At 39.1% G+C, this 144179-nt stretch overlaps 2 protein-coding genes across 2 annotated transcripts in view; one reads left to right on the top strand and one right to left on the bottom strand.

Moving 5' to 3' along the window:
* LOC107186503 (phytanoyl-CoA dioxygenase domain-containing protein 1 homolog) overlaps positions 1 to 12302 on the bottom strand; it is a 14152-nt gene extending 1850 nt beyond the window's left edge. The window contains exon 1 of the mRNA XM_015574376.1: positions 12064 to 12302. Coding sequence (XP_015429862.1) covers positions 12064 to 12084 — 21 coding nt within the window. The 5' untranslated portion in view covers positions 12085 to 12302. The remainder of the gene's footprint in view (positions 1 to 12063) is intronic.
* Positions 12303 to 60910: 48608 nt separating this feature from the next.
* LOC107186543 lies at positions 60911 to 111029 on the top strand. Its single transcript, XM_015574436.1, has 9 exons — positions 60911 to 61102; positions 85124 to 85185; positions 100926 to 101128; positions 102894 to 103174; positions 105110 to 105556; positions 106718 to 106930; positions 107899 to 108086; positions 109218 to 109342; positions 110035 to 111029. Exons 1-9 carry the CDS (start codon positions 61013 to 61015, stop codon positions 111027 to 111029), a joined length of 2604 nt encoding a protein of 867 aa, XP_015429922.1. The 5' UTR covers positions 60911 to 61012.
* The last annotated feature ends 33150 nt before the right edge of the window (positions 111030 to 144179 follow it).

The raw sequence follows: 144179 nt of genomic DNA, 5'->3' as shown, positions 1-144179 counted from the left end.
CGAACGAAAAGTTACATTCCATTGTCATGGAAACTCGACGCGCTTGTCATCTCCAAATCTCCAGTTCGATATAGGATTTCTCTATTTCCATCTATCTCTCTTTCTCTCTAGCGTTTCGACGACGAACAGCACTTTGTCCTGGAATCGTAAAAATACCACGTGAGGGGGCTGGCAACCGTACGACCCCCACGCTTAATATTTTCGCCGGTTCACCGGTTACGTCGACGTTTTTCGCCCCGTTCGTATTTACCGCCCGATGAAATCCCAATTCTTCGTCGCGTCGTTCCGGACGGATCGTTAAACGCGACAGATAAGAACAGCGAGTAAAACGGTTGTTTCCGATGTAATAAATTTTGTTCGCCCGATTTGTTGCAATAGTGTGATGGGCAAATTTTTGACAATATTTGAAGAGCAAAGAGATGTTAATGTATGGTTCATTGTTCGTACGGTAGATATTTCACTGAAGAAAACACGGGAAGAAATAGATGCTGTTCAGATATATATCTCGTTGAAATTTTCTTATTTCTAATTAGTTTACGACATACTCGCGACTTTGGTTTTTCTGGACCCGATGCCAAGAAAAAACCACTTATTACAACGAGTTTGATATTCCAGTTTCGATAATTTATGTTCCACTCTGTTACTGTTTTTTCTGCCCTTTTACTAACACAATCGCTCTAATATTCACTTCGTAAATAATTATAGAGTTTTAACTTTTACGACTTAACCAGTACAATGAATTATTTAAATTTAACCAATTGTTCATGTATAAGTGTTATAAATTATTACCTTAATGATCACGGAAATACGACCGTCGACTGGTTCGAGTTTGTTTTCGTAGCAGTCCTAAACTACGGCCGCGATGTGTTTGGCATTAAACGCGATCGATATAATTTGCGCTGCTATAAATGTACAGAATAAATTAAGCCCTCCTGTACATCAGTCCTCGACTTGGCTCAGACTCCTCTGTCGCCGGTCTAAACGATCACGCGTCCGAAGTGTTACCGTTTTGATCATCATCCTGATTTCTGAACAACTCCATTTCATTGTTGTTTGTCTTCTTTACGACCATAATCTACAATGTGATATTATTCTCTGGTATACTCTAATTTTAACCATTTTATAAAAACAATAAGATCTTCATATCATTTAGAGCCTGATAGGATTTTCAACGAAGTGAAAGAATTCGTCTAAAGGCCGGCAGCAACTCGGGACCGGAAATGGATGGCCAAAGCCGCGAACTCCCGTTGCACATCGATGCGTTGGAGAGGGAGCGTGGTCCGGTTAGCTTCATCCACGAAAATAGGCGCGTAATCATCCGACAGGTGGGTGGAGCGAGTAAGTTTGTATACAGATCATTAGGAAATCGTCATACGCTGAAATGGTCGTTACATACAGGTATCATTAATTTCTTCCTACTTTCGTGTGTCTTATACCCAAACTAGCATTCTGACAGATGTAACCTTTTAATTATTATAGGATCTGTCGATTTTCTAGGCTGAAAAAGCAACCAATTTCTTTATCGCACTTTCGAAAAATTAAACAGGGCACATAATTACAAAGATATCCAAATCGTTGGCGGAGAGAAGACCAGTCTACGAGCAATGGTTCGTAGATGGCGCTATCAGAAATTTCCATGGCAAGTAACCTCTAACGTATCCCGAAAATCGCGGCATGTGTAAGATCGAATTTTTCCGCAAACGACCATGTACCACAAATATCGTGAAAAAAATTGCCCCGATACTCGTGGATGAGTCAGGTGAGGCGAGTCGTGAATCGCACAGGCCGAGAATAGAAAGGCGCGCGTGGGCGTTTCATTCTTCTTCGTGAATGGACACGGTGCAGTCTTTCGCGTTTTCACGGGTCCGCGAGCCCGGATTTCACGTGCTCGTTAGAGAAGAGTAACGACCACACCCATTGGAACCGATTGTTCCTTCGCGAGAGAGCGTATACCTGAGCGCTTCCACGGATTCCACCCTCCCCACCCCCTGTCCCGATGATAGAAACTTTTAATCGCGACAAATAACGTGACTCCACCGTTTCTAACGTTTCTGAATGAACCCGGGATGCGATTGAGCCGTATAAATTTATAGGAAAAATTACAGGAAATATTATCGAACGATCTTCGAGGTTACGTTGAGATATTAATTGGGGTTGACTTGCAGCATCAACCCTTACCTTTCTGCCAAGTTTTTTTTTTTTATTTACGATTCTTGTTTAAGGTTTTCGTTTTCAGAATCTTAGATAAGAATTGTAAATAAATATCATTTCTGGGACCTACAGTGTAATTGCATATAGTGGAATGTAATATGAGACATTAATCATCTTATATTTTAGACACTAATCGTTTAATATCACGGACTTTTGTGGCGTTCTGTCTACCCGATTAACACTGTGATATCTTGCCTCCTAATCACCGAACATTTCAGACCCTAGGTAATACTGCTAACCATGGAAAGATTGTGTTCACATTTTCGACTTTAATCACCTGATAATCTAGGCCCTAACGCCTTGAGATTTTAACACCTCAGGCTCTGAGATTCCAAATCCTAGGATCCTAATACCTTAAGATCCATGGATCGTACTGTCGTAGAGTTTAAACATTTGGAAGATATTAAGAAGACAGAAATTTTATATACAGAGTGATTCAAATAATGTAACAGAGTATGAAAGAATATTCTTTACCTCGAAGATCGGTAAGAAGTTTGTCCTCGTGACTGACAGGATATTCTACCAGAAATTTCATCTGCGATATTTCGAGTGCATCTATTAATAAGATGATGTACAGGGTATTTCGCGACATACTTCAGCAATGAACAGGGGACGAAAAGAAACAATAAAAAAGAAAGTTCATACAAACAGCTGCAATTCCAGAGTCATGGAAATTCTAAATCTTTAGTTAGCATAATTGCTCGAAAGTACAACTTTTTCTCTCTCATTTTCAAAAGCAAGGTCAATTCAAGTAAATTCAATGCAATCGTGATGGCTTCTTTTTCAAACCACGCGTCAGCTTTCAGAATATGTATATTTTATTAGTTAAGAGCAGTGTTTAATACTGAAAACCAAAAAAAAGCATCATCTACTGCAGAAATACGAGATTACTTTTTGTTCAACTCAATACATAGGGTGTACCGGTGAATAAACACGTACCAGTGAGTGAACATTATATATAAAACGAGTAAATTAAGTTCTAAAATAAGTAAATCATTAAATACTATTTTTTTTTATATTTAAACAATTTTTGCATTGTTCATTCACTGGTACAATCCGTATTTTTTCTCTTTAAATTTAATAAATTACACTATTCCAATTTTTCAAATTGAAATCTATACATTCTAAAAAGGTACAAATATTAAAAAATCGAATATTCATGTGGCAAATATTTATTAATAGTATTACCATTTAAAATTCGACTTTAATATTTAAAAAATCCCTTAAGTGTTCATTAATTGGTGCGTTTACCCTGTATGTATTGTCACTAATGAACTCCGTATTGGATACCTATGGTACATTTTTAAAAGAGCACAATAAATTCGACTGTTCCACGAAGGTTAAAAGAAGTGTCATAGATTATGAAACGAGATCTAACTCGCTGATCCAGTCGAAACGTATCTGCGAACAGCATTTCGCTACGCTGAATAAGCGAGTAACCGCAGAAGGAAGGAGACGAAGGAATGGGTAGATTATCGCGGGGCCATAGGTCACTGTGCGCAGCGTTTCGTGGCGATAAATTATCATCGGGGGCTCCGTTCTTAGTAAACAGTGTTTGCCTAAAAATACAGCGCGTCCTAGTCTCGGCGACGCCATCTTTGCTCATTGCTCCCCCAGGGTGTCGAGCCTCTTCGGTTCTCCTTCGGGGCTGGAATTCGTGTTCCAGTTTTCCGGGGTTACCCGGCCACGTTCGCCATAAATAACCGATCTAAATTGAATTTTCGAACGAACCATTGGCCTCGTGCACTTGGAACTGTCGTTTGGAATGAAAACGCTCGAACGATGACGAGAATGTTCACCTGTTAATTTCACCAGTTGTACCGAAATAAATTACCGTTGTCTCCTACACGTGTTTCTCAACGCCTAAATATGCTTTTACGAAACAAATTCTTATAATGTAGTACCTCGTTATAGGTACGTTATAAATATGAATTTTCGTAGCTGCAGAAAGTCTGTTACGCAATTTTCTGGTGAGTACAGGAAAGGTTCCATGAGAGTTTGTAACTCGGAACAGTTTCAAAACTTTCACGCTGTACCGCGAATCGTTTCAACACCTCACGAATCTATTTTTTGCCCGAAGCCCGATCCTCGACAACAAAAGCGAGGGGGCAATAAATGATGTGTTTTACAGGTCCCACGCCCCATCCCCCTAAAAAAAATAATGGGATAAAGTAGAAACTCTCACGAGGAACTTTCTATGCAACTCTCATGGAGCCTTTACTGTATCATTGACGGAACAGAATTGTTGGTACACCTGTTTGCCCAGAGTTTTTTTTTCAATTCGTTCGTAATTTAGAGAGGTCGTATAAAAGAATGACACACTTTTATTAATATTGACAGCGTTTGTCTTCAGTATTTTTGAATTTTTTATACACACCCGCGATCGACACTCTTATGTACACGGATCTAATGCAATGGTAGTCGGTATACCGATAAACAACCTTTACTGTCTTTGTCCAAATTTAGAGCTAGTCTTCGAGTAACTGAAATGTTTATGTTAGCCTAATATTACAGGAAATCACCGATGAGTGTTCGAAGGCTCCTCGACACTGAGTGTTCAGACATTATTTCCACCACTGAGGGGAGGGGAGGGGGAGGCGTCCCCGGTTGGACCAATCAATTCGAACACTCATCGATGATTTACTGTAAATTAAGTAGAATTATTCATAATATATATTGTCAAACAACCGTAATAGTCGTGTTCCAGGGACGACAAACCGAGCCTCTTTCTCTCCCCTACATAATTTCGTTTATCACGAGTCTCGCATAGCGAATAGAAATTTGTGTTTGATAAACAAATAGAAAAAAAGAACAAGCAGCTCGAATCCCGTGTGGGTCCCGACTTCGCACTCGTTAGATGAAAATTCGCATGTGGCTGCGAAGAGAGAGAAAAAAAAGAAGGAAAAACTGCATCGTTGGATCGGGTTGCAACGCATTGTTCCGCTTTCAAGTGGATTTTTATATGTTCGCGTGAATAAAAGAGAAGAGAAGAGGGAAAAATGGAGGGAGACCGGTAAGTGTTTGAGCGAGCGGGCTGCAACGAGGGGAGGGAACTTTTAATGAAGAGCCGTATGTAGAGCAGAGAATACGCGTATTAATCTTTCCACGGTGGAAAGTGCGCGTCATTTTAATTGCTCCTCGATGCTGCATCGTAATTACAAATGTTCCAAGGGACCGGGAACGCGGTATTAATTTTTTTTTTTCCAGGGCGGGTATTTCAGAGTGCGTCGGCGTGGGACCGACGTGTTTCGTGGGACGAATTCACTTCACTGACCCGTTACCCCGTCGAGTTGTCGTTAATGACAAACAAATATTTTATATTGAGATGGTACACGATAATTACGATAAATAAATCGTGATCGATAACTTCTCTCGGTTGGTGGAAAAAGTTTCGGAAGTTATTGAGCTTCTTTCGGTTTATTAAAAGTTACTTCTTTTCTATGGAATCGGGCTGGTTGGCTTCCTTTGGTTGTTGGAGAAGTCAACTTTCTTCACTGAGAGATAAAAGAATTGAAATCCAATTAGCCCTCGTCTTCGGCCGTTCCTCCGTTTCGATCGGAATGAAGTTTACAGAGATGAAACAGGAGACGGATACAAATTTAGGTTTACATAATAATGACAATAGTATTATATCTTTGTTACGCTTAGTATGATTGTGTTAAATACAAAAAAAAAAAAAAAGGAAAAAAGGAGCATTATTCAATGTACGGAGTATACTATGACCGATGTTATTTGTACCTAACCCCGTTGTGTGCATTAAATTAAGTATAATATTATCTATAACAAATTTTAGGTGTAGTAATGAATAATCCATTACTTTCGCCAATCTTATATTTATTTCAGAGAGTTAAAAACACACGTTTAATTGATAATATTCATCTTTGTTCGTCGAACATTCGACGACATTTTTGTAGAGTACTAGGGCGGCAAAACGTACTGAATTCAAACAATATTACATACATACCATTTTATCGACAGACTATCTTTCTAAATTCTTCTAAATATTGGAACAATGTAACACCGTCGAATGATTTAAATTAAAAACTGAATTACTTTATTGTTTCCTTCGTTTATGCTGTAAAGTATTACATAATTCATGACAATATTTAAATCGACCAATAATGCGAACCGTGTTTCAATAGATCGATATTATTCGTAAAACGTTTCAAGTCGATATAAACTTAAAAAGGAAACGTGTAAAAAAGTTACTTATAAGTAATTCTTGGATCCTGTTCACCGTAGAGAGAAATCAAATTCCTTTCCTTATACACCGGACACGTCGTGGGATTTCTTATTTTAAGATCGCGTGGGAGGATCGGGAACGGCTGTTCGTCGCCCAAATGCAAAGCGATAATGCGCGTTGGCCTCCCTTGGCCGTCTAATCGTCACCTTAACCGGAATCTAAAAATGGAACCTCGTGTGGCGGGCAGGCAGGGTCGAAAAAGATGGCCATCTAGCGAATCACGTGCTGCACCGATTGCTTACAAACGTTTCGGAACGGTATAACCGCGAGAGGTCGAGGACGTATCTTATTTTGACGGTGTTTCCCGATATTCCGCCGTTTCGTTTCATTCCTTTCTGTTCGCGATGAAATTATTTACCATCCCGTTACGCGACGTTGGGGTCGGCTCGACGATATCGTTATCGTTATATCCGGGAATCCGTAATTCGTGATACATTATTAACCGTATGGAAGCACTCACGATTATCGATCCACGAGCAGAACTTTGAATTACTTCAGATTCAATTTGAAATCGGTGAATTTTTGAATGTTTTGAAAATACCGCGCAATGGAAGTCTTGATTGCACGAAGTACATTAGGAAAAAAATCTGAATACTGTTACATATATATTTTTCATTTTTCAGAACTGGTAATATTTCGAAATTGTAAAGGCTTTCGAAACTTTTAATACTACACGAAATTTTTCACAATACTTACAAGAATTTCCAAAATTTCGGACTTCGAATAATTATCGAAGTGATGCGAAATTCTACAGTGATTGGATTGCTTCGAAACTTGCGAGAGAGAGAGAGAGAGAAAGCATTGAGTACACGTTACTATATACGATGAATAAAATATTATAGAATATTTGTTGAAGCATTTCGCCGGAATTCGGAATTAAAAAGTATTGCAATTTTGGAAATTCGTGGGGTAATGCGATAATAAGGGGAACATTATTGGAATACGCGCGAAAATGTCGGCGTAATTAACCGGATATTAATCGGACTGGCAATAATTTCAGTTAATAAAATGACCGGATAACGTGACACGGAGTCGCAATATTGCAAATATTGAAAGTACGGTAATACGATCGAGCGCGGATGATATGCGAATTAGTAACACTTTACTTAATAGAGGAGTAGATAAAACAACGATTATGTCGTCGTCGTCGAAATGCGTAAGGAAATGTCGAATGACTTTGCCCGGCGGAATCGCCGTTAAGTCGATGATAATTTCGTGCAAAACGATGAAATTGTTAACACGACGTGAAACAAATAGATGACGTACCAATGACTGCAATTTGCTGCACAGCAATAACAGTAAAACTTCGATTAACGCTCGAAATTCGGGACCTCTTTGGATCAGTTATCTGCAGTATGGAACCCCTCAGTAGTGGGGATGAAGCGCAAGTTTTTAACGTAGAGATCTTTCTGAAGAGCTATCGAGAATTTACTGTATTACGATTGTTAGTCACGATTCTACACACTCGCCGGCAGTAACCATTACTTATAATAAATTTCCATTGCGAATTTATTAACAATCTTCTATCCAAACTATTCAATTTGAACTAACAAAAATATTGATGTATTTACCAGCACATAGGTATGCTCCTTACGTCGCGTTAACTTTTATGACACATTTAATATTAATTGTAGAGGCACCATTAGTGTTCTTGCTAATTAGGTTTTCAGTGTTCGTTATCTGTCGACACAAAAATCGTGCAATTGCACTATTTCGTAATACGGCACCATATAAATCCATCATTCAACGTCAAAGATCGCGGTCACTTGAATTCCAGAGTTTGAATTAAGATTTAACAATTAAAAGATTGACCTGAATCGACACACTTACTCTAATCAATCACAAACTTTGAGAGGGATGTATTTAACGTATACCTAACCTCCAAATTCTGGTAGTCACGATAAAAACCATGGACGTTGTCCCGACACTATACAATATCTGCGAATAATTCAGCAAACATAAATTGGTACGTATATTTAAGTAACAACAAAGAATATCGAAAGCAAATTACTCAAAAACTTTTACGTATCTCTACTTCTATATGGGTGATGATTGGTTAAGATGTAGAAGCCTACTACCTACATATCATAATAGTTCCATTGAAATCGGTGACTCGAAGTTGGGGCCTTCTACTTGTCAGTGAAATATCAGAAAAATTCTTTTACATTCGATAGGTATCTTTTCGTAATTGAAGTAAAGAAGTAGTGGATTATTAATTGGTACGCTTATTTAATACGTAGACTCGTTTGGGACGCGGCCCACGGCAGGAGGATGCTGACCCCGAGAGGTCGTAGTCTCGATTATGTCAGTCTTCGATGACGACATCGAACGGCGAACGAAAGGTCCATTGGTCTCTCTCGTCTCTGATTTCGTAGTCTGCCCAGAGAGACACCGACCGTCTCTCCGTTCGTCGCGATTCGTTTTTAGCGAGACCGTATATAGCGTCGCGATCGGTCGTCGGATCATTTAATCGACTCCGCGATCCGGGGTCGCTTTATCATCGCGCAATCATGCGTCCTCTTTTCTTGGGCTTCGACGTTAGCTTGTAAAGTAATAATCATGGAAATATTTCGCTAATCGTCTACGTAAAATTGGATTTTCTAGAGGCCTTTGAAAGTTTTGGACTAGTTTGATCTGTTAAACGATTTTTTTTATTATATTGTAGTTATATCTGTGGACACGTCATTGACTCGTGCACCGTTTAGATCAATTTGATTAGAACTGAAATAATAATTTTCAATCGTTTGTTGTACTGTAAAGATTTATGGATAAATAATTTTGTGTAGATAATTTGTGCGTGTTATTATGCAGACATAAATTAGGATCGTAATGGAAATTTTTTGAGTTCCCGGAGAGTGATGAGAAAGTTCAAATTTTTGGGGAATGATAAAGCTGGAAAATATTTTATATTTGAAAGTTTTCCGTTTTCACTCGGAAATTAGTTGCTCGTATTGTACGTAGGTTTTTTTAAAACGAGACAACAAATGAACACTAAAATATGTATATAAAAACAAGATATATTATTGCAGTATTTGTAATTGGAGAGATAAATAAATATTAAAATGTACTGCAAGAGAGACAACAAATGTAATTATTGTTTTTTTTGTTCACGGATAACTTCAAAGCACGTACGAATGTTTATTATCCGTTAAAGGAATCGTTAACGAATGTTTCAGAATGTTGTATTTATTTCTCGATTTGTAAATACGATCAAATATTGAACAAACACCGGTTTAATTACTGATTAATACCACAGTACCATAATGCATCGAAGTAAACATCAATAAAACGTGTGAACAATGGAATTGCATGGAAAAGGAAAATTATTATACAGAATCACGTACTAAACCTAAACGAGGAACTTTTCCTGCCGTATCATCGCACACAAAGTTCAAAAAGAGGGAAACATTTTATAAATGTGCTAAAATACTGCTCAGAATCACGTACAGATAATAAACAAATATATAAAAAAAAAGTAATGAAACAAACTACTTAAAAAGTTGTCAGATACTACAATTTTTATTCAGTGGATGCAAACATGATGCAAAAGTGGACGCAAGTTAATAAATAACTGAATTAAGAATCGGGATTATTAGCTCTATTTCTTTCGAGATCATAGAATATTTTTTTAAGTTTTCTACAGATAAGACAAGACAAAAAAACTGTTCATAAGCCTTAAATTTTCATTAAAAGAATAAAATTGCTGCAAAAAATATTTTTTATCGGGAGAAAGATGGTTAAAGAAGGTTACTAACGAATTTTGCCGAAAGAGAAAATTCCCAGTTCCGTTGAAACTCGGAAAATCCACTTTCGATGTACCGGGAAGGTCAAACAGACTGTAACAGAATTAATTGCTTTACTTGGAATTATAAAGTCAATGTGTTCCTCTATCTAGGAAAAAATCAAACGAACAGAAAAAACAGGAGCTACTAACGACAAAATTGTCGCTCTCGCAAATTTCGTTGCGAAAAAAGGGATTAAGCAAATAGTCTGATTAAAATTACAAAAAATCGTTTTAGATCTAAAATTCGGGTTTGTGGAAATATTTACATAAAAATGTTAACGAAGACTACGTAAATGTTTACTTCCTGAAATTAGCTGTACCATGAAAATGGTATCACTTATAATCCATTTCAGACTGTGAATTTTATGCAAATTCGTTTGTCGTATAGACTAATTTGCAAAACCAAAGAATCGAGTAATATTCTGTTTCCGTTATTAAGGATTTCAGGTAGAAATTATGTTCTGCGCATCCGTGAATGTCACGAACGCATAAAATCCGTAGTATAGTTATCACTACAAAAATAAACAGGGAAACAGCATACACTTCTTTCTTAATGAGCTTATATAATTATACATATTGATCTTGTGTTCTTAACCTTCCAATCCATAGGAGTATGTAACACTAAATTAGTCTACAAAGCAATGAATATTCATAAACATCCACCCCTAATAATACCAAATACACAGGAACAAAATTACCCTACTAATAATACTACACTTTGTTTCACGAAAAATACAAATTAACTTTAGTCTCCCGTTGTACACGTAAAGAGTTCTTATTTACCTACAGACCCTAGGAAAAGTTTCGAAAAGCTGTCTAGAACTGTGCCCGAAACAATCAGGTGAAAAATGTCAATGCCACGACCGGCACTGGTAGCGGTCCAAGAGGAGCGGGTGCCTCGTATAAAAAGTATCAAAAGAAACACCATCTGTGTCACACAAGAAAATATTTCGTGATTTCGTACAGAATCACAAAACTCGGAAGATGTGTTGTCGTCAACAATACACTTACGAATAATTCTCTGTGGTCACCTAATTCACGCCTAATTCATTTTTCCCTAGAGTGTCAATCATTGTTTCCCCTACATCTCACATTGACAACAGCTAGATATCTCAGAACAGGAAACGTCTCGTGTTTCTTACAGTGTACAAAATATTTGTTTTTATATATATTACTAGACTGCGGATATTATGAATTTATACCCTACAGAATTCTGAGAAGTACAGAAAACATAAATCCCTACATTACCTCCGATGTTCTCGAAACACTTTAAAAAACGTCATTTCGCGTAAATGTCCACAGACGACCTAAATATGTATTAAATTATTAGAATATCACTGGAAGAGGTATGGACTCACGAAATCATGGTAAAATCACGGTCCCGTGACAAACTTCCTCCCGATTCGAATTCAACGTCCTCAAAAACAAATCCAGATTCACTTTTTTCTTACACTCTCAGCATTCACGTATAATCATTTTATTTACACTCGTCCATCGGGCGAACCGCTACTTACTTCCTAACCTTCAAAAACCGATTCGATCAAGACCCCCTCTAGTACCCACCGCTCTCCCTTCCCAGGTCCTGCATTGACGGTAGTCGGACAACAGTTCGAAAACGTTCTAGGAAAAAGAGACTGTATCCGTGGTTTTTTGCACTCGCGAGCAATAACTGTCAAAATTCCGCGCGGGCTCGAGTGTGTTTTCACGTGGTCGGTCGACAAACGGCGGGGGGGGGGGGTGGGGGGAGGGGACCTTGGACTTTACCGCGGGGACAAGGGCGACGGGGACCCGGCACGGTCGGTTGTGGTGGATACGGCTCTCTCACCTGCGACCGGATGTCCTTCATCCTGTTACGACGACGTCCGTCACAGCCGGTCTCGGTGCTGCTGGGTCGGTTGGGTCTACTGCACACGAAGGAGCGAGCCCGTGAACGCGTCCGCGACTGAGTGCTCCTACGAAATGACTAAATAGGTGAGGCCGGGGCTGGCGGGAGCGTAGCCGCGACCGGGCCGAGTCGAGCGGAGTCGAGTCGAGTCGAACCGGTGGCGTCGGATATGCGTTCCTGAATCGTGTTGCGTTGTGCCTTGCTACCGGGTCGTTTCGGAGACGGAATCATCGTGAGTCATCGGAATCATCGGAACGGGAACATGACGAGGGTTTGTTTGGTAACCAGGAATCTTTGGAACGGGAACAGAACGAGGGTTTGTTTGATAACCATTCGACTCGGTTGTGGTGGCGATGGGGATGTTATTTAGGTGATGGATGAAGGTTTTGTTAGTACGTGGGTTGTTGCTTTTCGTCACTTATGGTTGAAGTGGGGGTAGGTTATGTGGATGGTACGGGGCGGATTGTTCGTAACCGGGTATTCGGGTGCCCATTTGGGATTTTGAGCTCGAAGTTTTTTATGATCTCGATGAAGTATCTTTAAATCCCTTCAGATCTTTGTTATTTAACTCATTTCTGACCGATTTGTGTATTTACAGTTGAAAAATATTTTTGGGAATATAAAAAAGATCGACTTCAAAGTTTATAACAGCCTTGTTTTATAACTGGGGTATTCGGGTATTCACATAGGAATAAATTATAAGTGACGTATAATTTAAGAATGAAACTATAACAAGGAGTTGTAAAATGCAAATAAATCAATAAAAAATACATAATTATTAATAAATAGAAAAAATTTTTTAATTCTTCGGTGAACCATATCTGAACCGTAATTGCAGATGCACGCAGTGGATTTCCAAACTCGATTTTCTCAAAAACTAAACTTCGGATCAAAAAAGTTTATGCTATATTTTTTTCTTATTACTTCGTGCCCCCTTGTGCATGTTACTCGACCGCACTCTGCATATGGTATATTTTATAATTACATACCTCGAAAATTTTGCCACTCATAATTCGTCCCTTTAATTGCATTACACTAATACACAATAATAAACTTTTCTTAATATTTGTCAATGTTAAATACTCGAAAATATAGTAAATAAAACAGCAGACAAAAGAAATATAATATTCAACTTAGAAATACCCAAGCACGTCCGCCCTGCTCGAAGTTTCGTACAAAACTGAACGTTTGTAGCAACTAGGTTGCTAAATTCCTTTCTTCAAATGGAAAGAGAAAGTTAAAATCGTTTAGGGTTAGAGGGTTTTAAATAACGGTCGTTGGTGGGCGCTCGGGTATATACCTGAGTATTTACCCTGCCCATGAAACAGTCTGCAACTTTTCGGTTACGAAGCTAGGGTTAAATGAAGATTTTCGGCGAAATTTGTAATTTCAGAGAACTGGAATGAGATGAAACGGTGTCACCTTGATTGTTATGGATGGACCGCGAATTTTATGCGTTCATCGCAAGGGCGAATGTGCTTCAAAATGCAGTTAAATTGTGTAGAGTAGTCTAAGTTTCACTTTATTTCAGACCTAGGAGAATCTTTGATAGCGGAAACAAACTGACATAATTTTAGTTCAGTAAATTAACATATAGATATCTGAATTTGCATAAAGATACGCAGTCTATGGTTATGAGTCTTTTATGCAGGATTATATCATTCACAGCAGGGTTTCAATATGGCCTGCATTGGCAACCGTAGATTAGAAGTGAAGGTCCAGTACGGCCGCCATTGATAATTGTATATCTATTCAAACACGATCAAAACTTATGAATCGTAAAATTTGTATTTATCGAAACTCTTTACTAAAAAATTGTCATACAATATTGTCAAATACAGTATGTCCCTGAATGTCCTATATTTATTATATGCAGATTATGATCTCAAAAAAGAATGGATAATTGTTATACATTGTTCGATTTGTTTTCTTGAGTAAGGTTGCTCGTATGGACCGAAATGGAGTAAATCGCTGTTAATACCCAAATTTTATCTGTTCATATATTTTAGAGCGGTCTGTACAATATAATTTAAATAAATACTGCCTGGTAATTATCATTAATTTCGTTTCTCATCATTTATGGAATAATTGTCGCATTTAAACTCGATTAGGACAGGTGCCTACGCGTTTCGCTTTTTTATTATTCGTGAAATATTTAAATTTCATTCAAATGTACACCGGTTAATTCCCGGGGATGTAATAATTTCTCTTCCCGTGTTTTTCTCTTCCACCGCAATACTGTTACCCCGTCATTATCATTAAAATATCACCCTATCACTCGTAACTCTTTGGTATACAAAATGAGGAACTGGACTTTAAATCAGTTTTCGTTAGTTTAATACGTTATTCAGCGTTTAAAATTCATTTTAATCCGCTCACAGATTCCACTTGAATTATCCCCTCGCTAAAGCACTTAAACGCTGCACAATCGGACCTGACTCTTAAACTTCACTGGACTCTTTCATCGGTTTAATTCAAACAGGCGTCGACGGACTCTCGAACTTCAATTTCACTTTTCCATGGTTAAACAGATACTCCTTTAGAAGTCTTGTTAATTAAAAAAAGTTTCCTCTCCATTGACAGACTTCTATGAAACATCACTAGGTTTTGTATGATCATTATAATTCACCTGTATACATATAGATGGTTACAATATAATACAGTTGACAATCAATTCACAAAATTTGAAATAAAATTTCGAAATCAAATAATATGAAATACGGCTTATTCACAAAGACGTCCAATAGAGATTTGAATTCGTTGAGTCCATGAGCTTTGGGGATAGACATAATGTTCTAATTCTCTTTGTAACAAAAACAATTAGAAACAGATATGTGTTTAATGTAGGATCTGTAAAATATACAATCTCGATATACGTACTAAAATTAAGATTCCAAAACTGAAGAAACCAATGAAACAGAATCTTTTCGAAAGATTTAAGACTCTGTAAAAGAATCTACTTCCGTATATCATACTTTTACTTACCCCTAGAAGACATTACAGGGGTACTTGAATACCCCACTTAACTTTAAAAGCTGTAACTATTCTAATGTCTTTAGGTTGGTAGATCTGTGCGTTATAATAATAATAAAAAAAAACAAATAATATTATAATGCAACTATTATAATAATAAAGTAATTTTTTCAAAAATAAATTTTCGCGTTGAAACGAAGTATGCTAGGCTTAAGTTATCGTCACTAATAACTACCATTTAGGTCCTGCGACGTTAAATACACAGAAAAACAAAATGTATAACGGTAATTTTCAAACGTGTACACGGAAATAAGAATATAACAACACTGAATCAGGATTTACAAACGGAAGCTCGAAGGACGCACGATAAACGAGAATAACGTCGTTTAAAGCTGGGCTGCATATAAAAAGCTTCTGTGGCAATCTGACGAATAATCAACCGAGTCGTCATCGATCAACCGAGAAAATCCACGACGGCGGAGGCGTCTTCCCTGCTCGCGTAGTGATTCATGGCGTCTAATTAATCGCGGGGCGACACGACTGCGAGAATATTCGCGTCGTCGGAGAAACGGAGATGATATAAGGGGCGGGGGGACGCAGTGACGCGTCACCTGTACTGATATACTACACGATGGCAATATAGAAATACCGCGATAAGTGACGTAATATTTTTCCTAGCGCGGAAAGTCCCACCGACGCGTCACGGGGACATATAGATCGGCCTTCTGCGCGATTTGACTCGGATAAATTATTTCTTTTCGACGAAATCGTCGCCACGCGCCATTGGGACCGGTCTAATACACCGACAATATGGAATCCATGGCCTGTTTCCCGAAAATCATCGAGCGTTACGGTCGAAAGGAGCCAGGTTAATTAATCAGAGAGAACACGGGAATGAAAATGGCCCCGGGGATGTTTAACTACATAATACCGATGATGCTTCATTCGTGTGTAGTACGCGAAATAAAATCGAACGAAACGTTAGTCCATTTGGTTCACGCGCGGAGATATAAAATTAATCAATGTTGCGTTTCGATAGAGTGAAATATCGGAATTGCATAAATACGAAACAGGATTTGTAATTAATGTATGCAGGTTGCTGGAATCGGGAAATGGAATAAATTAAGAATGCAGTTTATAATTTATTCTTCGCGCGCAATCGGAATATAAGAAGATTATATGAAATGTAAAATAGAATGCGATTATATTAATGGATAAATCCTTCTTCGTTTATAAGTATGTAATGTTATTTGTACATATTTGCTGTGTTTTTTTCTTCTTCTAATTATTATGCGACTGATTTGCATTCGTTGTTGGTAAATAGTGAGGTATACATGTAACAAGAAGAATATATGGGAAACTAGTTTGTTTGGAATATACGAGAATGTTTTGTTGATTAATAAGTGATTAATGGAGTGCAATTTGAGGTTACTCGTTTTTTGTTTGATGGAAACGAGAGGAATGCGGGCGAGAGTGCTTCGACTCCGTGATTTCCTTCGATGGCTGCTCCACGGGGAAGTGTAGATAAAGAGAGGAAAAGCGAGCCAGAAAGTTCGTTTCGCGTGACCCGTTAATATGGTAATCTTACGAGCAAAAATCTTATTTTATTGGCGGACCCGAGTGGAACGTTTTGTCGCTGGGGAAAAAAAACGTAAACGATTATTGCGAGAAGATAAAAACAAGGGAGGAATAAGGCTCATGGGTTTCCAACCCTTCCGCTCTGCTTCGTTCTTTCCCAGTTGTACAATAAAAAATACGAATTTTTAAAGCGACAAATTTCTAATAAAATATTTTTGTCATTGAAAACTCATCCCTTCTTAATACTTTGATAAATTAATTACTACATAGACCGGCGGATGTTTATGCATATTATTCTTTGATTTGCAACACAGTAAAATATAGATTCTAATAAAATCTAATAGTACTGACCTGTTATTATTAACATACCACAACCCTTAGTACAGGAAACAAACTGCTGTCCAATTTTGTTTTTTATATATCAGTAACGTAAATTAAAAATTTCTGTAAATATCCGCTGTCTATTAATTATTATTCAGTATATTCATATACTTATTACTATTTTATGTACATTTTTGAAATATTGTCTTGAGTAGATCACTTTTACCATATAAACATAATATTAAGAAAATGATATATTGCATCTGTTTGTGGAACAAGAAATCAATGGATTGAAAAGTAATATATAAATAAAGTAATAAGTTTCTCGGTTCGAAAAAATATGACCTCGGGAAACTGGAGGATGAGTTTATTTTTTTCTCCTCAATTTTTTCGAAGCGTTTCTTGCGAATACGGTTCACGGAACAGCGCGTACATTTTAACGTGAATGGAAGAGCGAATCATTCTTCGTAGCTCTCTCGCGTGGGTTTGTAGTCGTCATCGGCTCGCAATTCGGCGATCGTGATCATCAACATCGAATTCGCTTGAATCTCAAAGGAGAGTCTCGATCATTGGAAAAGCATCCTCGAATGTCTGCTTCCAGTGATCGGTTCCGAAAATACTTCGAACCTATTGCAACTCCCATATTTTGTCTCCCATAGATACCTACTTACCGCGGCTATATCTTGCATAAACAACGCAAAATCCCGTCAAACACCATTTCTCGCTAAATTTACATTGTAAATGAAAACACCTGCTCAGTTTAGAAGTATGTGTAAACAAAAATTGATAAACAATGGCTCAAGGAAACATATTAGATCAACTCAGGTCCAAGAAAATCAGATCGTACCAATTTAGGAATCAGAACGTCCTAGGACAAAGAAATTCAAGTTTTCTCAATCTCACGGATCTAAATTGGACTAATCTAGAACTAGGAGATTCAAATTAGGTTAACTGAAGACCATGAGATTTGAATTGGAGTAACCTGGGACCACGGACCAACCTGGAGGCAACCTAGGATAGAAGGATTTGAATTGGACATTCCTCGGTCTAGAGAGATTGAATTAGATCGTCCCAGGACATATTTTTCTAGAAAGACTTCAATTAGACATTCTGAGGACTGTGTTATTCCAATTGGACCTTCTCAGGACTGAGAGAGTCGAATTGGATGTTCCCAAGACTAAAATACACCAATCAGATCTTTTCAGAATTGGGGGACTCCAATTAGATCTTTCCAGAGCTAAGATACTGGAATAGAACCTCTAGAACCCATTGATTCAGGTCTGAGACCTCCTGAACCTAGGAGCCCAAGCCAGCCCAGATAGCACATGACGCCTAATGACGCCTTGAAAACGGCTTAAAGGCTCCTTGGACGTAAAATAGCCGTCTTCAAGTTCATGTGCTATCTTTCAGAATTCCGTGGGCCCAGTGTTTCTCAGGTCTGTATCCATGGGTCCAAGAGATTTTCATCTGGATTTCATCATCTGGGCTCGGATTTCAGTACTCTGGCTTTAGAAAGGTCTGACAGGAGGCCATTTGAGCCCTGTAAAGGACCAATTTGGGACTGTCAGCTTTCGGAGGACCAATTCAAGTTTTAGCGGCAATCTGTAGACTGGAAAATGTGAAAAGGAAAGAAGAGGGAGCGTTTCGTCCTGGGCCTGCTAGTGGACTCGTCAGTAAGGCTCTCTAGCAGACCCTGCCTTAGACGCGGGGATATACGATGGTCGGTTAAGAACGTATATATACGAACGAGGAAGGCTTCAGGTAGTTGCGGGAAAGGTGTCAACTCGGTAGACCTCTGATGGCGAATGTAGGAGTTAGTGCCGCCACAAAGTCTTCCCGTTCTATGATGGTCTGATGTTGTTCTCTCGGTACTAGGAAGGTCTGATTCAAGTTCCTGGCTTGGGAAGGTGCAACTCGAGTCTCGGTCCTGGAAAAACCCAATGTTGTTGCTGACAGTCTATATGTCTCTCGGTCTACCATGCGTCTGAATCGACTCACCTCTTTTGATTCCCTGCAGTCTGGAGAACTTTAAGTCCTCTCCACTTCCCAGGTTCTTCGAAATCTTATACCGTTAACAGACCATTCACAAACGTTGTTCACTCCTATCTCTCTTTATTACTAAACACCCACTAATTTCATTCTTACAAAACCCAAAACGACTACTTAATAAATAACGTTGTACAAAGAAACTCAACCATATACTTCCTTTATCACATATCTAATCCTAAATACGAAGATTTATAAAAAAAAAATATCCTACTAACATTAACGATCAATCGTCGAACCATAAATGCGTCCCTCCGATCGTTTGTTGATGCGAAAATTGTGGTTCAGTTGCAATTTTTCACGGTGGTTCGATTGCAATTTTTAACCGTGATTTGGGTGCAATTTTTAACCGTGGAGAGTTTCCTGGTTGCGACACAAAGAAGGCCGCTTAGGCGGATAGCTCGACGCGGTAGAATCGACGGGAATAAAGCCCGCGGAGGGAGGACGCGGGTGCCATTTGACTGCCGGCCAAACCAGGACCGGCGACTTAGTTTCTTTTTAGACCGTAAGGCTTAGCCGGTTGCATCGTTATTGCGCCTATTAATCCCGGGCGTCGGTCTACGCGCCACGCGATACGAGAACGCGACCGAAACCTGGCGGAAGGGTTGCTCGCGTTTCCGGCGAATCTGGATGAACCTGACGGCGCGAATACGTGCACGCGGAAGAAGTTCCTGGTGCGATGCCAGGCTCACCCCTCCGAGAATCTTAACTGGACCGGTTAAAATAATTATTCCGTAGATCAGGAACACGTTCGTGTTAGGGTTGCTTACGTTTTCGGGAACGGGACTGTCTCTTTGTTTAATCGTTGATAACACTGCGAGATTTTAAGGTTATGTACACCGACGAGCAAACTCGGCTTCCACTAGGGGAAAAAATAACGTAGAGAAAGGGCCTCCTACCACTTGGTATTGGGAATTATTGAAATTTATACCAAATTAAGATTTATTTCAGTAGTTGAAATAAATTTATCAAGTGGTGGGAGGCCTTTCCCCTTCGCCACTTTTTCCCCTAGTGGAAGCCGAGTTTGCTCGCGAGGGTTCCCTCATGATGTTCCCTAATAAATAGTTTACAATCGTTACAAAATGACAACCGAATAGCTTTCTCTAAACAAGAGATTAATGATCGACCGAACATTCGTATAACAATGAAGTCTATAATATAAATTATCTAGGATCAAAGGGAGAAGGGGTTGGGCGGCCGCGACCGAGGTGGCAACATTGAAATAATTATGTGGATTAGCGCAGACGGCTAACAACACGATATCCGAATCATATTTACTACCCGTTAAATTATGTTATACCTATCATATATATCACATTGAATGCTGTTACTGCGTCTGTATCGCCAAAACTGGATTTAACAGCGGCGGTCTTTAAAATCGTCCCCGGGAAATGTAATTTGCGCAGCGCGTCTGTCCGGGTTAACTGGGCTTCGGTTTAAGCGAATTATTTGTAACGCACGAGTTTTTATTCGAAGCGGTTTCATTGGCCGTTACGTTTAAATAGATATGTGATATTTGGTGGACGCGTTCGGATCATTGGTGTTTAAGGGGTGGGGGAGGGGGGATGAGATTGTCGTGCGATTTAATGGCCGACAATCGGAAGTGATCCTTGTTTGCGTAGTAAGCGAAATTGGCGAGCGATATGCAGGGGGAAATAAAGTGAACATTGGGAACGTTGCGTTCGAAAAAAATTCGCGATGACGTTAAAAATACGCCTGCGTGTAGGCCATCGTACCGCGTGGCTGACGCGAGTTATATGGGTCGTCGTTCCGCAGGCGTTGGGAAAATGGTGAAACAGTTCCGAAAGAATTTCTTAATTACTTTCAGACTTAAAAAGTATATTTTCTGTAAAAAATGTCAGCTTAAAAGCTGCGAAGGTAGGCTATGGGTCACGTTATGCTTGTTACATTATGTATATTAGTGTCATTATTTTTTTTTACCTCGATCATGTAATTACGAATAAAAGTGAAATTAATAAAGTAAATAGTTTTTTTTTTATTATTGTTTTATGATCCTGGAAGAATGCTTTTGATGGGTTTGAAACGAGAATTGAACAATAATTGAATGACAAATGATCTATGAAAGTACTAAATGTGGTGCATAATTTTATGAAAAATCATTGATCCGAAGAGAAATATTCAAAGGAAACAATTTTTCAATAATTTCCGATTCTACGTTGAAGCAGAAATAAAGAATTTAACCACAACAAAAAATTACAAATAAAGTCAACTTTTCGTATCCCTCGTTTCCATTTTTTGAGAATTCAGTTTATTTCCCCCTAAAAAAAGTAATTCCTCGTTCAATTTCACCGGAAACATTTCTCTAAAACGGTGTTTACATTTACACGGGGTAAAAAGTCAGGCAAACAATGCAATAAATATCATTTAATCCGGAAAAATTAAAACGTGCCGGTGTAATGTTTCACATGGTGAAAATTTCCAGGATGTGTAAAACGGATGACATAGAGGCAAAGGTAAATACCGTAATAATTATCAACAAAAGCATCCCGACGGTATCGATAAGACGTCAAAAATGTTTCTCAGTTAACAAATCGTAACGAAGAAGAAATCCGATCGTCGAGAATCTCGAGACTTTAAATTTTAAATCGAACCGGAGCACGTGAAGACGGAGTGATCGTGAAATGCAATGAGTAAGGGGTTTATAGGTTAATCAGTCTATTAGCTTCGGTTGTTTGATTTTCCGTCTCGTTCGTTCCTCATCGATTCGTCTAACTTTCCTCTCCGAGGATCGACGAAGAAACGTATTTCGTCTTGTTTCTGTGTCATCGTTCATCCTAACAATTGTAATAATAATTACAATGTCGATTCGGTAAACCAGAATTTGATTAAATGTTACTCGAGCACTGAACCAACCAAAGAATACTATTGTATTTATAATAAAACGCCGCAATACATCACAGCGTCTGGCAGTTTTGTTACCAGTGTGTCCGAGTCGAAAATTTATCTTCTATTTTTCACCGTAAAATAAACAACGGGTCAGTTGGCAGCATGAGTCGACTAGCGATCTTCAGCCGAGAGAATAGTACGTGGCATTCCTAACATTATTTGCATCTCCTATCTTCACCACTTTATAATCTCGCTATTCCGGGCCACCGAGATGTCCCCTGTAAAATCCGACAATTTCCGTATCTTCCTCAAACAATCGACTCACAGCCCGGAACAAACATAACCGTTGCTACTGAAAGCCACCTACCCTACCAGTTTCTACGGGGTAACGAAAGAACAATTTACAAAACTATAATTTCTTTAAAATATCTCAAGAGGAGTTATTGATCAAAAGTTATAAATAAGCCAACATTATACATAATATGAATTATTACATATAACTGTGATGAAAGTAAAAAGGGTGCCAAATGGCAACGAATGAAACACGGCATTAGACAAAAAAACAAGAAAATATTTCTTTGGTAATTTTGAAATAATTTGGGAATGAAAGGGTTAAAATAGAAACGGAAAATCGTTTGAGTGAAATATTAAGTTAAAAGGATTAAAGTTCCAAGATATTCATAACGACGTTCGCCTAAAGCCACGATCAGAGCCGTTCCTGGCGGGGGTGCAGAAGGTGCCAAATTCAGGGACGGTTGCAGATCGTTTATTATATGTAAAACTTGGACTAGTAAGAATAATAATCAAAAGTTTTCCGATGCTTATGATTATTTTAGACCGACAGAATTTAATCAAATTAATTGCATATGTAAGCTTTGTAACAGTACTCGTATACTAGAAGGAACTGTCTTTATGAAAAGCCTAAAATAGCATATGACATTTACCCACATTTAGCGGATTAAATTCCTGTAAGTAATTAATAGTCGCTATTTATCAACAATAACAGCAGTATTACAAACATTATATATTCGTGTCGTACTTATATGTGGAATAAAATATTCATTGTAAATAAAACCATTCATTTTTTAAGGATCTATTTAAAATGAATATTTTATTATTATATTACTAATTGGATAATATTAAATTAATAAGGGCGACGATACTGTTTTTGCACCTGGGTGGCCAACAACCCAGAAAGGGCCCTGGTCGCGGCGACATGGGTTGGACAAGAAGTGCTCGCGTCTCCAGTGGTACCTATTTCAATTTCCCTCCTGGATCACAGGAGGTTAATGGTCCAAGTAATAATTCCCGATCCGGCCGGGCGTTGATTAATCACGATTACGCGACGTTAATTTGCCGCTGTGCAGCGATTTTCCGGGCTCGCTCGGCGTGTACGACGCACGTGAACCAAGCCTTTGCATTCGTGACCACGTTCTCGATCCACGTGCACTGGTTGTTGATCACGTGTGAATGTGAAAACAGCCCCGATTGTTCGTTAGCCCGGCTGATTCAGCTCGATAACATCGAGAAACTGTGTCAGGCTGCGTATCACGACGTTTCTGAGATTGTGAAATTTATTTTTGGAAGATTATATGTAGGTATATTTAATTTGAGCGATTGTATATATTATTTTGGAGGTTATATATGTATACCACACCTTCGACATGGCGTTCTATACACAGTGATTCCCATTTGCATTTGAAGGGAATTATACGATAGGTTAAACAGATTTGTATTGGACGTGGAATGAAAAATTAAACATTCAGTTACATTGAAATGAACACCTACAACTCTTCGATCGTTACCAGTCACTAGTCTCCAATTGGTATTTTTCGTTTCGATAAATTGTACATACAGGTCGTGTAATATCTTACGATTGTAATTTTAAACGGAGAAATCATTACCTTCGCGTGGTAGATTCATTCTCCAGTTGGTGCGCCAAATTCATTCGACGAAATTTTGCTTGCAGATTATAAAACACCCTGTATAGATTATGTCGATGCACACGCGTATTTCTCGTATTTGTCCCCGAAATTTATATCAAAGTCCTCTGTATTCCATTACATATCTGTACTCATTTTGCTTCGACAATTACATTCGTATGTTATGAATCACACGGTACGAATATTTCCGTCGAAGTTCCATTGTTTATATTCCAGAAAGTTCATTTTTATATATCGACGTGTAAACTTGCCACTGGGAACTTCACGAATCCAACAATAGGATCCCACTCGTGGTTGAGAATCGAATTCGAGCGTATCCTATAAAGCGTCGCGATACCGCTAAAAATACACCCGGGCTTCTACCTGTCTATCGAGCCTGTTCTGTGATTGATTTCTGTTGAATTTATCGCGAAAAACAACGATATTAGATCAACATTCTACATACACAGCGGTGCGGTGTCTCTTGACCTCAGATTAAATCAACGGTAGTTGAGTCCGCTGGAACTGACCTTCGGGTCATTGGTACGATACGAGTGGAACACGTGTAACGCATTTTTACAGTGTCATACTTATCGTTTTTTTTTTTGCAGTTTTCTTTTTGTTGAGCTCCATTATCGGAGAATATCGCGGGAATCCGTTGGTGACGTAGCACCGTGAGGGACTCAGTTCGTCATTTTAATCGCGTCATTTCAACTACACCCCACGGTAATATAAACGCAACGTGAAATTGTTAATTATGAAATTATTCTCGTAAAAACTTGTGTTTCTCTTTTATTATATAGTTATGCATTATATTTATGTGACTTTTTATAGTAAAAAGTCCCTAGATCGCTACGAAGACTGAGACCTTCCAGTTCTTTCGACTTTGGTCATTACAAAATGGCGGCCGATTCTATTCCCAACATGGCGGATATACTAGAAAGTGTATGGATAAACTGTCTACGTCCTCTGTACAATCAGATGCAACTTTATCTGTGGAGATTTTCCATACATCTAATATAAGTAATGACACAATTTTTCTCGTATGTCACGGTATTGACATTTCACTTTGATAAACACTGCAGATATGCCGCCGCCATAGTATTTTGCAACATAAACGGTTTGAAATACTGTGAGAATATCCGTCATTTTCTGCCTGGTTCAGTTTTCAATACGGGATACTGAAAATTCCCGTCGGTTTTTCAACATTTCTACCAACAACAAGAATCATTGATAAATCATGATAATTGCATGTCACAGATTCCATGTCCATCGTCTAGCGAGGTATCCAAACAACCGTTATCTCAACCAGACTGTCTACTATTATAAATAAATAAATAAAATGTTGCAGATGTCAGACGTGTGATAAAATTTCTCGTAAACCCAGACATGAAAAATATTTTCCTCTCGTAGAATAACCGTACCTATACTGCAAAACATCGAAGTAAATCGGCCAGAAGAGAACTGCAATTTAGCAGAACGCTGAATAAATAAAAACATGTTTGTCCAATATTTTCCCGGAGGCTGGATTCCTATTCCAAAGCCAATCAACTGTATCAAGGGTCTTCGCAGAATTTCATCGCTATTCCCTTCTGACGGCGACTGTTGTTCGCTAGCCTCAACGGAAACCTAGTGTAACGACTCGAGACTCGCGGAAAATCGAGTTTGCGAGCAAACTAAATAGAAGACTCCTCCTCCCCGAGGATGATTTCCATCGTTGCGGACCATGTCCTAGTCCAACTGATAGAACGATCCGAAAAACCGATTGTGGGATCGATTGGGAGACATCGATTCGTTATTTTCGATGGTATTGCGGTGACGTGGTGCCAGAGGCGAGGAACCTCGTGGTAGGGAACTGGAACCAGTTGTTCTAATCTCTTTCGATTGGCATATCGCGAGTTCAACCGCGGTAGTAGTACGCTCGATGTCAGCGTGAACGTTCGACGTTTCCTCCCAGGCCATCACCTTTTCCTTCGCTCCATTCCGTCCCTTTGTTTCCATCTTTTGGTTGTACACTTTTCTCCAAATTCCAACGATCCTTCCTTAATCCACGATTTCCCTCCGTTGATTGGAGCTCACGTTTCACGAACGAACGAGAAGCTCGAGAAGCAAGGACAGTTTCGTAGACAGAATTGATTGTCTCGCGAAGAAAGGTCCTTTTGTTGCTTGCAATATTTCTCGGCGGTTTAAGCACGGTATCCAGGACATGGGCATCGTTCGGAAGATGCGGAGGAACATTTGTGTGCAGTGATTTAACGTGACGCGATCCGTGAAAGATTTCGACGACGATTGGAAGCTTGCGGAGGAATCAGTGAGGTAAGAAGCTTTGCAATTATTTATTGTCGACTGTTAAATAGATAGAGGAATTTTATTACGGTCATTTGGTGTCGATTGGAAGCTTGCGGAGGAATCAGTGAGGTAAGAAGCTTTGCAATTATTTATTGTCGACTGTGAATTTTATTACGATCATTTGGTTTTAGTTCTCTCCAATTGGATCAGTCGATGTTTAAGCGTTTTTAACGCGATGTTTAAGGCGATGTTAAGCGATTTTTAACGCGATACCCCGCAGCAATAAGCACACATCCAATATGGCCGCCAATAGTAACCATACACACTTGTCCTGAATTCCAAGTTAAAACTGAAATTCCGTTCTAATTTTAAAATATTTGTATTTTGCATTTATTTCGTTTCCTCCATCGGCATTAAAGCATTATGCTACTTAGTGTCTATTTACCACAGATCACAAGTGGACCGTGGATATTCATCCAAATTCACGTTGTTATAAACTAATCTTCAAAGAAAAACAATTAAAAGCTCATCATTTTTACCTATTTAACTCTTCATCGATTAAAAATATAAAATAAAATCTCCATTTATTTCTGTGAAAATATTACTCCATCGTGTTTAGCGCATTACGTGCCAATCTAACGTCAAATTTTTCCGATAAAATCTACTTCGCTGGACGAACGTTGACGATAAATATCTACCAATTCCAGCGTTTATTACACAAAAACGTTCTCTGCTTTACACAACTTTACTAGTCTACTTTCTTCTCTCTTTTTTTGGAGGGAAAACGAGCACACCGTGCCAGGCCGCGGAAAGCTTCGGGCATGGCGACGGAACGAAACAGAATAAATTGCGGTTTGATTGAACGCGAAAGCGGACGTCGCTGAAAGAAATTTTCAAATTGCCCTTGGTTTCCACGTTGAATGAAAACTAAATTAGTTCAGCGGAGCGCCACGCCGGCGAGTCGACTTTCTTAATAGAAATGCATGCGGGGAGGTTAAGGAACACGAACTTTTCCACGAGTCTTATCGAGTGCTTTTTTTTAATCGGGGACCTCGTGTACGGCATTCCGTGCCGAGCTTGTCACTTCGGGGTCAGAAAAATATCCCGGCGTCGTCGGAAGGTTACCGACGCCGGACGACGCCGATTTTTATTTCGTCGCGAGCTCGTTCCTCGCCCGTTTCTGCTCCACCACCTTCCGCGGAGGGTAGTCCTGAACTAATCGATCTTCAAACACCATCGATCTGTGTATTTTACATTCCGAAATTAAAAGAAAATAGCTTTTGCCGACGTTTTATCAGTTGGAGTTCATTTAATCTTACGTTATGGTTTGTACAATTTGATTCTTTGAGGCTAACCTATCCGCGCCATATTGGTTTTGTGGCCACTGTTGGCACCAGGCGCCATTTTGAATTCCGTAATGTTTAGTCGCGATTCAGTGGAAGTTAATTTATTAAATTCTCAGAAATTGCAGAGAACATAAGGTCACAGCGGAAAGTAATTTGTATAGGAGGTATAAATTCGCGTGTAATAAATTTGTTGGTTGTGTAAATGTTGGAATTGTATATCAATTTATTCAATTCGGTATGTAGTTGTGCATTTAAGTTATAGTCCACGAGGTCTTATTCTATAACTTCGAGTCACCTGAAGATCTGGATCAATGTAAAATATGTTCTAAAATTGTTTATAACAGAGTACAGAAACCCTTTATCACGTACAAGAAATTAGCCAAGAGTATTTGACTGAAGAATGTTTATAATTATGTATTGTATGACATTCAGAATCGTAATCTTTTAATACTTTTAATCGTTAATAATTCTGATATAGAACAGTAGACAAACAATCTTGGAGGCCATATTGAGTTCTTGCTATGAAGTTACGCATCTTGTTAGAAAGAAATGACTCCAACGATCAGGCTTATCAGATCTTCCATGGTAATTTTGAGCTACAGAATATGCTTGGTTAAATTTTTCAGCATTTTCAACAAGATTCATACCAACACATTCAGTAATGTTCTTACTTTCTTAACCCTCCGTGACCCCCTTTATTAGTGCTTCAGTCACCCCACATTTATGTCTAGACCTATTTCTTTCATCTTATATGCTACCAAAGAATCTGAAAAAATTCGAGTATTTTTCTCCAATCACGGAGACCTTCCCAGGGTCTCTAGTACATGATCCAATAGTTTTTAAAGTAGAACGTTAAAAGGTTTATTTTAAATAACAATCCCTTCGTTTCGGAGACATTTAAGAGCGAACTTTCGCCTAGCGCCATAAGAGACCTAACGGGCTCACGAAGGGTTAAAATTTGAGGTTAAGAACACCAAGAAATTACGCCAAAATCTCCTAACCACAGTGTTCTGTCATTAAAAAAAAACTATACCATTTATTGAGAAATGCATCAAGCGATTCTAGAAATTCTTCATTATTCGACGTTTCAAATAATCTGCAAGACTGCGAAACCCTCTGAGCCGGGGAAAGCAACGATCGAGAAAGATCCTATCGTTTTTTAATTATACGCTCCGCTTCTGATTGCCGGTCGCTAATTGTTTATAACCGAATGGCCGCGTCCGATATAACTGCATCGCGTCGCGACGTATTTTTAGTGGTCCGTGGGCGTGCTTATAAATAGTACCTACTCGCCGTGCCGATAACCCGTCCTCTCTTTCTCTTTTCTCGTACCGCAGCCGTCTTGTCCGCGTTCTGATCGCACTCCCGTGACCCTACTACACTACTCCTATCGGCATTGTTACTACCGCCACTCACTACTGATCTTGTTGCCATTACTGGGGTTGCTTATTAAACGACGCCGCCACGACGACGCGACGTCCTGATTCCCCATCTCCTTACCATTGATGGGCGAATTCTTGCTCCATACGTTCTCAATCGCCATTTCTATACTTTGCCACGATCGAATTAAATTCTCTTCCGTGATTCGAGATTAACGAATGTTGATGGGTACTTTGAAACACGTGAGTTTTAACACCAATGGTAACGAGGATCTAGAGAACTGAATTTTTCATGTTTATACGAGAGTTTAATACATTTTTTACATTAAAACAATGGTTATTAATGGGTTTGGGTCATTGGTTATTATAGTGCACGTCAACGGTTAATAGAGTAATTCATTATTTCCTTGAATAAATTGGAAGTATAATTTGAATTCGAAACGTTTTCCCGCCGTTTTGGTTTCCAACACGGCGTGACATTGGAGAACGGAGGAAAGTATCATCGAGACAGAATTCGGAGGAATAAGTCTTAAAATCAGTTTTATCTGATCTATTCTCAACTGATAGAGACATAAAAATGAAGTGTTTTTGGGATATGTCATAGAGTCTCTGAGACACAATTACAACCAATTACATAACTCAAAAGAATATCAAGATACCTAGCAACGAACCCAGTGACGAACCTTAAATTAACAGACTCGAATTACACACTGCAATTATTACCATCAAGACACAGAATATTCCGCGATCCCAAAACGTAGACAAGTTTCTACAGTACAACATTCCTGTGGCCGCCATCTTTTTATCCCCCATCTCTTCAAATGCCCCACCCGAAAGAAAAAGAACCGCTGAATAATATCAATCAGTCGGGGGGGGGGGGGGGTTACGATGATTAATAGCGAACGGTTAATAATTAAAGGTGATTAATAACCGGTGGCGCACGTGGACGGCCGGGAATCACGTCGCGGCGATTGAGCGGAACTCGCAGCGGCGGAGCTGCCAATAAGTGGTCGCCGTATTATTAACGCAATTACAATAATCGATCTCGGCCGGCGTATACGGTTGCCCGGGCGTCGATGTAGTCGTCGTTGTCGTTAATAATGCCATTATTACGGCAACACGGTGGCAACGATGTAAGGTGACGCGCGGCGATCCGTCAAAGAGATTGCAGGAACACGTCTTTAGGACCGTTTCGGTGTAGAGGAAAGGCCCCACATACCGGGGACGATTAAACGGTGACGATTCCACAAGGTAATACGGGGCTGTGGTCGACGAAATCCACGGGGCCACTGATTTAAGGAGGGATACGTCGACGACGTCTTGAATACCGTAATATTGTCCCCGTCGAGATTCCGCGAGATAATGCGAACGGGAATGTTGACACGCTTTGATGAATCGCTCGGATGGCGGGGGTGCCTTCGCTCGGATGGGGAATCTGTGTTGCGCCCCATCCTCCCTCTTTCGATGTTTTCAGGGTGATAGACAGTGTGTATCGGATAAATCACATTTCTTCGGGGATAATCGATTTTTTTTTCTCTTCCGTGTCTCGGGGATATACACGTGCCCTGAAGAATTTTGTATTATCCTCTTGAGTACCGTAAAGCCAGGTCCAGACGCAACGCGCATTGCAGAACAGTCTTGAAAGAGTCGATTTTAATGCGTCGACATGAACTGCTACTTGTGAATCACGTTCGTTCTTAATCACGGTGATTTTTCACAGTGATTCGTGATTTTTCGTGATCGTTTCTGATTGGTGGAGAAACCTAACAGTTCTTTACACGCGACACATAACCTGTATATTCTGTATTAACGGCATCAAAACAAAAATTCGAGTATAAAGTGAAGGAATAATTAGAAACAATGAAGTATAATGAATAAATTAATGATTATAAATTATAATCTACATGTTACCTAGCAAATCATTCTTTTAGAGTTTCTTGTTTTTTCTACTGATTTTTAAAAACACAAATAGTAATGTAATTCATCGTAAAATCATATTGAATACGTTTTTCTGTTTAACGATCAAGGACTTACGATCGCAGTGAGCAAATTCACTCAAGATAAAAAAATCGCAATCACGTTCGTGAATGAAGTTAAATCACGATCGTGATCATGATTCGGTGATCACTGTGATAAATCACCGTTAGTGATTTTGCACGCCATCTCTAGTCGACGCGCAGCTAACGACTTCGTGTAACGTCAAGCCGAACACGAGCATTCTGACGCGCATCGTAGAAAATATCAGAAGGAATGTCTATTTGTTATCACATTAATTACTGTGTTAAAAAAAGGAAAATTATATATTTATGCCGGGCGTATAAAAAATTAATTTTTAAAGAGTTACAAACCTACTTTTTCTGTCTCAATGTTACTTTTTTATGAAAAAAATGTAACATTAATTTTGCAGTGTCGTAAACAACTTCGCGGGAAGGTTTTTTAAATAAATTTCCACCGATCCAGATGTGTATTCACTCTATTGCCATGAGAAATTAATTTTTTACACTCACAGTTGCTTTTTATCATGTACAAAATTAAGGCTATAGGATATATAGAGCATCCGTAAAAGTGTTGACTTCTTTATAGTTCAATTCCTTATCTATCCCTAATTCCAACTAAATACAGAGTAAAAGAAAGTAACAGTACAGTCTGATATCGCGTAAATAAGATAATACGATACTTGTTCGTAGTACAAGCGGAGCGCGTAGCCAACGCTACAGCGGGAGCTCTGCCGGCAAATTCGCGCTCTCATTGGTCGGGGTATTTCGTTAATATCTCGTTAACGAAGCCTCGGAGAACTTTTTCGCTAAGGAAAAACTTCTTTCAAATCACCCCTGGAATCACCTATTTCAAGGACTTTCAACTATTTTGGGACACCCTGTACATTCTATATTAATTCGACGATTATTAATCTGAACTCGACTGCCTCTGAACTTTACGATCACGGGAACGTGGCGATTAAGGCGAACCGCGAATTCGCGTCTCCGCAGGCCGTTGATATAGGGGATCGGTTTGTATCTAAGCAATGCAGACCTATTAATACGTGTCTCCGTTTACGACGCTTGTTATTCGAGGAATATCCCCGTCAGATACGTCGGCCGGGTCGTTTTTCCGAGTCGGTGCCGATTTTTGCCACTGGCCGCGGCGCCACGCAGTTAAATTGCTCCTCCATGCTGGAATTCTTGCGGTCCGCAAGACACACATTGTGGGCCCGATTGCTCGAAAGACATGATCACCTCTGTAGTTCACCTTCTTTCGTGATATTACGAATGACAAATACGTTCGTCATCTTGTTACTGGCTAGAATACTAATGTCGTGAATGAATAAGTGAAATCGATCAACTATTTAAACCATAGGTTCCCAAAGTGGGCGCTGAAGAGATGTTGGAAGAGTCTTCTAGTTATTTTATTTTCTTTATTTTCAATTTAACTGTTTAAGATTCAGAGATTACACCTACAACTACACTTGGGAATTTTATTAACAAAGATAGTTTACCCGAAAGAAACACTTTAAAAAGGGGGTGGTAAGTCACAAAAGTGTGGGAAACTATGAAGTAGACGATCCTATAAACTACGAAGGGTTGAGGTTAGGTTTTTGGGGTGACGAAAATTTTCTTATTTTCGACAATATAGACACGATAGTTGCACTAACAGTGACATTTTCACGATGATGCTAAACCGAAAAATTTGAAAATTTCACGTTTCTTATACCGGGTGACCGATCTGAGATTAGAGTTGACGGGACATCTCACAATCGTAGTTTCGAGAATCTTTTGTCGTAGAACGACTTATGGACTACGTGTTTATTAGAGAATTAAATATCAACACAGATTTAGCGTGATAGTAGGTATTGTTTAACTAGATTATCTTAAGATTATTTCCGTCAGAGAGGAAATCTGATTTCTTGTCGCGAGCCAGGAGCAGGCAATCGGTGGTCGGAGTCGGAATCAAGGATTGTTCTGCTCGGTAGGCCGTTAAACAGAATCATTATGTCATCTGCAAACCAGCTAACTTGATAACGACACTGTCGTCGCCCGAGTCACGTGTTCGGCTTTCCATTGATTCACGTGCAAATTATTTCTGTACAGGCCAGACGGTGGTTACATTAGGGGATGTCTTTGATCTTGGTCAACAGGTTCCGAGCCCGTGTACCTGGCGTTCGCTCGTAAATAAACCGGGTATCGTTTCGCCATAAATAAATCTCGGTGGATTTCTGAACGGGAAAGAAATACGGGATTGACACGGGAAATATAGAGGTGATTCGGAGAAATCTGAACCGGGATTTATCGCGTTGTTACACAGGACGGATCGAAAATACTGGTGCAGGTCAGAAGGGCTTAAAGAATCGATTTATGTGGAAAAATGTGTATATTTTTCTGGTGACCGCGTACAAGGTATCAAAACGTGAAAGTTTATCGGGGACGATAACAAGAATTTAAAACCGTTTACAATTGAAAAAAGCGTCCAATACTTTGGATAGGAATTAACTCATACACATCCGATTACGATCTATTAATTGCAGATTATAGATTGTTACTGAATTTAGATTATTCCATTAGCAACGGTGCTGTGGTTTTATGGCTAACTATACCGCCATTAATGATTATCGATAGCCGTGACTGGTAATTACGTTACTCAGGGACAATTAGCGTCGCCCATAAGATGGCGTCTCGAATTTCTTGCCAAATAGTCACTACAGTAATTCCTAATTTCTGTACAGTTTAATACATTACTTGTTTTAGTTCCAACTTAATCAAATTTGTGATACAAAGATTTATGTAAGTATATTCCATTCTTATCTACCGATCTACCAATTACAATACTAAAATATGAATCTGCATCAGATTCGGAATGATTACATGTCCCTCCACATATTCTAACATCTTATTTTTATTAATCCCTAATAGAACAACAGTGAATTCGCAAAAAGATTGCATGTTCATCCACATTATTCTAGTGTATCAGTAATCACACCTTTATTGTATCAGTTACGAATATACAAAAAACATAATAAAAAGAATCACTCACTTATTCTGTTTCTAACTAAGATAAAAATACAACCTTTCATTTCTATTTATTTCTTCTTCTCACCAGTTAACCCGTAGACAAGTGAAAATGTCCAAAGATCCACGATCCAGCGATGAAAAGCGGTATACAAGGTGTCCAAAACTAACTTCTACTCCCGGAAATGAGGAGTTCCTGGGATGATTTGAAACAACTTTTTCCGTAGCGAAAATATTATCCGAGGTATTGTTAACGAGATATTAACGAAAAATCCCGACCAATCAGAGCGCGAGTCTGCCGGTCGAGTTCCCGCGGTAACGTTGGCTACCAATTGCAGCACGCAGCCAACGCTAGCTCGGCCGGTAAACTCGCGCTCTGATTGGTCGGGATTTTTCGTTAATATCTCGTTAACTAAGCCTCGTAGAACATTTTCGCTACGGAAAAAGTTGTTTAAAATCATCCCAGGAACCCCTTATTACCAGGAGTCGAAATTATTTTGCAAAATCCTGTATAGAAAAGAAATCGGACGTTCCTATATCGATGGATTCCGCGCTCGTTTCGCGACACCGAGCACGAAATCAATCGTATTTATCCCCCATTTAACGTTTAAAAGGGGTCAGCGCCGCGTGTCGCCGGAACGGTTTGTTTTCCACCCATTTTCCTACGATCTATCTGCGCTGTACCACTTTGGCCGCGATAACGGGCGAATTATCATTGTTAACCCGCTATTAGCGGTGTCGTTACATTACCGTATCGCCTAGCCCGCGTTTATTTAAACACTCTGTGTCACCCGTCTCCCCGTTCCACGCGTGTTTTATTGCCGAAATTAATAAACCATCGGCACGGAACGACCCTCGCGAGCCGACTTTAATTATTTATTATATAAGTGCAACGGCGACGCGTGTTGGCCGAACTGTCGATTAAAAATCGCTCAACACAGCTTCGTCGCAACTACGATCGCGCGACGTGCCGGAATTTATTTTACGCTTATATTACCCGCGCCGATTTCTGTTTATTACGAACGGCGGGAACGTTAAATGGACAGTCTCGCGTGGTAAACTCGCCTCCCCCCCCCCATCCCCGTTTAATCGATGGTTATGCCGATTCTCCATGGAATATTAATTTCGTCGTCGAGCTCGTGAATCGTCGCTGTGCTAACACCGAAAACTTTGCTCGGTGTTTTCAGGTTGAAAATTTCGTTACATGAAATCTGGTACAGCAACTGCGCGAAAGTTCTGAATTGCTTTTACGTTATTTTATTTTGTACCTATGGTATATATAAGGAAACTTATTAAAATAAGAATTTTCAGAAAATTTTTTAGCAAAGCTGAATAGATTGAGGATGTTCACGCGGTTCGAAATCTATTTTAAATCGTTTATTGTTTATTTAATTCTTCTCTACACTGCAAAATTCGGAGCGTAGGAATGACTACTTTTGTAAAGAAATTAATCAAGCACGATATACAAATGAGTTCGACAGGATTAGACGGAAGTTCATTTTCATCTGGAAGTTCATCCAAATTCAAAATTTCAGACGCTAATATCAAAAACTTAAAATGGACCGGAATTTTGCATTCTCTGTTAGAAGCTTTAATACCTTAATAGTAACACACAATATGTAGTATTAAATTTCATTGAAACCTATATTTTATTGTATTTTTCAAGTTAAAAGATGCTATAAATGCACGAACATCCACAGTCTACTCACGATTTTATTTATTTTAATTTCTACTAGAATGCATACCATAATACATGAATATTTCGTTTACCTTAGATATAGAACTACTAATTTTTCTAAACATATCTATATCTGCGTCTGTTTTAGACGTTCAAGCACACTGTGCACGTATTTAATAAATTGTGTACGGGAATTTTGAACGTTTCCGCTTCGAGAACCTCTAAGAAACTGATGTCTTCGTCATTGAATGATCCAGGGTTTTTTCAAGGAATTAAAAAATATTTTTCGACAGCTCGCGAAGAGCCTGTGGATTTCTTGGGGGATTCGTTGGCCTGTATTTGACCCTGACCAAAAGCCACCGTCTCGATTTTCCAGCGAATTTTCGCAAGCCTGTCTGTCCCTTCCGTAACGAGGTTCTTTCGGGTCCTCGAGACTCTTTGATCTCGAAAAGGATTGCCAGCTCGTCGTCGTTGCCGGAAGAAACATCCGGCGAGAAGCGCGCGCCTTTTAATTTCAAGATAAAATTAAAATCAATGCGCCTCCTGGAATTTTCTTTGGACGTTTCGCGGACCCTTGCGCTTTTCTTGTTCGCGGGTTTTCGCGCGCGGAGACCTGACCTCCCTTAACTAACGACCTCCTTGGATGTTTCAATGAACTTTAAATTACAGACGAACGAAACTGTCGAAGAGATTTTTGTTGTCGCTGTTTCGTTTCTCTCAGGGTTTGTGAAGATTAAAATTTAACAATTATACGACTGAAACTGGGTTACTGGAGGCACGCTGGACGAAACGTTATTTAAGACTTCTTTGTTTATAAATAATATTTTCTTACAATTTTTTTTTTGACAAGAGTAGGTTTTATAAATAGAGATATTTGGAAATGGGTTGATTCCATGTTGCGAATGTCTGTCCTCCAGAGATAAATAAATATAATAAATTTATTTATAATCTTCTTCGTCAGATTTATTAGTCTCTGGTAGTGCTTATTTATTTATATCTGTGCCGGTGATTACGAAAGTGGTGTATGTCTGAAAATCAAAAATTGAGATTTTCTCTATTTTATGTTACATTGATTTATACTTCGATATTGCGAAAGAATTTGCGGAAAGAAAAATATATGACTCACACCACTTTTACAATCACCGGCACATTATTAAATAGCAAATACCGCGGTCAAACTTACTTTCTGTAAAAAATAATTCCATGATGTTATAGTGAACGGTTACGTCATCTGTGCAATATTCAAATGGCACTTAGTTTATTTAAAAATGTGTGTACTAACGTGTAAGCAATTTTATTGTATTCGTGGGAATCCAACTCGAAGTGTTCTGTAAACAATTCTATAGTTATGTTTTCGAGTGTCTGGAAGAAACTTAATCTTTTTACTTCTACATTTGTTTCCCTTCTTTTCTTCGTCTTAGAAGTTTAATTTATTTCTCCTGGAGGAGGCCAATAATTTTAGTATTATTATTGAAGCGTATTCTATGCTCGAAAAGAAACAAAAAAGGAGGAAATAAAGAAATCCCGTGAACGAACTGCGTCGGAAACTTTAATTCGTATTTATGGCTCCGTAGTTCCGTGTAACTTCCAAGGATTTAAATTTACTTCCTTAACAACGGAATCTATTTTAAGGTTGAATTATTAAAACGCTCCTGCTTACCGTTCCCGTTATTAGTGTACCGTGATTTCGCGGCAATTAAGAAAACCGTGCAGCTAAGGCAGCAAGACGGAGAGTCACGCTAGAATAACTGATTTTGAATTCGTAATCAGCGCTAAGTGCGCCCATTTTTCGTAAATCTTGGTCGAGTTTTTTCCAAACTTTTACAATGACTCAACGAAATTCACGGTCTTTCGTGTTCTTTTCTCCTCGTTAGTTACTTTGAAATTAGCGACTTCGGATTAAGAGTCCAAATCCTGATTGTATATTATTGCTATTATTCGAAACGTTTGATGGACTATTTTGAGGGACTGTGAGAATTCTGTTTTTTTGAGAATTAAGTGTTATTTTTAATTCTGTATCGCGTGTGATTTAGTTACATAATGAATATAGATCGTATCAATTATATGTATTTAGATCATTATACAATGAACGTGTTAATATTTATTTATTTATTGTTGATTTTCAATGTCATCTTTCCAAACGAAGCCTTTCCTACATATCCTGAATTTAAACCATATTATCGTTTTAATAAGAAGTTATTGTTATGTATCGAGCACAAAAATAATTAATAGAGCGCTAATAGTATTTGTTTTATCTATTAGGCTATGTATTTTAAAAACAAAATAGAAGTTCTATCAATATTGGCGGGAATATTATGTCTTAAACATCTAATTACGAATGATTATTAACATTACAGAACTTTCCGCTGACGCAAAGGAACATCTTCACTGGACAATGGAAGTAATCAAGAACAATTTAATAGGAGTCTTTGTGCTTCTTATTCTAATGCTTCCGACCAGTCAATCTCTTCCACACGGCAAAGAAACTTCATCGAAAAGGAACAGTTTGACCGAAGCTTTAGACTTCAAGATCCAAAAATGTCTCTTCGTGGATAGGAAACTACCGATTTGTGACCCGAGATGGTGAGTTTCTCCGTTTTCTTCAACACGTGTTTAAGGCTGATTTTTACTATTCCTGCACCAATAGATTAACTAAACATTTAATTATTACCCACTTTTGCGATAGTTATTATAAGAATCGTGTGATCGTCATTAATTTACACGGAAACACCATCAATTTCCAAACGGTAATATTTACATGTTCATGTAATGTTAATATATAACATATAAATATTAATACGTTAATATTTACATTCTTAATCGAAATTTGAGAAGTCAACCTATTAAAATTTAGATTCAATTTAGGTTTCCTTTAAGTGTGCAGATCTCATTATTATCACCGATATTCCAATTACAGGTGGTCGAATTCGAGCGAGAAATCGATAAACAATCCAGGAAAAGGGGATCCAGAGAAGTATATAGGCAAAGAAAATAAGCCACCCAGGAGAAGCAACATCGAATTGAGCTCCGACACGCGTATCGTCGTTCACGCTTTCAACAATTGTCTGCCCACAGAGCCTGACAAGTGAGCTCTCAATCCTCTTAACCCCTTGCCCTGTAACATCGAGTCAGACACGTGTTGACGATTTGAAAATCGATTCAACAAAGAAGAATATTATTCGATTTTCTTTGAGTCGAAATGAAGTACCACGTTGCTGATATTAATATTTAACTTTTACAACAAAAATTACAGTTACAATAAGTACAGAATTCTTTTTGTTTCTGGGAAACTATCGATAACAATGTAATCTGAGAAACTGCAGATGTCATGAAAATCATAGGGCAGGGGGTTAATTTTGAGAAATACCATTCAATTAGACAACATGAAATCTAAAAACAGATATATCTTTGTGTTTTCTGGCAGATTACGAGGCTTGATGCCGTTCTGCGAGGATGTCCTTCGGTCCCATCCTTTGGACAAGATCGTTCGCATAGAGATATTCGATCCGTTCGTAGTGGACGGGTTAACGAAGCCGCCGTATTTCTTTCCGGGACGACCCAAGCATGACGCGACGAATGTAAGTTATATTTATTTCACACCGTCATAGAAACTATTCTTACTTTTTTTAGTGTATCGTTTTCAATTCTCTCGAATCATTCTTATTTTCCTAGAGTGTGAACCGTTCACAGGCCAAAGTGACCAACTCTATTTTTTGAATTTTCTCTAATTTTTGTGTCGAAGCACTTGATGGGTGCTTCATTTTTTACATTGAAAATAAATTTATAATGAACGGCTCATATATTTGAAACCAGAGCCAATAACAAGAAAGATATCACGTTGGACACAACAATTTTTAATTCGACAATTCATAAGATAAATTTATCAACGTTACTATAATAATATTAACACTAGAACTTCCAAAGCAGTCGAAATGACTGGTTCCTAAACTCTTACAAAAATTACTAATATGTCATGACTAAATAAATTACGGATGTTTATGCATCTATAGCATCTAGTCACTTGGAAAATGCAATAAGAATGGTCTTAATAAATTTTAATACTACTTAAATATTATTATAAACGTAGTACAACTTCTAGTATAAAATTGAAAATTCTGCTGTATTTGAATTTTTAGATATTCATATCGGAAGTTGTATATTTGCAAAAATTTCCACAGTCTATTTAGTCATGCCCAGACTACGGATGATTATGCATTTATAGGATTCCTCGACTTGCAAAATGTAGCAGAATAATGATTATAGTAAAATTTATTAGTACCTGCGTATTCTTACGAATATATTAAAACCCCTGGTACAAGCAAATATATTCTGTTCAATTTTGTTTTTCATGTATCGGTGTCCAAACTTATAAATTTGCATAAATATCCGCAGTCTAGTCATGACAGTATATTTTCTGAAACCTTTTTTCAATTTTAATTTTAATTTAATTTCAATTTTAATTGCAATATTAAGTTAATCAAGAGTTTCGTTAGTTTATCGATTCAAATATATTAAACAATCTGCCACTTCAGTTCCAGTGTTAAACAATAAAATGTTATACAAAATCTCGATGCTTTCGTGCGATCGTACAATAGAACTCACGTTTCCCTTTCAGAGAAAGCATCGCGTGTCCGTTCCGGAGGAAACGGCGATCACCGAACCGCCTCACGGCCGCACAGACGAGCTTATGAAAGCGGCGACGACGAAGGAGACGATCCCGAACGTGATCGCCGCCAATATGAACATCTCGAACGGGTCGTCCTCGAACAGGCTCATACCTTCCAATCGGCCGAAACCTGCGAAATCAACGGATAAAGAGGGTAAAACAATCGTGGATACATTTTCATCAGACGCTGAGCAAAAGGAGCTGAACAAATCGCGAAAATCTATCGAGAAAATGGACGACGTCGATTCACCGACGACTTCCCGAGTACCGATCGTCGCGACTTCTCGGAGAACGATCGTCCACGAACGACGAAATAAAATGGAATTGCGCAGGAAAAAGCCACGCGGTTATTCTGGGTTGAAATTCTTGGGTGAGATGCATCGTCGATGGAAAATGGTCGTGGCCGATCGGAAAAAGTTGAATCGGTATGGAAAAAAAGAAAACCTGGACGCAATTCCGGCAATTCCCGCAATTCCGACAATTCCAGTAACTTCGTCTCCTTCTGACGCACCGAAGTATACTGGAAAGTTTCTTTTAGAAAACTCGTCGGCTAAGATGAACTATGACAATTCCAAAAATTTTCTTAAACCTAGCGTGCAAAGAGAGCACGATACTATTGGAATTGCAGATGATTTGAACGATCTGTCGACCATGTCGGAAGCAATCACGAAAGATTTAAGGAGAAAGAGAGAGATAAGGCTGCCCAGTGAAGGTTTCGGTCAGACAATTCCTGGGGAAGCCAAAGTGCAAGGAATTGTCAGTAAATCCGTTCAACGACAGCAAGAAGCTGGAAAAGTTTCGAATGCTAACGAATTAGTAACGCCTGACGAACTGAAGAAATATTCGTTGAGTTTAAAAATCGATGAACAAGGAATTGCTGGTTCTGAAATTGATTCGACGATGACAACTGCGGTTCATAGTCCGAAAAAGTTGATCGAGACATCGCAGTTTGACGTTTTATCGTCGGTTGAGAGATCTAAGGACGAAGTTTATTCGTCTGTGAGTTCGCAGAAGATTCTGGAGGAAAATTTGCTCAAAGGGAAGAAGTCAAGGAAAAAATATCGGAGTTTCGACTTGTTTTCGTTCAGGGGCCATTAGCAAAGACTGAAGGGCCATTTTCTTGAGAAAGCATGGAAGAACGGAGCGTCGAGTATTGAATGGGAAGAGACAACGGCAATTCAAAGATGGTGAATCTATCAAACAGCGTCAGATATTGTCAAACAGCCTTGAATACCGTTAAATGATATTAAATCGAGCCGAATACAGACAAAGTTACCCAACTGTTGTTAGACCGAGTCATATATTATTAAACAACTCGAAACCGAATCAACTACTATTACATTCAGTACAATATCGTCAAACTAGGTTAAACTGATTCCAACATCGACAAACTTAGGTACATACTGTCACACGAACATAAATAGCATCAAGTAATCACAATTTTAATCGAATACCATTTCACTGACTATAACACGACCATACCAGATCAAAATTAAATCAAATACACTGTTAGTACGGTTCAAACAGTGTGAAACAAAGTCAGTCAAATATCATTACACTATGCACAATACCACCAAACAAGCCTGAATTTACTCAACAAATGGTAAAACGTCATCAAAGTCGAATCACCTTGAACAATATGAAACAGTATCAGTACCTGACAAACACTGTCAAACATCATTCAAACAGCCACGTTTTTATTTCAAACTTTTCGGGTTCAGCTGTCGGTACGATTTCTTAGATGATTTGTGGAATTGCCGAGGTGAAAAAACGCTAGTGGACCGTATGCTCGATGGTGTAAGCTGAAGAAAAAATTTTTCAGAGTCGGGTCGTCGAAAGTCCCGGGTTCGAGTTAGCGTGGCGAGACTTTTCATTTCCTTAAACGGAGATAAGCCAACGGCAAAACGACGCGGAGTTTCGCGGACCGGTGCAGATCTGATTCATTAAGCTGGACAATTAAAATCGTCGGGAATCCGTTTGTTTCTCGTCTTGTTATCATCGTTTGACACTGGAAGCGGGGCTATGCCAACTAAAAATCGGACATCGTCCACTCGAATCAACGCTTTGCCAGACCCAATTCACGCGCGCGCGCATGACCATCGCCAAAGTTCGCGCGCTTACGGGGAAACTAATATAACTTTCAAATTACTTGTTGGAAACGCGTGACCGAGACACCGGGATGGTAATGGAGTGCGTTCGCATTTGGACGCTCGGAATTATTCCAAATTAACGCGACGGGGTCCTCGCTGATGTGTCGTTCTGCGTGGCGAATCTAGAAAACAGGGTTTTAATAAATATGAATTTGTTTTGGAGGTAACTCGGTTTTTGTTGGGTGGCGTTGGTTCACAATGAATTTCCAATATGGAGTCCGACTGATGCATACATTTGAATTGATGTTTAGGTGCAATGCAAGTCGTACATATTACGAACTTGTTTTATTTGGTATTTAATGTACTGATTATAGTCGCGACTATTACTTTTGATATACAGAGTGTCCCATCTAACGTGAGCACGTTTAGTATCTGACTTGCTTTTTCTTTGCAGAAACTTTATTTTAATAAATGCTCAAAGCAATGTCTATCAACTTTTACTCTATCGTAGTTATTTTATTATTTACATCTACTATCATACATTTGTGGATTTTTCGCACTCAAGGTCACATGAAGGTCACATTATTATAGGTTATTGTTTTGGTCTTGATCTCAACTATTACGCCACGCTGATAAAAATATGTAGTTCTGTTTAAAAAATATATCGATGACCTTGAAATTTCGAAAAATATGACCTCGAGAAAAATGTTTGCTTATCGTATTATTTCCTCCTTCTAACGAAATAATACTTTCCTCTCACATTTTTTTTGTATGTTCAAAAACAAGTGGAATATTGAAGGTGCTCACGTTAGATGGGACACCCTGTATAGATTGTTCAAGTATTTAAAATATAAATGGTTTTATGGTCATTATTCTATGGAAACGTTTTGTTAGTACTGACACACAAAATGCGCCTGCAAATTGTATTCTAAATGGCGGGTTTCTTGTACATATACCGTGAATTTTAATAACTTGCGACCGAAATTATTGTACTGTTTTTAACATAATGAGATTCTTTATGAGAAAATTAAATTTCCATATAGTTCCAATTTTCACAAATTACTCTGCGACAAGATGAGTTTGCACAAACATCTGCAGACTGTTTACGATTCTGTATAAAAAAATAATATCAACGTTAATTCAACTAAGCAACAATATTATAATATTCTGTCAAAGCGACAATCATCACGAATCGTGAAGAATCAAATCAGTTTGCACAAACACTCCGCAGTCTATTTCAGTCACCGTGTAAAAATTGTAATGTAACTAAGAATATCGTAACATCCTGTCAAAAAGAAAAAAATATATATGTATGTACATGTATCACCGTGAAGGATCGAACAATTGGATCGTTTGTATCGTATCTGGCGAAGCGTCGAACGGAAAAGAAATATTAAGGAGCGTGCGTTAAACATACAAAGCGTGAGTTATATACCTTGTCGGATGTGTTCTCCACAGCGAAGGAAATAATCTAGTAAATAGAGTCGAAGAATTTGTCGGGCTTGCCGCGTCCTCGATCCTGTTTGAAATTTGGAACGAAATTTGTCAGCGACGACAAGCTGACAGATTGAAAAGTGGTAGGGTTAAAGCCGATCGGCGCACTCGACGGGGGCACCGGCGTTCCTTTCTTTCTCTCCCACTTTTCCCCGCTTCTCTCTTTCTTTTCACCCCTACCTCCGTGTACACACACCCGCCAATCCCGTCGAAGCACGGAAAAACGGCCCCGACTCGATTCCTTATTCCGATAAATCGTGCGGGCTTCCTTCCCGAAAGGATAAAGAATATAACTTCCCTATGGTTTCGATTCAGCTTGAAGTACACCGCGAACTTGGTAATTACCGTGATCAATACCATCAGTCGCGACTACAATATGAATCGATATCTGTCTTCACTTCACGAAAATGTTCAGCTCGGAATATCTTCATTGATCTCAGGAGACAGAAACATTCGTACGAATTACAAAGTTTCGAAGCGTAAGATTCGTTTTTGCAGAGATATCATCCGGGATACCGAAGAGATTCGTCTTAATTTGCGATACGTAAATTGCATATGTGATAGGTACGTTAATGTGCTAGTTAGACTGTAGATAGTTCTTGCTAGGTGCATATTAGGTGATAGAGTGTAGTGTTAAGTTAGTGATTATAACAGGTGATAGTTGTACTGTAGATAATTCTTACTAGGTGCATATAAGGTACAGAGAGTAGCGTTAAGTTATAGATCATTAGGACACATCTTCTGACGTCATCGTTTTGATTATCCTTTGCTGTATGTATTCGATGTAGGCGTTTCAAATAAAATACGCTGTGAAATTGATGATTGCTGTTCTTAAATTATTCATTTAGAGGATTTTGCACAGATTACATTAAATCCAAGTGAATTTATACGCCCGGTGTTAAATCCAAGTGAAATTATACCCCTAATTGTTGCATTTCCAAACCACCCAATTTAGGAAGAATTGTGCAAATGAAACTTATTTCGACGGAAACATTACAGTCCTTTTGCATATCGATATCTACATCATTTGTCCACTACTTTTTTTTACAGTTTATCTCGTCTGTTATACTACCTAATACATTCTTTATAGCATCCAATACAATTATCAAACATTCATTAAATTCTCAAATCAAATTTTACTTCACTTTGATGTTCATTTCGTTATACTTTTTAACCCGTTCTCAAGGGAATTTCTGTTATCAAAAAAATCTTACACTAACTTCTTAGATCTCTTCCTTCAGATTACTATTACGTACCCAGTTTCTGATCAAAATCCAATTCCTGATAAGTTAATACATATATAGATTACCACATAACAAGTATTATGATAAACATTTATTCCAAAAAACAACTAAATAATTGTTAACTATTTTGAAAATTCATTCATAAAATTTGATAATTCGGAGTAAGATACAGATACATCATTTAGGTCATTAAAAATTGCTTCCTGTGCATTTCTTACTTTAAAAATTAAATTACATAGATTTACTCGAATACCAACAAATCTTTTGGGTTTGATTAATTTAGGAATCGTTATAGTTACTTTTAAGCGATCACGAACTGGGTCCGCAACGTTATTAATTCAAAAAACGTGGTGTCCTCACACTGTCGACTCATCTCGTTCAGTGTCTACTCTTTCATTGTCAGTATCGATCGGTCCAACAGGATTCACTAACGGATCACTTAACGATGCCGATTTTTCCGTCGTCTCTGCCACGGATTCCAACTCCACGTGATCCCGCGTATTTGACACATCGTCCTCCAGCTTATGTTCAACATCCACGACCGTCACTGTCTCCTCGATCTCGATCACTGGCGATCTCGCAGACCCTTTTGCAACCGGTACCGCAGTCACTGAACCGTCTTCAACACCCTGGCTTGAAACCACCGTGGTACCACTTTCTTTTTGACGATAGAAAAATCCTACAGGCTTGAAAATGTTCCCAAAAATACCTGGTCTAGTAGTTTCTGCGGTTGATGACGCTTCTGGTACCTGTTGACTACCATGGGCCTTGTTCAACAGATTATGAAGTTTCTGAACGATACCTGTGTTCTCGGTCCTGTTCACTATCTCTTTTATCGTTTGGAGTATAGTATGTCTATCTTTCTTAGCCTCGAAAGAGTCCCTATTACCAGAAACTGTATCCTCTTTCCTGTATTCGACCTTATTAGCACCTGACAATTGCACATGAAACTCTGTCCGAACAGGTCGTCCTGCAGGCAATCTCTGAGACGTTGTATCGTAATAATTCATTGGTGAACTATCCTCAACCAACTCAGGTTTCTGGTTAGCTTCTCCGTAACCAGAGTGTCCGTTCGTTGACACGATAACATGCTCGAAACTCGGTTTCGGCGCGCAACAAGGACTGTTCAACGTCGGTTTCGGTAGCAAAACTGGCTGTCCAATCGCTGGGATTGATGGTTTGTGAACTGGAATAGGGGCAGCCTGGTTTACGTTACCTTCGTGGAAAGCATCGTGTGGCCAGGTGGCCTCTGGAACGCCTTCGATAGGTCTTATGGGATCCACCGTAATGGTCAGTGAGGGCCTCAAACCGTGAACTGGTTTTGAGGGTTGAATAGCTTGGTATGCCTCGCATAGCGGGATACCGATGTCAGGTAAACAATCGTGGGCGACCAGTGTGGCGGTCATCGGAGCGTCTAGGACCTTGGTGACGTAGATCTGTTGCGGTCCGGGCGATCTGTTTCCCCCGATGGAAAGGTATCGACTTTCTCTGATGTTCCCTTCCAGGTCCGTGGTCAATTCTGGCGTCCCGATTTGTGGCCTCGACGATCTTGAGACCTTTTCAGTGGCCTCGGACGATTGGAGACTGACGAAGGGCACAGCAGTGACGACCTTTGAGGACACAAGTTTGCTACCACCTTCTTCGTCTCGCGAAAGCACGCTCGATCTCAAGTTAGCCGCTTGAAAACGATCGTCTGGATCCTCGTGAACACCTTTGCTGCTCGCTTGTTCGTACTCGGTTTGGAACTTTCTGAGACCCATGTAGCAGGGGGAGACGCCTCTCGCGGCCATCAGGCAGACTGGTTGACGCCACCTGACGATTTCGATGGCCCGTGGATTTTCTGTCGTGATCGGTGATTGGTTCATAGCCCAAAATTTGCTAAGCGACAGACTGCTGGAAACTAGCGTCAGAAGTGTCCAGACGGCTGCTGTTTTCTTCATGATTGGAAACTCAGGGTTAACCTTTTGCGATCGAGGATTCTTGCGTAGCTTTTGTGTCCTAAGATTCTAAAGGTTCGATGTTCGTCCGTCGAAAATTTTGATACTTAGCCACTTGGCTCACCGGTTTGACTGGTTTTAGGGAGCCCGTGGTACTTCGAAGCTGGTCAGGAGTGAACTGAAGAGTTTTCTAGGGTGGAGGGTCATTTATAGTCGGAAAATTACCACCACTATAGCGAACGGGAAGATATATGGTGTCTCGGAGGGTCGATTTCGTCGCTGGACAAACGGAGGACCTTTTCCTCGGGGCCTGTCGACAATCTGTCCGACGATTAGGCGAGTCGACCGACTATCCCAGCCGAAACCAATTTTACTGCACTTACCCCAGCGGCCACTAACGTCGCGTTAATTACCGTTAAGGGACGGTAGTGCGTTTATGCGTCGGGCGTATATACCTGGACCGAGCCGAGTTAATTGCGGGGTGAAGCGCTCGGAGAGGTAAAACGCAAGGGTTTCCAAGAGATTTCTTTATAGACAGTGGACGACACTCGTAACAGAAGCTGTTCCTTTTAGTGGAACATTTAGGATATTTCCATCCTTTTTTTCTGTCATTAATGTGGTCGATCATGTTTGGGATTATCTTGTGATTTAATAAAAATTATGACTATCCTGTAGTACCTATTTTTTATTTTTTTCTATTTTAATTACCGAATTCGGAAGGCGAAAGACTTCACTGAAGATAATTCGGGAAATCTAGCGTGGTTTGGGACGAATCGTCAGGAAATAAAATCGCTGCAGGAAATGTGTTACATAGTGGCGACCCTGTTTTTATTACCTCTTCTTAGCTATCTTTATGTGAAGTCACAATTTTTCTATTTTATATGTTATTATTTTTTGTACGAACTTTCAGGCTTGTGTATGTTTTTATGTAACATTAAAACTACCGAAATAACTGGTCAGTACGTACTCTTAAACCATAATTAAAATTTTATAACAATGCATTTTCTCAGATCCTTTACATTACAACATGTAAATCAAGAAATGAGTCAGTTTATAAATTTGTATATTTTCAAAATTCTAGTTATCTTTATCGTTCCGATAGAGACAGATACACGTTATCGTGGGTAGTTCTAACGTTAAGCAAGTGTTTTATTTGTCAAATTATTATTCTTGCTGGAACATTATTTTTTAAGATTGTAAATTAAAAACGTGACAAGTGTATTAATAAAATGCATATATTTTGGGTGCTTGTATAAGACCGGCGGTAGAAATTAGTGATCTCGTGACTTTTATTTTAGCTTTCATTAATGGATGTAATTATTTTAATAGGTTTGGAGGCAAGTGTCGGGGCTATTAACTAATATTGCGTTAGTTAATGTCGACGCCCGGAGTGCCTGAAGACATGCAACTCCGCTGAGCCGGGTGCTTTCGCAATGCATACGCGTAGGGTGCGGTTAGTATACTGTGTACGGAGAATTCTGTTCTTTTCTGAACATTTTTTGCAAATGTTGTCATATATATATTATTAAAAAATATCACGATTTGTGGGACACCGGAAGTAATACGTTTCTAAATATATTTGAAAATGAAAATTAAAGTTAAATACAAAATTACGTACACTTCGCTCCAAAATAATCTAATGTAAGTGTAAACGTACAATCACGATAAATTTGTCGCAATTGTGTGCATTTGTGAAACTGAAATAGAAGGAAGACGTATTGAACTGTTGTTTTCATCGAAAGGATTTATTTTAAGGTCAATGCTGATTAAACATTTTTTTGTTCCACTCGGTGAGTATTATACTGTAAAATTCTAAAGTACTGTCAGACCCTTTTTCTTTAACACCTTATATAATTATCGTGAAAAACAAATAACACCACCGGAAGTCGAATTATAAGAATTCAAAGATAAAAGTGTACTAGAGATACAAGAATGTTTCCAAAGAGCACACTACGTCCTCGAATAAAGAAGAAGATACACGGGGGACCGGGCCATTTAAATTCCCTCTAATCTCCATCCCCTCAGAAAGCCCAAGCACCCATCGAGCAACCGGTTCAAACGCTTCCGAGACGAGTCACCGAAAATCCTGAGTCGAACGAAACGAACACCATGACCGGGCTACAATAAACAACAGAGGAGAGGGAGAGACGTTGGTAACTCACGAGGGACCTGCTCGACAGGAGAAACATTTAAGATGTCCTCCGAGTTTAATTTCCTTTTAGAATTTACGCCACGCTACGCAAAATGACCTTTTGATATGTATGCTACCTATGTCCTAATTTTTGCGCAGCGTCTAAAAATCATATGGACTCCAATTATAAAATACTGAAGTAGTCGTTGTGTGTAACTACCTCTAAAAGAGATAAGCATAGCGTAGACACCACCATAGTACGAAGGCTGTTTCCAAAGTTCTGGGAATTGCGCACCGGCTGAATTATGCAGGGATAATGATTAATGCTTTCTGGTACAGACAACTACTGACCGGTTTTCCCAACAAAGTTAGGCAATACCGATCAGAATGATTTAATCCCTTGGCGAATATAGATCTACTTTGTAAGTATTAATTTTGCAAAAACAATACAAAAATTAAATGACCCATTTATTTCCACTATCTGACCGCAAAGGGAGGTATGGCCCAAATAGCTAGTTCTAAAACTATTCCATTTTTAAAGATTCCTTCGGAATAATAAAATGAAATCTTCATGGGACATAATTGGTACGTCCTTACTAATTATAATTCTTCAGATTTAAAGCATGTTTCGAGTTTCGAAATTTCAATATTGTATTTCAACGTAGCCAAAAGTAGTCAAAAGTAGTCAAATGTAGTAAAAAATTGTAAAAAGTAGTCATAAGTAGTCAAAAGTAGTCAAAAGTAGTCAAAGGTAGTCAAAGGTAGTCAAAGGTAGTCAAAGGTAGTCAAAAGTAGTCAAAAGTAGTCAAAGGTAGTCAAAAGTAGTCAAAAGTAGTCAAAGGTAGTCAAAGGTAGTCAAAGGTAGTCAAAGGTAGTCAAAGGTAGTCAAAGGTAGTCAAAGGTAGTCAAAGGTAGTCAAAAGTAATCAAAGGTAGTCAAAAGTAGTCAAAAGTAGTCAAAAGTAGTCAAAAGTAGTCAAAAGTAGTCAAAAGTAGTCAAAAGTAGTTAAATGTAGTAAAAAATGATAAAAAATAGTCAAAAGTAGTCCAAAGTACTCAAAAGCAGTCAAAAGTAATCAAAAGTAGTCAAAGGTGGTCAAAAGTAGTCAAAATACGACCTTACTAATTCCAAATTTTCAAACATAAACCGTGTTCCTCTTTTATTCTAATCACAACCACAAATTAATTGAAAACTAACCCAACCAATCCCACTCTCCCCTATCCAAACTATCCACATAGTGCATCGAACAGAGTCACGTCCCGTCAAAATCAAGAGGGTCATATTTCCTGTTGGTTCCCCGTTCGTGGGGCCGCGAGGAAGAAGCGGCCGGATTCTTGCTAGGCATTAACTCGGCTCAAAGAGGGGGCCCAGAACGCTGAGGAGTAGGGGGAGGGGGGGGGGGGGGCGGGGCCGAAGCAGGGGACCGTGGAAGAAGGGGTTCACGCGGAGAGCGTGGTGGAGCGATTCCTTGGACGTCGGCCGCGGTATCTCGCGGAGGCTGCGGTTAGAAAGCCTTAAGCCGAGCGCACAGTGCGCCGTAGGTGCTCGGTACGGGTCCGCGAGTGTATACACCACCTGAACGTCTCCGCAACGATACTACTCGCCGCACAACCTGTCCGGCATGCACGGCCCCCGCGAACACCGACAGTGCCGTACGCTTGACCGACTGGTACCAGTACGGTACCAGTCGTTGTCGTCCAGCAGCCGCGCGTAGAACCGCGTGTTGTCCGCTCACGTGAACACGACGGACACCCGCGAGCGTCGCGCAACCATCACCAACGTTCGCCGTTTTGATAAATGGTCCAGGCCCGGGCGAGCCACGGGACATTACGCGAGTGACATTCCGGGGATTCCTCGGGGAGCCGGAGAACGGTCTGGAAGAGGTACGTCGCCCGAAGAGGGTTCGATTGCGCCTCTGACCGAGGTTTTGCTTGGTTGGAGTTTCGTCAGGCATGAGCGGAGTTTGACGTATCCTGGGATGATTCTGGTGGAACTTCCTTGTTTGCTGGGGATTATCGATTGTGTGTGCTTGTTTGTGAAATTTTTGATTTGCTTCTATTGGTCTCTTGTGGATTGCTGATTCGGGGCTTGGTTTGTTTGAGACTGGAACTGTTTTGATGGTGGTAGGATTTTGGTTCTGGTTTCTTCGGAGTGTAGCGATGATTGTGAATTGGGTGATCGTTTGATTGTGTGGGTGTTAGGGGGGTTGGGGAGTACCGATGTTGTGCTGTAGAGGGGATTATAGACGATACGATTTAGCGTACGAGTTTTACAGGTTGAATAGACAGTTGTGAAGATAGATCGACAGGTTTTTAGTCCAACCACGACACAAATATTACAATTGCCTTTCAAACTATTGAAGGGACTTGTATTGTACAATTAGTTGTACAATAAATTGTATTGTCTATGGACCGTTTTAGCCAGGTCTTTGGTTGTAGACGTGAGAGTCTCGAGATGTATATGAGTGATTTAATGTATCACGGTTGCTAATACAGGTGATGAGATAATTTGGAACAGGTACGAGGACTGCGAAGAAATTAAATGAGGGAGTTTTTAGGTCAATAAGTGAGAAACAAAAATGATCAGGAAATACAGCTGAGTACAATCGATGTATTCTGACGACTTCAGCGGATAACAGATTAAGGAGAATGATTTGCATATGCTGGAGTGCATAAATTGAAACTAAATCGATTTCTACTTGACTGTATTTGTGTTAAAATGGCTGAGTGTCATTCGTTGTTTTCTGTCTTACAGTCAACGTTTATATTCTGTTAACTTCGAGGAATAAATTGCTTGAGCTTGATTTAGAGCTGTCTGTTTAGGTCACAGTTTCTCTTACGTAAATAATTATCTGCATCTCGGGAAGTATGTCACACTACCTATGTCACTATGAAAACTGTTGACCTCATGCGTTTATAACATACGTGACTATGCAAAGTAGATTCAAATGAACATTGTTCCAATGTTTAATAAAGTATTCATAATTAAGCGTGTGTAATTAGAAATTACATTTTTGTAAATTACACTATAAAAACGTAGATTTATACAATCGTTTGCAATATATTTGTTATCAGACTTCTTTGCACCATTTTCTTCAGAAGTTTCATTTTCTATTATTAATCGTTTCTTATATATTAAATGTCTTAAATTTTTTTATTTATCGGTGGGTTGTTGAAAATTTGTAGTCACTTTATAAAAATTATTTCATAAATTTCTAGATTATGTTATTATCTGTATGCAAAACTAGTGGACGTCTTATTTAAGTTAAAATTGCGGTTTCATTCTATTTTATCGACGGAGACCTCGATTTTTATTAGAGAAAAATCTCAAGAAGTTATATACAACCAAGGGAACGATTTCAACTAACAAATGTGTTAGCGATAGGTTCAATATTAACCGAAATTTACGATGAAAAAATGCCCATCACATACACATACAGTCACTTCAAAAAGTTCCATCACCTTAACTGCATCAATCTTTCAGATAATCTACTTTTACTATCCTCTGTTGTTCACTCTGTTTAACAGCCAGATCCGTAAAATATTTATTTTATCCATCGTGTCTTTCTAAAAGTCAACTCGAATATTCCACCACTCTAATTAGCGCATTCTCAAGGCCAATTAAAAATCGAAATCCACCGATACACACCGTTCCGCGATCTATCCAGCGAATGTCAAAAAAATTATTCTCGCTCATAGCCCAATTATCTCGATATCACCGTTTACAATCGTAAGTCCCGTCGTTCGAGGTGCTGTAAATTTTCCCGGTGCAGACGCAGCCACGGACCGTAAAATCCCCTGTAATCACATTCAAATACTCGGAGCGTCTTCGCCGGCCATCCGGGCTCCGGAACAGCCTCCATAAAAGATTTACGATTTTCTCACAGATCATGAGATCACGGCTGAACGTATCCTGAGCGAGCTAGCGAGCAGCGATTGCATAAGGCCCCCATTGTAGTGCGCCAAAAAAACCGGCGATCGAATCTATCGATCCCATCCCGCCAGGATACCTAACCGCGAAAGACGATTCTTGCAGGTGCAGCACACTCCCGATGCACGATTTAGAGGAGTTAGAAAGTGCGACGTGGGGCCCCGTTGTTTCGCCATTATTATCGTTTCTTTCCCTCGTCGTGAAAACACCGCGTTGTTTTTGGTTAAATCGGTTCGCGTGCAGTTAATTTCTGTTTGTTCTGCCGGTTCCGCGTGTCTCTTCCGTTTTCGTAGGTCGGAAATATCCAATATGGCCGCCTCTGGTAATCATACACACGCAATGTTACATTGCAGTTTGATAATTCATCGAAATAATTTAGTAAACCAAGGTATTTATAACTATTTATTACGGTGCCAGATGCAAACTAATTTTTATACAATTGTCTTCCGTATTTGTAAAGCCATTAGTTGATACTGATGGCGTGAGAAAATAAGTTTTCCCAATATGGCTGCCGCGACAGGCGCCATCGCATCTGCTTGAAAGGGAAACCTTCAAGTCTATCCACTTAGGATTATCATTTCTGACAAATTCAAATACCACAAATACAACTTTGTCAAAAATTTATTACGTTACCCTTGACGAAAGAAATTTTCGATTTTTTCAGGTTATGAAAAAATGCAACCTGAAGTCATTATGAAACCTATTTGTGTAAACATAGTTTCTAGAAGGATGCGTGAAAAGTGTATAGTTTGTAAGAACTTGAGAGAAATATTAACTTTTTCGAAAGTGCTGTAAGGTAGATTGTTTTTCTTACCATGAATATGGGAACGTTGAAATAAGCATCAACAGTCGCAGATAAGGTACAGTTCGAAATGTAATTCGCGTGCTCGTGCGTCGGCTTTGCTGAACTAACATACTATTTACGCAACCTCGAACTCTCTATTTACTGGCTGGAACGTTACTTCACGTGGTCCCGACAATAAACGCGACTTGGAAAAAGTGGAACGAGGAAGATTACGTAATACGCGTCAGCCAGATCGCGACGACGCTCATCGTTCGATTTAAATACGCTGACAAGACCCCCTGGGGGTAGAGAGTAACCTTAATTGATCGACGCACATCGTTCCGTGTTTATTCGGCGTTTAGTCTCATTTTCTTTAATACGAACGTGTACGCAAACCAGTCGGACTACGTGCACACGGTCAGAAGCCTGTCATATTTAATAAAGTCACAGAGATGTGACAGCGGCGGATTGAGTCTCAGCAACTCGTACACTGTATTCATCGACTAACGCTACGTCTCCACTTGACAGTTCCAATCTAAAGAGTAGAATTTTCATATTTTGTTACATAAAATTTCGAAATATCAGAATTTCGAGATTTTAATATTTTATTTAAAAATATCAGAATTTCGAGATTTCAATATTTTATTTCAAAATATCAGAATTTCGAGATTTCAATATTTTATTTGAAAATATCAGAATTTCGAGATTTTAATATTTTATTTCAAAATATCAGAATTTCGAGATTTTAATATTTTATTTAAAAGTATCAGAATTTCGAGATTTCAATATTTTATTTCTTAGATTGGCGGGAAGAGAATTAGCTTTAATTAACACTGTTCCACTGTATTAACAGGTGTTTGTAAACCGAGAATATATTAACACATTAATATACCATACACGATTGTTTAAGATAAGCGAAAGTTTAATAAAAGCTTAACGAAGATTTTATTTTCCTTACGAGAGAAAGGAATTTTAATATTTGCGTGGCTCACTCGTAATCTATGAAGCATTTCGCAGTCTCACTTAATACAGCGAGTTATCAGAGAGTTGCTATGACGTGTGCATCCATAAAAGATACACATTTTTCAGAATAAAATGTAGAACAATTCGAAAACAGTTGTCTGTTCTGGTGTCGATAGTGAAATCGAGAAGGTTTACTCTCAACTGAACAAAAATAAAAAAACATTAAACAATACTAAACGAAACTAGACAAATCGAAGTAAAACGAAACTAAACAAAACTAAATAAAACTAAATAAAATTGAAGGAAATTAAACAAAACTAAATACAACTAAATAGAACTAAACATAACTAAACACAACGAAACACAATTAAACACAACTAAGCACAACTGAAGAAAACTAAATAAATAAAAGTGACTGTCACGTGGAACCGCAGCATAAACGTGCAGATCCAGTGGCACCGACAAACACCATACGACAAGAGTCAACGAGTGGCGAAGCAAGTAACAAGTACGGAGTGAACAAGTCACGTATAATAACATGATTATGCGTTGCACACAATCGCGTGTATTCACCAATTCCCGCGACTGCGATGACGTGACCGCGCGTAGTGTCGTAGGTGCCGCTACACGTGTGCGTTCCCATTACGGGTACCGGGTGCTCACATACCTGTCCATTCATGGCGAGAACGGCGTGACACACGAAACTGGCGTTCACAAGCTCCGAAATTTATGAGATATTTAAATAATATCGCGAAAATATATTTTTAACACCGAATGATATCTAATATAATATTTACTGTGCTGTGAAAACAGTTATTGATTTAGGATCAGTAGTTGTTTATTTAATACAGAATACTTATCCAACAACGCTTCTCCGTTAATTCGAATTTCCTAATGACAGTTATTTAAATAGGTCATTTTCACTTTCAAATTCAAAAAGATGTATTAAAGTAGACAAAATTGAACCGAATGAAATTTCTTAAAAAACGTGTACGGTAAATCGTTAATTTGTTGTTAAGTTATGACGCAGGAATATTTAAAATATCAGATGTGTCATAGAATAATATGTATTATAAATACAGAATTACGAGAGTTCGCGTATGATTTATAAATAAAAATAAAAATGCTTGCAGATTCAATCCAGCAGTCGACAGAGTGTTGAACCGCCTTTGGTTCTTCTTCGACGAATAAAATTCCCACGGGATAACCACGATCGCGTCGAAAATGGAAAATCACCGCCCTCCGAACGGTCCCTTGGGCAGCGTCGAAAAAGAAACGCTCCGAAATTCCCGCCGAGCCGTCCAATTCACGACCAAACAAGAACACCTTTGCGCGTTAACCGCCCGCAGATCCTCTCCGGTTGGATCGCGTGGAAAATGGAAAAATCCCCGACCTGTAAATTTCTCACGGAGTAATCAGTTTTTGAAACAAAAAAACCATTGAACTTCCGCAAATTACTACTGAAATGCCGTAGGTTGTGTCGATAAGTTCAAAAGCTCGAACGGTGCAAATTCGCAGGACATTGAAAAATTTCGATCCACCGATTTTCATTAACACTTTGCATGTACATTGCAAAGAGGCTGGATTACTTAAATACCGTTACAAAATTAGTGAGTAAAAAATTAATATCGCAGTATAATTTAACCCATTTGTATCGTTAGCGTATACAGGGTGTTCCGCTTAAAACAGGCCACCTAAATATTTTCTCTATCTGTGATCATACGAGAAATATTTTTTACGTAATTTAAATGGTTTCAAGACACGAATTAGATGGTAGAAAAAATTATATGAGTACATTAAAATTTTTAGAGTTCAAGGTCATTTCAAGGTTATACTATGTCATACAACAGGAAAAATGATGTGCACATACGTAAAAAAACATGGGTGACCTTGAAGAAACCATTAAAAAATGACACTTTTAAACAATTTTGGCCGCCATCCGATTCGTTTCTTGAAACCATTTAAATTACGTGAAAAATATTTCTCGTATGATCACAGATAAAAAAGATATTTAGGTGGGCTGTTTTAAGCGGAACAGCCTGTATACATGCCCAATTTGTCTGGTCACTATCACAGAAGCGTATATATGTATATATACGCGTATCACATTGTACAAAACAATTACTCTAGATTGTTCAAATCAATGAAATATTACATTTTTTTATACTTTCTGAGATATTTGTAATCAAAATTCATAAAAAAAATTTCGTGTCCAGAGTTTATTTTTAATTTATTTCAAATGATGCAAGTGGGTTAAAACAAGACGAATAACCGTTATAAGCTAAACTCATATATTTTCGACAATTTATGACTCAAAAAAATGAAACAAAGTGTGTCTGGTTAAGTACGACTTTTTTCACTGTGGCAGTCAACGTGCTAAACAGAGTCGGGCACAATTTTATTCGAATAATGCATAATGAAACTGGCGGTGACTAAGATCGTCATCGAGACTTTTAAATAACTACTGAAATAAATAATTGTTTGCCAAGTTTCTACTCATTCAAGAAGAAAAATTATTTTATTCTAAAAATTGTAATTTCCACGGGTAATCAATCAGAAATGGCAACGTACTTTTTTGTTTATCTTTTATTCGTTATTCCAAACTGCTTTTTCAGATAATAAATTTGCCTCTGGTATTAAACGGCAAAACTCTCTCATGCCACTCATAAAAAAGAAAAAACGAAAAAATCATCAGGTGTTAGGACCTCAGGCGTTATCGATTTGACGGAAACTGGTCTCGAAACGATGTCTTATCGCGATGCAAGAATAACTGTAATCGACGTGGTTTCCGTATTATTCATTGTTACGGTCGCGATGATCCAGACATTGCGAATTCGCGTTCACGGCAAACGAGCGTGCACAGGACTTTCAAATACGCGCGGATGATTTACAAGCGTTCGAATCGTTCGAGTATCGCCGCAACGGCGATTTCACGGCTATTGGGCCGCGTCCAATACACCGGCGACCGTTCGTCGTCCGCCATTTTTACAGGTGGGACCACACCGCTGACAATTGCTCCGGCTGAAAAACGTTGACGCAAGGTTTAGTCGGTCTTAATTAGACACGGAATCGGCGGATACAGGCGATGCACCGTTAAAGGGTGTGTTCTGGCATTCTACGGACGATCGTCGGATAGAAGGTCACCTGTCCAGGAAAGGGATTTAATGGCCCAGCTGGTTTGAATGCTTGGGAGTGGGCTATACAACGATTCAGGTGATTCGAAAAGTTATTCGCATATTTCGTGGAATGCAATTGTGACGCAATGTTACGCGTACGGTCCAGGGATTTATACCGGGTATTATACCGGTATTTTCGGTTGTACCTTCGCCCTATACAGGGTGAACCACGAATCGTGATCAGTAGAGATTACTCTGTTATTAGCATCTCGATCGAAAATGTTTTTTCTGCAAAAAATTGTGGATGCGTGCTCATCAGAATTGTGGATGCGTACTGTAAAGAACTGTTATGTTTCCCCACCAATCAGAAACGATCATGAAAAATCGCGAATCACTGTGAAACATCATCGTGATTGGGAACGAACGTGATTCACAAGTAGCAGTTAACGCCATCTGTAGTCGCCATCTGTAACCAAAGTTCTGATCCAATTGGTGGGTTGACCGAACTACCACGAGATCCTGCGTGCCCATTGGCTCACGTTAAAGTAGCGTTTTCAGGAAAAACCCGTCTCGAGAGCCCCGGACCGCTACTTTAACGTGAGTTTATTGTACTTTGTCGATTGTATTCTGCTGGTAGAATCGAGTTTTGAGCGAGTGGTTGATAGTTCAGGTTCCAACGAGGAAATCTGATGCTTTATGAATACAACAAATGCGTAAATAGGCTACTGAAAATCTTAACCCTTTCATTCCTAAATTATCTAACAATTACGAGAAAATATTTCTGTTTGTATTTTTGTCTATATTACACGACATGTAAATGATTCACAACAATATTTCAACATTTTGAAAGCGTTTAGTGCCGTTTCTCATTCGTTGCCATTTGGCAATATTTTTTACTTCTATCACAGTTATGTATAATAATTGACGTTATAAAGTTATACGTAGTCAAACCTATTTTTGTTGCCTTTGATCAGTGAACCCTCTTGAAATATTTAAAAGAAATTACGATTTTCTAAGTTCTTTTGTGTTGCTAACAATACTCAACACATGGATTCCAGCAAATAGAAGAGATAATGTTTTATTTTACGGCTAAGATTTTAAAAGCATACAAAAATTCCTGTCATGCCATTTATATAAAACCAGAAGAAACTATTATATACTCACAGATATGAAAAAATATATGATAGTAATATTTTATTCCGTAATTTAGAATACGTAATCATATGGCAACAGTGGTAAGGAAAGGGTTAATAAAGTGTTCACAATCTAGTGAAAGCGAAAAACTGCCAATATTGGTGCTACATGTTAGTTTACTAAAATAAGTACTGAAGTGCTTATTGGTCGACCTAATAAACAGCTTGGAAGTAACATATTTTTTATGTGTGTTAGTTAACAATAATGTAGGATATTAAGGTGACAATGATCAGTGATAGCAAGGTCTGGAACTTGTACTCATACGTAAGACTGCCATTGTAACCCTCGCGAAGGTCAGCAGCCACAGGCTTTTACAACACAAAACCTGCTATAAGTAACTCAGAGGCGAGGTCGAATACAACATACGTTTACATAAATTTATTTTGTTGTCTCTGAGTGGCAAATCGATTTCTCAACAAGGTGATGTATATATCACGGGTCACTGGAGTCAAGTATAGAAATGTTAGTTTTTGCATTAACGTCGTAAAATCGCACTAATCGACTGTTGTACCTCGATAAGATGTTCTCGAATATTTCCTCCCTGAATCGAGGATACGTCGATTTATGGCTTCTCTTCTGCCTTAATACGGACATCTAAAAATTCGTTAAACCTTTCGTGATATTGGGTAATCAATCTCCTTTTTAAAAAGGTCGTTTTAACGGAAGTTTTAGTTTAATGGGAACTTTGATTACAATTTACGGTTCATTGAGTCCACTATTTCATTCTATTTTGCATAACATTTGTCCTACCTTCCGGCTTTCACTATTACGCAAAACGCAGTGAAATGAAAAATTTAATAATATTTGCATGATATTATTAATCCAATAAAATCCCCGACATTAATATTCATCTTCGTAAATTCAGTCTCTGAACCCGTGAATTCACATAAACACCGTCACTAAGTTCATCAATTTCCTTCCAATTAAATATAATATTTCTAGAAATTGCTCCTGTAACTCTAACTTTCATTTGTTGTCAACAACCAGAATTCTTTTCAGTTACTTCAACTTTTAAAAGCATTAAGGTACATTTATCCTAAAATTTACCGTTTCTGAGGTATTCGACTTTGTTTATCTTATTAGTTCCTTCATGAAATATGTTCGAAGTGTGTACCACATGCAATGTCAAGTTTACATGCAATGTAAGTTTTAGGATAAATATACCTTAATACTTTCATACTTAGAATTCGCTATTCTATCGAAGTAAAGCATAAAACCTCCGACATTCGATTTAAGAAAACAAAATTGACTTCTATATCTCCTTTACGCATTCACTTGTCAAGAAATCATTATTACCATATCATGTATTTCTTTACTACCTACAACTTTTATTAGTACAACATTTTCGCATATTTTTTTAAACAACGAAGATATTTCAGATGGACAGAGTTCGTGGGACACACTGTATATTCATATGACATTTTTTACTCACATCAGTTCATAGACTTATCCCTTGAAGTAGTGACATGTATTTATGAATCACCCAGTATATCCCAACAAGTCCATGAACATTTTACAATCTACCATCAAACTATCCTAGAAATGGTCCCAAGCAATTAGGTCTTTCTATCTTCCCACCTAAACAACACAAACACCCAATTCGATACCAGTCGCCTAAAATCCTCCAGTTCCTTAAAACACGTTTCATCGACGGACGGTTCCTGCCCAACGATTCCCCAATTGTCACCGATTTCTATAGTCTTTCTCGTTTATTTTTTCGTTCGTTCAGGTGGCCGTGAGGAGGTCAGCGACGAACAACGGCCGATTCTCGTTCTGTGGGGCCGATCCTCGAGGGGAGGCGAGAAAGGCGGCCCGGTTGCGGCAGGTCACGAGGGAACGGGTCTTAAGGATGGCCCACATTATCCGGCCTTATCGGTGAGAGAACCGCCGCTCGGATCGTAGTGGAAACAGACAGCGAGAGGAGCGGCCGAGATAATAGCGGGGATAGCAGGAAGAAAAAAATGGGGCAAGCGTGGTGCAAGGAGAAGTCCTCGAAGGCTGAGGACTCAAAGTCCCCCCTGGATCGGGTCTTTGTCCGGTGTGCCCATCGGGTATGTGAAAATTATTTGTCATTTCTTTACCTTTGTTATAATACGATTGGAACAGGAAAGGAAACTCGGTACCATTTATAGTGGACGATCAAATTATTCGAGCTAACTGCGTACATCGACGATTTTACGATTTAAGGTGTATTTTTTTTATAATTACGTTTGGGTTTTGCTCGTGTGGATTATTAAATTAAATTGTGAAAATATATATAAAGACGAAAAAATACATATTATATTGTTGTATTTAACCCTGTATATTCGGACACCTTTTTGCTGTTTAGAGATGGAATTTCAAAGAATCTTGAAATTACTTTTCAAGCATTTGAATAAGTAACATTTTAAAGTAAAAAGCAGTGGGATATTTTATGGAGACTAAGAAATAGTAAAGAGTCCCAGAAAATACATTTTACCCCTTTTTGACCCCTTTTGAGGTTGAATTTCGACAAATCCTTCTTTAGTGGATGCTTACGTCATAAAAACAATGTAACTTTCAAGTTTCACGTTTGTAGGTTAAACGGTAAGAGCTGGACGGTGATGAGTCAGTCAGTTAGGGCATCTTTTATATGTATACATATAGATAAGCTAAGTTACATTCTTTTGGTGCATTTTTAGCGGGCAATTGTTAATTAAAAGTTATCCAGTGTGAAAACCTTGATGTTGTGATTTTATGTCTACATAAAAACACAGAAAAACGTATTTTTCGTTCTGTGGCTATAATAATTTGATAATTCGCTACACGTGGGATCTAAAGAGCCCATGTCTCAAATCGTCCAAAGTGTAGTACTGTAAAAAATGTCTTGATGAGACTGTTAACAAGGGATTCTTAAATTAAAGTACTTTTTTTTAGTACGATACATTAAAAAAATAGACGTATATAATGAATAAAAAATATAGAAGTATATACAGGGTGGACCACAAAACGTGATCAGCTTAGATTATTCTACTGCCAGCTGTACGATCGAAAATTTTGTTGGCTAATACAATATGATTCAAGGAAGATTTTTAGATAATTGTACCAAATATTTTGTCAACCTTTTGTTTCAGAGTTTTCTATGTCACCTTCAGACTTTTAAATAAATAAATCAATCATTTTTGTACGCTTATCTTTTAGCGGATATTGAGACGAATTCAAAATTATAGGATATTTTTGACCAAATAGCTAATAGTAGAATAATCTAAGCTGATCACTAGACTGCGGATTTTATGGATGTATAGCCAATATGATTGTTTAAATCTTAGTATACAACAATTTTTAATAAACTTTTATTAGGTATTTGTTTTATTTGGAACCTTTTCTTTAATAAGGTAAAGGAATCTCTGATGCCAGTTTTTGTAAAATAGATAATAAAAATCTATATTTGCATAAAGATCCGCAGTCTACTGATCACGTTAATAATATATAAATTGTTCAGTTTGTTAATTGCGATTTTTTCAAAAAATGCATCGCAATTCCAGTACAAAAATCGCCCAAACTTCGATAAATTACCCAATCTGGCAACACTGGCCATTATCATCGCGTGCCGTAAGGAAAATTCAAATAACCTATTACCCGTTTGCCGCTCGTCGGACACTTATGTGTGCTCACGCGTCCCGTGGCTTAATCATTGTGCATCGAACGCGAACGCCGCTCTAACTTGGAATCCGAGACATGCAGATATGCGTGTAATTGCTAATTAACCGAGTGACGGTCCTCTCCCTCCCTTGTTACACGATGCACGCGAGCGCGTGACGCAAAAAAGTAACCGAACTCGTGGAAACACGTGCCTGTTTTGCTTGAAGTTCAACGCTGCGAGCATAATGGAGCATTTCTAAAGTGACTGGATCTTGTTAAACAATCGGGAATCGACAATATTATTCTGACGTTGGGACAAATGATTCATAACGTTAAATTATTTCGATATAGTTTACTTAGATAGAATAGAATGTTACTGTAAAATTGTAGAAATTCGAATTTACTGCACTACATAAGAATAGTTGAAGAAATTCTTTGCTTATTAATACATAAGATATTCTTTCATATACTTTGCAATTATATCAGGGACAAATCATGTGTTCAAACGTTCATTTTTCGGATAAATATTAACCCTTAACTGCAAACTTGAAACAAATTTTGAATTTTTCTTTCACTGTCCCCACCTAAATAGGGTAGATGCCCTAGTTACTGCCACCTTAAGATTGTAGCCGGACTTCGTTTAATAATTTTACGCCTTGTTTAACCTAAAAGTCGTCTCAGTTTGGAATGTAACACAAAAAGAATTGTTTTATACATTAAATATGAAGAATTAATAAGTAATTAAAATCTGCGAGCAATCCCAGTGGTTCTATTATTGTCACCTCGGAAATTAAAGTAATTCTTATATGCTTTAACAATTTATTTCGTACCATAGATACAGGTTGGATAGTAAAATTACGGCTCTTTCTTTGGTATGATTTCACCATCACTTCCTACTTACGTAGGCGCGTTTCCGACGTTGAAATTGCACTTTCGTTATTCAACATTAATTTTTAAATACCAGGCATGTACATACAGAGTGTTCCTCTTAAAACAGACCACCTAAATATGTTCTCTATCTGTGATCATACGAGGAATATTTTTTACGTAATTTAAATGGTTTCGAGAGACAAATCGGATGGCAGCAAAAATTTTTGATAATCGTCATTTCTGAATGGTTTTTTCAAGGTCACCACCTTTATGCACATAATCTTTCCTATTGTATATTATATCGAACATTATTATGCATTTATCCTTGTATAATAGTATGACCTTGGAATGACTTTGAACTCTAAAAATTTTTAATTTACTTATATAATTTTGTCCACCATCTCATTCGTATCTTGAAACCATTTAAATTAGGTAAAAAATATTTCTCGTATGAACACAGATAATGAAGACATTTAAGTGGACTGTTTTAAGCTGAACACCCTGTATATTTCTCGGCTTTCATATATATTAGGGTTCCCATTTTAATAATAAAATTTTCTATACAAAATTCTTTACACGTTACGTTTTCATTAAGTAAAATAAATGCAGTAGCACGATTGGGGACACTGGCAGTAATTGGGCCATTTATCCTAGTAGAGATTTTTTGAAACTCTAGGCCAGCGGTTCCCAACCTGGTGTACGCATACCCTAAGAAGTACGTGCTTGGTATTTTAGGGGTACTCGAAAAAAAAAGAGTGAAATAACAGCAACTATATAAATTAAAATTATTTTTCGAATATTCTAGACTAATATTTACAGGAACCGCCTGCTCTAGGCGATTGAATACCTTCATTATTCCGAGACGATAACAAAAACTAACATTCGGTTGGTGGTTAAAAGTGTTAGAAAATAAGTCGTTATCGGATTATTCATCTCTGAGACGAATCGTCTGCAATTAAGGGATAATGTCGTTGTCGAACAATCGTGGAACAAAATGTCCCGAATTCACTTCCAATTTCGACTTCCTGTCCGCCCCTCCCTCTCGAGCATTGCGCGGCCGTCCACCCTTAAAAACGAAATTCTTCCCCGTCTGTACTGTATGCGATTAAACAGTGGTTAAATGTGTAATGCAAGAGTAACGAGCATGCTAATGAACCGAAACAGACACACGTAACGTTCGCTATTACGTAACCCATCATGCGAAATGCAGAGCGGAATAATGGGACTCCATTGCAAATGAAAAGTAATTAATTATCTCACGTGTATCGGGCTCGATTAGCACGGTTCCAAGGAGGTCGTGTCGGTTTTGTATATGCGGGGCACGCGTTTTCCCCCTCCTCCTTTCGCCCCAATACCGATCACAGTTTCGTTATTTTTTCTGGCTCGATTCTTCTCTTTTTTATTTCTGCCTGGTTACGTGAAACATAATTCGCGTGTGTATATACATTTTGCCACAGTCCGCTGGCTGTTTCACGCCCGACTCGTTCCGATTCAATGGCGTTCCGCTCGCGGTTTCCTTTTCACCGTTAAATATATGCGTGCACGCGACTGTGGGAATAATAATCACGCTGACGGTTTTATTCGTGTATCATCCGTTCGTCGTTTTTTTTTTCCCCCTCCTTTGCCCATTCTGTCGAAGCTTTATTCTCGCGTATTTATTCTACCACTGAATACTTCGCGGCTATTCGCAGAAGCAAGCGGAGCTGGTTTTGACTTAATTCTTTTGGACGAGATTCGTATGTTATTTTGCGACGTTTTTGAGATTCATTTGGATGTACCGGGGATGATCTAGGAAAGACTGTTGGTTGAAATTATTTGTTAGTGGTGCAGGGTGACGAATGCAGAAAATTGTTATATGTGAGAGATTATTTAGTATTTAGTTTTGGTACGTATAAGAATATTACCATTACTTATTGCGTGTTCAGGGGTACCTGTGGTAATTATTGTGTATTAACTATACACTATGACAACAGGATAATAGTGTATTAACCAATGTTAAAGTACACATTTTTCTTCGTAGGGTTGTTCTATTTAATATCATTTATAATATTTATATGAGAAATCGTCTGAACTTTTGTGTGCTTTTCAGTAATTATTAATGTAATTCACTGGTAAGTTTTCTGGCCACTAGTTCCATTTCAGAAAATAAAAATTTAACTCTAGGTTATTAAACTATCCTGTGACTTACGTTATTACTAATCATTCGTAAAAATTACAATTAAAAGAGAACCAATTAAAAAAAACTCATAATGTTTTGGAAAAATTATTTTTATCGAGATAGAAACCTACGATATAACTATCTATGATAGTCAGACTTAAAAATAATGAAAAATTAGGATAGTATAGTAAATCATCGATGAATGTTCGAAGACTCCTCGACACTAAGTGTTCAGGCGTCATCTCCATCACTGGGAGGTTCAAAAAGTCAGAACAAATCAAGCACTCAGTGGTGGAGATGACGTCTGAACACTCAGTGCCGAGGAGCCTTCAGACACTAATCGATGATTTACTGCACTTATTCAGCACAAGCTACATACACATCAACATCAACACGATTCCTCAGAATCGTAAATTCGAGGTCATAATGTTTCCAATACTGTAATAATCCAGTGTAAAATTCTAATCAACTGCACCTGCACCAAAGTCTAGTTTCAGGCCAGCATCAAATACAGTGACCCGAATGGGGTACGCTTGTCTTTCGATTCAAGCGAAACACGTTCAATCTTTCCCGCAAATTTTATTACAAATTCCGTGACTAGGAGCACAATGAGAAATACGCTCGCATGGTACACGATAAATTACGAGAACTTACACAACGGTTCGATATTTTAGCATATACATTGCCCGTACAAGCGAGCAGAATCGCAGAAAATTCAACGAATTAACGGGACGACTGGGGAAACGCAGAAGCGTAAATAAACGTATCCACGCCCGGGAAGAAAAATCGCGTTGTGTGTTTCCCTTGCGTTTTTCCGGGGCGAGATAAAAACCGTGGCCCGGCGTACAGTTAATAAACACGCTTACACGGCCTCGGGCTCGATTTTTCCTCCTTCGTTGGCTCTTGCACAACCGTAAATCCTTGACGATGCCGCCGCCGCGTTTTCTCATTTAGCAGCGAACTTATCGCGCCGCGTCTAATTGATCCTGCGAAACACACGAGTACCTCCCTACCACCCGTCGAACCGCGATCTATCGATCACCACCTGGTTCTAGCTTGTTCGAAGCAATTTTATCTCTTTGCTCGCTGGCGTAACGCGTTAAGGAAACATTCGATTGTCTTCCGGGTCGATCGAGCATTCCGCGAACGTTTTCAGTCGATGAGAATCGACAATAGGGGGGTTAAAATGGAGGAAAACGGGTGTCCTCAGGAGCCTTTTAACCGGAAACTTCTTGGCTCGACGTGGCGTTCGAGTGTCCTTTCGGAAACATTGAAATCCTTTAGTTGAATTTTCACTCGATGAATCTATCTTGTCTGGGAGTTCTTTGTCGGTTTTCGATGGGAATGCTTTATGACGGGGCGGTGAATAGCGAGAATGTAGTGGAAGATTGATGGGCTGAATGATACCGATCGAAATATCGTCGCTCTAGTTCTTAATTGTTTTATCTGCACTAGTTTCGAAACTGTGAAAACTGAGTTCAATGTTCACGAAGTTTAATATTGTAGAAGCTGGAAAATAGTGAAACGATAAAACATACTATTGTATCGTCTACTGAATAGCTACTTATTACAATATTTAATAAAATTTTATCTTAATATTAACATAAATTTTTAATTTAAAAAAAAAATTTGAAAGCTTCGGAGTTGGGACTTAAAATATTTGCTGTTTTCTAAGTTGAATTTTCTTTATATTATGGTGAATTTGTATTCTTTGGACCAATGAGACGCCCGTAGGTTGGTTGATTGAATTTTTTTTTCAAAAATGGAGTTATAATAATTAATAACTTGGGCGACGATATAACTAGCTAAAAGACGGACGCCTTAACACATTCATTGCATTTGTTTTTTTCAGAAAATAAACAATTAATAGTCATTTTGAGACTGTTTAAAACATTTTTAAAAATATTCTTTTTTCTTTATAAATAATGTGCTTTTGCTTTCACGATAAATAACTGACAGTGACACCGTTTTTTAAATGTTTGGATGTCACTTAAAGAAGTTTCGTACTGGCGATCGACAAGAAATGTTTCGATCACGTTCGTTCCCAATCACGGTGATTTTTCACAGTGCTTCGTGATTTTTCGTGATCGTTTCTGATTGGTAGAGAAACATAACAATTCTTTACACGCGACACATAACCCGTATATTTTATATTAACGACATCGAAACAAAAATTCGAGTTATATCTCACAAAGTGAAGGAATAATTACAAACAATGAAGACTAATGAATAAATTAATGATTATAAATTACTACATATTACCTAGCAAATCATACTTTTATAATTTCCTATTTACTCTACTGATTTTTCAAAACGCAAATAGTAATGTAACTCATCGTAAAATCATATTGAATACGTTTTTCTGTCTAAAGACCAAGGACTTACGATCGCAGTCAGTAAATTCACTCAATAAAAAAAATCGCCATGACGGTTGTGAATGAAATTAAATCACGACCCTGATCGTGATTCGGCGATCACTGTGATAATTCACCGTTACTGATTTTGCACGTCATCTCTACTACAAACCAAAGTAAAGTCAACGATCATTTATCAAAAAAATTCTAAAATTGAAATGTAACGAGAAGAGACGTACACCGTTCACCGATTGAAGGGTAAATACTCGAGAAACGTCAGTGTACGTATTCCCTGGAACGGTGCAACATCGGTCGTTCGACCGTTTATCCCACTGTAGCCATTACCGAGCATCGACCGATTCTTCCCCGAACAATAAATCGATTCCATAATCGCGCGTGTTGTACTTTCAACGAGCTAGGTATCCCTGCCCCTCCGGCTATTACTCATTCTTACATAATTCCCGGTTAACGCAGTACTCGCAGATGTTGCGTACCGAGGAAAAACGTGCTTCCACCGGGCGTTAAAGGTTAATTACGCGTCCGTTCGTGCACGCTACAAAACAAACTTTAAATGTTGCAGTTTTTAATCGGATTGCCGACGACGCTTTCGCAGCCGTTTACGCCCGCCGGGGAATTCCCGGTTCGGGGCCATTCCTCGCCGATTTATGGACCGTTCATTAACGCGAGATTCGTCGCCCGCCTGGAATAATGTTCCATGGACTTACGGGAATATGTACGTACTTCTACGGCGGTGTTACAGACGCTCTGTTATGTTGTTCTAAATGTTCTTTCGTTGAATTAAAACATTCTCGATTTCCCGACGAATGCCTTTGCACGGTGGTACCTTCGGACGGTGGACACAATTGTATAGGGTGAGACTTGCGAAATTTATTAGGTCAGTAGTAAACAGGGGAACACTTCTGTAACTAGAAAGTAACGATTTCTTTTTTAAACTTCGCAGGTTTGTTTGAGATCTTAATAGACACGTCGGGAAATTTTTCGTTTTTGCTGATGGTCGATGGTTTAGGGTGAAACCACCCCTCAAAGGTTAATGTGTGCTTTCCTATTTTCCTGTATGTCTTGAAAACTATGGTAGATATAAAAAATTGTTAGAAAGGACATTTAATTGCTTTGTATGCTGTATAAAACTGTGCAATGAAATTGTTAAAAATTCGATTATTAAGTAAATAATTAAATAAATAAATATATAAATTGTTAACAATATCATTACGCGATATTATTTCAGAAGAATCTATTCAATTTTCGTCGTAACTGTTTTTGGATATCTACTGTAGTTTTTAATATATACAGGAAAATAGGAAGAAGCACACATTAACCCCTAAGGGGTGGTTTTACCCTGCACAACCGAGTATCAGCAAAAATTAAAAATTGCCCGAAGCTTCTACCCAGGTTCCCTGCAAACTTACGGAGTTAAAAAAAAAAGTTCCCTTGTCGGTATTTATACGCTAGCACCAGTCACGAGTGGTCCGCAGAACTTAATTAATGACCTAATATTCAGTCGGTTAAATAATCTTTCGGTGTCGTGTTTAAGGAACTGGGACGAAGAGTTATTCGCTGTTTTATAGTTTCTTTAGCCTCGTTTGGTGGTCGAGGAGCGTTCTTAATTTGGACAACGTATTAATCGTTGTACAGGAGTGGGGTTTATTAACCCCCAAGTCGAAGAATGTTTTTTATCAGGGAAAATTGTGAATTAATTTGAGACCGATAGTTAGGGTCCAGTATAAGGTTCAAGGTTAATTTTTTTTATTGTTCTATAGGCCTTCAAAAAATCTGAAAAAATTCTGGGGCACTTCTCAAAGTATGCACTACATTGTAGACTCCTTCGTTAAGTGAAATGTTCAAAATATTTTTTTCAATAAGAAGCAAAATACATAGGAAAGCTCGGGAAGATGGGAATTCGCTTAGATGGTCAACGACCTATATTATCTACGAAGGGTGTAAACTTTAGAACATAATCTTAAATTTGAAGATGTCCTACCTAAACTGGGACAAACATTTTAAATCACTAAACCGAATGAAATAAAGGCTAATAAGGGAAGAATTACACAATTTCTATTCAGAAAAGAAAGTATTCGAGTGGCGTCAAGTCCGGAGAACGGTTGCAAGTGTTGTACGAATTTTACATTCACAAAAGTTTATCACCATTCACTGACGAATATCTCAGTAATTATTAGTTTCTGTACCGACATACCCAAAAGATTTTTATTCAATGCCTAACACTCTTTTCAATTGCAGGATCAAATTTTACACATTACAATTAAAAAAACTCAATGTGACCCTCATATCTCTAAAAAACTAATTTCATACATCTCCTATTTGAAACATTTATTACAAGTCCTATTTACAAGTGTAAACTGTTTTTTATATGAAAAAATGTTTAGGTGGCAGTGTTAGATGAATCATCCTCTATAATCATTTCAAGAATTTCAATTTTAGTATCGTACAAGACGATAATTCCCGTATTTGCCTAATATGTGCTCTACTTTCAATAAACGACAAAATCCCATTATTTACATTATGTATATTAACAATATTCCATTTTCTGGAATCGAAAGTCGTACATTCCAGTAAAGAAAGAGTCGTCGAAACGCGAAACGTTGAACTCGCCATGAGATGTACACGGCGGTGACGAGGATTGTTGGTTCATCAAATACACCTCGATTGTCCCGAGCAGATACTACTTATCGAGGCTGTTGTCGCGGCCGCCTTTAATTCTCCGTTATCTGCGCCGCGGACGTGTTAAGATTATTCGAAATCTAGAACCGTAGGATCGCTCCAGGGCGCGGCCGGTTTCCGGTCTTCGTCGGCCACTTCTTATCGCGTTCGACATTCGCGCTGTACCGACGCTGGTTACACTCGCGCGAAACATCACGCGCCTTCTAGTTGGACGACGCTGACTCACGTTCGTAGATCGTCGATCGAGGAACGCGCGGCGTTGAAACGGTATTCTGATCGCCGGAGGATCTAGTCTGGATCATCGAATGTTCGAGTTTTGGAGCACAAAGAGAATCCCGATCCACATTTTCTATTGCTCAATTATCTTGTTGTTGTCGACTGTCTTTTAATATTAGCGTACCGAATTTATAGAAAAAATTTGTAGAATGAGAAAAGGAAATAGATTAATTGGTTTTCTATGGATTTTTGGAAATACTGCAGAGTAGATACTTTAAAAAACAAAATGGAATGCACGATTGTAAGAAATTGAACTTTAGAGGTATATGTACAGTAGAGCTATAAGTATTCGGATATTCGAACTATTCGAATACGAATAATTTATTCGAAGAATATTCGAATACTTCGAATCATTCGAATAGTACAGAGTATTCGAATAAGAGAAATTTTCTGACGAAGATGCAGATTTGACGTTTGAAAAACAAATAATTATAGAGGCCAATGTGAAAAGAATTTTATGATAAAGTGTGAAAAAATATATTATGCTCAGATTCATATTCAGTACAATCCAAAGTTCGATTACTTCGAATATCAAATTCGAATTATTCGAATATTCATACTGGCTGTAGTAGGCCATTTTCGACAAAAGTTAGTGAATGTTTAGTAATGATTGAGTATTGTTTTTTTTGCTTCCTAAATTATTGTATCAAAGGATTAATATTAGTGTCCTGAATTTATAAAAAAAACTTGTGAAATGCAAGGAGGAAATTGATTAGACACTTGGTATTGTGATTTTTGACTATTACTTAACTTTTACTAAATAATTACACTGAGTATACATATACTTAGTGTGTGGATTTTGGAAGTAATGCAGAGTAGATTGTTTAAAGAACAAAAATGGAAGGTACGATGTAAGGAATCGAACATTAGAGTCACTAGATTACGCTGAAATATAATTAATGTTTAGTAATGATTGAGTGTTAATTGTTTTTAGGAACAGGAAATTTCATCTTGATCGTTACTCCAGCGTTTCTATCATTATTTTTAATTGGTATCGACGGTTATTGTAGGGCAGGCTATAATAAGCAGTGGGAACTGTGTGATTTAGTAATTTTATGCTCTTTTCATTGAGGATGTGGCGAGAGTAATAATCGGTGTTTTTGTCGATGGTGCTCTATCATTATTAAAATGGTAGCTGCAAGAATCAGAAAGTAGAGAGCATTCCGCATTCTTATACATTCCTTATTGCTACGTTATTTATGAACATTAAGTGATCGCACAAATCCTTAGCAATCATTTACAATTCGTAGTATTAGTTTGAACGATCAATCGCAGTTAATAATCCTATCTTTTCACTTAATCGAAGTTTTAATCTATATTTATGTAAAATTGTCGTTTGAAGCAGCCATATTCAAGTATGAGTTATTAAATCCCAACCAAAGAAGTATAGAAAGTACACAAAATCGACAATTACATACGACTATCTATAATAATGTCCTGTCAGATTTTGGAGTCAAAGTTTCTTTTTTGTTGTATGACGAAGATTTTCAAATTTTCTGTTTTAACATCCGTCCTCACAGAAATCAAGGGTAACGCGTAACTCGTGTAGTCATAAATTTGAGATACCTGAACAGTCCACTGACGTCATGGACGTTCGTATCTCCTTGGAATGTAATGTAACTCATGTTAAACACGATCGAGTCCCAGTTGTCGACGGAAGATCTATCGAGATTCGACCTCGTTCGGATCATTAGCGTAGCATCGTTAACGCGACGACGTTCCTTGCGAATATTATTATTGTTTACCGTCCGCCATCTTGATGACATTTGTGACACCTGTCAATTATCCCAGAGATAACATCTAAGGTATACTTCAATATTTTCCATGGTACAATTCGCGTAACATATGGCCAGCAAAAATATTTACAAATAATGTATTTTAACTACATTCACACCGGTAGTGGCGATAATTCACTTTCGAACTACATTTACCAGTAATCGAATAACGTTAAATTTCGTGATTCGTCGTAGAGATACCGTTAGTAACAGAGTATCGATCGATAAATCAATGAACCGAAGGTTGCGTGTCGATTAACAGGAGGAAAAAACTTTCAAACAATTAAGAGTGACAATCGTAAGTGTACCGTAGGTCATGCACACAAAGCATTCGCGCGTTACTATAAATATTCAAAACGAATACCATTCTATTGTGTTCTATTCGATGCAAATGTATAACTACCCGGTTCTGCGCGCATTTACATACTCGAGACAATTGCTCGCAAGCCTGCAATTGACACTGTATCTTGACAGTGCACATAATGTAAAATTGCTTCACGTCTCTCTTAAGTCTGTCTCAACGTGAGAACAGATTTCAAGTTGTACACGACGTTTCAATGTTTGTTGTCACGTGCAACTCCGTGGCGTATGTGACCCAAGTGGCAACAAGCATTAGACTTCCATGTATAACTAGATTTAATCACAGTTTAAACAAGTGTCATTGAACACGCTGCAATTGCACGTACCAATGGTAAATCAATGTTATAAAATTGAATTCCATGCTCTAAACATCGAATGTAGGAAAATATTTCCAATAAACATTCTGTTAACTGGGCTGCGAATGTTTATGCAAATTTACAATTTTGTTCAATAATATCGTAACCAAACAAAATCAAGCAGAATTTTATTTCTCGCACTAACGGTTTTAATGTGTCTATAATAACACGTAAATACTATTAAATTGTATTAGAATACTTATTTTGTTAAGTATTGCAAGTCAGGGAACGCTATAAATGCATAAACATCCGCAGTCTAACAATAATGTTATTTATTGTTGGGACACAATATGTACTTTTACATGAACGCGTCAGCGTCACAGCAGAAATCCAATATGGCCGCCATTGGTAACCGCACGTGATACATCGTCTCATCATTCCACGCCGACATTTTGACTATTCTATACTGATTTAAAATACGCTGTAGATTTCAGACGATTTAAAAAATCTGATAGAATCAAATGCAATATGTACCTCTAAGAAAATTAAAAGCGTGTACTCCTTTAACACGTTGATATCTAATTTTTGGTCTCTATGGCTCAACTCCCCGCCCGTGACTCAGATCTGCGACAACGGGCGCTAACGTGTAATGACATTCGTCATTGTCTTCAAACATCTCACGCTATTTTTGTCGAGTACAAAGGCAGGAAGAATCATTGGATAAGAAAAATGATTATAAAAAGCACGTTGCTTGAAAACTTACTGTATCACTGAAAATAGAGAAATACGATAAAATCTTTGTTACATAATCCAAGAACCTACAAGATCGGTATACTGATTGGCACGATCTCGTGTACAGGTTTTCCTAACAATAAGATCCGAAATCCCTTTCCTAACGTCGCGTTCACAATCGTCGCGTCGTCTCGACGGTTCACCTTCGAAGTACGCCTACCGCAGCAAGCGGTAAGAAACGAATCAGATATGGGCACAGGTTTCAAGTACGAGCTTCTTGTTACACAAGAGTGTGCCGTAAGCGACGTCTTGACCCAGGCCTAGCCTCAAAGACAGGCCACGCGTTCTAAAACGACGCTACTAAACAGCATAGAAAACACTTCATTCGAACCTAACCTCTTTTACTTTCAATAGCAACAGCAATAATTGACATGTTTATTCAAAATGAGATAACCTGTCTAAATTGAATCTTTCGCAACATCTGTTATTTTCCAATGTTTCTAATAAAATTCCTGGCCAGAATTTTCGGTTTCTGAATCAAATGCGCGCCGCGTCACTTGGTTATCCAAAATGGCGGCCGAACGGTCGGCGGCCATATTGAATGCTTCGCTAGACCGTGCTAATTTTTCCCCTGGTATCTTTCATGGAATATCTCGCGTCGAAACGTCGTCGAGACGCGCAAGACGTTCTGGAATATGTACATGGTAATATTTCTCGCGAACGGAGGGGGGAGAGAAACGGCAAAAGAGGTACCCTAGCTCCGCGCAGCTTTCGCACGCGTGCATCTGACGTATCTCGCGCTTATTACCCGGCAACACGGCGAAGGAGATTGCGTAAACACGTAAGCCGCGTATTTCTGGAGAGGTGAGCAACGCGCGGCTCTTTTTACGCCAGAAGGACACGGCCGTGTGTCTTTTATGCAGGGCGCGGCGACGTCTGCGGCGAGCTTGCTGAAGCTGAACAGTTAAGACGGTGGATCGGTGATTCTTGGAATGTCTATTCTTGAATTTAAAAGATCGATAAACCCCTTCGACCAACACGATATCAGTATCGGCGTTAATAATGACAAAATGATTGTTTAGTGCAGTAGCGGGATAAAATATAATAGAGATCAAATATGTGTACACTAGAATTCACTTATATTATAGAAACACTTTTGGTAGTATAGAAAGTAGGTCTGAATTGTCTATAAAAAAAAAAAAAATAAAAAAAATAGTCGTTGTTTAGTTCATTAACGGGACAAAATACAAATATAATAGAGATCAAATATGTGTATATTAGAATTCATTTATATCGAAGAATTACTTTCGATATTATAGAAATTTGGTCTGAAATGTCTACAGGGTTTAACAAAAGTGTTGTATCTCTCTAAAATGGGTCACTCGTGAGGTGATTTTAAGGAGGAACAACTTTCTCCTTAGCGAAAATGTTACCCGAGGCTTTGTTAGCATTTTTCCTAAGGAAAAACTTGTTCCAAATCATCTCACGAGTGACCCATTTCAGGGACCTACAACACTTTTGTTACACCCCGTATAACAACAAATTTCGACATGGGTGAAAGCTGACCCGGTATTATTAAACTCTAATTTATAATATGTGTCTTTAATGCTTCTGTCGCGAATAAATCGAACGATCCTGCAATTTCCAAGCAATCAGACTGAAAATTAATGTTCTCCTTCATTCGAGTCATTTGCTTTTTTTTTGTCGACGATAACGTAGGTAGTCGATCAGCAGTGAAATTGAAAATTTTCTCCTTCAACGACCATTAACGAACGTAATGTCTCAGAGTAGCCGGTCTTCGTAACAGTCGGCAACTTTGTACACCCGTTTTCTCAAACACCGGTTACATAAAGCGGCGATTACTCGCACGTTTATAGAGAGGACAGTAATATACTCGTGCTTAACAATAAAATTGCTCCTCGATTTACAGCGGCGACGGCGTCACCGTCTTACCTTCTCTAATCTTTGACCCTCGCGTTCCTGTGGCCAGGTTACCGACGACTCACGAACGAACACAGTTACTGAACATGCAAGGTGTGTCAGCTACTTGTGTTAGAAATATTATTAGAAATTATATTAGCATATAAAGAAATTTAAGAATGACGAAATTCTGTTGGAAGTTTCGTTTTCAAGTTGGTAACAGTTAAAAATTCAGGCCAGAAAACGCCTGAAACCAGGCAACCCGTCCACAAACGTTAAGCGTAGGGCAGGGAAGTGCAGGCACTAAGCAAAAATATACTTTTACATTTACCTCGTAGTCAAAGAAGTGATGTATAACACTTGAACTCGAATTTGAACTATATCTTCTTGTGACACATCATAAAAAGGCACACACGAATCGTTGCACGGTATTAAACCTTGGTTAGTCGTTTAAACTACTGTCACATGCACAGAATAAATACTAAATAAAATAACTTGAATTGAACTAAAACTCACTATAATAAATAAATTAATAGTATACAAAAATTCAAGGGCTGTTTCACGGCGAGCAGATGTGTTCACGATGACGACTGCCATCGAACTAAGGAAACGTTACTCGAATCCTACGCAAAGGATAGAAAAGTAATAAAAATGTATAAACAACGAGTGGATACCTGCTCTTCGACAGGATCGCCAAGGTTTGCGACTGACCTGCAGATGTGATTGTACCGAGGGAAAGGTACACGTCACGTATTCGGTTGAGAAGGAAGGGTCTATTGTTTTCGAGGAACGCCAGAAAAAACGCTTACCGCTTGTACGCAGATTGCCTGGTTTCAGGCGTTTCTCATAGCAATTTTAGACTGTTAGTAACTTGAAAACGAAGCCTCCAACATAATTTCGTCATTCTTGATTTTCGTTTTAATTTTACATACAGAATCAACCTTTAAAGTTTTTAATACCAACAGCCGAACTCAATGTATACGTACATGCATCGTGAGATCTTGTTATGTGTCACAATTGACCCAACCATCGGATTTGATGGCCTATATCCTGAAACTTAAGTGTCAAAAGTTACAATTTTTCAGAGAAGAAGTTGAACGAATTTTCTTCCAAACGTCGCCATTTTGACGCTCCTTAACATCTACAATCTATTCTTAATTTACTTCCATACTAATAAAAATTAATAATATAATACATACCATGTGGAAAAATTGTACTTTAACATCATTATGTATATCATGTCTCTCACCAAAGATAATTTATATAATTCAACAAAGGACGTCTTAATAAAAATGTAAAGTCTCAAATTAATGTTTAAAGTCGTATTTTTTTTTCATATCATTTTAAGGATCTCGCATTTTTATCTCGAGTCCACGCTGCATTGAGTCGTAAGCGAGGCATGGTAACTCTATTCTCACTCGAAAGATTATTGAATCGTTACCGAAAGGCGTAAAATCCAGGAGATACCGATGCAAGGGGCCACGATCGACCTACGTCGTTCTATTATTAATAGCCGGTGAAAGTTTCATTGTGTCTTTCCGTGGAGACACCAGGGCAAATGGCTCGCAGAACACGGAAGAACGTGAACCATTAATGATTACCGAGCCCCGCTCGTAATACGCGAGATTGATTTAAGCTTCTTAGAGCTTTTATCGCGGCATTAAATGGGAAGGTTCGTGGAGACTCGATTTTTGTCGTCGGATATAAGCATTTCCGGTGAAAGGCCGGGTAATTTCGATCTCGTGGAATGTTGGTATACGTTATATGCTTGATGAATAAAGTGTCCCTTAAACTCGTTTCGTATTTTAACGATGTTATTTTTTGGTTATACAACTGCTTGAAAATCTGTAGTGTGTTGCAACTGACATAGTCGAGTTTCATTCGTCGTGAAATTAAGACGAGAAAAATGGTAATTTTATTCGAATTTCTTGAATACCATTGCGGTGGTACCTCTATTATCTTCACCGACGGACACATGTAACTGCTGTAATACGAGAATATTTTTATAAGTTTATCACTTTGTTTTTTTCTTAATAAGCATTCGTAGTTTTTTGACATTTTAAATGTTCGATCAAAGACTTAATATGACGACGTCGACAAATGAACGAAAATTAGAATTCATAGAAATAAAATCAATTTCGGAAAACAGTAATTTGAACCGTCCATGGAAACGAAAAACAGAATTATAACACCACAAGTGTGAATTACGATCACTAGATTGATTTTATGAGATTTTAGCCCCGAATGCAGTAAAAGAAAAAACTTTCATCAGACGCAATCAGTTTTCTATTTGATTCGGAATCCAATAAGATACTTAAGAAGAGACAGAAATTCCTACACTTGCTCTTGTCTTTGCAAATCACTTTAGAAAATGTCATTCTGCCTAAGAATCCGCAGTCCAGTAACCATTGATTAAACACAATTACATATATGATTTTTCTAGTCCCTACGCAAGTGCGTATTTATCAAGCATATCCCGCATATACTTTGCGTCCATCTTGTATATACTCTATATATTCACTGCATAAAAAAAAAAACAATTTTTTTAAAAATATTTTTTTAAATCCTCTAATAATAAAACATTTTTCTGTCAAAGTATCATTTTTAAAATCCACTTCTCTAAATCATGCATTTGCATAAATTTCTACTAACTAATCTAATACATCCACTGTTCTACTAACCGAATGTTCAGTTATTAACCGAAGCACCGCTACAATCGCAATTAAATACCAACGATTCGATCTCGTGCACACAACGCACGCAAAAGAATGCTGTTCAACGATCAACTGGCTTCACCTTCTACATTCTTGTCCTGTTAAAGGGCAAACAACTCTGTATATTCGTGAACCGTCCACCCAGCGTCTTATGAAAATTTTACAGCCACTTCCACGCCACTTTCGAAATTTCTTCACGCTTCCCGAGTAAATAATAAAGTTTTACGGCGGATGGGGCTTATCGGTTCCGAGCGTTCTGTCGTGTAAGTAAGTACTTACATGCTCAGCGACGCCTGCTGGAACTCTCGAATTCGATCGAACGCCTTGGGAATATACCGTCAGTTTTCCGCGGAAAAACATGGTAGTACAACGCTAAGCGAAGCGTTTTGCAACGAATTCTGTTCTATAGGATCAACTGTCTACAATAATACGACCGGGAGGGAACGACTTTCCTTCGATCATCGGACGCGAGACACCACCGTTCCACGTTAATCCCGCGCAAGGTCGCAATTTTATTGCCTTCTTCGCGACAACTTCTGTCAGACTGTTTACTATTTCGAATTTACGATCATTTTACTGTAGGACGCTGTAAACAGTGTGACCGATTGTACGGAACCAAGCTGATTGCGTGTGCAGTTTTTCTAGAACGAAAATTTCATCGTAAATGATATATTTTTATATTCTACGTATTTTTAGATTATGTCCATCAGGATGAATAGAATTTTTTTTTTTTACCGAAAAATTTACAGACGGAATTTATGTATGAAATATGAGACATCGTATTGCGTGTTTTCTTTCGTGGCAGAAGTTTATGATTTTTCACTATTATTTGGACAGTGATGTGAAACTACGATATTTTCGTGACCGACTGTATTTATCACGAACCCCCCAACAAGGTATCAAAACAATGCCTACGGTCCTCCGGAGCGGTAGCAACTGGCACGGTAATTTAATCGGGACAACTTCTGTCCCCCCAACCCCACAACATCAGGGAGAGGGGCAGACACGACCTGTTTCGTCCGCGACAACTTTCCCGACGAATTTGCAATGTAAACCGTGCACGGTGGAAACGACACGTGTACGATTTCGGTAGGGATGTTCGTAGTACGTGGGTCGCGATTATGTGAACGCCTGGGGCGGAGAGGGTTGTCGATAAAAATTCCCGCGCACTGGCTCGAACACGTTCACTCGGTCAACCTCATTTCTCGAACTTCCGGCGCGCGATGTCTTTCGCTCTCCGGGAAGTTTCCGCGTTGGATCGTTGATTTGTCGCTAGAGGACGCTCCTGCGACGCGGAACATGCCTACGTGTTCGTTTTTGTCGCGTACTCTCTATGTGATCTGTCAGGGAGACGCCATATTGGAGTTTTCAGTTGGTTAGACTTTTTGTCGAAAAGGATGTTGATGAGACTAGCTTAAGGTGGTATCAATAGATAATGAAAATGTGAAGAGATCAATCGCATCGTTTTTTAAATGGTATACCTATATGTATATTCGTTTTTGTTGTGTACTTATTCTTTGTGATCTGTCAGGGAGACGCCATACTGGAGTTTTTAGTTGCTTAGACTTTTTGTCGAAAAGGATGCTGATGAAACTAGCTTAAGGTGGTATCAATAGATAATGAAAATCTGAAGAGATCAATCGCATCGTTTTTTAAATGGTATACCTATATGTATATTCGTTTTTGTTGTGTACTTATTCTTTGTGATCTGTCAGGGAGACGCCATATTGGAGTTTTCAGTTGGTTAGACTTTTTGTCGAAAAGGATGTTGATGAGAATAGTTTAGAATGGTATCAATAGAAAATGAAAATCTGAAGAGATCAATGGGATATTTTTTTTTATGGTATACCTATATGTATGCTCGGTTTTGTCGCATACTTGGTAATTTATCAGAGAGACGCCACCTTGGAATTTTCGATTGGTTTTTCTCTCCGTGAAAATGGATGTCGATCAACGTGTTGCTTAGAATAGGGCGCAATAGATAATTGTAGTTTGAAGAGATCGATAGTACAGCCTCCTCTCGATGATTGTCTGCCGTGTTCTACACGATTATTGTCCAGGCGTTATCCCCACCACTGAGGGGAGTCCGTGGAACCTGTCAAGCGCGTACTTTGTTACCCCTTCGCTTTTGTTGTCGAGGCTCGGGCTTCGGACAAAAAACGAATTTATGAGGGTTTGAAGCATTCCTCCCTATACGATTATTGTCCCGGGGCGAATCCGAGTTCGGGACGATAATCGAGAGAAGTCTGTATCGCTTTTTAATGGTACATTTTAATTCAGCCGTTCAAAGGCCAAAGTGATTAATTCCATTTTTTGAAATTTTTTATATTTAACATTTATATTTAAAATGAGTTCTTTCTTTCTTCGGCAAATGAACGGCTTAGTTGTTGGTGAAGCTATAGACAGCGAGAGACGAAATACTTAGTTCGAAATACAGGATATTCAAAGCTGCACCATATCTACACATGAAATTGTTAGAAATGTTACGTAAATTTGAAGAAAATTGTATGTGTAGTCGATATGAGTGAAATATATACAGATTTCGGAAGAAAATGAAATATCTACGGAAGGCTCTGTTAGAACAATGCAGGTATAAAACTTTATCAAGTGCACATTAATGTGAAACAGCGTAAATAAATAATAAGTTTTGATTAAGTCTGATCTAACCTGTAGCAGTTTCATTTTTCACGTAATTTTAATATAAACGACTTTTGTATGTAAACAGGAGAATTATACAATAACTCAGCCTTCTTCATTCTACCTGATTGAGTGGTACTAAAATTTTTCGCGTAGAATGTAAATACACTGCCTGTCGTAATCTTCCCACCAGCTTTGGCGAAACAAAGTAGACATAATTGCAACGTATCTCGCATCAAATTAGTCAGTCGTATGCAATCACGAGAAATCTTACATCGCGATGTACAATGTATTTTACATCGAACTGAATGATTGGACAAGTATATACAGGGTGAACCACGAATCGTGATCAGTAGAGATTACTATGTTATTAGTAGTCCGATCGAAAATGTTTTTACCAGGTATAGCATGGTTTTAAGAGAGCTTTAACGTGATTATAGCAAATTTTTTGTCAACTCTTTTTTTTTCATGATTTTTCGAGGTCACCTTCGATTTTTTGCAAATACGCCTATAATTTTTTTACGCCTAACACATGTTATGTTATGATATTTACCGAATTCGTCTTGAAATCTTCTAACAGATACATATATATGTATATGTATTTATGTAAGGAAGAACAGTCACGTTTTTCCAGCACGGCCTGTGTAATCGCAGGTGAAAAGCGGTTTAAAGGTCGTTCCCGAGGACGCTGAAATCCTGTTAAGATTGACGACGGGCAACGGTTCGCGTGTAACAGTATTTTCGTGCTTGGCGAAGACACAAAAGGGAATTATGCAACTCGCACAGGACGGCTACGTGTACCGGTGATTGCGCAATCCTTCGACAAGACCGTCGGGGATCAGACAGCAACTCTGTTCTGTTTCCGGTTCACGCGATTTCGGTTTACTTAATCAGACAGCCGACGTTTCTACTTCGAATAGCGGTAGAAACGAACGAATGTACCTTTTTTTTTTACATTTGGCATGTGTTATATTATGGCTTTGCTGAGTCCAATGAATGATCGAATATTATGTTTTCGAGAAATGTACGAATAAATTTCATGTTGATAGATTACATAGATTGCAATTTTGAAGGATTCTTTAGGTGGATATAATATATTTTGAACGTCGTTTGAGGTTAGTGTGGGGTTATATGGACATTTTTCATTGTCTTTCATGGGCGCCTTTTTGGTGAAATGAATAAAGTACAGCAAATTTTTATTCCTGTCTGTCCACTTCTATAATGAAAGAAACTGAATGTTTCGCAATGAACAATATAAAGGTTCTAATAAAGTTTTACACTATTTAGGTATTATTATTAAGGTAGTATAGTCTCTAGTGTAGAAAGTGAAATTCTGCCGCATTTTAATTTTTAGATACTGGTACCGAAAATTATGAATTTGTATAAACTTCCGCAGTCTAACGATAAGCGATAAAATCTGATTTACTCTCAGGACAATACCCAGAATTTACATAATAATGTTTTCTTCAATTTCTCAAGACTATAGTCCTTTCGAGGAACGTCAATAAATAAATTCGTGTAATATCAACATATTCGCGTAACACGTTCACAAACACATAAATCTCAGTAATCGAAACCGCAGAGGTTTAAATATTTCCAATAATTCTCAATGCACTATCGTAGACATAATCTTGCGTAAAGCTTGTAAAAAAATTCTTCATCACTCACCGATACCCTGTCAATATTTCCTCGGTTCAATTCCAGTCCGTCCGCAAATACAATGCCTTGGACAAGCTCTCACAAAAATTCCAACAACGTATCACTAGACAAAAATTGCCCAACAATCATTTTACAAGCACACTGCAAAATTTCCCCTATACCAAATTGTTTAACAAGGACAGAATTACGGTCAAAATGACGGAAGGGAGCACGAAGAATCGGGATTCAAAAGAGGGCTCGAAATATCGCAGGAACGAGAGACGCCTGGTCTGATCCAGCCAACGTGGGTCCACTTTAAAATTCAAATTACTCGTGTCCGCTCGTCGATGCCACCTGTAAGTTCAATTTAATTTCAGCCGGTGCCCAGGGACTGGCCGCTGGATTTAATTTTTCGTGTTTGTTACGGAAAGGGGGTTTGGGGTCGCGCCGGCACGCGTGAAGGAATCAATTTTTTGCGGGACAATACCTGGGATTATATTCATACCGGCCGCCACCGATCCCAGTCGTTGAATATTTCAAAGTTTCTCCGGACCACCACGCCGCGCCCGATAACCGTATCTTTTACGCAACGTCGACGGTGAACTATCGAACTGCTTTTTGTCTTTATGGCGGCGGATCGACTTTATGATCGACTCCCAAACCGGGATACCTGAACCGTTCGATGCTTGAAACTGTTCGACTGCCTGTGTTAATAAACGTCGCATTTAATATATGCACTCTAGAACCGTATTTCTCTTTATTCGTATTCATTCGTTTAAAGGAGTTGTTCTTGAGAATATATTGTTAATAAAAGTTGAAGACTCTTGTGTCATTGACCTTTTGTGCACTGGTTGGGATCAATGTGTTTTTCTTTTGTTTATTTCCAATAATTCTTTGTGTTCAGTGTACAAGAAAGTAGTAGCTGCTGTATTTTGGTTGTTATTGTGGTTTTATGGAGTATTTAGCTTTTGACGGAAAAGTGACAAGCAATTGAAGACTTTGGTGCACAAAACCGGTTATCTTCATTCTTGGCCATTTTTATATTAGAACGTATTCTACTGATAAAAAAAGGCCAATCGTTTGGTTACTAGTTTTACACAAGTAAAATGTTTTACATTTATCCGCCACGGATCCTTCATTCGCGTCGTATTTGTATAGGAAATTGGTTACGAGATGGAACTGTCCGCCATCTTGGTTGCTGATGACGTGTCTACGTCTTTTGGGCCCGCCATCTTGAAAAGAAAAAAGAAACCTGATCGAGCGCATCGGTTACAACCGATGCCCATGTAATCTCGCGCAGCAAATGGGAAAAGGTTGAAAAAAGCTGATGCCAGAGGGGAATATTTTATACGCAACGACACGGAAGAAAATTACGCGGGGGCTTCCGGTGTTCTTGAACGGCGGCGCATCCGCCGGGAGATTTAAACGAGCGACGAGAGACCGTCGAGCTCATTCTCGAAATGCCTGCTGATGCACTTTTCGACATGCCGAGATTGCATCATCTATTAGATGCACCAATAAGTAATCCATCTATTCTTTTAATCGTGAACCGACATATGTATTTTATATTGAAAATATCTTTCTCGATCTTTCGTTCTTTAAGAATGGTGTAGCGTAAGAAAAGAATCACTATAAATATAAATTAAACAATGTACCTAGATTCTTAACATCTATCGAAACGAATAAAGTTGAGAATATTGGATTACTAAATTAGTAGTAATAATAAACTTAATAATTGGAAATTTCGTTAAGGAATAGTGGATTACTAAATTGGTAGTAATAATAAACTTAATAATTGGAAATTTCGTTAAGGAATAGTGGATTACTAAATTGGTGGTAATAATAAACTTAATAATTGGAAATTTTGTTAAGGAATAGTGGATTGCTTATTGGTACACCGAATAATATGCTCTGTATACTATAAGTTGGGTTTAACTTTGTTTCACATTTGTTTATATATATACTACACGTTTTTTGGTTCCTTTTCATTTGCGTCTCATGACGTTGAATAAAGTTTCCTGACAAAATTGATCTCTTTCCTTCAGATCTATCCAAGCCTAAAGGAAGAAGGATCAGTTCTCGGGGGTGCTACGCAGAGGGTGACAAGGTACGTGATTGCAAGTTATCAAAGACTTCAAACTCTCAAATTAATTGTAATCTTAAACGTAACATCGTTAACATATAAATGACGATATAACGAGGTATGTAGTAAACTCAACACGGTTCTAAACGAAAGCTTTTGCGCGTCGTCTTCGACATTTCCAAAATTCGTCAAAGCTGATGTAAGAGATATCAAAGTGTTCCACGGATATCTTAATAAGATACTGTACAGTGTAAACGGAAAACTTCGTCTTGAATGTATTAAAATATCAGCAGTATTTACTATTTCACTGTACATACTGAAACCGTCAATTATGGCAAAGTCTGCGCCCAAAATTTTGTCGACAATTTTCTTCTTTTAAATTAAATATACAGGGTGCCTCAGCTAACTGGATCACCTCGAATAATAACTTAACGGTACACTATGAAAATTTTGAGGCGTGGAATTTAAATGGCATTCAAGGTCACCTTGATTTCTTAAAATTCTGAGTAAAAATGTATTGATCTGCAAACATCCTAAATCTAATAGTTAACGAGATATTTTAAGAAAAATAGTACGGCTTAAAAATTAATTTTTTGTAAATATCTCTTTACCTATTAGGATTACGACGTAAGAAGGTCACCACATTTTTACTCAGAATTCGATACTTTATCGATCTGCGGTATAAAAAATGGGTCATTCCGTTTAAAAAAAAATCAAGGTGACCTTGAAATCTCTGAAATACTTCCACCAACAAAAAAGAGCACGTACCTTATAAGATGTGCCCCTTGATGCCATTTAAGTTCCACGCCTCAACATTTTCATAAAGTGTAAACTCATTGTTCGAGGTAATCAAGTTAGCTGAGACACCCCGTATACTTTCTTTCGCAACAAAAAGAAAGGTTTTATTCTTCCGGGTTAGGTAGTATCGTCGTCGAATCACTCCGTGCGTCCTTTCTGGCGGTGTACGTGTTAGTTTAAAATATCGGGTATACGTAGACAATTAAGTGGATCGGTGTGGCTTGTACGAGAGCTTTATCGGTGGCGCGAAACAGGATTTAAGTGTCGTTTTTAAGAGCTGCACCGTTGGAAAGTTGCCCGCGCCACGGCTGGAATTGCACTGCTGTTAATAACACTCGTGGACGAGCACAAGTGGAGATAATAAGAATTCGGGATAGCCTGGCTCGGCTGTCCATTAATTGCACCCTTTTATTCCCGTTTTGGGTCCTGTTTATGGTACCCGGTCCACGTCGTTCGTTTCGCCGACGATTGTTTACTTCGATGCGAATTTCACCTCACGTGATCGATAATTAATATATCTTGTAAACAGTACGTTCGTGATTACTATAAACGCCTTCGCACCGTAGAAGGAATACTTAAAAAAATTAGTGCTAAACAAAAAATATACAAGATACAAATATAGAAAGTTGAAAATGGCTCTGAGTGAAAAAATCATTGAAATGTACAAATAAGACGCCTTTACTGTAAAATTCGTGGGTAAATAAAATGAATATATTGAATGTATATCATGGGTAGATTGCAGATTTTATGCATACTCAGGTGTCTTGAAAAAAAATGTCTCAAGATCATGTTTTTTTACGTATCTGCCCATTATCTTCCCTGTTGTACGTTATAACCAACATTACTATTCATTTATCTACATATAATAATATTACCTTGAAATCACCTTGAACTCTAAAACTTTTAAATTCACTTACATACTTTCTTCCACCATTTGATTCTTCCCCTTAAATCATTTAAATTACATAAAACATATTTCTCGTATGATCACAGATAGAGAAGATATTCAGATGGCCTGTTTCAATCGGAACACCCAGTATATAAAATGAAACAAAGACAACCTCTATATTAAGGTTCTCTTTATTTCCCGCCAACCTAATCAAAACCATGTGTATAACCAATTTCTCTTCTTACACCTCTCTCACGAACGGTCTATTCACCGTCGACTTCCAGCTCGTCTACATTTTATTTACGCAGTGTTTCCCGGCGCATGTAACCGTCCGAACGCAATTAACCACCGTGAAAGTTACTTTTCCTTCGGGCAAATTGATTTTCCGGCGGGCGACCCGAGGCGAGTAGCTTAGAGAGAGGACTAATCAGCCGCGGCGTGTTCGACGCAATGTGAGCAGGGTAGGGGTGGGGGAAGGAGGGACCATTCGTTCCTGCTTCGGAAATCGGTTTTCATCGGCGTTTAACGGGTCCGGGGCATCATAATTTCCGCGCTCGCGTAATCGGCCCGTCGACTCGGCTCGTTCCGCTTTAATAATGGATCCATCCCGGGACGGAGGAACGCGTAGCTGAACAAAAAAAAAAAAAGGAATAGAGAGAAGAAAAAAAAACAAGGAGGGAACGTGCCCGTCGGGCTGATTTTGCAGCGACGCGTTTGACCAACGAGACGGGGGATTTGAAATTCCCGCGAGCGACTCGCGGGGCTGGTATAACCACGCAAAATCGGATGAAACTGACGCGATGGGAAAAAAGGATCCGTCAGGTTGGCGCGAACGGAAATTTTCTTTAACACCTGCGAATTATTTTACTGCTGGGACTCTCTGGCGCGCTCTGACAATGGGGCTGTTCTTTTTCGGTTCGGGAAAACAAACGTTCGCCGGGTGAAAGATTTTTGACACGTCTTTGAAAGTGTGACTTGATGATCCGGAGGTGTCGGAGCGTTTGTGAAAGATTCTGAAAACGGTCTGTTTTTTAATAGATTTTTCTCTAACGCGTTTATTGTTACTCATGATTATTATATTACACTATTCGAGTATAGTAGTTATATGCATATTTATACATTTTTGCTCTGGTTGGTCGCGGTTTTTCGTTAATATCTCGGTAACGAAGCCTCAGAATTACATTGTTACTAAGGAAAAAGTTGTTCCGATTCACCCCCCGAGTGCCCCATTTCCGGGTCGGAGGACATTTTTGGGACACCCTGTATAAATTACACTCCCGTTCGTAAGTAATGTATCGGGAGAATTATAGGCGGCAAATGTAACAGGGCATTACGAAATTGTTAAAAGTTTGAAGTAAATATTGTTTAAAGGATATTGAAGCTCGATCGACAACGTTTATGTTATTATAAAGTGATAAACGTGGTTTACGTGTGCTATTATGAAGTGATAAACGTGAATTTCGGTAATCGTAAAATAAGAAATCTGCAATCCGTCATTTTGACGGGTTTGGTATTTCGAATGTTAATGTCAGCACGAATGCACACGTGTCGGATGAATTTTTAAAACAGCATGTCTCATTTCATCTACGATTCAATAGCAATTACGGAGGCTTCACAGGGCACGAGGCTCGTTCTCATAATTACATAAGGATACCCGTGCACGGATCAATATCCCGATAGGGTGTCTCATCGTGATCGTTGATCAAAAGTTATTTTGCGTGTCGCCACGAAACGCCATTAGTCCCCAGGGCTAGATCGAATTCGTGGCGACGAGGACACGAATGAACGAAACGCAACCAGAAATTACGTGGTTCGAGTGGCACGTCGCACCTGCCCGCAGCAGAATGTGACCATTTAAGGTCGAGTCCGCGGCTGACCGACGTTCTCCGATCTCGAGTCATTGTTTAGATTGGATTCACGTTCGTGGAGTGCTCACGGGACAGGGATACACCCTCGAAGGACCTCGTTGCTGGCTACAAAATACACCAAATCTACGAGGACAATAGGGAAAAGAGGCCAAACCGGTTTTCTTTGAGAACAATCTAAAGATTTTTGAAATAAAGTAGATTATTCTAGCACAAAGTAGGATACTAGTTGAAAATGTGCCACACACTTTTTTCGTACGATGCTTCGTTTCTAGGATAATCGAATTTGAAAGTTCATCCAACGTGTACACTATTGTTAGTTATCATTCTGTTATTATGTAATGAAAGATACGGAATCGGTGCATCTAGAAATCATTTCCAATCAGCTTTGGCACACTAGTTTTATAGAATCTTTATAGAATAATCACTTATTAGATCTGGTTCGATACGTTTGGCCGCCAGTATTGTACAGGGTGTCCCAAAATATCTTCGATTCACGGACATGAAGGGTTCCTGGGATGATTTGAAACAACTTTTCCCGTAGCAAAAATGTTATCCGAGGCTTTGTTAACTATATATTAACGAAAAACTCGTTAATAACAGTCGTCCATCTGATTGGTCGTGGTTTTTCGTTAAAATATCTCGTTAACAAATCCTCGGATAACATTTTTGCTACGGGAAAAGTTGTTTCAAATCTTCCCAGGAAATCCTCATTTTCGGGAGTCGAAGATATTTTGGGACACCCTGTATATGTATCCATGCTGACAACAAGTAGAAACAGAATGTAAGGAACAGACGCGTTGGCCAAGTCCAATTCAATTTCACCCGTATCCAGCTGATTTTCAGATTCGATTACAGTTGAAAACCGATTATTCGAATGTCGATTATATTATCGGACACGTCGATCGTCTCAAGTACAGATTACCGGGTACACGAAACGAGTCACGAATGTTTTCTGAAGGAATTAGTTCGGAAGAAACACGGTAAAACATATTATCCTTTATTCTTAAGCAATCTTAAAATGTATTATGCAGCACTTCGACTGACAATACAGTATATTGGATTTCAAATACGTAAAGATAATCCAAGATATATTGCTTCATTTATTCTTGTTGAAGAAAATAATGATAAAGCTAAAATAATAGTCGTTAGGTGCCGTTTAAACGTTTATTTATGTTATTATTATTAAAAATTAATTAATTTCTTATCGTTTTTGTATATGTATTAAACTTTGGTTCTCTTACATTATCCCAAAAACCATTTATTCTAACGGATTTGTCTTCCCATTAGTTTGTAATCGGCGTTCTACTGTATCTCAGAAATAAAACATTATACGATAAAATTTTATTCTATATTTTCGACTTATTTCTGTACGTGGAATACCACCCAATATGCAACAATAACTTTTTCCCCACGGCTTCGCTCGCGTGGATTTCGTGATTTGGCAAAACTATTCTTCAAATGAAATTTTTAAATTGAATTGTCAAAAAAGAAAATAAAAAGGAAAAAGTAGATATATGTATATTATATTATTCAATTCATCCTCGTTTATTAGGACACCTTTTCGCCCCCTGAAGACAGAATTTTATCAGCATTGGCATTACTTTTCAGGCGTTTGTATTAAATATCAGTTTGAACCAAAAAGCAGTATGACATGACATCTGGATTAAAAGATATTGAGAAATGCATAGAAACACATTTTACCCCATTTTATCCATAGTAGATGGAATTTCAAAACATCCTGAAATTATTTATTATCCATTTGAATAAGTAGCATTTTAATGTAAAAAGCAGTAGGATATCTCATCGGGATTAAGAGATAGTAAAGATTCCCAGAAAATACATTTTACCCCTTTTCACCTTTTGAAGAGTTGAATTTCGAAAAATTCTTTCTTAGTGGACGTTCTAAGACAAAGCTATCCCTAAAATTTCATATTTCTAGGTTAAACGGCAAGAGCTGGGCGTTGATGAGTCACTCAGGACTTCTTGTATATACATACACTGTGTTGCATAACTATAAAACCACCCAAAAAATGTTCGATCTTTATGTATTGTGGTTAAAATGTAAACGAACCACATATTTCTCTAGGGAATCTAATCCATCCTTTTCTGGAGAAACATTATTTCTTAGCACGATTTCAGTCATGACATACTTGGTTTGTTTTTATTTTCACCACAATACATATAAATTGAAAATTTTAGGGTGGTCATACAGTAGACTATAGAAAATCAAACACCAACATTGCGAACTATTTTAAAAAAAACTGTATACGTATTAATTCTACAAATTTCTCACGAAATTTAGTAATCGTACTAATTAGTACGTAAAAAACGAAATTTAGTACGTAAAATGGCGGCTATTGGTCTTACTTGCAATTCTAATCGAACCGCTAATCAGTGGATCCATGCGTTGAGTATCTTCCCAACCACTAAGAATGCTCGAGAGTTGACGAAAAAATTGTCCCAGCTGTCCTCCGTTCACGGAATTAGTTTCGTTGCGCGAATCCTCGTCCGGGCGGATCGATAAGAACTTGCCACCGGGCCCCTAATTACGCGAAAACGCGTGTGCTCCTCCACTAGTGTGTAATTTCTCCGCGTTGCCCCGAGTGGAAGGTAATTTAAGATGTAACGCGGAGCTACGGCTAATTGGTCAATATTTGATGTTTCCCTGGGAAACTGGAATAACACCGGGCTAATTTGAATGAGGCATTAAGAGCTGTGCCGCGAACCCCCAACGGAAAATATTATCCCGCGACGGAATTACGACGTGAAATTATTTTCTCATTATTAATAACTGAACAAATCGGTACACAGTGATCCTTCCCCCATAATCACGTTCCTCGAGACCAATCGCGTCTTCTGTGCGTAATGAAGACGGTGATAAGTATTTTATACTATTTATGCGTTTATATGTAGTTTACACGATTTACAATAGAAACTGAACTAAAAATTTTAATATAGTCTTGCACTGTTTTTCTTATTTGGTGTATCAATTGGTAATCTATTATTTTTTTCATAAATTGCTGATATATTTCAAATTCAAAGCATCTTCCCGCCATCTTCATTTTTCAAGATGGCGGCGAGTATCGTAGAACGAGGTTAAATATCACTGAAACGGCGTAGGCTTCTGATTTCGTCGAAAATAACTATTGAATCTGACAAACACATTGGAGTTCTTCTTGGTGCATCTTCGATATTTTTAATTAAATACAATTTCAAATATACATTGGCGGTCCGGTGATCTAATACTTCGGATGATCCCAGTTTTCAGTGATCGACAATCAGATAATCGACGTTCTTTCGTATCAAAGTGTAACGTCGATATAAAAGAATTAATGGTATTCGTAAATTTCGACATCGTTTGGTTTCTCAGAGAAAGAGGTAATATATTACAATTCGGATTTTACAACGAACAGGAACTCCCGAAATGGCAGCGATCGCCAGTATGTCGCGGCCATCTTATTTTCGACCACCTGCGGACGCAACGTTCGTTCCACTGACCTTAAAAAGGAATCGCTACGGTGATCGGTGCGTGGGCGACGAAAGCCAGCCTAAACATGGCCCACGCGACCAGTATCGGGCGGGATACGTAGCTACGAGACCGAAAACTTGCCTCTGTATGGGAAGAAAAGCCGTCACGCGATCGAGATGTTAATTCACGATAAGCGGGTAACCTGTCCCGGCTCACGTCTTTTATAGGCGCCTTTATCTTCACGGTTGACAATACCGGCGATCTCTCTCTGATTTATGTACAGGTCGATCTATTTAACCCTCCGAGCGTCGAGCACCCTGAAACTAAACAATTCTCGTGTGAACGATATTTAGTCCGTGATAGCGACTATTGCAGACAATCTTGAATCATCTACAGTAAATCCTCGATGAGTGTTCGAAGGTTTCTCGGCACTGACAAGGAGAGGTTCCCAGATGTAATACTGATTTTTTAATGAGGTTTATTATAGTGATAGAGCTTGAAGTTCTGAGATCAATGCTGTTTTGTTGGCTATTAATTGGTCCAATATTAATAATATCGAAAAGTATACTAACTAGAGTGGGGGGACCGATAACCCCAACGAAGCCTCGGATAACATTTTTGCTAAGGAAGAACTTGTTCCAAATCACCTCACGAGTGACACATTTCAGGGATCTACAACACTTTTGTTACACCCTGTATAGCCTGCAATTTTAACATTAAATATCTCATAAATTAATAACCAAAAAAATAGCATTGATCTCAGAATTTCAAGCTCTATCACTATGATAAACCTCATTAAAAAATCAGCTTACATTTGGGAACCTCTCCTTGTCAGTGCCGAGAAACCTCCGAACACTCATCGATGATTTACTGTATGCGATGGACTGTTGTGTCCCAACTTTAAGCTTTCTGTGTATACATAATTATTATAATTACCTGACTTTCAGTTTATTAATTTTCTATTCAAAAAAGAAATGAAACGAAGGTGGCGGAAAAATACGATTCCCTTTTCAGAAATTCCAGTATCCGCGAGGTGGCGGTGTAATTCGATTTGAGAATCCACGCATTATAAATGGCTCGCTTTCGGATTCAAAGCGAATCCGTGCTGCTTGGTAATCTACCGCGTCGCCGGGGTACGCGCGCGTTTACGATGCACTTGTTTTATATTCCGATCGCGGATCTCATCTCGTGTAAGCACAGGTGTACAGTAACATGTTTATACGCGGACGTTACGACCATCCGAGCTATTTTCGGCGAACTTTCCACCTTTCCTCGTTTTCGTCGACCTTTACCCGAACGTCATCCTCCCCCATCCCTATCGCCGCTGCGTGCGTCGTGTCTTCTTCGTTTTTTTTTCTCTGCTCAACATTCGCGGAGAACAAAAACGATCCACGGAACCCGACGAGACAGATTGCTTACACGAGTTTCTTCTCTTTGGCCCCCGAAAACAATAGTTTTTTTAACCTGTACTTTTACACTCGACAGGAAATTGTGGTCCAGTCGAAAAAAGAGAAGACTGAAAATCGGTTGGATGGTACTTTCATTTAATTTTTATTCGTTTTCTTTTTTACTAAGTAAGAGTAGTATTTTTATTTTATATGCGTGGCATAGATTGCTGTTTCCAATGGAATTATGGAATGAAGATTTACAGTCTTTCTGAGTTTACTTTTTCTTAAATGTTAACGTTTTTGCGTTGCAAAAACGAAGATCGATGTCTGGTATGATGTGCAATGATGCAGTTTTGTTAAAAAATGCATTAAAATAAATTCATACGAAATTTTGTCTCGTACGATAGAAAGTTTTAATTCCTTTTCTTTCTTGTACAACAGAAAGTGAGTAACCTTTTCTTCTGACTTTATAAAAGACAAGAAATATATTACGCATTATGCATTCAATATTTATTTAAACAGCGATACTATCATTTATTATCGGTCATATTAATTAAATAGTTGTGTTGAACTACTGCTCCTTTAATTCGTTTGTGTAAATGCCACACGAGCGACTAAACGATATTAGATGTAACGAAAGTTGAGAACCACTTCTGTGGTAAAAAAGACCCATACGAATTTTTAATTGGGTATTTATATTGAAAACTTAAATTAGACGTTTCGAGTTAGTTGAAACGTCGGGAGCATCTTTAAGTATTATAATCAAATTCGAAACTAATTACGATGATCGTTAACTTAAATCCTTAACAGTCTGTGAATTGCTACGCTAAAAAATTATCGAGATTCTAATCCGTTTTAACAGCATCGTGAAATATCTACAGCAAGCTAATATTGTCTTTATTAATAACACAGAACTTAACGTAGTCTGAAGCAATATTACAATTTTCAATTCAAAAGTTGAAGTTTAAAGGCATAGTATTTCTAAATAATTTCGTAATAACTTCTTTAATTAGTACATCGAATTAACCGCCACGAGGAAATCGTAAATTATGTCCCACAGCTGCCAATTTCGAAAATTCAAAGAAATAATAGATTCTTTTTTTAATTGCAAATTTAAATTAACCTCCACGAGGAAATTGTAATTTACGTCCCACAGACGATTTCGAAAATTCAAAGATACAGTAGATTCTTTTTTTAATCGTGAATTTAAATTAACCACTACGAGGAAATCGTAATTTATTTCTCGCAGCTGTGAATTCGGAAAATTCCGAATTTACGTGTGCAATTCCAAACGTTTCCCCAATTTACATTCGTTTTGCAAATGCCAGCTGTTTTTCACTAAGCGACGCCTTTCAATTCTTCACTGCCATTTTCCCTTCCCGGGAAACCCCGATTTTTCTAATTTTATCGGCACGCTTCGCCCGCGTTCGACTTTCTCTTTGCCTCCGCATTTTATTTCGTTCCGTTCGTTTCTTTTGCGTTTGCCATCGTTTTATTCGATCGCCCGTCGCTGCGATTTGCGTGTTTCTCTCGCGAGAAGATCGATTTCCCTTTCCGTGATTTCCAGCGTGTGCTGTGATCTTATGGTAGTCAAGCATTATTAGGAACAATCATTATTTCTTCGTTGTATTAACAGTATATACGTGACAGTATTAAGTGAAAAACATTTATAATATTTATGCACTATAGATATAAACTATAATGCATATATAAATACGTAATAATATATTATAGATAGTCTCATAAGTGGTGGTATAATCGTAAAAATGGTAATTTTATAGTACTTGAAAAAAGAAGACGACAATATGGAATAAAATTTTGTCGTAATACGAACCTTTTTGGAGATAATTGAGTTTAATGTTTAAGTCAGTACATCTTAATATAATTCTATGTATTGTTACTGTGTAATGGAAGTAGATTAGAAATAGTATCTTAAAACATTCTTTTTTCCATTTGAATTACCACCTCTAAAAATATTGAATAATACATCTGGGACACTCTATATAGCAAACATAATTAGTAACAAATATACGAAAAACAGAAAGTTAATTATTACCAGTGTCTATTTCAACGTAATTGATAATATAGAAAATATAGCGTCCTTTATTTCCACGAACGCGTGGATACGAATACTTTTGTCTCTCACTGTACATTACACGGTCACTGGTTAATTAAATTATTCTTTAACTTTTGTCGGTAATTGTAACTAACTGTTTGCTCACAGAAGTATCCGACCGTTTCACCCGTCCGGCATATTTTAAGTATTTAATTAATGTTAAACGCAAAATTAACAATCATAATTTACATTAATATAAACCTTCATTAGTACAGTTTGGATTAGAATGCTTCCAACCGAGAAATTATATGCAGTTTACGATAAAAAGCGTTATTTTGAATATTATGTATATTATTATTCACTTAAACAATAATATTAATATTGTCATTATTATTACGAAATGATTATGTTTATTCATTCCATTCATGTTCATGTTTTTAAGTTGTTTATAAACAAAGTCTCATTTGAAAAAAAATCTCGAAATTCCCGCCATTAGTTGCATATTTCTTAAGATTTTTGGAATCCAAAAACTAGTTAGGATCGCGGGATCCCGGAATTGTATTCTCTAATCGGAACACTCATCTATGAAACCTCTCTGAACAACGCTCATGTTACTACAAAGTAACAAATGGCGTAAAATATATAATATTTTACGAAAGATCGAACATTCTTTATACAGACCAGCTGTCCTAATACCTTTTGAGCAATACTGTATGCGATATACGGAGATTTTTGCGAGTGACTGTGCACGAATCTTGTTTTAATTATGTCCGCGAGATCAATTGTCACTGAAATTACGTCCATTTGCAATGAAAAACACAGGCACAGTTCCCCCCCCCCCTCCCCCACTCCAGTATAACGGCCCGATACTGTATCAGGAGACATTAAACACCCTTAACTCACGTTTCGCGGAAGATATATCCCCGTTTCCGGTCGCGCCATTAATCCCCGTGCCCAATACGGGCTTTCGACGGCGGGCACAACGGTCTTGCCGGTCGCCTATCGGGGAACAGGGCAGCACGGGCTCGCGTGTACGACCAGAAACGATCTACAAGCGTGTGGTTATCTACGCATAGATCTTTCGCGCAGTTTCATTCCTCCGGTGTCTCGTTACGTGTCACGATACGCGGTAGAGTAACGTTGTACGCCTCGAATGCAGACGGTTCGCCGTGCGGGGAATTGAAATTGTTGCAACGCACAGGCGTTTATAGGGCACCGTAATTTTAAAAGCTCCGCGCCCCACGGCGGACAGGTTCATAACGTGGGCCAACCCGCGATTTCCCTCGACTTCATTCCGTCCGTGTTCTTCGTTCAAACGTTTTTGGGAACCTCTCTGTTATGGAATAACGCGAGTTAATATTTATTTAGTTTTTCGAGGTGACTCGGACTTGACCCTCGAATGGTAAGGTGGGGTCGGTTCCGACCGACCTATTTTTTGCTATTTTCAAACGTGTGAAAAATGTTATTATCTTGAACTTGTATTTTTATTTGATTTATACACTAAAGCATAATAATTGAGTCGTGTAACGTGTAATGATGTATGTATTGAACGTGTGGTGAATAACAAAAAATATTTTAAAGCGAGGATAATAAATAAAGTAATAAGAAATAGAGTGGGGACAGTACAAGAGGAACTAAAATCTTCTTAGGAAAATGAAGATTTAAATAAAATTTAATGATATTTATATATTACAATGAACATAATAAGTTATTATAATAACTTACATGTTTATAAATTAATGCTTGAATTTCTAAAACTGCATAAACATCCGCAGTCTAGTTATTAGATCCCCAAGTTTCGATCACCGTAAATCACAGCGAAGCCACGGAGAAGTAAGATGTTTACAAGAGAACGTTAGCACGGCGAGCATCGTTAGCCTAAATCCATCCACCTACACAGCTCTAATCCCCGTAATGCCTCCTAACCGATTATTATGCCACCCGATCCGCACAAACGATCCCTGTTTGGTGTATCAACATGTACCTGGGCTGCGATTGGTGGATCGACGCCCTTGCATCGGCGGCAGTTGCACTTTATTTATGCACTCCGTTAAGTCGAAGCCTCGAGGGATTCTGCCGCGACCTAATTTATGCGCCCCGGCGTGTACGGATAACCGATGCATCATTCTCATTGTCCCCCCTACCCGTCGAATTAGGCGAATCCGGCGGACCTGTCGAAGTGTCCCGTTGCCGCGACAACGGAGGAATTCTGACGGGATCCAGATACAAAAAGTATTCGTACACCCTTTAAAACAGAACAACTCTTTCAAAATTGGACCAAGTGACTTGAGTTTCTTTGCGAAGTTAAAAGGATTAGTGTACTAAATGATGTGTTAACAGAATGTTGAAAACGTTGCAATTGGTCGGAATCGCGGAGAAAATAGTAAAGGTCGCTTCTTGCGTCTTTTTGATCTGAGATTGTAAGAAAAATTTAACGAATACATTGCTTAGATTTATGTTAGTCATATAGAGTAAGCGACATTGTTTCCCATCCTTGGATAGGAACCGGACGATTCATGCGTCGCTGGTGCGTGTCGCCGATGACGTAACTTTTATTCGCTGGTTCCTTCGAATAAATTCTTATTCGCTGATTCCTTTGAATAAATTCTTATTTGAATAAATTCGGTTTATTCGCAACTTTTATTCGAAGATTATTCGAATAAAATTTTATTCGAAAAATATATTGGAATTTGAATTCGAATAAAATTTTATTCGAAAAATTATTGGAATTTGAACACGAATAAAATTTCATTCGAATAACGCCCAATTCTGGATCATGGCAATATAGTTAGAGTTCACTGTACTCTTCGATGGGGCATACAACCCACGTTTCGAAACACTGGTTTATACGCAAGGATTTGCTTGCGCAAACATGAATCCACAAGTCAGTTTGCGCAAACTATTCGAACGTGTGAACGAGCCTTAAAGAGTAGCTACCAGTGCCAACAGACGAATGATACACGTGCAGAAAGAACCGAGTGACACGTAACGAAAAGGCAGAAAAACCCGCCAGTCTAACGGCGTTTTTATTTTGATCGTGCTTTTCGTGGCTGTTCTCCGATCGTCCGAACGAAAAGAATTCCTCCTACGACGCGAACCAAGAGACGAGACAAGAAGAAACGACGCTAGGGGGTTGGTGAAGGCGAGACAAAAAAGTTAATCGATGGAATTCCACGATTTTTCGTCGATATTCTCGAATCGTTCGCGTGCGTCAGAGCGTTCCGCGAGAAAGTTAAAAGGGAACTTTCGTACAAAAGGACGAGACCGTAGGCAGCAGGAAGAATTCCGGCAACGTTCCGCCGTCTCCCACGGAAGAGTTATGGCCCGGGGGACACGAAGAAACACGGCATGCATTCGCGAGTAAACTCCCCCTTTCCGTATAATAGAGCTGCATTGTAACGGCGCTTGGATAATTTTCGGTGAAATTTTTCGAAACACTGAAATTGTCACCGATTCCAGGTCAAAAAAGTGCGTGAGATTGGAGTGGGACGGGGGGGTATAATGGAACAGGAAAGAAAATTGCTTCCCGTTTCTGCGCTTAATAAAACTATCGAAACAAAAATGGCAGATATAATGGATCTCGAAAAAAAAATGGTCTGCCATTGAACGACCGAACAACAGCGATGTCGATGAAAAATTGTCTACCGGGGAGTTAATTAAAGGCGTGAAACAAGATCCGAAATATTGCGTGGCTTCTTTTGTCGGGTGTCCGATGAACGGGGTCGATAGGAAGGATGCTTTTGTTTTTAGTTGGAGTTAATCGGAGGTTTGATATTAAAGCTGTAATTGAAATGGGAGATTCGACGGAGGAGAATGTAGTTTAATTATTCGAACGTTTCTGTTAATTGGTCGTTTTGTGAGAAAGCGGATGAAGTCGATTACGATTTTTCGATGGGGCTCTTAACGTTCCCCTTCGGGGTATGAAGTACCCTTGGTTGCTCTTTCAATTTTATTTCCTTTATTTCCATTAATATCAAATTAAAGAACAGCAAAATATCTCGATCGATATGCTCTTTCTCGGGTGTTATTTTTAATGAAAATAAACACATGGTTTGCGCTATAAAATTGAATATGTCAACGTATCTCGTTATAGAGGAATGGCCAATTTTTGAGAAACAAAAAAGAAAATCAGCCTTAAATATAAACTCAGCACCATTTACGAGCGGTTCACAGAATTTACATTAACGACGTACTAAAATCGTATTTAGAATGCAGATATTTATGCATTTATAGCGTCCCATGACTTCCAGAACGTAGTAAAATAAAGATTATTATTAATTCTTTCAATGTTTCTGTCGAGTAGCTCTTCATGAAAAGATGGTATTCTTTTGTTTACCGATAAGTATACTCGTCATAGCTTACGAATAATTAACACGTTCCCTGCCGCGTGGGGCGTATACGCCCCACGCTGAACTTTCCGTTCAAGCCATTTGGTATTATCATTGTAAAATGAAGAATTTTTTAAAAATTCATTATGGAGTCAATTATGGACATCTTAATACTATTGCTGATGCCCTCATTTAATCGTGGGGCGTATACGCCCCACGCGGCGTGATGGGCAATTTTTCTTTACTGTGACTTGTTTTAACCGCATTTCTCTTATTCCGATCAGTCATTTATTCGCGTGTCGTTGATACAATACCCAGTCGGCAAGAAACTGCACTGTAAAAGTTGTAACATTCTGCGATAGTTGTGTGGATAAACCACACTTATGTTTGCCATGTTTTAACAAAGTTCATCGTAACATCCCTTTGTAATTGCATACAAACTTGAATTTAACTAAAATGTTATATTTTAAATTGATATAGGCATGATAAAAAAAATTATATGTGAGGATGCCACTCGCTTGGCATAATAATGTTCAGCCAGTTATTTGTTAAACTAATTCCTAGAAAAATAAATTTATTGGTTTGTTGTGTTATGCATGTTAAACTATACAACCTTTCCTTGATAATTATGATTTTTGCACTATTTTAATTATTGTAAGGCATACGCCAGAAACAAAATAATACAAATGTAAAGCGTGGGGCGTATACGCCCCATGCGGCTTGAACGGGAAGTCTTCAAAAAACGGTCTGGCAGGGAACGTGTTAAGCACGCAAATGCACGCTTTCAAGATCAAATAAAGCACTTAAAGGTTAACATATTGACACCCACAGTACAGAAATACATTTCTTTGCAACCTTGTTTTTCCTATATTAGTGTAAAAAATTGTAAATTTCCATAAACATCTGCAGTCTAATCATGATAATTGCATTTACATACCTCACATACGTTTGTTTCGATTTACTTCCAGCTCCGAAATAGGATATGCCGGTTCGCCGCCAAGAGAGGTGCTCACGCGGGGCAGGAGCATAGACTCTGTGGACAGGCCTTTTCATCCGAGCGAGTGGGTCGACGTGAACCTCGAAGTGCCGAGCACGCCGAGGCCGAGCTCGGCCCTCACGAATCTGACCGTCGACACGAGCCTCTATCCCGCCACCACGCCGACGTCGAGCTGTAAGCCCGCAATTTATCGTTAGCTCGTACCACCAACCAGTATCCTTAACGAGAACACGCTCGTCCCGACGTGCCGGCTGATAACGCCACCCTGGTACCGGGGGGGGTGGGATGTTTCTCCGTGTTTTGCAAATAAGCGGCCGACTGGATCCATGAAACAAAAAAAAATAAAAAAAAAAATCGGAATGTGTTTCGTCAAAAGCGGGGTGAAACTTTCGGGACGGGCATTCGGGAGGGATCTTCAGTTGGCACGTTTCCGCGGAGAAGAAACAGGGGCCGTGGTTTCGTTAGTTTATTATCTTCGCGGGCAACGTAAATCTGGGTAAGTGCTGAGTGAAATGCCGTGGGCCGTTGCCAAAAATTTTCGATTTGAAGAATGGATATTGCCCTTTTTTTAAAGGATTAATTGGAATTTAGGTGGTTGACACAAGTGGTATGATGTTAGAGAGACTAGATATAAGCGGTCTGAGATCGCGTAGATAGTACCGGACTCGAAAGACTTGTAGAAGATACCAGATCCAAGAGACGGGATACGGACGGTTCCAAACTCGGGAGACCCGAAGTAGATGATAACAGATCCGAGAGATCCGATATAGACGGTACTAGAATCAAATGATCCGATACAGATGGTCCCCGATTAGGTACTCAATATAGGGAGACATCATGACTCTTGAAACCCCCAAGGCCGTTAAGTCCTCTGGGTCTAGGAGACTCCCTTGAGACTCAAAAGTCTTGGGAGCTTGACCCTCATCTTTCTCTTGGACAACGGAGATCCCAGACACCCCTGAGACCCTTGGAACCCCAGAGATCCCCACTCTCCAGGCTTTAGAAACACCAGACACCTACTCCCACATCCCAGAGACCCCAAAGACCCCCTGGAGAATGGTCTCCAGACCGCTGGAATCACAGAGACCTCCGAGATCCTTCGATTCCTTGAGACCCCTGAGACCTCTGGGACATTCTAAACACTCAGAATTCCTTGGATTCCCAGGTTCGCGTCTAGAAATATCTGACTCGGGTTAGTCCAGTCTACCACTCGTCTTTTACTATCTTAAACTCAATACCCAAGCTGCAGCAAGACTAAATTCAGTGGCGATGAATTCATTTGTGGTTCATCGCGCCTCCCAGGGGATGAGATCGTGCGAACCCTGCCACACCTCTACTAAAGACCGGCTAACAAGGCCTCCCCATCTACCTCATTGGTGCTTCCTCCTTGGGGATGGGGGATGGTAGCTTAAAAATGGGTAAACAGAGGAGGGGTTGTTCCTGAGATATTCGGGACGTAGGCAGGTCATTGGGGGTTGCAATAGACGATCTAGCTCTCTCTCGATGATGATGATACGACGATCATACCCCCATTTGTACAGGCTCGGCCTGTGGGTGAAGAAAGAGTGAGCTGATACTAACCTAACCAGAGATGAAAGATGTGCGATTCTCTGACGTTCGACTCCATAGCACATAAACTTAGGTAGTTATAGGCCGTCCTAATGATTCTCCAACCCCTGACAAGTACACCTGACCATTCATGTGGCTCGGGCGTTAAAAGTTGAGACGTGTGGAAAGAGTCAGAATTAAAATACCCCAGGTAACATCACTCTCAGACCCTTGGGTCCATATAAAGGCTAGGAATTTCAACGCTCTGCTCATGGTCTCGGAAGGGGTACCGAAACCCCCTTCCCCATGTGACCCTGTGTTCACTAATCCAGTCTACAGCGATCTAAACTAAGTTTCTAGAAGGTAAAAAAATCTCTGCCCCATCGAACAGGCTCGAATCTGAAGGACGCCACGCCGGTACCGCCGCCCCGTCGAAAAAAGAGGAACAAGGGCAGGCCCCTGCCACCGAAACCGGACGAGATCGCCGAGTCGTCGCCGGGTAATTCGAAGCGCGCTGAGACAGGCGACGAGCCGTTGTACTCGTCGGTTAGGTCGCCGAAAAGCAGCGGGGACGAGCAGGACGCGGATGAGGAGGCCAAGCCGGACGATGTTACGCCGCAAGTGGACCCGGGACGCGAGGGAAGAAGGACGAAGGAGATTTATGAACACAAGGCGAGTGTACATCTCCCGGATCTCCATTGTAAATTTCGAACTCGATATTCAACGGGAATATTTACCACTAGACGTAAAACGCGCCGCGATTGAGGGAACAGAAGGGAGCCGGGTGAAACGTCCGTGCTGCGAATCTGTGAAACAAATATCATCCGACATTAAAACATATTTACGAATCCCGCGAGTCTCTCTCTACTGGGTGGAATACGGTGTTTGTTATGCGGCTGGTTACGCGAAACGACGGTGCTCGTGAAAAATAGCGTTCTTTGTTTTTTTCTTGTCGACGTCGAGCTCGACGGAAGAGGAATTCTTTTTGTTACCAAATGGCGCCGTTAAATATTGTTCTTACGTATTCCGTTCGGCTTATTGCCGCGTACGTTACTGTCCCAGTGACAAATGGTTTGTGATGGTTTAATTAATGTTATTATGTGTTCGGGATATTCATTTTATTGTGCGGGGGATCGAATTTTGTTAGAGCCACTATACGAGAGATATTGTCGTTTGTGTATCCAGGTTCTTGTGTTAAATCATTTTTAATTAATAATTGTCCGTTAGAAATATGCAGAGAAAAATAAACTTGCATTATGTAATTTTAGAAAATACAGTTAACACAGTGAGATCCTAAATTTGTGGAGGTGGCTCTAGTAATTTGATCACCCACTGTATATCCTATCGCTGGTTTGGTTTGATAGTAATACAACTAGAAAAACAAATTTTTTGCCTTTGTTGCATAAATAAAATTCTCAAATGTAGTGCTTTCCTATTTAATCTAATTGAGTGTAGTTGCAATACGAATTATAACATATAATGAGATCAATATTCAAATATTAGTCAATTAGAATTTTTTAAATGCTTCCCTTGCAAAGTTTAAATTTTTCAAGTTATGCCCCTATCAAAGCAAATCAGTGATATAATAGGCAGTAACGTTACGATTTTAAATACATTTTATAAACATTAAGTAGACGTATATGCTTCATTATACCATTTTTATTCTGGTTCGTGTCGTCCTTTTTCATCATCACTTTAACCCGCACTCGGATTTCCAAATTTAGAAGGTTCTATAGATCCATTATTTCTGGAAATTGTAAGTGCAAACGAATTTGCTTTGGAACATTTAAAAACTTAATGAAATAATAAAGGATTACATAAATTTTCGTGTAATTATATCAACATATATTAAAGCGTGCTTACTTTGAATATCTTTGGACACACACCGTGGCCCCTATAATCCGAAGAAGGGTTAAATTAAAATATACACAATTCTCATAACAAATTGTCATGTCACCATATTCCACTTTGAGTTCGTATTACTTATCGAAAACTATTTTCACAAATCCTTCTGGATCCTCCTCCTCTGAAACCTCAAATACAGTAAATCATCGATAAGTGTTCGAAGACTCCTCGACACCGAGTGTTCAGACGTCATCCCCACTATTGGATGTTTGATTGGTTCCATGGGGATCCTCCAGTGGCGGGGATGACGTTCGAACACTCATCCATGACTTACTGTACACCTCAATTTACAACAGCTCACAAAATGTTCCTTTTCTATTCTTAACTGACACTCGATTGAAATTTCCAGACATAAGTGTACACTGACATACAAGTTCGACTTCCGCTAAGGGAAAAAATGGCGTAGGGAAAAGGCCTCCTACCACTTGGTATCGGGAATTACTAAAATTTAACCAAATTAACATTTAGTTCAGCATTTATTTCAGTACTTAAAATAAATTTACCAAGTGGTAGGAGGCCCTTCTACGCCACATTTTCCCCTAGCGGAAGCTAAGTTTGCTCCTAAGGATACATCCTATGGTTCCTAATGTAAAAACAATCTCTTAATAATTAAAACATCAATATCCTTCAACCGTCAGTAAAACCGTTTCGACCTACCTCGCTACCAGATTCTAATGAATTCCACGGAATTTCCGGGAACAGGTTAACGGCACCGGAAGGATAATATCGAGCGACGTGGTGTCTGGCAAGAGAGCGTCCCACATCGAGGACCGGAAGTCCGGCAGGACGGTGGAGAGCGACCATCATCATCGCAGGGCTCCAGAGGCCGAGGAATACGACAGATTCGCTAGGAGCAGAACGACCAAGGACTCGTCGACTCCTAATCGCGAGGAGAAATGGGCATCGAAGGAGGCTGGGAAACGGATCGTGGATACCTCGAGGGACACGGAGAAGTCGACCAGTGGCGCGAGGACTAAGAACTACAGCACCGTCAGTCTGCCGAATTACGACGAGCTGGACGTGACCAGGCATTTGGCGAAGGGGGCGAAGGGGGGACAGGCTGACGGGGACAGAACAAAGTCCAGGAGACCCGTCAGGAGCAGCACTGGATCCCTTCCGGCTGAATCTTTCCTCGCGCCCTTCTCCGAGGTAGGGCGACTTCTCTGATCTCGCTTCGATGATTCGAAGGGTTCGACTGGATTTTGGTATATTGTTCCTTTTAGTATCATGAGGATTTAAAAGTTTACTGTTTAGATATCAGTTTAACTCTCGAAGACCAAATTGGGTTATGGTAATTCATAGTGGCAGACTGGGTCTGAAAATATTGGATGTCAGGAGACAATTGGGGCCCACTGACAACTGTAATTTGTTTATTTCTTTAGAAAATAGTAAGAAAGCGTTAATTTTTGTTGTATACAGTCAGAATATGGAACTTCTGTTTTATTTTTAAGTTACTAAAAGGTCATTACCGGTTTTGACACATTGTCTGATTAAGAGGGCCCACTTGCCATGGGACTAACTGATATCCTGGTCAGTTCGTCCGAAAGATACCTGGCATTTCTGAATGGGAAAGGGTGGGAAGTTAGGGCTGTAGTGATTTATCAAAACATTTGTGATTAAATTACTTATACAGGGTGGCCTATTTAAAGAAACCCACTCGAATATCTCTGAAACTATTGTCGATATTGAAAAATGTTTCTGGAAAAAATTAAATGGTACCTATCAGGGGGCACACTTTCTAATGTGAGTAACATTTTTCTATGTGAGGTCATTTTTCTCTGTAGAGGTCATACGAAGGTTAACTGCATGTTTTCAAATGGAATCGTATATTTTTTAAAGCACTATTTGAAGCTACTCGGTATTCCCCATACAAAGTACTAAGTTAGTTATGGCGAATTAGTGCATTAAATAATATAAGATTCCATTTAAAAAAACAAAGTTGACCTTCATATGACCTCTACGAGTGCACATAGAAAACAGTTACACCAGAAAGTGTACACCCTGACACCATTTAACTTCTGTCTGAAATATTTTCTAATATCGTCAAGTTTCGGAAAATTCGAGTAGGTCGATTTAAATGGGACACCCTGTATATTTGAGATACAGGCGAAAGAACGGTCTAGGTTACGCTACCCGTGTGTGGTCAAAACGATAGGAAAATATAGTGTGGTTTTTGAGAGTTAACGATTTGAAAGTTTAGTATGTAAAAAAGACTTCAATTTGCGAATTATATTTGCAAATCCACGAAAACCTTGAAAATGCAGCAGTTTCGTGACGTAAGATAAAGCACGAATTTATTCTGACCCGCAGAAAACGAGCGTTCGGCTGGAGGATTACATACCGAGGCGTGGAAGTCCAGACAACCTGCCAGAGTATCAGGTCTTAGAGAAGCTGGATTGTGGGCCGAACGATGTGGTCGACGCCGATTTCGTCAAGTACGATCCGAGTAAATCGGAGGACTGGGATCTGGAAGACGGCGTCGATAATTGCGAATTGAATCACGAAGCGCGACTCTCTTTCGAGGTAAACTATCGAGTGGTTTTTAAAAGTAAGATGGTATAAAAGTAAGTGGTTTTTAAAAGGTAGCAATCTAGCAGTAAGATGATCAATAGATTCCAGATTTTATGCATTTATGACATACCTTATTATTATTGAAAATTCTATGGACTAAGAAGTTTAAGAAAGTTTAATTAAATGTTCAGCCTCCTCTGCTGGTCAATAAAGAATTACTTTGGGCTTGAATAAAATTCGTAATATGTATATATATTTATGCAAGTTATTGGTGTTAAATAAATTTACAAATTTCTATAGTAAACAATATAATTAAAAATGGAACATTGGCTTCGTGTCCAATTGTCCCAAACAGTGTACGAGAGTTAATGCAATCTTATTTGAAACTTGATACAACCCTTACTTCGGTAAACAAATTTCTTTTCCACTTTGGTCTCTATAAATTAATTCAAAACGTTCTGTGAATTAGCAGAAACTTCCGCAGTGTATTAATTATTGCTCAAGGACTAATATGATGTATACATTTGTGACATGTATCACACGTATTGTTCTTCTGTAATCTTTTTGTCAAGCCACAAGCACATTATTATTTATTCATTTCTCTAGGTTAAATCAAGATTTTATTTTCTACATTTGAAGTTTCTACCGTGCTATAACTCACAGTTGTAGAATTGTTCGAGACTCGAGTTCAACTATCAGAAATTTCACAAACATCTGAAATATTGGTTTCAATTAAAATATTTATTAACCTGACTGCAATTTTAAAAAATGCAACCCACTCGCCTCTACACACCGTTTCACTCTCGAAACCTAATTAACAAACCATTTTTGCACCGTCACGGGTTTCTCTACCCGCGCAGCTACACCGTACTAGCATTTCGCGAAACTTTTCCAATGGTCTGCGTGCAAGAATTTTTTCATTAAAATGGATCACACTGGCTAATAGGCAGAAGATTCAAGAAAGTTTTCTGTTTCATCAGGACTCCCCGAGCAGGAGCAACGGGAAGGAATCGAGCAAGGATGAGGATGTTGTCGATTTTGTACGGAGATCTCCGATCGATCTGCAGGACGCAGGATCGCCAGTCTGTTTGCAGAAGCCCGAGGCTTTCGGAAAAACGCCATCTCCGTCGTTCGGAGGGACGGAATATTCTGAAGTGAATCCAAATAGGTCGGTAGAGATTATCCCGTGGTCGATGTACGGGCGATTAACTTGGATTTAATTGGGCCGTGCGGATGCCAAGTGGTGTAAGCCCATATTCCAATGTTTACGGTGACTATCTCTACCTTGCTCTGTCTCTCTGAAGGTCACTTTTTCTTATCAGAATGGTTTGCAGAACAGACATTGTTTACGAAATTTCGTTTCTGAGGATTGAAACAATATTATGATAGACCTTCGACCCTATTTATTGTCTTTGGATTCACACCACTTAACTCCGACTACCTCGTTAGAATTTGTTGGAAAGATCAATTTCCTCAGCATTTCCTAAAATTTATCCATCCTCGATTAATTAACAAATAAATGAAATCTGATCGATACAAGTAATGCAGGAGATAATGTAGACTAAGCGAATTGTAAATTATCTACGAGAGAAAGAAGTTTGAAAAATAAGAACGGAAAAATAGTAATTGCGGAAAATTTTTTTGTTATTAGAATCTTCTTGTCTGTCATTTGATAATAATAAATAATCGACAAATTTTTGGAAAGGAATATTCAGTAACTCACAGAAGATACTATATTAATGGAATCCCAATGGTCATTCAAATACACATCTTGATTTTTTTAATTTAATCGAAATTCTTGGAAATTCCTTGAAGTTCGTCGAAATTCCTCAGAATTCATTTAAATTGCTTGAAATTCCTTAAACTTCTTTAAAATTCCTTGAAAATCAATGAAAATCCTTTAAATTCCTTGAAATTCTTCAGACTTCCTTGAAATTGCTTGAAATTCCTCGAAATTCCTCAGAATTGATTTAAATTGCTTGAAATTCCTTAAACTTCTTTAAAATTCCTTGAAAATCAATGAAAATCCTTTAAATTCCTTGAAATTCTTCAGACTTCCTTGAAATTGCTTGAAATTCCTCGAAATTCCTCAGAACTTGTTGGAATTGCTTGAAATTCCTTAAAAACCCTTTAAATTCCTCGAAATTCCTTAGAATTCATTAAAATTGCTTGAATTCCATAAACATCCATAAAACTCCTTGAAATTCCTTGAAATGCTTTAAAAATCCTTAAAATTCTTAATCGTAAAATTTTCCACTAATGGTGACAACTGTTTCTTTACAATGTATCCTTTTCTTAGGTCTCACTTGAGGTACTTCGATCCACCCACGCTAGAGGACAGCTGCAGAGATTCGACTGCCTGCGACATTTCCGCCTCCAAAGAACCGTTTTTCCTGGACGAGGCGAAACATCGTTCCGCTTTAGGTAAACATTTCCAAAAGTCAGGAGATCACAGTGTCTTTGTCACCATTAACATTTCCTTTCCACCTTCAATTCTCGACGGCATTTTCGCCTCGGATAACCTACTTCCAATAACCACTTCCTGTGTTATTGTAATTCTATATTCTATTAACCAAATCTATACGTGTAAATACTGTTTTTATTCCACTATTCCAAAATCTCATGAACAAAAGATCTTTCGACCCATTAAACACAGTAACAAACTTACACAAAAACTGCACACGATGAACGGAACCACCTGTATAACCTTATAAATATTCGTTCAATCGAAACTCGCACGCGAACATTCTGTCCTCCAATGGAAAATTCAGGCCATTCTCCGTACAATACGACATTCGCCATAAACCTGTAACATAATCCATCAAAGTGCACAAGAACATAACTTCCAAACGTTCCACCGACTACCAATACACTCCAACCTTCATAAATCCCGATTCTGCGTCACACGCGCCCCTAGAGCCCGTAAACTCGCCTGAAGAGAGAAATTAGTCGGTCCAGTCGCGGCAATATGACCGCCCCGACGTGTCCTTGGCCTCCGTTTAAGCGGTCATCCCGTTCGCTTCAGGGCTAGGGTATAAAATAATCCTATCCTAACGCAACGGTAGCCAACTATCTGCGCGCGTGACTAGTTAAACCATGGACGTTCCATTTCCCAGATACGATCGTGGGGGACGGAAGGCAGACGGGGACCGATCGATCGGACCAAACCAGAACGATCTTCGGTAGGCGACTGTCGAACGAGAGCGAGCCGGACAATGACGCGTACGAATCCAAGGAGTTGGCAACCGGTCGCCCGGCAAGCCTGATCAGAACGATATCCGAGGAATCATTGCCGCGTGAGATGCTCGAGCAGCAGGTGATGGAAGAGTTCTTCGACGAGAAACTGGCCAAAGACACTCACAACAAGCTAAGAAAATGCCTGGACGACCATATGACCAAGACACCTCCACCTAGTCCTGAGCCCAGGATCAAGCCTGAGATCCTGGACAACGATCACTCGACACTGCTGAAGGTCCTCAAAGATGACGCTGCGGATGAGAGCAACGTGAGCTCGATGACGCCCAGTTTGACCGAGTTGGAAGCTGCGTTGTCGGACATGCTGGAGCAAGAGGAACCACATGAAGGTGTCAAAGACAGAGAAGGCAAGATGAACAATGGGGGCTCTGTGAAGCTACCACTACCTGTAGGGTCTGGATCGAGGATGGACATGGCTGGAGCTAACTTGGGCCAACAGATCACGGGGACCTCAGACGATCATAGCCAGAAAGAGGGTTCCGTGTCGCTCGGGCAGATCCTGGAGACCAGGAAGCCGATTACCAACAGGAAGGTCTCGTTCTGCGCCTGGGAAGAGACGCTCATGAAGGCGGAGGATGATCGTGAATTCATCGAACGTCCGACGGATTTAGATAAGGACACCGTTTCTCATCCGAACGACGTGGCGTGGGGCGTTGGGGGCGCGGCTTGCGCTACCGATCTGCCACCTGAGAAACCGAGCCGGCTGAACAGAAATCTCGAGGACTTGATGGAGAATCCAGGTGACGTGCCCACACCGCCTCGCAGGAGGCACAGGACCATAGGGAAGAGGGAACTTGAGGTGGCTCAGAATGGCTCGGCGATGATTGAACAGTTCACGAACGACAGGCTTATCTGATGATCTCTTCAATTATTCTGTTCTGATTTCTTGTTGACTACTTAAGAGACTATTGGTGTTCGAAAGGTCTAGAGACTTTTAACGGTGACAATGATTCTGTGCTGATATAGTACCGTATGATGATAGGTGTAGCGATTGTGTCGGAAGTGTTTTGAGACGCTTGAGTCGTCACATGTTTAATGAGTATGCTTGATCCGTCCAGGGATCATACAAAGATGAACGAGTATTTTCCAGCGACCAGTAAGATCGATAGCACAGAGGTTGTTGCAACACGTTTCGATCGTTTTCTCCTTGACGTTAAGTACGTTCCGCGGGACTCGGAAACTTATCGAAGTGATCGCGGGAATTTCTCCGCGCCCAAAGCTTTCTTGCGCCCGAAACTTCCCTAACGAACTCGCCGCTTCTGAAGAAAGGAGGTTCTTCGAAAATCGTGAAACTTCGTCGGTGGAACCCATCGACAGATGTTCACGCGTTGTTCTTGCATCGAGGACGCGTTGTTGTTTGGCTTTGATACGAAACATCGACCGAAGCTGTTGCAAACGGGGCCTGTCGGTGGAAATTACCCTCAGAAATTAACGTTTCGTTCGTGGAAAACATTCCTAATCACGTGCAACGTGTATTACAATTTTTCTTGAGTTCAGTTTTGGAACTTTCTTGCAAGTGAATACGAAGCTACCTCTTAACCGGGGAAGACGAGTTAATTTGTTTTTTTGCTTGACGATGTCTTTCAATAAGCATTCATTTTTTTTCTTCACTGATATTGGTATAAGTTATTAGGTTTTACCACACGAAATTTCCTATATTCTAATAGTTGATAGTCAACAGTGACTAGAGAAATAAATATGATTTAAATTGTTTTTCACATAAATCGGAAGTTATAATATTATTGTGCTTATTCCCTGTCTCGTTTGATTATTGAATTCTTGTTGCGATTTCTCAACTGTCCTATGTAAGTAAACAATGTGGTATCAAAGGAATAATTTCAAATTTTTTTTCGATTTGAATTTAAATTATTTATGGCAAAGTTGGCTGAATTAAATATTAAAATTAAGTTCTGCGTTAGTCACGACATTCACCGGATGATTCCCCAACAGAAAGTCACTTTTTGTGTTTTTGGGAACTTCTTTCAAGAATCAAAACGTTCCCCAATCGAGAATTCGTAGTTGTACAGTTGGTCGAGTTCGTTGAATCTAAAAACGCCAATTTTTCATGAGATTGGAATGGATCAAAATTATTGTTGATCATTATGGTATATATTTCAATCGTATAAAAATCACTTTTTCCAAAATAAACATTTCATTTGTACAACCTAATGCATTCTACTTGCGATTACTGTACGGTAAAATGCATAGGACTGTTCTTATTCTTTTTTATTTGAGGTTATGTCCAGCAGCTAGATATACGCCCGCTCATAAGTATCAGGACACTTACCGAATGTGCAGTAAATGTTACCAGGCAATTACAAAATTACTGAAAGTCTGAAAAAAATATTGTTTACAAGATACTAAAGCTTAACGAACAACGCTTATGTTACTATAAACTAATAGAAATAGTTAGAAATATATAACTTTTGCGAAAAATCATATTTTCTTCATTCAGACCAGGTGTTCTACTACTTATCAGAAAAAAAAATTGCCAAGTGAACAGTGAGCAAGAAACGGTTCAATAAAATAACAATATAAAGTAAACTAATTCATACTGTGTTTTCTCAGTAAAATCCAAAAGCTTCATAGATACGTCGTCATCGACAGTACATCCACGATTCCTTTCATCCTATAGACGTTGCTTAACCTAACCTCTTCTTATTTGTATCCTTACAAGGATAAATAAGGATAAATCCGAAATCTTGCAAAACTGAATAAAGCCGTTTCATAGGACGATTTAAAAATAAGAATTCATTTTCTCCACTTCTGGTTACGTCAGCTTCAACGTACGAATATTTGTCACCGGTTAACAGGTTAATAATTCGCACCCGATAGATCGCATTATTTACGGGAATTTCCATCGACGGTGTCCTCTCGAACCTCCTTAGGTGAAGGCGTTCGAACTTGCCTCCTAATTTCGGATGTGGGAAGTTTGATTTAGCATCGTCTCGAAAAGAGCCACCACCCTTCCCGTGTTCCACAAAATAATTTCATCGCCGCCAGAAAGTTTTCCCCGCGGCGGCGATGGAACGGCCGTTTCGCCAGCGTTATCGCGATCGGATACTCGCCGCGAATACATACGAGCCACGGGAGGACGAGCCGACGTCGTCCACGTCGTCGATTCTTCGGGGGGGAGGGGGGGGGGGTCAGCCTTTGGAATTCAGGAAGCAGCTTGTTCGAAGGAAAAACCGGGACGTGATTGGACGAAGTTTCTCGCCGCATCGGAACGGCGAAGGGTGGCTTTGGTCGTGCCCTTAGAGCAAGATTAATCTCGTTGTCGCTCGGGAAGAAGCTAAGTGCTCGTGACACCAGCGTGCGTGCAGTCGTCTGCGACCTAGGGAGGAGGAGGGGGGGTGAAGAAAAAGGAACAGCTAATTATTCGATCGCTACGGAAACGATCGTGGGCAAAGTATTGTATTTAAGACGATGTTGAATAAACAATGTTGCGTTCGATGATCCCGTTTTTGTGTTCGATTTTATTACTTCCTCCACTCTATGCCTTAGAGTTAACCGTTTCACTACGAATGGCGTATATATACGCCCTCATTCTCATCGAACAATGAAGATTGTCTTCCGTTTAAGAGCACGGGACATCGTGGTTCCAATGGTAAAATTGCGTAACTACAATTTTTGCAAATTTAAATTAAATGCCTGATTCTATTCATTTCTGACATTATTTATTTAACGTAATCTGTTACTATATGGGTTGAGTTACTTAAGATTTTCACCTGAAATATCTCCTTCGTTTTTAATAAGAAAATGTGTTACAGAAACAGAGTTGAGAAAATGTAATCTAATTCCAAAATCCAAATTACAATTACTTTGTATGTTTACGTGTAATTATTTTGCAATTACGTTGCAATTACATAGTAATTGTAATTTACATTTTGTAATTAACTTACATTTTGCCCGACTCAGGAGTACAGGAAGTACGAACATCGTCTTTGTGCGTTAAGATATGCTTTTTGAAGAATAATTCCTCCGAAGGTCGTTTGAAGGTTAACATATCATACAGGGTTGAATTTGTGTTTTCATTAGCTATAACTTGACGCCAATCAATGTATGTTATTTCAGTTAAAAAAAATCGATGATGACCATAAAATATCAGAAAACTTGACCTTGAGAAAAAAAAACTTCTGTATCACAATACTTTTCCCACTGAAGCAAACATTTATTCCATTAAAAATTTTCTCGTATCATTACAAACAACGAAGATAGTTCAGGTGAATTTCTTAGGTAACTCACCCTGTATATTCAAAGACGCCAAAAACAACTATAAATGGCACAGTTAGTCAATAAAATGCATGCATACCGATTCTACATTAATTATTTATCTTCTCTCCTGAAGATTTAATTTTTCCCATAAACTTTATCGAAATACACCATCCACACTGTCGACGTCGTTCGTATGCTGAGCCGTTAATCGAACGACTTCAATCAACATTAGCCGAAAACCATAAGTGATTCCCATAACCGAGAAAAGCTTTCCAGGAAGAATCACTTATCCCATCAAAGCCGCCATAAAAAGACAGCCTATCCCAGGGGTTCCCTGTCGACATTCCCCCGTATACCGATCATTATAATCGGCAACATGGCCGCCGAAAAAAGCGGTCGTTCAAGGCGGTCCGACAGGTTTCGGCTTACCTATTACTTTTTTAATTATCCCACTTCCACCCCCTCTGTGTCGTTACCACAGCGAACGGACCGATCTTAATCGCCTTAAGGGCCGGCGAACGGCCAGGGGAAAACGATCCGAGGCTTCCCGCGGCCTGCTATCCCGCGAACGGAACTTCCTCGGTCTAATTATTTCGTGTTTCATTAACCAGACTATACCTATCTCTCTCTGTCTCTCTTCTTTGCTACGCGGCCGATCGAACCCGGAAAACTTTCGAGATTACAGGCGGCCACCCGCCGTCGCTGGGGATGACTTGCAGGAGGACTTCTGCGAGTCTGGGCTGTTGGCCCACTTTCAAACTAGACCCTCCAAGAGCTTGGATGTTTGTATAGGTAAATTACGGACATGGGGACCAGATGGAGGTAATACCAGCCGATTCTTTGGAAAGAATCGGAAAATTTGGTAGTGTACATCCGGGTGTGTACTGGAATAGGTAATTCGGAAGCGTATTTGAATACTGGAGACAGGGTTTTGCAGACAGGGTTGAGAGAAGTTGAGTATTGAGGGTTTTGGAAGATATGGTTGAAGGTTTGTTGAGAGTACAGGTGGTGCAGAAGTGGTATAGTTGTTCGGGTACAGGTTGCTTGAGGATTCAGGTATGAACGATTCGGTTCGAGCGTTCAAATGGTTGATAGTTTTAAGGGCACACCTGATGGGATCTTCTGCGGTTGCTTAGGGCGTTTTAGGGCTGATAACCTGCACACTGTCTTTGTCCATTACACATGACATTAAACTTATAAGTGGGTTACTAATATCAGAAACATGTTTTACCATAAGTTAAATATAGTAACTATCATGAGATAAAGTCCTGTATAGTGGACAAGGACAGTGAGCAGCTTGAGGGATTTATGTGGTTATAGTAAATGTTGAATAGTCTTGTGATTAATTAGAAAATATTGAGTGTACCAGTTTTGAAATCCACTGTTTTATATTCAAGAACCGGTAAGGTAGTTGGAATTTTCCCTCATTTTTCCTTTTTCAAAATGGCGGACGATACTGGAGATCCAAGATCCATATTATTGAATGTATTGCATATTTCAAATAAATTTTGTATTAATACAAGTGTACCAGTTTGAAATTCATTGTTCTGTTTTTTTAAGAAATGGTAAGGTAGTTTGAATTTGAAATATAACACATTTTTTATAATCTTTTAATCGAGCAACTTCCATCTAGGTTTCATTTTTCCGTTTGCATTCTATAAAAGTATAGGTACACTTGTACGAACATACATTGTTTACTTATTTGTATATCTAATATATCTGTCCTTTGTCTACGATAATTGTGAAAGTACAATTATGATTGCTACGACATGATATATTTTCTGGAATAAAATACCCCGTATTTGTTTTGATTAATTTTTGTTCAATTATTTTTTGTTTCGGGGGGCGAATTCGGTTACACGACCGACGCTGTATGAATAAAATAAAAGCGAAACACGGAACGAACGCTTTTTATTCATTACCATTCCCACGTTCGGGATGTTTCATACTGTAAAAAACGAATACAAAAAGGAGTCTAGTAATACAAACACCGCCAACAGTACTCTTTCCGAAATAAAACTGTCGATATCGATTATCATCATTCTTTTTACATTAAAACAAACGAAACCAGACGTATTGATCACGGAAAAAAAAACTATTAAAAGCTCGACACGAACAAATTTTCCTTTCATACTTTCAATCGTTTTAATTGCAAAATTACCTCGTACGTAGTTACACCAACACTTATAAGACTCTTCCCATATCTGTAAACCCACAACTTTTGAGCCACTTTTACAAATAATAATATTATTTTGTAACAATGTTTATAAACAACACATACGATACAAATAACAAACTACGATGGTAATTTGCTATGCACCCACGTTCTATACAAGAAAACTTGATAAAAGACTCTCATTTTTGGCAGAAATACAGACGTCTTATGATTTTGCCACATATCCAGAATTTTTTTTTAAATCATTTATCTTGGTGACAGATAATGCTTATACAAGTGTTTTAAGTAAACTCCAGAAGTTTTCAATGGGATTCATGTCGGGAGAGTTGTCTGGCAAAGTAAAAAGTAATAAGACCTTACATACAACAATATATAAATTATTACTATGTACAGACTCCTCTTGATTATCGTCTGGGTTGTTCTACACGATTATTGTCCGGGTGTTATCCTCACCACTGGGGAGGGCTGGAACCTGCCAAACTGATACTTTGTTGCCCCTCAGCTTTTATTGTCGAGGCTCGGACTTCGGGCAAAAAACGAATTTATGAGGATCTGAAGCATTTCTCCCTATACGATTATTGTCCCGGCGTGGACCCGAGTTCTGGACAATAATCGAGACGAATCTGTATATCTGTAATATACATGTACGTACTTCAGTAGTTCATAAAAATTATTATTAAATTACGTTCTGGTCTTCTAATTCTACGATATACCACAAAAGATGATGGGTGATTCTAATTTTTTGACCAGAGACTGTACTAAAGGTGTCCTAAAAGTTTCATTAAAATCAACGTCCCGAGCTTGAGGCCCTCCTCCTAGTCAGTATCGAAATTTTTACCATTTCACTCGTCGGATAAGAAACAGAAATTTCATGGTGGGGTGGGAGAACGGTGATCTCCGTATAATCTGACGTTCCCGATGTCCTCTGAAATTAGCGCGAAGGGATTGTAAGTTAGGTCTGTTCGTGACACTCCTATTAGTATCGTCGGAAGGGGAGGCCCTTTTCTTCGCTTTTCCGTTCCGTCCCGGTCGAGTATAAAGTCCAATCCTGGACGTGTGGTCGGCCTTTGGAATTTTCCCCTCCGCCCCTAAATCTTATTATCGCTGCCTCCGTAGGATTCCTGGAACGTTGTTAAGGCACCCCTCGATAAGTGGACGAATACAAAAAATTCCGAATACTACAGAGATCTTAACTTTTTATCTAGTCCAACGTAGAATCTTCTTTCTTTTCTGTATTGAAGTTGTTCTGCGTCGAAAAGCTCTGGAAGGATCCGTAGCATAAACCTGAACTATTTACAGTTTATTACAATTCATCGAAGATCTTTTTTTCTCGTGTAATTTTACGACTCGAATTTAGTTATTTGTGGATATAATATATCATGTTGTAAATTCCTAAAGAAGCGTTTTTTATCGAATTTTCGCTTGTAAAACCTGTTACCATAATCGTACATATGAAATTCTGAGCACTCTGTGCAAGATGATTCATCGATTCTGGTGAAATATTTTTAATAATTTCACCAAGAGAGTTACCTAATCCGCAAAGGTATCAAAAAATCGCACCGTTATTGCTGCTTTCTATTAAGTATAATTTCGGAATCCTCTCTGTTTCGAGGTCCTGAACGAACAAACGAACTTCATCCGTTATCTCGGCCTCCAGAGGTTTCAAAGCATCGTAACAAAATATTCGAGATAAAGAGACGAAACAAGTGCAGTATCGGTGCCCCGAGAATTTTTGCGAACCGTTATAAATAAAATAGTAATCTGAACGTAGAAAAACATTCGTTAGCGTGATTCCGTAAAAATTTCTACCCGCGAGATTTGAATTTATTCCAACCATGAGCTAAAACAACGGTTGAATAAATAACGCGTTATTCCGAACGATACAGCCGATGTGATTTTTTTGCTGTTTCAACGATTTCAAATTCACCGGTCCCGGACACGTGGGTTACTTAATCTCGTAGACACAGGAGTCACGTAAAAGGGTTGTAAGCCGCAACGTCGCGGCATAATTAGACGCGCAGGTCCCTCCCTTCCCCCACCACCGAAAAGATTCCCGGTTGGAAATGGGACGAAATTAGCGTAAACGTTCTCGCGAGGCTTACGGCTCGTACACAAGGAAGTCGATTGCCGTGATAAGGGCGAGACAATGCGCCACTTTGTCCGCGGGACTTAGTTTAATCTTCGACGACGCGGGGCTGTCTTCGGGCTCGTTCCTCGGTGGATCGAGCAGTTTTCTTTCCGCTCCGACACTCTCGATGCGTCTCGAAGCGTTGGATCCATCCGTTAATTACTTTGTTTCTGTGATTTGTAGAAAAAAAAGGATAAATTCCTACTTCTTATTATCAGATATACAGGGTGTTCGTGATATTATTAGCCAGCATTTTTCTTGCAATTAGTAAATATTTAACTGTTTTTTGCAAGCACCGTAATGGCGCGTGTAATTTCTTTTTATGTTTACACTTTTTTCTTGAAAATGAACGTGACCTTCAATTTTTAAACTGGAATGTTATACAGGGTGTACCAAAATAGTTTCTACTCCTGGAAATGATGGGTTCCTGGGATAATTCGAAACAACTTTTTCCTTAGCGAAAATGTTATCCGAGGCTTTGTTAACGAGATATTATCTTTTAGATGAGATAACTAAATTACAGGGTGCCCCCCTCACATAATGTTAAAACTTCGATGTTAAGAGCCACCCTAACCTGTACCCACGGCGACGTTTCGAACTTCTGGCACCGTATCCCGGCTCGAATTCCACGATTATTCCACCGTGCAGCAGTTTCTTGGCCCAAAATTCGCCACCGAACAAATCCCCCCTCCCGAGTGTAACAGAATTCCGAGAGTGAGGACCGGAAACGGGACGGTCCGCCTCACCGTTTTAAGTGTCTTAATCTCGCGAGCGGCTCGTCTAAGCCCCGTGCTCCCTCCCCCTATTTCGCGTGGCCCGGCCAGCGCCTTAATTCCAGCCGCGTAAACTTCCAGTCCGGCTGACAAATCGCCCGGCACGGATTATCCGTCGACGAAAAACTAATTAAGCCCAGAATACCGGCGGCCGAAACGACGTTTTCGTGGAAATATTCACGCTCGATGTAGGCGTTCAACTTTCTCGTCGCGAGTCCATGACTAGTGGAAGGAGATTGGGAGGAGGGGGGAGGAGGTCCGCTACTTCGAATATGCGACCGAATGAAGAGGTTAGCCGGGGCCGTACCGTTGGCAAAAACCGGGGGATCGCTCGACTTCTATTCCGCCTATCTAAATAGTTGCTCGAGTCCATAAATTTTCTCGCTTAATACCGCGACTCGTGCCGACTACCCCTGGCAACTCCCTACGTTTCGTTTCGTAGTAGTATACTCGTTCCACGCTGGGGATTTCGAGGGTATCGGAAGGGTTTCTGGGGCAGGCAGCCGGGAATGAAATGCAAAGGGATACGAGGTGAGGGGAACTGGAAGACGTTTCGCGGCTGACTGTTAGTTCTTTCGTATGGATTAACGTCCCTAACCCCTTCGGGAAGACACACGCCACCACTGATAAGTGTCCTGGGCTCGTTGCATACGGAATGTCGCTTTTATCGATCGGTACCGGTTGAGGTTACGGCTTTGCGAACGGAAATCGTTAATCGCTGATCTTTTGTGTGAGAATAGTGATTTATATAATTGGTACACCGAGTAAGTAATGAATTTCTCCATCTTTACGTGAAATCAATTGTTTCTTATGCGTGGCTGCTTCGTTTTAGAGAAATATGGACTCTGATATTGGGTTGGTCGAAAAGTAATGGTGGATTTTTGCGGGAGACGATGTTTTTTTTTTATCTCAATACAAAACACTGCTCGTAACTAGACTGTATTTTTACGGAAATTCAGATTTTTGTAGATCAATTTACGGAACTGAAATTATGTTAAAGATGCGTTTCTTTTATTGAAAGTTCGTTTGGGTCCAAAATAGAGTAAAGTTCGTACGAAACTTCACGAAAATTTTTACTGTATCGTTTTACTCATACATTTACAATAAATGCATGTTTTTCGTTAATATTTTATTAACAAAGCATCGGATAACACTTTTTCGAAGGAAAAACTTGTTCGAAATTACCTCACGAGTGACCCATTTTAGGGACCTATAACACATTTGTTACACCCTGTATAAAGTAATAATTTGCTTAAGTGTATCAATCTTCAGCATTCACGTCAATTTCCCAGCATTGGGTCGAGTGTCTTTCATTCCTGTCGCGCCATTAGTAGTGATCGCCAACGTACAAAAGGGATCAATGTTCCAATTGTGCAATAATAATTGATATCTACACGCGAAGATTCACAGGATCGTTACACGGAAAGGGCGGTAATTCACGTTCGCAGGATCGTCTGCATACCGACGTCGAAGAGAAAGAAAGAAACCGTCGAAGCGGGGAGCAGCCTCGACCGGTTTCCCGAGTGTTGGAGTCGCTCGTAAAAGAGCTTTCACGCGATCAGACTTTCGCAATGAAACTTTCGGAAGGGAGGGCCGCGTGGATCGATCGAGTTCGAGTCATTGCCGGGGCCGTTCACAGGACCTTCTCGCGGATCATTCGGCGTCCTCGTAAAAACACTTTCGAAATAAATTAACACGAGCGGGTGGATCGTTGCGGGAACCCTGAACTTTTCCGTTCGGGTCTCTTTAAACCGTATTATTCTTCTTTTACGTCCGCGAGGAGGTAGTTCCCAAAGGAAGGAAGAGAAAAAATCGATCGGTGTTGCGCCCCCGTTTGAATTGTTTTTCCACGTTCCTCCAACAGGTTACGAGTGTTTGTTTCCGTGAACGGGATGGGATTAAACTAACTCCGCTGTTGTACTTCTTTTGCTGCGGGATAAAAGTATATAAATGGGGAAAAAGGGCGAAGAGCGAGAATGAAAAATATTTGTGTATTAGTCCGCTGTCGGGCGGATGTTTCAGGAGCGAAGCTCGCTTCTGGTCGGACAGTTTGTAGAGTAAAAGTATCTTAATGTTTGTAAGTGGTATATGTTGGTCTTGTATCAGGTAAATATATCGACGAAATTAGTTATGTAAGATAAAGCATAACTTACGTCGTAATCAGACATTGCAGCAGGTTAGACTGTTTTTCTGTAATATATTTATTTAAATGTTAGGGGACAGGCAGGTTTTTTCTATAACTTTTTATAGTTTTTAGTTAGAATTTTTATGTATTTGTTATACTGTTTACTACGAAAAACAAGCTATCCCTTTGGAGTCTAAAAATAGGCTTCACGCCCTTTAAGGGTTAAGTATAAATAAATACATATTTCTGTAGTGTATTTCTATGTAGTAATAGTAGTAACAATTGTATAGCAGTTTTATATGTTCTGTTTTGTCACTAGAAATAACGAAACAAGTAGAGTAGTCAGCAGAAATATCCGTTCGAAGTAGTATATAACCGTAGTTGGTCAGACGCCACCACAAGTGGAATAAACATATATATGATGAGAAATACTCTCAAGCTTGGCAGATCTGTTACTAGTCAAAGTTTAGTATGAAGGTATAATAACGTGTGATCAATTCTGAATCATTATTGAAGAAATTAGTAGTTATAAAAATTTCTTAGCCACACATACATACAGCACGATATTCGCTTCATAGCTGCATAAATTGTTCAGACTCTCTTCATCGACGGTGAAGTCTTCATATCAATTCGACTTCCTGTACTTACAGTCAAACTCACGAAGATTCTTTTAATATACAGTGTATCTGAGTTCACTAAGAATGGTGAAATATTTCGTAAGAAATTAAATAAAAAAAGCAGAGAAAGAGTACCGATGTTTTTATAAAAAATAATATTTGATAAACATGTCTTATATGTATATATCTGTAAATACATAATAAACATTATAGATATACTTATATGTTAATTTCTTTTAGTAACTACCTAGAAATGATAAGTGATACATGTTGTCGAATTAACCGACCAATCGTCTACCTATCCGGCTACTGGTCCGGTCCCACAAGGGTTGATTAAGTGGGAGTGTATTCTACTTCCTTGGACACATCACGTATCCATCTCCTTAGAAATAAGAATCAACTTCCAAAATAGACCTGAACTCTCCTTTTTTTTCTTAATTTGCAGGAAATTTTCTAATACATCCAACCCCCTTGATAAATGTAGGATTTTTTCTCACTCTAAACTCTCGTAATGCACCTCACAAATCCATTTTCCATCAAGTATCGCAACGATCGTTACGCACTTCCTTCGCAACATACTCTAAACATTCCCCAAAAAAGAACCGACTCGGATAAAAAAATCGCCGAAATATCCAAACAATCTCCTCCCCCAAATCCAGACGAATACAAACAGCAACAGCAGAGAGGTCCCCAAGATTCACGACTGAACTTTCAACATCAAACGGAAGATTCCCCGACAGAATACGATATTCCAGAAGCACGGAAACGCGCGTGATCTCCCAACGGTTGGGTCGAAGGCGCGTCGTTATCGACGTAGCGCCGCTAGTAAATAGTAAAAATCGCATCCGTGGCCGCGTTTCGGGGAGAAAAAAAAAAAGAGGAATCTCGAGTGGATTCGCGGGGATGTAAAAGGCACCTAGGATAAAAGACCTGTTCTCAGTGCAGGCGAACCGTCGAGGAAGAGAAAGAGAGAGAGAGAGAGAGAGAGAGAGAGAGAGAAAGAGAGGATGGAGAACGCGGAAGAAGCACGGCGGAACGAACTGTCGTGAACCAAAGCAGTTACGACTTTTCTCTCGAGCGAACCATCTCGACCTTCCACCCCCCCTGCAACCCCCCCTGTGAGACTCGACTACGGCGCAACAACCACCCCAGGGGTTTCCTCGTGCGCGAATGCCGCATTAAGGAACGCACTCAAACTTTTATGGCGGCTCATGGTGACTGACTTCCCGATATATTCCGTTCGGGTAGTTTTCCCCGTGATGTTCATCCCTCTATCACGCTGGTACTCTGAACCGCCTGGCTCAGAGACCTGGATTGCGGGGGGCCATCTTTAATTGGCAATCGGCAACTACTTCGTGACAGCGAGCCCGTCGTCGTGTAACGAGGACCAATGAAATCTCCTGCGGATATTAAATACGTCGGCTATTAAACTGTATTCCACCAGCAGCGGCTCTTTGACTGATGCTCATGGGAGGAGGGAAGAGTTCGCGGATTGATCGCGGGTGGCCTCGGGAAAATCGTAATGGGGTGATTACGTTTGAATTCTCGAGACGATCCGGTTTAAAATACCGCGAGGGGGTTGAGAAATGTGTGCGCGGTTCGTGGGTACGGGGATGTTGGATTAGTTTGTGAACGTTTGAATTAGTTCCGTTGATGATCGAGACTGTGGAAAAATTAGCGAAAGTGGTTGCATGGCTCGACGATTAGTATCTGGTACAGTGACGTGCAAACTCTGCTTACGCTAAAGGAAAAAGTGGCGTAAGAGAAACGCCTACTACCACTTGGGAAATTAATTTCAGGTACTGAAATAAATGTTAGATCGAATGTTAATTTGGTATAAATTTCAGTCATTCCAAATACTAACAGGTAGGAGGCCCTTCTTGTACGTCACTTTTTCCCCTAACGGAAGCCGAGGTTGCTCGCCAGGGTATGTGAGAGATGATGGTAATAATTGCCGTGGTCTTGGAAGGTTTTTGAATCGTGCAACAAATCGTGCAGGCATTTTTTTTTCGTAATCTAGGTGTCGTGGAAACGATGTCGATTTTCGTACTTGGTAGGACAGTCTGTGTTTGTATACATTGCGATGCTTAGACTGTATAAAGAAACCGTGATGGTTAGTGAAAAATTATGTTTTTTTATGAATTCTTATAATTATTCTATACTATTGAAAAATTTGTGTTTTGTAGCATTTTCGGGATAATTAAAGAAAGCGTACACATACGGTGGAACAATGACATTGGTGATATTTTGGAAATATTTATAAAAATGTAGATGACTTTATAGAAATTTCATCTAGTGTATTTTCAAAATATCACCAATTTTATTGCTCCACCGTATGCGTGTTTATATTTTCATTCAGAAAAATGGAGGTTACACTAAGTATTAATATAGAAATAGTGAAAAACAATTGTTAATTTCAATTTACTTATGGAAAAAGCGAGTGACTTTATAGAAATTTCGCAGTTTTTATTTTCTCTTGAATTAGATATTTGTTTTTTTTTTAAATAAATCTTATATTTATTTTGAAACAGATGTGTACGCTTTCTTTAATTCAACAAAATTTTGTTTGACTCGGATTTTTCAAATATGGCCTCCATAAATATTCTCACTTTAGTATAGACTAATATCTATACTAACAGTTACTGTAATAATCAACATTTCTTTTAGTACTTCGACGAAGTCTCGATAAAATCCACCAACTGTAAATTCCTGTCGCGTACACGTTTTCCAATTTAATATCGGTATCGCCGTGGAAACGAACTGTTTTTACGCGCCTTAATTCGCACACGGGCAGCCAGGTGAATTCGGCTCTAATGAAATATTCTAGCCGCCCGGTTATACTGCGCTCGAATTCCATGGATCGCGGCGGCGCCACATTGTCTACTGCTTTCGTTCAACTTCCGCCGTTAATTACAACGACACGGAAGCTTCGTTGTTGCCGTTTCGATGGTAAAGGGTTGCACGACTCGTTTATATTTGTCTACGTATCGTTCAATTAAATTTCTTGTCCCTTTCATCTTTTCTATCGACTGTAAGTCGTTTTAAAAACATTTCTCCGATATTTCGAATACTTTCCACAAAAATAATTGCAGTACTTTAACGTATAGAACGTTCATCAGTGGATTCGATTCGGTATTTCAACGGTCTTTTGAAATAATCGAGTCGAGAGTGGTCGATACTTTTTCGACCTAGCGTTTTCCTCGATGAAAGTCCATGGAAAAACGGGGACAGCTCTTCGGGAATTTCAGACCTCTCTGTGAACACATTAAACGGACCCGTTTACACGGTTACACGAGCGAAACGTGTGTTGTAAACGAGACAACGGGCGCTTCTGTTTTCACGCCTCGGGTCGTCGGTATCGACTTTCCCGACTGCGCCGTTCCCGGCGCTGAATACAGCAACCCCCTTGAGGTCGCATCCTCGTGATCCTGAACGGTTGATACATACGATCACAAACTGTTCATTTAAACTATTAACTGTTTTTTTCGAAAGGTCCATCTGTAAGTTTAGTCGTCATTTTCTATGCTTTCCAGGGAAATATTTATTATTGTTCTATTCCAACGGTAGGTAAACTGCCGCTCTCAAAGCTACTCTGTGCGGTTTCCGAGACAATATTAGGTTTCATCGCCATTTTTCCGAAATTGTTATATTAATAATAATTTACAATGGTATAGTACGTACCAATGTCAGAATATTTTACTTCTGTGGCACTTGAATATTCAAAAATATATAGATATATAAAATAAAATTAAAAATATATAAAATTAATATTATAAGTGGCTTATATTATCGAAGAACTTGGCCACCCCGCTTTTATTTTATTACCACCCCCTTTCCCAATATTGACACATTCACTATTTTTATACCTCGAGCCGAATATCCGTTGATGCTAATTGAATTATTCTATATTAGCATGACGGTGATCTGTGACACACGAAAACTTCAATGCCAGTCATCTGCAATTAGCAATGTGTATACGGAAAGCTCCAGTGACTGTCACTGTGACGAATGTGTCAAAACACACTTGCATTTCCTCAGTTGAATGCTCAGTATCGATCGAATTCAAATTAGAAGTTAGTTCTATTATCCTATAGCCAGTTTCTATTATTCTGGTCTGTAATATAACTTCAGAAACACAAGTTATTCGAAACTATCCAAAGTTCACGCTTTTGGGTATCTCAATTCCATTACACTTTTTGTGGCCACAGCACGCCCCTTGTCGCCATGATCGTCGTTAGATACATGAAAGTTAGATAGTTAGATAGAATCCAGACAGTTCTCTATCTAACAAATATAGTTACATAACTAACTCCCTGTCTTAGATACTTAGATAAAGTTAGATAGAACAGTGTGGATCACCCTTATGATGACGCGTACTGGTAACTTGCAGCAGTGTGGAACATCCGAGTAAGTTCTGTTCAAAAGCTCATCGGTTCATTGATCGTAAATCCTAAAACAAAGCCTTCCAAACTAGGTCATCAGTACCTCTCCCAAATTCATGCAAATTCCCAATTTTAAACACTAATACATCAGAATTAAAATTCTACAGAACTTTAAATCCTAGGGTCTTCGCTTGCGGTAAAAATAATACAAAAACGATTATTGAATTACACATATCGAATGTTAAGAGATCTAGTCAAAAGAAACATTAAACTCTAGATTCTCAAGAACGTCACAACGTTCTGGCGAAACCACGGGGGACACTCCTTCTGTGCCATCCTACTGGACTGGTGACAGCCCCGCGGGCAAAGTGACTTTACAACACCGAACAACCATGAACAACGCGCCGCGTGCATGCGAACCAACAACGTGTTAAATTAAGAACCAGACGGTCCCGCTCGAGATAGAAAAACAAAAAAAAGAAACCACCCCGTATCGTCGCCGGTGGATCCTACGGAAAGACGGCGTTGTGTATGTTAATTTCCGGGCGGTCTGCGGACCGCGGGAGAAACGGCGTCGCGCATAAACACTCGGCCAGTTCCTTCACCGGCTGTACGCTAACTGATACGAATGGTTTTCGCGGTACGTCAGTATGCTAATTTTAACTGCTCGAGCATAATACGTCCCACGCCATACTTTCCCCGCCGGACCACTAATTCCCTGTGCCTGGCTCCGTGGGGCCTGTCTGCGCGAGGAAAAGGGAAGGGGGAGGGGCGAGGGTGGAGTGGGAGGAGGTGGGGCGAAGGGGGAGGGCGGAGCGGGACGAGGAGGGGGTGGGGGCGGTGCGATTGATATAAAACCGCCCTCCCCCGTTAACGTGGCACCTCCCCCCTCCTACCTATGTCGCCTCGCGGAACAGATACAAGTTCGGGGGCCCGAGAGTCGTCGGTAGACACGCAGGTATGTCCCTGTGAGTTTATGAGAGCATAACTTAGCGGCAAGTATGCGACGAAGCTCGCGGAATTCTGAACCTTTTCCCTTCCCCCTCCACCCCCCTCGTTCTTGCGCCGTCTCGTTCCTTCTCCGGGCTGGCTTTCGCCCTCTTCTTCCCGCGACGGGCGCTCTACACTCACGGAACGATCCGAGTATCCACACCCGCCCGCCACGTGTGTCGCGTGAACGTAAACACGCGACAGGTATATAAAGAGACGGCAGATTTAAGGGCGGTCCTTTTCTGACGATAAAGAACTCGGTCCGTCGGGTGGCCTGAGTGGAACGGAATGGGCACTCGAATCTACTGGGTGTTTTACTTTTTGATGGATAGGTGGGTTATGGTAGGGAATGTGAGGTTATGTTGGGTTGTGTTATTGTTAGTGGGACAGGTTCTGTAGGGTGAATCATGGAATATTTCTGTGTGTAGGGCGGTTTATGGAAAGGTGCAGAATATGGAGTTAGTGGAGGATTATACAGGGTGTCTTAAGTAGAACGGGATGGACATTCGAATTTACTGGTTTTATTTGGTAACTTATTGCTTCTATAGAAAGTTAAGTTAGGGTACTGCAAATTAGGTTATGTTATTGCAAGCTAGGTTATGTTAGGTTATGTTATTCCAAGTTAGGTCATGCTAGGTCATGTTATTGTAAGTTAGAATGTTATTGTAAGTCCGGATTATGTTCGGTTATGTAACAGCTACGGGTTTTGTAGAGCGAGTTGTTGGAATTGATATCGGCAGGTGGTAGATTGTTGAGGTAATTTATTGGAAACTTACACAATCCTGAACTAACGAGGGATTACACAGGATGTTCTAAGTGGAACGGAATATACACTCGAATCTACTGGGTGTTTTTGTAGAAAATTAAAATGTTATTGGACTCAGAAATTTCTAATTAATTAATGAACGTACGTATTAAACTCAACATTCAACGATATTTTTAAGGCTTTCTCCTGTTTATCCATAACGCGATGGAAGAACGGAGTGGTTCAAAGCAAAGAGAAGAGGAAACGAAAGGAGCAAGATGGGGGCGATGAGGGTGGAAATCCTCCCCTTGCGGGATGCGCCGGCAGTTATCTCGCAGAAGTGCATTAGCTTTTGTTTGTCGCCGAGGGAGAGAGGCCGGAACTGGATCCCGTGTGTCGCGAATGGAGTTATTCTTATTCCCTTTCGTGCGTCCGCCACTTTTACACCTACACCCACGGTGTCCGCTGGCTTCCAAGCCCCGCGCGTTCTATCTACATAGCTTTTCCTGGGCTAACCTCGAGGCTCCCTATTCGTCCAGGTAGTTAATTTTGCATTACCGTATGCACCTAACAATATCTTCGTTGTTTTTAAAGATACGTCAAATGTCTTAAGGACAAAGTTGAATGGTTCAATGGGGCTCACACGGTGCCAAAAAAATGTTTGTTTTCATGTCATTATTTTTAGAGATATCAAGGTCACCTTTAATTCTTTAAATGGAAGCACCTTTTTTAAAACACCTACAATGATAGTCCCTTTCATTAGGAATTCAGTGACTATAATTATTCAAGGTCATTCAAAAAAATTAAACAAACTTTTAAAATAAATATTCCATTCAAAGAAACGAAGGTGATCTTGATATCTTTAAAACAAAAATTTGTTCGACATCGTGTAAGCCCTAATGAACTATTCAACTTTGTCCTTAAGACATTTGACGTATGTATCTTTATAAACAACAAAAATATTTGAGCTGCAAACGTTAGGTGACTCACCCTGTATATATATATGGTAAATAGAATGTTCACACTCCTGCAGAATTGTAAACAGAAATATCGAAAATTTGGATTTTTATAAAATTCGATTTCTCTTCCTTCGTTAGATATATCCCCTTTTTCCTCGAAATATCGTAGCGTATTGAACGAGTGATCCAGCCATCGTCATTCGAGGTTTAACAGTTCGAAAAGAAAGCAAACGAAACGGCGAACAGATATAACCAGGTCCGATCTTCCTGTTTTAGATGGTGCGCCATCTTGGTATTGGCCGCAACAAGGATATTGAGGAACGATAACGGCTGCGATAGGACGCCCGCGGAATAAAGTTTCGACGGGGAGGTAATCGTCGCTTTCATAAAACATATTTAAACGGCATTCCGATTGCGCGGGCTCGCGGACAAAATAAATTTACGGTCGCGGCGAGTAAAAATATATACGCCGTGTGTCGAAATTTATCGCGATATTTATCGGGTTATTTTACGAGCGGGACAACGGCGCGCGTACTCGTCCGCGCAATGCGTGTACACCGGGTGGTCTCGAAATACGTCGAACAGTCGCTTCCCCATAAAACGATTAACGCAATTTCTTAAGAGATAATATTTATTACGCTTGAATCGTTATAGGTGGTGGGACAAGCTGTACTTTGGGTACTTTTTATTTGTTTTTTTTAGTTCAGTTTTAGATTCAGTTGCGTAAATCCTATAGAGGTAATAAACCAATTACCTGTAGATAGTGCTGGTTTAACAATAAAGAAAAGAAAAAGAGGACTTATACATTAAAATAAAAACAAAACAAATATAACAGTTAAAAATGATCTGGAAGAGTAATGTGCATATTCACTCCTGATTGTTTTAATTTATTTTTCAAAAATCCTGACTAATGTACGCGTTTTATAGATTGTATATAGTTTACCGATTAATAAGACATGTAACTTAATTTTTGTAGAATGATTCCAATATATTTCATTCAAATTATAAGTGTTTAAAGAAACAACGGTAATTATTTCCATGGTACAAAACCACCTATGTACCTCGGGTATAGTATTTGTTTTTGTTAATTATGTATGGATATATATTTTTTGCTTTACAATACTACTTATAATATGCGTGGTATTTGGGTTATTTAAATTTCTATTCTAATAATAATTTTAGACCTTAATCAGTCTTTACGGTATATCTACTATTTGTATGTTTTCTAGTCATTATAACTTTTTTATTCCGTTTTTATTACGGGGCACCTTAATAATTTTCTTATCTGTTTAGGAAAAAAAGGAGATAGAATATCGGAAAAGAAATCGAAGTCCTGTCCAAAGTATAATACGATCTTTACGATCAAGGTACAACACTACAGAAGTTACAAAAACAATATCGTGTCATTTATAGATTATAGATTAAACCCTTCTTTCTACAGTAATCTATGGTTAAATAAATTACGAAACTGTATTAAAATAACTGGTTGTAACTTTTTGAACAGAAAAAGAGTTATTTACAGAAGTTTAGAGGAAAAAAGGATTACTTTTGATGTGAAAAAATCTTCAAATCATCGTACTTTTGTAGGTCTTCTTGCAGATTATGTATAAACTAGTATTGCCAGTTTTGCAAAAAAAAGTCCTCAGGTGTCCCTACATACGTGAACGAATAATTTTCCGTCAAGTGACTATGTATGAAGAAATTCGATATTTTACTAGTTATTGAAATATATTGAACATGTAAAAGAGGTACGACATATCTTATTGTTTATAAGTTGTGAAGTGTACATATCAATTTTTAAGGGAAAAATACGAATAAAAGTTTCGGTTTTTTGTGTTTCGTGTAAATGTTCGCAACCGAAGGAGAAAAGTAGTAATAAAAACATGCAATTGCACGATATTTTGTTCCCTTTCATACCGTGGCACTCCATTTTGTTTTCCTCCGTAACAGGGATGCTTCGTTCTCTTTTTTTCCATAACATCAACACACCATTTAGTTTTTCCTTATAACAAAAATATTTTAGCTCCCCTCGTTTCATGATGTGAATATTCTCTATAACGTTCTCTTTTTCAAAACAGTAATACTTTATTACCATTCTTTTCATAATATGAACACTTCGTTTTCCTTGTTTTTCATAACACGAATAACCCATTTCCCTTTCTTTCATAAGACTAGCCCTTCCTTTTTCTGGAACACTAGCATATATTCGAAACATTTGCTTTTAATTTATAATTGGGAAATATTTAACAGTTCCACTTTATAAGCTTTTATATATGATTTGCAAAAAACTTTCATTATCCTTGAAATTTCCCCTTTATCCACGTTATCAAACAAGAAATAAACTAAATTAATATTTGTTTGAAAAGTATAGACGTTCGACTAATAGGACACAGTATCGTTCCCGAACACCCTGTGCCGCCGATCAGCGAGCACAGTTTCGGATTAGTTATCGCCGATGGGTTTCAACGTTCCCGCCTATTGTTGGAACGTTTCGACAATAAGCAGTGGCATGTTTATTCGTCGATAAACATCGAAATTTTATCGCGGCAACGGGTACGAGACCAGGCGATTTTGTCCGAAACCAGTGTCTTTTCCACGTAAATTGAATTGCATAAATGTTGTAAACCTTTCACGGTACATTTATCGCGTCCAAGCATTCGAAGGCACGCCACACAGTCCTTTTTCCAGAATATCAGGTCAAAATAACTTTTTTGAAGTAAGTAGCAATTTGTTGCTTGTATGACACATTTAATGTATACGTATCAGTGTAACAAATCTCGCTGAAAATTGTAAAATATAGTGGTCGGTTAGTGAGATATAGGCCATCAAAGTTGACGAAATTTCGTACTTCTTAATGGTTTGAAAAAGCTAGCATTTTTAATGTATCAGGCAGAGTTTATTTTTAAAGTAATCATGTGTAAACCATTTTACCAATAAAATACATGTTATAAACATAAAATTTGCAGATAAACAATGCAAAATATTTTTTAATTTACTCTTGTACTTCCCTTCCGAAGATGTCATAAATCTTAGTTACAGACTCCTCTCGATTATCGTCTGGCTTGACCTACACGATTATTGCCCAGGCGTTATCCCCACCATTGTAGGAATAATTTTTTGTAAGCAATTATTAATAATGGAAATCTAAATAAACTCCATGTTAAATTTGATGATCCTAAATCATCGGGTTCCACTCCTGGCCAGGGAGGATCGATCAGCGATCACGAATGCCATTAAGCATCGAGTTCTCATTAACGGGGCCGACTTACAAAAGCCGATTTCCAAAACTTCGTTAACCGTTTCTATAAACTGTATCACCGTTGTTCACCAAACGGCGCATCGACGTGTCCCCTTGTTCTTCCCGTATTAACTCTAGCACCCCCCACCCCCTTACCGAAATTTCGGAATCGGTTAATGCGTAGTCACCGATTCAGGTGCACGCGACAAATTAACAGAACGCGAAACACGGGGTCAAGGGAGGGGAACGACCGATCGCAAACTAATATCGTACGACATTATTTACAAGCGGGAGGTGGTGGAGGGGATGGCAGCGTCAATCGGCGAGCCGCTTTATCTCCGCTGTTTGCCGAGTGACAGAGGCTTACGCCGACAGGAAATGGGTTCCTGTCCCACTTTTCATTCGTCACGATCGATCGTGTCGGGCGCTAAGTGCGTATTACAGGGTGATTAATTTTACGCCTCCTCTGTCTACCAACCACCTCCAACCTAGTACTCACTTTCCTTCTTCCATCTATGTTTCTTTCTCTCTGTTCGACCACCCTTTTGCGTATCTATACACGGTAACCCTGTTCGCGTTCCAGGATCACCCCTCTTGAAGCTGGAATGTACCCTACTTTTTCAGGGTTTACATTTAAGGGGCTGTTCTACTGTGATAAGGGTTCTTTTTTTAATTTCTTCGGGAATTTCTTTTAAAGGCTTAATGAAAGTCTTTTTATGACGAACGTTTCTCTTGTATGTTTGTTGTGTTGTTGTAAAGTGTTAGCGAAGATCATCGTTTTTGTTTGAGAAAATTAATGTTATATTATGCGAAAAGTTATCTGTGAGATAGATTAATCGGGTTTGAGAATATTTCTCCCATGTCTGACCATTGAATGGATATACTACTTGTAAAGTGGTAATGAAGATCGTAGTGTTGCTTTGTGAAATTTAATATATTATGCGAAAAGTTATCTGTGAGATAGATTAATCGGGTTTGACAATATTTCTCCCATGTCTGACCATTGAATGGATATACTACTTGTAAAGTGGTAATGAAGATCGTAGTGTTGCTTTGTGAAATTGAATATATTATGTGAAATGTTATTTGGAAAATAGATTAATCGGATTTGAGAATATTTCTGCCATGCCTGACCATTGAATGGATATACTACTTGTAAAGTGGTAATGAAGATCGTAGTGTTGCTTTGTGAAATTGAATATATTATGTGAAATGTTATTTGGAAAATAGATTAATCGGATTTGAGAATATTTCTGCCATGTCTGACCCTTGATGGGAGTATACTACTTGTAAAGTGGTAATGAAGATCGTAGTGTTGCTTTGTGAAATTGAATATATTATGTGAAATGTTATTTGGAAAATAGATTAATCGGATTTGAGAATATTTCTGCCATGTCTGACCCTTGATGGGGGTATACTACTTGTAAAGTGGTAGGTAAGATAATCGATTATCTTTGTGAAATTGAATATATTAGGCGCAAAGTTATCTGTAAGATAGGTTAATTGAGTTTGAGAATATTTCTGCCATGTCTGACCATTGAATGGATATACTACTTGTAAAGTGGTAATGAAGATCGTAGTGTTGCTTTGTGAAATTGAATATATTATGTGAAAAGTTATCTGTAAAATAGATTAATTGGGTATGAGAATATTTCTGCCATGTCTGACCCTTGAAGGGGTTATACTACTGGTAAAATGGTAGCGTAGATGATCGTTTTTCTTTAAGAAAATTAATATTATATTATGCAAAAAGTTATCTGTAAAAGTTAATTGGGTTTAAGAATATTTCTGCCATGTCTGACCCTTGAAAGGGGTATACTACTTTTGTGAAATCGACATTGTATCATAATCTTTCGTACAACTCATATTAATCTGTAATACCGACTTCACGATTATTATCGTATTTTGTTGTTACCGATAATTAATCCACATTTAGGTGAATTTTTGAGTCTCAGAATGGAAATTATTTATAACCTTAGTCGTAATTCTGGTCCACCGTGTATTTCGAACGAATCGGATTGTTCCTCGCGTAATACCTCTTTCAGCTACGAGGCAAGCAATCGATTAACGGGATTCAAAATATGAATTAAAACAATCACGATGGAAATTCAGAAATTCCGTGGCCCCGGTGAGAAAAAAGGATAACACGAGCGGCTGTTTCTCAGCTAATTACATTCGGCAATTTGTATTATCACGCGAACGAAATCCGTCCGAGCGTCGCTACACCCTCGATATTCCGGACACGTTCTCGCAATTTGTACCGGGAATTCGTTGTTCGCCGAATTTTGTTCCCATTCGTGGCCACCTGGCTGTTTATGAATTTACCATCTACACGTGCCTATTGAATGTATTAAGTTATTTTATAAATTTTTATATACTTGACGCGAAAGAATTTTGCTTAAAAACCATGCGTACATCAATTTCTAAAAGTCACGTTCTTTATGATTCCTACATACGCTAGAATCAATTAAAGGGTCCCTAGGCTTTGGAGGTCTACTGTCTTGGGTCTTTGGGTCGAGGTGTCTTTCACTCTAAGTTTTCGGATCTAAGGGCTCGACTTATGATCTGGCTTAGGAGGAGAGAATCTTTGGTTTCGGAGTTCTTCGGTGAAGTATTTGGTTCCAGAATTCTTCACTTTAAGTCTTTGGGGCCATTTATATTTTTATTTATATTTTATTATATTTATTTTTTTTTCATTTATATTTATATTTTAGGCTCATTTTATATTTTTGTGTCTTGAAATCCCCTACTTTGAATACCAGAGTTTAAATATGCCTAGTTTTATGGGTCCAACTGGGTCTTCGAACTCCGGGTTTGTCCTATTCATTGACTCTAGGCTGGACTAATTTGAGCCTGTTGGTCTTAGCTCCAATTTGACCCTCTTAATATAATGTTGGATGAATTTTCTTGGATTGTCTTTATTCTGATCCCTTGGATTCAGATTAGCCTAAGTGGTGTCTCCTTCACCAGATTTGAGTCCGTTGGTCTCAGCTTCGATTAACTCAAGTCCTCGGCTGTAAAGTTGCTCTGATTCTAGTCTCTGAGTCCAGGACTTGGTCCAATTCAGGCCTTCAGCCTATCCCAGTCAAAGTCTCTGGATCCATAGTTGGTTCAATTCAAGTCTTCGGATCCTACCTTGACCCAGTTGGAGTCTCTGAGTCCATTGTTAGTCTAATGCAAGTCTTTCGGTCCTATTCTCCTGGGTCCAATTCGAGGTCCATTTCTTCGACTCTTCCAATCCTATATTTACCAAATTCAAATATACCTAACCCAGACCTAGCTATCAACTGTTTCCAATTCAAATTCCTTCGGTCCCATATTGGTCCAATCGAACCATCTCGATCCACACAACTGATATCTATAATTCAAGTGTCTAAAGTGGAACACCTCTGTGAACACATAGACTCCAGCCAATGTACCCCCGGAAAGGTGGAACACATCAGTGGTTCTCGCGCATCCAGTCGGGTCGGGATGGTAGAAAATTATTGGCACCGGTCTGGAGTTGACTGGATGTTAATTACTCTATCACTCCGGCCCAGTGCGCTCACTCGCTCGCTAGCGTCCCATCTCACCCTCCCTATTTTCTGCTGGCGGTAGAGCTCCCACAGCCCCTTGTCTCTCTCGCCCGCCCGTAATTATGACAGCCCTGCCCTCATAATAAGGTAATTTAAACGCATGACTTAGGAGGCACAGCACGGATATTGGTCTGGCCTGCACCTCTACCGGCAGTTTCGTCTGTTTACCATCCCCTACCCCTTGGAGAGGCCTCACGCGCGAGTTCGCACTCTTTACGAGCCATAATCATTACGATATACACCGCGTGCGACCTCAACTTTCTCGTTTGTGAAGGAATTCGTCCCCTGTCGTGCTTGTATACCTGCCAGCTTGGGGATGGCGCTAGGGAAAGATTTTCCTCTTCCTTCTTCGTTTCCCCTCCTACGACATCGCCCCTTTTGTCTGATGGACCGGAAGATTGTCCGGATCGATCCTGGTGTGACAGAACATTAGAAGAAGGACGAGATTTTTGGTAACGGTAGCTGTTCTTTTAGTTGCGATCGCTTCTGTATTGACGGGTCGGACTATTTGCACTAGTATGCTAGCACCGAAATGAATGTAGTACAATAACTATACTACACCTTGTACAAAATTAAAAGTTTACCACTTTTCTGGCTTGTTTATTGCCAGAGTACAGTTATTGTTTTTTCCTGTTGCGTGATTACGTGAAAATACAGTAAATCCTTGGTAATCGTTCGAAGGCATCCCAGCATTGATAAGAAAAGGCTCCCAGGTGTAACGCTGACGTTTTAATGAAGTTTAGCACAGTGATAGGGCTTGGAATTCTGAAGCCAATGATATATCCCAGATAGCACATGATGTCTAATGACGTCTTAAAGACGACTTAAAGGCGCCTTAGACCAAAAATAGCCGTAAAATGGGCGTCCTCATAGCGTTACGTCCTATCTGGGTTAGAATTCTGAAGCCAATGATATTTCCCAGATAGCACATGACGTCTAATGACGTCTTAAAGACGACTTAAAGGCGCCTTAGACCAAAAATAGCTGTAAAATGGGCGTCCTCATTGCGTCACGTCCTATCTGGGTTAGAATTCTGAAGCCAATGATATTTCCCAGATAGCACATGACGTCTAATGACGCCTTGAAGACGGCTCAAATGCGCCTTAGACCAAAAATAGCCGTAAAATGGGCGTCCTCATAGCGTCACGTCCTATCTGGGTTAGAATTCTGAAGCCAATGCTATTTCCCAGATAGCACATGACGTCTAATGACGTCTTAAAGACGACTTAAAGGCGCCTTAGACCAAAAATAGCTGTAAAATGGGCGTCCTCATTGCGTCACGTCCTATCTGGGTTAGAATTCTGAAGCCAATGCTATTTCCCAGATAGCACATGACGTCTAATGACGTCTTAAAGACGACTTAAAGGCGCCTTAGACCAAAAATAGCTGTAAAATGGGCGTCCTCATTGCGTCACGTCCTATCTGGGTTAGAATTCTGAAGCCAATGCTATTTCCCAGATAGCACATGACGTCTAATGACGTCTTAAAGACGACTTAAAGGCGCCTTAGACCAAAAATAGCTGTAAAATGGGCGTCCTCATTGCGTCACGTCCTATCTGGGTTAGAATTCTGAAGCCAATGATATTTCCCAGATAGCACATGACGTCTAATGACGCCTTGAAGACGGCTCAAATGCGCCTTAGACCAAAAATAGCCGTAAAATGGACGTCCTCATGGCGTCACGTGCTGTCTGGGTTATTTCAATCGCATGTGGCCATTAGTTTATGAAATATTTAATATTCAGTGTCGAGGAGCCCGCGAACACACATCAAATTATTACTATACCATCAAATTTTGAAGTATTTACATAAACAATGAATTACTCCTTTTAAAGGAAAATGCTGTTTCCCGTTTGGACGAAAGTTTAAGTTCACGACGCAGGAAGATCTTAAAAGTCTCCATTCGACGTTCCAAAGACCTCGTTATTCATCTGTGTACAAGGTAAGGGAAGAAGCGACGAACGAAAGGGCAGGTGCAACAATGGCCGTAGAAGTGGAGCGTGGTCCGTTCCGTAGCGTCGCGGTTTGCCGACTTTAAAGGAACTCGATTTCTCGTTGATTACATTATATACGTTGTTACGGTATATAGATCGAAATTACGTTCTAGCTGGAGAGCAGAGAACGGGCACCCTGGCTCTCTCCTCTCTCTTTCTTTCGTTTTACTCGGTCGTTTCCACGGGATTGGTTCTTTTCACGATCGATCACCGGGGGGGTGTTCCGCGCCCTCGTGCACCCCCGCACTTAAACTGTATCCTACGGGGTCCGTGTTCCTGCAGACGACGGAAAAATGTTTGCACCGGTTAATGACCACGCTCGTTTGCCTTCCAGGGAATGACTTCTAAATACATTTCGCCGTTCGGCTTACTTAATTATTCCTCGAAGACTCCCCTCGCTCGGGACATTGAAAGCGGCCCTTTTAAACCCTTCTATGCGGTGAGAACGTCACTTTTTAAGGTCACATTCATCTTGTGATTGCTAGACTGTATTAACCGGGTCAGTTCTCCGCCACGAATACCCCTGCTGAGGCGATTAGTGATAAGTCAAAATGATTTTAGGTGGCTTTTGTAAATTTTTAATAATTATAAATTTAGTCGAAAATTTAACAGAACATTCTTAAAAGCTTGAACCTTTGACTGCTACTACGAATTCTATGCATTTATAGTTATCTCTGTTCTCTAGTTCATTCTGAGCCCATTAGGAAACTTAAGAGTGACAAGAAATTCCTACGTTTGCTGTTATCTCGATGAATTACATTATAAAATGTAATTTTCAATCAACATTCCTAGTCTAGTAATAAGTGGTAAAATTTCCACCTTACATATAATAAATTTAACCAAATATAAATACAATGCATAATATCTAAGACAAGTTATAACAATATTTATTTATTCAATATAAAGAAATATAAAAATTAATAATACAGATATAGAAAGGAAAAATTACTAATTTAACTTTTTGTTAGAAACCATTTGTTTCATATTATTTGCAAGAGTTTTTATGTCGGGCTGATATGTTGCTGATGTCTATGAAATTTGATTGAATGCGGAGGTGAGTTTTGGATATACATATACGCCTGCTATCAAAAATTTTTCCCGTGCCACTTCTTCACCATTCTTGTATTAAACAATTCTACGATGTCGATGTCTCTATTACTACTCACGTCCCCATTTCTGCTAAGTACATATATTTTCTATTTAATGCGAAAAGTTAAATAATAAGTTATACAAAAAATTATTGTGGACGCTTCGTATTCAATAAAAAAAATTACGGAATCTTTAATATTATTCGTCAAAGTTAGATTTTGTCACTTACAATTTTCGCTCAACAGAAATAGGGACATTTTATACTTTTTATTAAATTAACTATTATTAACTTAAAATATTTTTAAAAATACCTTTATTTAAATTAAATTATCAAGGATGGTTTAAATTTCGTATCTAATAAGTTTTTTTGTCGATTGTTTCATAAATAAATAATAAAAGTCAATTTCTACGACAGCAAAACTCTTACACGATTAGAAGTAGGGACATTGACCTTACGCCATAAACGCATAAAATCTACAATAAACCAGTAATATTTCGAACCGAGTCACTCCAGGTTCCTCGACTTCCGGTACTCCGTTCCCATCCGACTTGCCATTCTCCCGATACCTTCCTCTGTGTCCATCGAGAGTCGACGCTCTGTTTCCCGTCTCGCTCTTTATCTTCTCCCCTCGTCCCGATACTCGCGGCCACACTCTTTACGAGGCGACGTGTGCTCGATGAGAAAAGTGGCCTCCGATCGTATATCAGAGACCGAAGGGGAAAAGGGGATTGCGAGGTCGATCGGTTATCGGCGAGAAATATTGCGGGAGGAGCAACCGCGGAGACATTTCTCCTCCGAGTGCCAAGCGGCGGTCCGACGTTTCCCCGATATAACTCCGAGGAACGGAGTAATCGGCAGAGTTGGGCAGAATTTTGTTCGAATAATAGCGAAAAGCAGCGTTAGGTATCTAATTGTAAAATCGTCATCCTGACCATTAAAAACAATTATTGGGAATTAATAACACGGTCCAACAAATCCCAAACTGATGGGACTAAATCTTATTTTATGTGTTTGAAGGTAGCATAGACGTTTGGTATTGTATCTAGCTGGGGCTCCATATGGCGCTTTATATTTTTTATAAATTTTACCAATGTAATTTGAATGATTAATATTTTAAACTACGTATTTCAAAATACTGAAATGGAAAAAATTTACAAATAAGTGGAGAAAACAAAAACTTTATTCCCTTATTGTAAAGGACATTTACTGTTTTTTAAGAAAAAATTGGAAAATTCGTCGAACGAATCAAAGGAAAACAAGCGACGTTGACGATCATAGCAGCCATGCGTAGAAAGTTTGCACACTTTGATGTTAATTTTTACTTTTATTTGAACTTTAACATATCTTTTCTCCGTCCCACCATAATCTCCGCAAAAAAATCTACAACCACCTAATTTTTTATGAAAACGTCATTTTTCGTAATTAAATAAGAAGTGATTAACTTCTCAGGATCAACTACAGTTACATAAAGCTCGTATTAAAAATAAATTTTCCCCCCACTACTCAAAATAACTGCAATATTTTGCAAACTTTTTTTGTTTATAATTTTTTTTCTGAAGGTCACTCAGGAGGGTGACCTTGACAACATATGTCAATGTCAAGGTCATCGGGGCTGCCTCCCCTATTCTAAATATTTACCTATCTTGTATTCGTTATTAAAACTTCTTTATCTAGATAATGAATTTACCTATTTTTGTCTCCCTCCGGGGACCAATTATCTTTTTCCGCCACGATCTAGATCGCGATGCCAATTTTCGCATGGGACACCGACCACGACCTAATCTGTCGGGAAGCGTCGGTCCAGCGGAAGTTGGAGATCGAACGCGACTTGATCCTGCGAACCTTCGTTTTGAATTATCCATTGAAACTTTAACAATTTTCGGCACTACGCGATCCGTCGAGGTTATAAATCTAGCAACGAGAATAACGACGATCTACGAGGGTGGATGTTTACTTTAAATTAACAGAATGAACTGATTTTAGCGTTTGGTAATAAGTATGTTTAGCCTAATACAGTGGACGATCGAAGTATTGGAGCCGTGTCACGAAGAATATGTCTGTCTTTTGTGTCTATTAGATATAATAGACAAATTACAAATGTGACCTCAATTCCATAAAAATCAAAATGCACTTAAATTTGCCTCAAATTGCACATTCATTTTGCAACATCAATTTTTAAATACCCGGTATATACAAGTACATGTACTTCTTTTGTTTTATGTAAATCAGATATCCAATTTAATAATAAAAATTGTTCTCTACAATTTTTATACGTTTTTAGTAATTATAATAAATAAAGTGGCAGTATTAAGGACACTGACAGTAATTGGGACATTCATTCTACTCTTTACGAAAAAAATAAGTATAAACTGATCTTCATTTTTACAAGAAATTTGTTAATTTTAATAAATTTCTTCAAAAATACATATTTTCCAATATGTTTCTGGATGGTAAACAGAAAAATGGTAAGGTACTGAGAAGGTAAATAATGGTAAAACTGGTACATCACTTCAACGTTAATAGTAAACGCACAAAAATTCTCGAAACATCCGCGATTATTCATTACCCTCACCGGTTAAAACGTGGGTCTGGGGAAAACGTGCTCCGTCACAATCTGACGGCGTCCACTGACGGTTTCCCTACTTCTACCGAAACGTAAAATACCGGTATTATACCGGTATTTTCTATTGTACCTTCGCGCTATATAACCCACCCTATATAAGCTTCACCCGTATAGAAATCGAAAAAATACCGGTAGTTATTTTGGTTTTTGGTAATATATCGGTTTCGGTATAGCTTTGACGGCATAATACCGGTATCAAAATCATACCGGTTTAAGTCCCTGGTTCCCAACATAGGCGAATCTCGTGGCCGCCTTGTGAACTATAGTCCCTGGGCCTTTTCAATTAAATGCCCGCCTGTCGGGCATTGTGGAGGGGATCCACGCGTTTTATGCAGCCACAAATAAATTCATCTACATTAATCTAAAGAACAGTTTGTTACTCCCCAGTTTCAAATATTCCGGAGCAAGTGTTTTTACATTAAAGATTTACCTAAACGACAAATACCACTGCCAGGTGGGAGTTATAATTTCCATTCAAAAATGTGATAAAACAAAAAACATTATTCACTGTTTAGAATGTCTTTTGGAATATTTATAATGTCACATTGATACCGAAAACTTAAAAAATTCATTTTTCCAGGCCATCGGGTCGGATAAATGATCACGGCCCGTCTCGAATGTGTTAACGAGCTTTCACACCGATCCTCTTCTTCCCGCGACCGTTTTTGGTCCCAGACAGCTGGGAAACTTTCAAAGCGTCCAGACATACACGTCGCGGTAATTAACACGGGTCAAAGCGAGCCACGAGTTATCATAGGCTTGAATGAAAATCGCAGCCAGGAATAATCGCGCCGCGGCGGGTAATTGCTGTTACACACCAATTAACCCATCGACTTCCATTAGCTGCGCAGACTGCCCTAGGTCGCGGCTCTCTCGAAGCGGCCGCCGTCGAACGCTCCACGGAAACTCGTTGACGCAAGTATCGTCGACATGCACACGTCACCGTATAATGTGTCGTTAACTCGAAACGAAAATGTTCGAGCTATCGACGTTGCATGCGTTACTGGGTTGTTTAATTTTCCTTTTGGTTTTGTTGAGATACGAGTTTCACTGAGACTTCGGTAATTCGGAAATTCAGATTTCTTTCGAACTTGTCAGATTTATAGGGGACTTTAATAGAAGCATTGGGTAATTTATGGTTTTTGACGAAATTCGGTTCTTTAGGGTAGAAACACCTGTGGTTTTATATTTTTCCGTATATCTTGAGATCTGTAGTAGACATAAAAAAATGCTAGAAAATTTTAATGGCTTTTTATTCTCTATAAATCTATGCAATGGAATTGTTGAAAGTTTGTCGCATATCAACATTAGTCGTCTCGACTTCAGTCCTACTGACAGTAATAAAAAAAATTCGAAAATACAATAACTGGTAATCGTTTCCCAGTTACAAAATGTTACAAGTAGACTGCGAATTTTATGAATTAATAAGTTATCCGATCGTACAAACTTCAGTATAGTAAAAAGTTTGCAGAAAGTTTCTTGCAGATTTTCTTTTTATATCGAACCTACTAGAACCTTTAACAGGAAGAATAAAATTTTCGTAGCGTATAATTTCGAGAAACTACTCCGTCAAATTTTATATTTGCATAAACATCCGCAGTCTAGTTATCAGATCCAATAATTTAGTAATAATAAAAGGCAGCCTGTCGTCGAGGGAAGTCTGATTTCTCGAGGCCACTGGTTACTGTCTGCGTCCTTCAACAAGAAAAGGGACCGTCGGGGGTGCATAAGGTACGCCTCCCTTGGCGGAGGAGCGTTCGAAGGAGGGGTAGGGAAAAGGTGGAAGGGCCAGGACACACGAGCGGAATACTTATAACGCGTTTACGTGAGCTGGCCGCGCGAACGGCAAGTCATAAATATCGGGAACCGGCTGAAAAGTCTTTCGGGCATATCTCGTTCGGCGTGAGGCCCTTTAATCATGCAACAACCCGCGGGGGATGAACTTTCGAGGGAGCCCCGTCACGGGGGTGGATACCGCTCGTCGGATCTCGATAAAGCCGCCTCGATATATCTTCTTCGCGCGCGGTCTTTCGAAGAATTCCTTTGAAATCAATGCGCCCGCCGGCTGCCTGAACGATTTCACTGCAGAATTTATATTTAGAATTTATATTTTTTATATTTAAAATAATATATATTTAGAATTTGTATTTAGAATAATATATATTTAGAATTTGTATTTAGAATAATACATACTTAGAATTTATATTTAGAATAAAAGAACAAAATGATTGCCTGTTATTTATGGTACAACATAGGATAGTGGTAAAATTCAAATTCAAAGTATCTTGATAAAATTGTAGGCGAAACGTGACTACATCGCGGGAGTATAAGCAAATGTGCAATTTTATGGGTTAAGTTAGAGAAATTGGAATCAAAC

Source organism: Dufourea novaeangliae, unplaced genomic scaffold (genome assembly GCF_001272555.1).
Source record: "Dufourea novaeangliae isolate 0120121106 unplaced genomic scaffold, ASM127255v1 scaffold65, whole genome shotgun sequence".
Taxonomy (NCBI): domain Eukaryota; kingdom Metazoa; phylum Arthropoda; class Insecta; order Hymenoptera; family Halictidae; genus Dufourea; species Dufourea novaeangliae.
The sequence above is the reverse complement of the archived record's forward strand: the minus strand, read 5'-3'. Positions and strand labels throughout refer to the sequence as shown.

Excerpts from the sequence above, each read along its gene's own strand:
- LOC107186543 (XM_015574436.1), top strand. The coding sequence starts at position 61,013 with ATGGGGCAAGCGTGGTGCAAGGAGAAGTCCTCGAAGGCTGAGGACTCA. Across the intron at positions 106,931-107,898 it reads AAGCGCGACTCTCTTTCGAG|GACTCCCCGAGCAGGAGCAA; the intron begins GTAAACTATCGA and ends CTGTTTCATCAG. Across the intron at positions 109,343-110,034 it reads GAAACATCGTTCCGCTTTAG|ATACGATCGTGGGGGACGGA; the intron begins GTAAACATTTCC and ends TCCATTTCCCAG.